Source organism: Ptychodera flava, chromosome 6 (assembly GCF_041260155.1).
Source record: "Ptychodera flava strain L36383 chromosome 6, AS_Pfla_20210202, whole genome shotgun sequence".
Lineage (NCBI taxonomy): Eukaryota > Metazoa > Hemichordata > Enteropneusta > Ptychoderidae > Ptychodera > Ptychodera flava.
Window position 1 is genome coordinate 3,070,503 of NC_091933.1, and position 111,637 is coordinate 3,182,139.

General features: G+C 37.5%; 6 protein-coding genes across 15 annotated transcripts; 2 read left to right on the forward strand and 4 right to left on the reverse strand.

Annotated features, from left to right (window-relative positions):
• Nucleotides 1–2,897: 2,897 nt before the first annotated feature.
• On the reverse strand, nucleotides 2,898–38,237 carry LOC139134593 (hepatocyte growth factor receptor-like). 3 transcript variants are annotated; one of them, XM_070701508.1, is made up of 21 exons: nucleotides 28,448–29,643; nucleotides 22,598–22,777; nucleotides 21,351–21,503; nucleotides 20,605–20,726; nucleotides 20,137–20,272; nucleotides 18,991–19,184; nucleotides 18,570–18,696; nucleotides 14,990–15,126; nucleotides 14,268–14,441; nucleotides 13,611–13,719; nucleotides 11,406–11,741; nucleotides 10,769–10,942; nucleotides 9,919–10,219; nucleotides 9,036–9,146; nucleotides 8,744–8,827; nucleotides 7,910–8,091; nucleotides 7,561–7,670; nucleotides 7,177–7,339; nucleotides 6,787–6,923; nucleotides 5,875–6,094; nucleotides 2,898–5,658 (listed from the first exon to the last, which is right to left on the reverse strand). In XM_070701508.1, exons 1-20 carry the CDS (start codon nucleotides 29,501–29,503, stop codon nucleotides 5,911–5,913), a joined length of 4,170 nt encoding a protein of 1,389 aa, XP_070557609.1. In that variant the 5' UTR covers nucleotides 29,504–29,643; the 3' UTR covers nucleotides 2,898–5,658; nucleotides 5,875–5,910. The 3 variants fall into 3 exon arrangements, with proteins under 3 accessions (XP_070557609.1, XP_070557610.1, XP_070557608.1); XM_070701509.1 differs by lacking the exon at nucleotides 28,448–29,643 and adding an exon at nucleotides 38,043–38,237 and having other exon boundaries at nucleotides 2,898–6,094; XM_070701507.1 differs by having other exon boundaries at nucleotides 2,898–6,094.
• Nucleotides 38,238–45,764: 7,527 nt separating this feature from the next.
• Nucleotides 45,765–105,202, forward strand: LOC139134599 (protein artemis-like). Of its 7 annotated transcripts, none has more exons than XR_011552821.1 (15): nucleotides 45,765–45,968; nucleotides 47,588–47,639; nucleotides 48,131–48,275; nucleotides 48,600–48,655; nucleotides 49,698–49,799; nucleotides 50,619–50,691; nucleotides 52,447–52,484; nucleotides 53,026–53,128; nucleotides 54,189–54,296; nucleotides 56,091–56,188; nucleotides 58,953–59,007; nucleotides 60,224–60,312; nucleotides 61,118–61,224; nucleotides 62,532–62,673; nucleotides 103,227–103,345. XR_011552821.1 is itself a non-coding variant. In XM_070701515.1 (15 exons), exons 1-15 carry the CDS (start codon nucleotides 45,860–45,862, stop codon nucleotides 103,662–103,664), a joined length of 1,467 nt encoding a protein of 488 aa, XP_070557616.1. In that variant the 5' UTR covers nucleotides 45,765–45,859; the 3' UTR covers nucleotides 103,665–103,830. The 7 variants fall into 7 exon arrangements, 6 of the variants coding, with proteins under 6 accessions (XP_070557616.1, XP_070557618.1, XP_070557614.1 ...); XM_070701515.1 differs by lacking the exon at nucleotides 62,532–62,673 and adding an exon at nucleotides 103,567–103,830 and having other exon boundaries at nucleotides 103,227–103,460; XM_070701517.1 differs by lacking the exon at nucleotides 62,532–62,673 and adding an exon at nucleotides 103,624–103,830 and having other exon boundaries at nucleotides 103,227–103,460.
• On the forward strand, nucleotides 62,736–70,658 carry LOC139134598 (leucine-rich repeat-containing protein 15-like). Its single transcript, XM_070701512.1, has 2 exons — nucleotides 62,736–69,663; nucleotides 69,714–70,658. Exon 1 carries the CDS (start codon nucleotides 65,678–65,680, stop codon nucleotides 67,583–67,585), a length of 1,908 nt encoding a protein of 635 aa, XP_070557613.1. The 5' UTR covers nucleotides 62,736–65,677; the 3' UTR covers nucleotides 67,586–69,663; nucleotides 69,714–70,658.
• On the reverse strand, nucleotides 70,116–74,836 carry LOC139134601 (leucine-rich repeat-containing protein 15-like). 2 transcript variants are annotated; one of them, XM_070701521.1, is made up of 3 exons: nucleotides 74,785–74,836; nucleotides 73,886–74,135; nucleotides 70,116–72,498 (listed from the first exon to the last, which is right to left on the reverse strand). In XM_070701521.1, the coding sequence occupies exon 3, from the start codon at nucleotides 72,450–72,452 to the stop codon at nucleotides 70,857–70,859; it is 1,596 nt and encodes a 531-aa protein (XP_070557622.1). In that variant the 5' UTR covers nucleotides 72,453–72,498; nucleotides 73,886–74,135; nucleotides 74,785–74,836; the 3' UTR covers nucleotides 70,116–70,856. The 2 variants fall into 2 exon arrangements, with proteins under 2 accessions (XP_070557622.1, XP_070557621.1); XM_070701520.1 differs by lacking the exon at nucleotides 74,785–74,836 and having other exon boundaries at nucleotides 74,016–74,135.
• On the reverse strand, nucleotides 75,620–81,378 carry LOC139134596 (platelet glycoprotein V-like). The gene is made up of 2 exons (XM_070701510.1): nucleotides 81,201–81,378; nucleotides 75,620–79,823 (listed from the first exon to the last, which is right to left on the reverse strand). Exon 2 carries the CDS (start codon nucleotides 79,736–79,738, stop codon nucleotides 78,119–78,121), a length of 1,620 nt encoding a protein of 539 aa, XP_070557611.1. The 5' UTR covers nucleotides 79,739–79,823; nucleotides 81,201–81,378; the 3' UTR covers nucleotides 75,620–78,118.
• LOC139134597 (platelet glycoprotein V-like) lies at nucleotides 87,589–94,286 on the reverse strand. Its single transcript, XM_070701511.1, has 2 exons — nucleotides 94,084–94,286; nucleotides 87,589–90,239 (listed from the first exon to the last, which is right to left on the reverse strand). The coding sequence occupies exon 2, from the start codon at nucleotides 90,216–90,218 to the stop codon at nucleotides 88,524–88,526; it is 1,695 nt and encodes a 564-aa protein (XP_070557612.1). The 5' UTR covers nucleotides 90,219–90,239; nucleotides 94,084–94,286; the 3' UTR covers nucleotides 87,589–88,523.
• Nucleotides 105,203–111,637: the final 6,435 nt, after the last annotated feature.

Sequence of the window (111,637 nt, forward strand, 5' to 3'; positions counted from 1 at the left end):
TATTTTACCGATGATGATGATCATCATCGATTTCTTTATAAAAAATTGCCAATTTTAAAGGTGCAAGATACTTTATCAACATTTTCGAAAAACCTATCTTCCTACTAAATTAATATCAAAACAAAGGCTAACTTTCATATTATGTCAGGAATAATTGTCAAAAATTGCGATCTCTAGTAGGAAGGGGTCGAAGACTGATAAAAAGTTAATTTTGCTCATTACTGATTTACTATTTACTTTTCAAGGAGTTCGTAATTACAAACGTTCGAGTCTGGAACAACAGAAGAGAGCGAGTGACATCTTCAATGGTGCAGCTGCAACCAAAAGCAATCACACAACACCAATTAAAACTCAAAATGCCGACGTCAAAGACTGTGCAATGTCCAGCAATGTCAAATCTGGTGTGGTTTACAACAATTGTATTTTCAATATTCATAAATAGAGATTTGAATGAAATTAAATAAACATGTCTGAATATTGCACTTAGTAGTTATGTCTGCGTTTTTATCTGGAGGTAGGTCGTGATATGGTCTCGAGGCGTAGCCGAGGGGCAATATCACGACCGTACCGGCAAATATTCGTAGGGTCATTGAGGTCAACAAGATATTCACAATATTGAGACAGGAGGGGAAGACAAAAGTAGTAAGCACGCAAGTAGTAAGCACGCAAGAACTGTCAGGCATAGAAATGAGTATTACTTGGCTATGTTTTTTGGTTCACAAGTTTCAACATCTTCATGCCCAACGCAATTTTTCCCTTACATTTTGCAGTCGGAGAGCACGCACAAAAGCATGAACTTCACAAAATTTAACAAGCCATTGGTATGTCAACCTCAGGTCGAGCTAATGATTTTTTATACTATAAGTCCCTGAACTAGTGACTCAAAAATTATTTGCAAACCTCTGCATATCAAACGCTGAACATATTTCCCTACACGAGAAATGAGCGTAATCGATCTACAAGCTCTTAGAACCAGGCTTTGTTTATCAGCTAATCCAGTTAGCACTTCTATAAACTTCGTGCGGGAAACTGTATAGTTAATAGTCCGACGACGTATCATCGGCTAATTTGCCAAGAGGATAATTTTGTAATGTGATTACATAAACAGCCGGGCAGAACCCCCCCCCCCCCACACACACACACACACACCTTGCTTGCGGATCCGTAGCCCTACCACTCCCTTTGCTGGTTGTGTTGGGGGAGTGGGGGCTACGGTTCAGACACTGTGAAAAGAGCACAGTCGTGCGCATTTTCAAAAACGCGGCGAGAAAGTGAGCGTTTTTCTTGCAATTCTCCAGAAAAACAAAAAAAAAACATAATCCGGAGTCGGAGTGCATCGAGCGCCTACATATAGAAGGATACCTACGTTGATGCCCATTTTCCCCTCCGTTTAGTTACTTTTTCGTGTTTCAGCGAGCGAGTGCCTTGGAAAAATCTGCCATCATGGATGTTAAACCGTTGACCTATGACGTCACATTCTAAAGTCCGGATCTCAACAAAAACACGTTTTCTCGGTCGATACTTTGTTTATAAGCCAAATTCAGCTCCGTAATCAAATAGACTCTCCAACAATATATTTTCCCACATTGTAAGTTGTTAAAAACGTGTTTTTGTTGAGCAACCATAGTTACTTTGTGAGCTCTCAGGCTAGGAACAGTGCTTCACGCCAATCAAAACATAACACGCCAGCAGTTTCATAAACATGTCCTTCCTTGACGTACGTGTAAAAGACGGTATGACTGACCGTAAACCATTGAGTAAAACCAGACAGTATCGATAAAAGACTTTCAAATTTGGTTCAAACACACTCATTATATATTCATAAAAATATGAGAGGAAATTTTAAAACAGTAAAACTCACTCCCCTTTTCGCCAGCACGCCAATTCCGCTCAGCACCACACGACAACAACAACACAAACTTTGCCGAACATACTTTCGCTTAACAATTGGCGAAAATCCGAAAATTACCGAATGATGCATAGTCGGCACTCTTCGGGAAAGAGAGGCGAGAGCAACCTGAGGCGAGGCGAACATGGATGGGTTACGTAACCCCTTCACGCCTTAAACAATACCCGTTACAAGTCTGTCAATGTTTGTCTGTGGTACTGGTACCGTTCGCTATCAGTAGTCGCTCGTGAGAAACGTTGTCACATTATAGGACAAAAGTGTGTAGAAAGTTGACCAACTTGTAAAGCAACAGCACAAATTGATTGCACAGCTCACGGCTATCGAATTTGACCTGAACCGAAGTAGGTCATGCAACTACAGCAATGCTCTCCACTCTTTCAGAAATTGAGAGCAATATGAACATTCCACGCTCTCTGGATGCCTTGGAAACCATCACACATTCTCAAAGAACATGAAGAAATAGCAATCCACCATAAACCTGAGAGTCTATGATTACACACAGCTTTATAATGCTAGAAACCCATGATAAGATCCAGCCACAGACATTACTCTCGCTTCAATTTCCTATTCTCCTATATGCATTTTAAACGTGGTATGAGAAACCGTCGCTCATATATTCGCGGAGGGCGCTGGTTACTTTCGTATCTAGTTTAGTCCTTGGGAAACTATAAGCTTTTCTCGGTATTTTTGTTCGGTGTAGCAACCATAGTGTCCACTCCTTTATGTATGCTGATATGCGTCTTGTCAATATGTGTTTGTGTGGAAAGCATTGTTATTATTTACAAATAAATTTACGAATTGACATGTAATCATTTTTAAAAAGAGCACTGTACGTCATACATACATACATACAACATACATACATACATACATACATACATACATACATACATACATACATACATACATACACCTGTCAGACACACAGAAAGACAAACAAACTCTTAGCAACATAAAATTCATGGAGAAAGCCAGACACTAGTCAATGTACCTATTAGATAACATGTTATCGCTATGAAATATTATAAAGTGAGAGCTGACATTACAGGACAATATTGTTGAACCTAATAGACAGAGACAAAAACACAGGTCAATGGTAAGCATGTAGACGCACATGCATACAAAAATACAGAAAAGTTTTAATTTGATTTGATTTGATACCCATAATAATGTTTTATTATCAAGCGTAAGTAGATATCACTTATCATGATCGAGCAAGAAACTTGACAATTAGAGTTCAGAACGCAGTAGCTGTTGTAATTTTTATAGATACTAACACAGTTCCATCGGTTGAAAGGGTTATTTCCAAGGCATAAGTTCAAGACAGGAAAGTACTTGACAGCTTTTAGCTATATTATTAGATAAACTGTTCTAAACCTCCATGGGTCGAGTTTGCCTGCAGTATATTTCTGATGCTTCTGGTGCAATTACACAACTTATCTTCCAGCATGGATATTTTACATAGTACGCATTTTGCGAAACGCTTTAAATTTGGAAGTTAAACAAGTCCAAGTACGATGTTGCATTGTGAAAGGTCCATTTAATTTGATATTCTCGACGATCTTGCCAAAGATTATTCGTAAATCGGTAAAGTTATTCATGTACAAATATTTTTTACAAACCGTTAACTAGAGTGACTTGTAAGTAGCCTTTGTACAACTGTTACATTAAAATTATGCAGTACCTTTCTTGGATAATGTGGGCACCGGTACTTTTGAACACTATCTCATGCACAACTTATTATTTGTCAGGTTGTTAACAAAAACAAGGACTGGAATTGCAACAAAACTCTTCCATTAAGTCATTAGCGAACAATTCACCATAAGCATGACGTGCTTCAAGGGGATCAAATTTAACCTCTTGTGATGAGAACTCGGATCGGAAACGCAACACATTTCGCAAAAGCATAATGTTTAATGCTATCCAGGGAAACACCTTTCATGTACTGAATAACGTATATATGCATAGAATTTCGATAACATTTGACAAATTACAATTTCATGAGAGCATTCTTCGAAAAGTCAAAATGTTAGTAAAAGTGACTCTTTACATATGACAAGCCACCAAAACAATTATTAAATCAATATTGATATAAAAACCTTGTGAATATTTAATTGTGAAAATTAAAATCACTCAAGTACTATCCAAGTATATAAATCTGGAAAGGTCAAAATGTGAAGCCAGCTGGGAAGATGAAAATATATTTAAAAAACGTCATCAGTAAAAAAGGTCTTTAAGTCATGATAAAATATCTATAGGCAGTTTTGTCTTTGACTTAAATTTGCAATACATAAAACAACCTCAGTGCCATAATATAGAGAGGACTCTAGCGCGCTGTGACAAAATCGTCACCTTAAAAGTATACTGTCACCTGTTCCAATTTTGCAACAGTTACCATGGAAAGAGAAAATCTAACCAATCACAGATTTTAAGCGGGTGGCCGCTTTTTAAAAACAACGCCCTCACATGGGCATTTTGAATACTAAGGAACGCCCCTTTGACCATATTTGGGCATATTTAGATTACAGGTGACTGTATACCTTTAAATCACCTTGTCATTTTGACATTAACCTAGAGTCCATCATGCATAGAGCGATTGTAAGGGATTGCATTACAACAACCCTACACTAAAAAAGAAACTTACAAATCTTATCCTTGAAGCATGTGTCTCAAATTCCATTAATGCAATAAAAAACTAAGAAAATTTTAACAAAATAGTACTTGAGTTATTTTGGACCAAGTGACATTTTGGCAAGTGTTGCAAAACAACTCATTTCACTGGATATGAGGCCCTTTAAAAAATATAAGAATTCTATAGATTACGTCAGTAAATGGTCTTCAAAAGGGCAAGTTAATGGTTGACAAAATATCGTAAATTTTATGACAAGCAATAGAAAATAGTAGTTGACATAGCTCTGTGATGTGTACGATAAACCTACATGTACAATCAAAATTACCATATTCTCTCATTTGTTTATACTAACATAACACGGTCAATAATAACCATTTGAAAATACGTGTAATGTAAAGCAATATAATTTTGGGGGAAATGGATCAGTGTTTAGCAACTTCAAGTCAAATATCAGACGAGTGATTTTTTTAACCAGAGTTATAAGTTGTAAGACTTACAACTTTAAAGCAAATAACAGAAAAGTGCCCCCTAAAAATTACATATCCAAATATCGTCATAGTTGAAACATCTAGGAATGCAGTCAAGTGTTGAAGCATTCATCCAAATTCCGTCTAGGAGAAAACGGTTTTTTGAGTGCAAATGTGGAAATTGATCGGAAAACTTTTGAAAAGCAACTTTCGTCGCCAGACACAAGATGACAGACATAGTCGACCAGTACACCTATCTGATGAGCTCTACGTCATTGACAGCGGAGCTGAAAAAAATAACTACTATTAAAGACTACATTGTATAAATTGAAAATCGACGAAATAATAAACTCTGGAAATGTGCGTGCGTACACATGCTGAAATGACACCTGTGCAATGTTTTCCTCGGAAATATGATACAAAGCTCGATTCATAATGGTCATTTCCGCACCTTTCATCTATATATAGTGCTGACGTTACTATAGTCGTTGCTAATTTGTTGGTTTCTAATTTTATCTTCTTACGATATTCTCGAAGAGAGGATTTTAGTCAAGTCATACCAATCCAGTTATGTTCTTTGAACGTTCCAATTAACAGAGGGACGCACATTAAACAAATTAACTTCGCTATCAGATCATCGGGCTTATTAAATGAAACACGATTGGAACTACTTTGGGATAATTGGATGGTGAAATAAAGTCATTTTAATCTGCAAATGTAAGCTCATCTGTTTTTCTTTTTTATTACACACTTGTTTTTATGAGTAATTTGATATATTGTAACATTCAGCTGTATGGCACCTAACACTTTTGAGAAATTTGAAAAATGTTAAGATCCAATTATCCCAAATTAGTTCTAATCGTGTTATGACAAAAAAGCGACAACAAAGCCGTAACGATAAGCTATTTTGAAGAGTCGGATAAGCTTAGGTAATACGGACTTTCTACCGGTTGCAAGTAGTAGTTGTCTTTATCTGCCGTTCCTTTCTCGCCTCGCTCTAAAATATTCCTTAGCTGTCCAACCACCGATTCAAATTCCGGCCTTTCTGCTGGATTCTCGTGCCAACATCTCAGCAGCACTTCATACCTGAAAGAACAAAAGTTGAGGAAAATAAAGCAAGACAAAATAAACAGACTGGTCCTCTACATCGCCGCTTTTAACTTTGCCGATTAGAATTTTTATGGAAGTCCCGTAAAACAGCTGCAAGTACTCCATGTTGTTTTCACAACTTTATTTCAGAAAGATTTCATTCAGCCTCTTCCCCAACAACCGTGAATCACGTAGGAATAGGACTTGCATAAGTTTAATCAAGATGACTTGTTAAAAGTGAAATAACTCAATCATTTGGACTGGGTTACTTCTAGTTCAAGTACGGTAGTAAGGCAGTTTTACTCATGATAACCAAATAAAATCACTCCGATTGCTGTACAGTGTTGTCACACCATGTGCCAAATGAGTGGGGACACTGGTAGAAGCCATTGTCCCCACTCATGAATGAATGAATGAATGAATTAATTAATTAATTAATTAATTAATTAATGATAGTTAATTAATTAATTAATTAATTAATTAATAAATTAATTAATTCATTCATTCATTCATTCATTAATTAATTAATTAATTAATGATAGTTACAGACTGACTAGATAAATGAATGGATGAATGTTGGGATAGTATTTATCAAGATTGATTAGGTCATTGGTCGAAAGCATGCCAAGGGAAACGCAATACCTATAAGAAATTTCAGCTCTACAGCAAGAGAATAGCCGTGTACTTACAAATCATCCGGTGCATAGGCAGGCTGTGGCAGTCTTCTTCCTCGTTCCAAGTAGCTAGGAATGTCCCAGTTATCAATGCTTGCGTAGGGTAGCTCTCCTCGTGTTAATAGTTCCCACACCAGTACTCCGTATGACCACTGCAAGACAAAAAGGGATGTTATTGTGTGTGACAATGGTAAAATACACAACAGTTTTAACGGTAACAGTGTGGCCTGCATTGATTGGCTTGGATAGTCTTCAGTCCTTGAAGATGGTATCACGATATTGATCATCTTTGTAAATTCTAGCATCGCCACCACACGAGGAATATTATACATGTATTACAAATGGGGATATGTAACTTCAAATATTCACTCGAAGGCACATTAACGACAGTCGACGTATACTAACCACGTCAGTCTTCACGTTGAATATGCTTTTCTTAATACTTTCTACTGGCATCCATCGAATTGGTAACTTGGCCTTCTTGTCTTCGCTGGCATAATATTCTCTTTCATAAATATCACGCGATAAGCCGAAGTCAGACACTTTCACAGTCTCCGATTCGTCAACCCTAATATAATTAATGCCAATAATATCATATGTAAATGCAAGTTAAATACACAAAATCCTACATTTTTTTAAACTTACGGTATCACTTTATTGACTCCATGAAATAATGGTTCCCTGGGTCTCAAATATCAACCAGGAAAATGGATATTTATATATTTCATCTATTACTGACAGAGTATTTCAAATTTAATTTCAGGTCAAGTAAGGTTCAGAGATACTTACATGCAGTTCCTAGCAGCTAGGTCACGGTGTACGAATTTCAATTTCGATAAATATTCCATGCCTTGAGCAATGTGTAGCGAGTATGTAACCAACTTGCCTACTGTCAGTTCCTAAAAATGTAAAAGTTGAAAAAAAATCATCGCACCCGATGTCACATGTGAGAGAATGCACTCATTTTGACCTTAGCATTTGAATGACTGGAGACACATGGCTAGACTGGGGGAGAGGGTCAGCGCTAAGATATTACATTAGTATGTGGTGACTGAAGTCCGAAGATTCACCATTTATGTATACTGCCACAAAGGAAAGAACTCCTCCATCAATCATGGTTTTACATGCTTCAACTCACCCTTTCTGGCTTTTCTATGAATGATTTCAGGTCGCCATGTTTCATGTATGGAAGTACAATCATTGGACAGTCGTCGTCGTCAATGCAAACTCCGATCAGACTTAAGACGTTGGGGTGTTTGAAATCCTTCATCATTATTCCCTCTTCCAGAAACTTACGCACATCGTCTATGTCAGCGTATTCTGTTAAAAAAGACATGGTGTTATCTTCATTGTCCATGAAATGGAAGCATATTGAATGGCACTGAATTGATTTCAAAGAAAACTAAAAATATTTGTGAACATGAACAAAAAGCAGACAAAACAAAAATGGTTTTGATGAACATAAACATGGAATTCATGAACACAAAAATGTTTTTTATGAACATAAACATGGAATTCATGAACACAAAAATGTTTTTTATGAACATAAAAATAGTTTTTCACGAATTTTGCAACACTGGGCTTGCCATAGAAAAATTCTTTCAAGATGCACTATGGCTGTCATGGCGTTTTTTCACATGATAAAAGAAGCTAGGAGTTTGTGTGAGATTTCATTTCTTATGACTTAAGAATCAACCAGGATACCTACATGAAATTGTAATATGTCCAATGACCGGTGCACCAAATTACAGGGTCGGGATTTTCTCTACAAGCTCCCTTCTGTTTATGATTTTTGTGAACCGTTTTTGTTTTATTCGACTGAATTTAGTCGACACGGGCAGCATTATCAGGAAACCAAAAAAGCAGAATTTTAGTGCTATCTGCATAATCTGAAGGAAATGGTCTGATGCACAACGCTTATTTGCCAGCCTGGAGTCGTTTATTTTCGGAAAACAGAAGTAGAAATAATTACTTTTTAAAGTTTTCACGGCGACTTGACTTCTCCTTTTACCGTCGTTGTCCAACAAATCACCGAGTAACACTCTTCCAAATTGTCCTGAAAAACATACAGAAGACAGAATTCATAGTAAAAATCATATGTACAGTCAACAAAGACTAGCCTAGTTGTGAACTCGTGAACAGCACAACTGGGAGGTGATGACCAATCACAGAATGTCTTTGCAACAGCTGGTGTTCTCTTAATTCTTATTTCTATAATTCTACAAAACACGGTGTTAGGAAATGAATAAAATGACAAAATTTACCTTTGCCGAGGACCTCACTGCTGCTTAGCTGAAGTCTGCTGCTTTGGATAGAAATTTCCTGTATTTGAAGACGAGTACCTTCATCCAACTTATCCATCAGCGTTTCCCTGCCTTGAAATTCATAAGTAGAAAAAAGTAATAATGTAATGCATGACAATGGGGATGAACTGCTTATCTATAATATATATACGGAGATAACTTCTCGCGAATACACTTTTACTCGAACATTGACTGATTTTACAAATCTTAATTCCGATGAGGTTTGGGTTTTATGCATGAAAATATTTATCCACACGATTTTAGGACATTTTAGGAAAATATTTTATTTGGCAAAGTTTGAAAAAGGTGACGGTGACTTTCATCGTCAAAGCGTATTTGTTGTTGTAAATATGAGTCGTTTTCTCAATCATGTCAAATGATTGCATATTTTATGGCCCGCTTAAAACGTGGAGCAAAATCATAAAAAATTGCCAATATTTTGTCGTAGGTAGCTGACACACGCCCTGCATGTGATTACACTCAACAGGTAGGCTATGGATGGAAAATTCCACGAATGAAAATTCCAGTGTTTTGGATATTTTTCTATTCAAGAAGTTATATGCATGATCAATACCTTGGAACACGCTAAAAGAGTGTCGAGAAAACGTAACTTTAACTTCGTAGATACAGTCAACAAAAAGCGATGCCACATCCTCTTGTATTTCCCACAGACCAAGTTTGTCAGGCGAGCTGCAAACATCGACAAACAGACATGCACACAAAATGCAGATTTGGTATGACCTTGTACGAGACTAAATTTTTCTTATGGTGACGTTACTTCAATGTCATTTGTCCTGTTCTGAATATATGAAATCGGAAAGTGTATCTAAAAACAAAAATATACCTTTGCTCAGATGCATGTAAGTTATACCTCCTTCGAAGGAAACGCTCTGGTAGGCATCGGGAGAACTCGGATGCGCGGTTTCATACTCGTTCTGGCGAGACTTTTCTTGTTTGCCGCCTGCTCCATCCGACAGCCGTCTCATCCGGCGTACTACGCAGTAGACAATGACAGCTATTGCCAAGAGTACGAGAACGATGACACAGACGGCGATAGCGATGACCCAGGCCTCGATCGGTGACTTGGTGTCTTCATAGTCAATGTAACCAATTAGGTAACGGCTGTCGCCGACCCCAACTCGAACCTACGCGAATGAAATCAGACATCGAATCATTTCAACAAAATTTCAGTCTGGGAGTAAAAGTACGGAATTTGGAGTGACTATTGTGGCCTATTAAGATCACCCTGAGTGTGATATAAGTTCATAATTTCCCCTGAATTACAAAATATTTGTCACTCAAAAAGCCAACAGACAAACGTTATGTCTACATTTCAGCGACAAGCCTTTGGTCCGACCGATTGGATGTGTGAAGATCTGTAAACATAGTCGCTTCGATGCAAGATAAGGCTGTGCTTGAGATGTACCGTATACACCAGTCATGCTTTTAAAAACTGTAGAATGCGCCTTGAGATCAAAAAGTAAGACTCAGATTTTTAAATATTTGCACTGTACGTTGCTTGTTTGGACTCGTTTTGCAGCTTGTGGAGTAAGTAAACTTTTCACCTTGTCGTTTTTGTGAAAATCATTTTTTTCGCCATGCACTGAACATAGCGGCCGTTTTGAATAAAAAATATCGGTAAATGGAAGGCAATCTGTAATTGTACGGTTGAGAGTTCCATCTAAGATACTCACCAAAACGTGGGGAAAACCATGGCTTCTGGAGTATTCACTTCTCTCAGGGGGTTCGCTGGATGGCGGTGTACATGTCAGTTGTGTGCGATACAGGGAAATAATCGGTCTGCAGAAGGCGAGTCCTATTTCAATCGTTATGTCCTGAATTGAGGCGCCACAGTCTAGTCTTTCACCCTGAGATGCAATGAAAGGTTAGATAAGTATCATGAAGGAATGAATTCCTGGCAAGGATTATTGGCAAGATAAGATGAAAATTCTCAAAATCCTTAAACCAAGACACATTAAGCGTATTTGTGATTTTTCTGAAAAAGTAAATAAGGGCGTACATGGCGTTGAACATCAAAATTCATGTGCTAAAAAAATTGCACCTAGAGTATGACATCATCTTGACAAGCTTTGATGGAATAAATCACTAAAGTTTACACCTCCTCTCCTTACCTACAGCTCCTCCTCCTGTTTGTTTCTACCCTGGTAAATCTTAGCCACGCCTAGAAAACATTACGGTTGTGTCAAAATTCAAACTTGAAAGGGTTTAAACTTTTGTCTGTTTGTTTAGCTTTGTAAAGCTATGAATGACTTGAAAACTATATAAATGTGGCATTATGATATGAGAAGATATAACCATTGAATGAATTACCTCGATCACCAAATAGTTATTTCCGTCGGGATTATACGAGAAAACATTTCCCGAGCCACCAAACATGTAATACACGGGATCTCTGGCTACTGTAATAGATGTGTATTTAGCGTCCAGGTGATTCTGGATAACAGAGGGTAGCCATTCCTGGACATTGTCGAGTACAAATCCGATTCTGAAATCCACAGACTCTCCTGATGGCGTGGTGGTAATCTCGTTACATTCATTATCGTTGTCATCAACACTTCGTCTGCTTCTGGTGCCATTGAACAAACTAGAGATGAGGATTTCAGGCGAAGGGCATGCCATAAACGTTGAATTCTCTACTCTGCATTCCTAGAAAGTGGAAGTAAAGGAGCAAAGGTTGATCAAAACTTAATATTGTTATTTTGTTAATGATTAGGGAATTATTAAAGTACACGTGCGACGGGATAATCGCATGGCTTGGTTTCCAATTGCCTTTTATTGCTTGTCTGAACTGCTTATGAAATGAGCGAGAAATTTATAGATGAAAGGTGTGTTTTTACGGGGGGGCATCGTCATTTTTGACAAATTTTAGCTGTGAGACAAGCTTTCATAGATAACTTGAAATTAGAATAAAATTCACAAATATTAAGAATACACGATTGGAACTAATTTGGGATAATTGGATGATGAAGTAATGTCCATTTAATCTCCAAATGTAATCTCATCTGGATGATCTGCTTTTCTTTTTACATTTCACACTTGTTTTTATGAGTAATTTGCAATATTAAAACATTCAGCTATATACGGCACGTAACACTTTTGAGAAATTTGAAAAATATGAAAATCCAATTATCCCAAAATAGTGCCAATCGTGTTAGATTTAGATCACTTTTCTCACTTTTCTTCAGCAACACTTGTGTAATTATGCGCATTAAATTTATGTTTGATGATACCTAGGGAAGACTTCTTTCAAAGCATACGGTTCAATGGCATTTAGCTAACTTGGCTATCTCCCTCAGAATCGTGCGTAAATACCGTGTATTTCGAAGAGGGCATACCTTGCCAAGGGATTACTGTAATTTACACGTCGACATCTTTTTTCTTGTAATTTAGTAACACCACCTCTCAGTCAGTTTGAAACTATACGATCCGGATACAGCACCGCGTGCGTATCCATACGGCCAAAGGACCCGACAAAATAAGAACGGTAAGTGAAACGCCACGTTCGCACGACAAAAAAAACTTTGGGGAATTTGTTAAGGTTCTTGGTCAAAATGAATAACTGGATCTACACTCGAATCAGCGTTCAGCCGGTTTATTGACGGGAACTCAACTGTAGTAAACAGTATCACCTAAAACTATAGATAGTAGAAGCGAGACAACTCTTTTTCTGTTGCTTCTACTGTCTATGCTAGAACGTGAGAAAAGTATCTACTTCTAGCGGGAAACTGAAACATCACAAACTGGATGTGATTGGCTATGAATACTGAAAGCTGATTGGCTATTTTCTCCAAAGTCTGAATCCGCATAATAAGTCCTGCAAAACAAATTTCAATCTCCAATAGGCCTATCAGTAAAGGCTTTGTCATAAAACATTAAACATGCAGCATCCGTATATTTATGCATTTGCAAAGAGGAAATGACGGGTGGAAAATGAAATTTCATCAACGTGACAATCCTTAACATTGGACATCGCATGGTCGCACGGATTGCCAACATGTAAACGACAATTAAATCTCAAAAATGGACGGTCAAAACTGGGGAAATTGCAGAACGTTAACAGCAACCGTCAAAACATATTTTGCAAGCTCTTCGTTCTTGAATTACGTGCACCGCAAACTCTGTAAAGACATCAACACCCTCGGAACATGTTTAAAGTCGCGTGCCCTCTTTCCTACCATCTACAGTCTATCCGTGACAGACAGACACTGACACGTACAGCGATAGGTATGAAAGACGATCTCCACTTACGCGCTGCTATTTCACTTTCGACAGCCGGGACAGGGGAGTGATAGGGAAGGTTTATTCACAAACTTCTCACAGCATTACGGCATGGAGTTGGTCGCGGTACGTGATTAGACAAACATGTGCTAAGTGACGAATTACACCTGCTATCACTCGTTAATTCTATTCTGTCTGTGTATATGCCAGTCTTTATCGTCCTCGCGATATAGCTTTTCATTCCTCTGTGCTCCAGGACATTGAAAAATTATGATGTAATGCAACATCTCTACTTACCGACTCAAACTGGTCTATAGCTGTTTCATTTACGTAAGCAATGACGATAAACAGAGGTCTGGCGATGGAATCCAGATTAGTGCCCGTGACATACTGAAACTCGCCTCCCCTGTTCAATAAAGAGCACGGGATGAGTAAGCTGACAGGGTACTGAACATGCTTGTTTTACAAAGTTAAAAAATTAATCAGTTGTTCTCAACAATACGGACAGATGAACAAACCATTGTATAGGATTGAGAATCTGAGATTCTTAAATTTTTTGATGATCAAGAGTTTTGGAATGTGTAATGGACAGCCACAGGGAAGGAAGCTGTATACTACCATGCATTCTCTTGGACTTCTCGATCAACATTCAAAACATGTCAAGAAAAAACCGAAGATCACCTAGTCATTCTGAAAGACCAAATAGGAGTTGTGAAAAGTGCAACCTTTCGCAATGATTCGAATTCGTACCTTTCTCTATAACTCTGTTCTCAATTTTTGAAATCCTCTTTCTAAACATCTGCTTCTGATATGCGTTTGTAGACATGTCCCTCTGACACCTTAGTCTGGTATTGAGGGCAAAAATGTGAGCATCTACTATCGGGACATTTAAAACTAAGTCGTAGTTTGGTGAGCTCACTGGATCGAAACGCTACCATGAGCTTGAACACTTACCCGACGAAAGTCCTAAGCGGAAAAATCGCTTCGATAAATGGATTCTCCGTGTAGGTAAAGCGCCGCAGTGATGTCAAACTAAAATTGTCGTAGTAGTTGATAGTTACAAGCGATTGCGTGGGCTCCACTACTTCAGGCGTTGAACAAACCAATCGTTCGTCGGTAGAGTAATCCCTGTTACAACACGAATAAACAACTTTTGCTGGTTGAGACAGGCAAAAAAGAGTAATTTCGATTTCCGGAATTGAAAACTCGCGAGTTTTAGCGGTGAATGAATCCGCGTACTTGCAACATCGCGAGACGTTGCTATTTCAAAATGAGAAAATTTAATACTCTTCTATTTGATAGTCTGAAGAACAATACATCAAACTAACTCAAGTGGGGGGTACATTCCAACGTTTTTCTCTACGGTGAAACTGTACAAATTGGGATGTTTGCGACGTGTATGCAATAAAATTAAAATGAACCTATTATAACGATACTCATTAAATACAGAGTTCTGAGACTTGAACCATTGCTACTGTTTCAGAAGAAGCGGCGTTAGTACATACTTTCAGAAATACTACGAGTGAAGTCTCAACATTTGACAGCGTATATACTAAATTATCCCCAAGCCAACATAGCAATAGGTTAAGACTTATCATTATGAAGAAGAAATTACCGTCGGTACTATTGTTACAGAGGTTCAAAATTAAACAAGGAATATGAAATATTTGACTGACATTTCTAATTCACAAAGTTTCCCGGCGATGACAACATTTTGATAATTTCCGGCAAGAAGATCAGTTCCGATTATTTCGAGTAATGTTCCCCCAGCTTGTGGTCCTTTGAGAGGTGAAAAACTTTTAAAGGTCGGAACCTGAAAATAAAGCAAACATGTCCTGTTGATAAGCGATGCAGTGTACGAACTTGCATCAATTTAATTTTTATTTAAAGGCATTGACATGAAAGGTTGACGGGAAAATAACGATAGCGTTTTTGGGTTTTTTTTGTAATTCATTAAAAGCTCTAGATTGGTCATCGTCAACGTTTCTTTGATGTGTAATTACAAGTTTGTTCAACCTTACCCTAGCTTCTTCTGAGAAATTTGAAATCTATCAAGGTTTAATAATGAGAGAAATAATCGCATTCTCGCAGGCTCCGTGGCATCAACCCTACCGGTAGCCTGAACGGTTCACGGTTTGGAATAGCGCCATGTGAACGTGACGAATATTTCAAAGTGATACAGTGCACAGGCGCACGGAACGTTTCGTAGATCGTCGTCGAATGGGAAGTGACTGACACTGTGAGGCCGAAGGCCGAACCTCGGTACAGTACCGAGGTTCGGCCTTCGGCCTCACAGTGTCAGTCACTTCCCATCCGACGACGATCTACGAAACGTTCTGTGTGCCTGTGATACAGTGTAGACACGAGCATTTGCACATCATATTTACGTCTGTATTTACTGTGGCTTAAATCTTCCACTGAAACTGGAAAGCCTGTTATCCGATAAAATAAAAAATAATAAATCCAGAAAGAATACCCAATCAAATAACGTTCAAGCGTTCTAGCACTGTAGTGTCAGTAGAAACCATGATTTTACCACAAACTGGGTGCATGTATGTACATGGTACAAACGGTCACTCTCAGTCCTTACACCCAAAATAGAAAGTTACAGTACGATATTATAAACAAGTCATCATTGATGACACAGTCCCCTCTTGTTAATGGGTACTTTTATAAGATGTCCTCGGAGAGGATAGGATCCTCTTCATTAATTAGGTCTGTGATAAAAATACTGTGATACAGATGGGGCTTAATGGCCGAGAATGAGTTCCATGGTGGTGAAAACATAAAACCGAATGTAGGCCGCCATCCTAATTACAAAAGGTCATGAAATGAGCCAATTAGTAACTAACTGACAGGATGTTGCCAAACATTTTTGCACCCTATCATAACATTGACAGATTATCACCTGTACCATATTTCATAAAGTTTAATGCAGTGCTTCTGGACATTCACCCTAAGCAACAAAAATTCATCATGTAAATGCAAATTAGCTATTAATCTACACAGTACCACTATGTGTCATTGAATTGTACTTACAACACTATGAGATCAACATCTGTACCAAATTTCGTCAAATTTGATGCAGTATTTGTGGACATATCACTCTAATTAGGAAAGTTCAAATTAGGAAAGCTCATTACATAATTGCAATTACAAATTCATTAACATGACACTGATAAATGTCTTTATTCACTGTCAAGTTTCATGACATTTAATGCAGCATTTTTGACATATCGGCCTAATTACGAGAATTCAATAATTGGCATGATAGTGCGACATGTCGTGAAACAAATTGATGTGCATATGTATGACATAGGTCAATGTCCTTGTACCAACTTTGAATAATATTGGTGCAAATATGTCTGAGTTATGGCTCTGTACATGAAAAAAACGTATCAAAATGGCCACCAGGCAGCCATTTTGCATTGGATTGTGAAACCAATAGACATGCATACTTATGATATAGGTCAATGTCCTTGTACCAACTTTGAATAAAATCGGTTGAGACATGCCAGAGTTTTGGCTCTGGGCATGATAAAAATGAAACAAAATGGCCGCCATGCAGCCATATTGGATCATATCATGAAACAAATCGGCATACATATGTATGATATAGGTCAATGTCCTTATACTAACTTTGAATAAAATTGGTCGAAATGTGCCTGAGTTATGGCTCCGTACATGAAACATAGGGCTAAAGTCCCTGAAGCTACTATAGACATGGATGCAAAATTAAGTATTTCCTAACTGTATGAAATTATCTCACTATTAAAGGTCATCCTAGGGACCTGTAAACCAAATATTAAAGCTGTCTGACCAGCGGTTTTGAAGAAACAAGCGACCAACAGTCGACAGAGCTCTGCTGTGTTATGTAGAGAATAACTTTTTTGACACATGTATTGATGAAGAAGGTGGATATCTTTGATAGCTCACTTCAAGATGGCCTGACCAAAATGGCAAAATTAGCTGCAAAAATACAAAATTGAAGATTTCATCATAATTTCAATATATTACATTAAGATAAAGCCTTGGAACCTGTATACCAAATATCAAAGCTATCAGATGATTATTGACCAAAAATCGCAAAAAAATTGACCAAAAAATACAAAAATTGAAGATTTCATCAAATTTCAATATATCACACTAAGACAACCCCTAGGAACCTGTACACCAAATATCAAAGGCATCAGACAAATAGTTTTGAGAAACACATTTTTTGACCAAAAATGGCAAAAATTGCACCAAAAATACAAAATTGCAGATTTCATCATATATTCAATATATCATATTTAGTTCATCTGTAGAAACCTGGATACCAAGTATCAAAGCTGTCAGACGAGCGGTTTGATGAAATAAATTTTTGACCAAAAATGACAAAAAAATTCCTTAAAAATACAGATTGTATAGTTCATCACAATTTGAACAATTCTAAGTTAGGTTATCCCTATATATAGACTTGTATACCAAATAACAAAGCTGTCTGACCAGCGGTTATGAAGAAGAAGATTTTTTACCAAAAATGCCTTTTTGGCGCTAATTTGCATATTTTCAACAATATCAAAAAACTATAAAAAAAAGTTTCTCATAATCATATTTTCATCTACACAACAAATATAAAATCAGTAAGTATACATAGTGCGGTTCTCAAGATATTTGAGTGGACGGACGCCTCACAAACGGACATACATACATACATACATACATACATACATACATACATACATACATACATACATACATACATCTACGTACATACATACATACATACATACATACATACATACATACTACATACATACATACATACATACATACATACACACAGACATACAGACAGACAGACAGACAGACAGACTGACAGACTGACAGACTGACAGACTGATGACGGACGCCGGACGCTGGACGGATACCCATCCCAATAGCTTCTATAGACTATAGTCTATAGTAGCTAGAAAACCGTAACAAAATGGCTGCCGTGCGGCCATACTGGGTCGTATCACAAAACAAATGGACGTGCATATGTATGACATAAAGGGGTAATCCTTGTACCAAGTTTGAATGAAATCACTCCAGGCATCTATGAGATATCTGCGTGAACGGACGGACAGACACACGGAGAGATGCACGCACACACACATGCACGCACGCACGCATGGACATGACCAAACGTACAAGTCCCTCCGGACGATGTCCGTGTGGACTAATGATTCGACCTCTTATGATTTCTGCCTCTCTAATGCAATTGTAACTTACGACGAATTTGAACTCTTCAGTTGAATTAAACCACAGTGTGTACCGTCCTAATTCGTTGAAGTCCATGACTTTTACTGAGACGATCGCTGAGTAAGGTACTCCAGGCGAAATAACAGAACACTGTATGCTGGAAAGTAGAAAATGTATGATTGCATAAATCAGCATAAATCCGCATTCTATATTGCAAATGTACCTGAAACGCAGCAGGGAGACTTTTGAAACTAATTATTGTACTTTTAAGGAAGAAATATTTAGGGTCCCTATAGTTCGATAGAAATTTGTCACCCTAGGATTATGTTAATTTGTAAAATTACGAAGTATGTGCCCAATATTCTTCAGTTTTGCCGAGTCAGTCATACAATAGAGAATACTCTACTACATCGCGCGTACAATACTATTTTGCGAGAGCTGCGTACTTTACCTGTAAGTCCAAGGCCCTGATGAATTGCCAAAGTAACTCATTCCTTCTGAAGTAAAGAACGCCCCCTGGCAGTCGACATCGTCACCGATATATACGAATGGCATCACTTCTCCGAAAACATAAAGCAGCTTCTCTGTTGTAATGTTTACCTGCAACTGGGTGGACCCCGTGCGTAAACCGGACCTGGGTGAAAACTGTGTGGGGAAACAATTTACAGAGAGATTGTGTATGATTGAAAAAAACAGACAACACCGAAACAAGGATTACTTCACTGTAGTATTTGAGGCAAACTATTGATGAAAATAACGTGGAAAGATAATTGACAGACAATAATATGAAATCATCAGTAGCGCGCCAAGTATTAACAACCGTATATTTGTTAACTATTACCGGCAAGAATCCTTGCGTCAAATTAATTCCAATAAGTTGGCTTTTCATAAACAATCAATCGATGAGAAAAACAAAAATGTCGGGGAGTTTATAAAATAAAGTAGCCGAACAATTCTTAGTTTGGAATGTTAACCATAAAACACTAGTTTATATAGTTTATAAAGAATTTTTCGGTGTTTTTCCATAATATAAGTTCATGTCTTTATCAGTCTCCTTACATATGTTGAAATACCGGGTATTAGCCTTGCAAACACAACAGGTCGTGTACACTGTGATAAATGATTGTAGACAGGTGAATACTAATCCTACTCATAACTAATTCAGTGGCCAAAAACAACATTGGACCAGACGTATATATGGACTGTAACCACACAAGTTGTACACTATAGGTATTGGCAGATAATTATAGCAAGAAAGCCCATTTCACAAACACAACACGAAATTACTGAAAAGCATCCTAGGTTAAAAGCCGTATCGGAGTTTTTAAACACATCGATACACATAGTTTTAATTCAAATTGTGTTGCTCCAGTAGAAAGTATACGACTTCAACTGAACTTCTCTCTCAAAGGTCAGATTTTCTTGTCTGCATGTTGTAGAAATACCTGCGATCCATCAACTATGTGCTTACATGTGCGATATTCGACCTCGCTGCACCGAATGCTAGGGTTGCCGTTCGTGGGAGCTCTAAGTGACTCCGCTAACACTTCGGACACTTCGGACCCTTTAAATTTCCGAATCCACAATATTTGCTTACCGTTACGTTGTAGTCGCCGACAAGGTCAATGTAAAGACACGATGGATCTATCTGTCTACCTTCACTTTGCTGATAGAATGAAGTGGCGTCAGCTTGAAACCACCGGCCGTTTGGACACCCAGATTCCATTGTACACCTGCGTGCCATAAAAAATGTATGGATACCTCAAGTACTCTGAAGAAAAAGTGTATACTAGTCGTACTCTGTGGTAGTGGAGAAGGCCTTAACATTTAGTCTCCAGGGTATCAAGTTAAGTTTAAAACAAGCCTGCGGTAAATATATTTTACTGGAAGATTTGATACTGAGATTAGTTGCCATGGTCCCATGGAAAATGGAATTTCTTACAGTGATGACTTTCTACATGTATGATAAAAATGTCTTACGGTACTGTTTGCTTTCCTTCGTTACAAAGTTCGCTTTCGGATAAATCAGATTTCAAAAAATTGTATTTAAACAATTGACGCTCACCTGTCTTGCTCTGCACACCAACCGCAGAATGACACACTGAGACAACTTGAGCATTCATAAGTGTATGCTGAACAATTTGCCATCAAAGCCTTCGTCACAGTTGTTGAATATTGAGGTGGTTCCTAGTGGTGAAAAAGAAAATGACTATTTAGTAAATGTATTGATACTCCTATTTGATTTGCATTGTTCAGAACGTCTCGGTATACATCCCATTGCCAGAACTGGCATGAAGGCCCCAATTTGAAATTTTGGACTTTGGGTTTTCGTTTGTACTTTTCCCCGGGAGCCCATCCCCTCAAACTTTGAACAGGAAATTTCGCGACGCACTTCGGAAGCTTAGATTGAGCCGGGTAAAGCAGTTGGTTATCCATTAAGTATCTGTATAGATGCTCGTGGACACGAAAATTTTCCAAGAGCACATTACACAGTTAGTCGGTAGTCGCACAAACTCTTATATAGATCCTTACCGTATGTGTACTGGAGCTATTAATGCAGTTTTCCAAAAAGTCAGACTTTGACTGATGATTAGCTCTGAAGAGGCCTTCAACTAAAATTCAAAATTCAAGCAGACTTGTTGATACCTTTATTTCTTGGACTAGCCCAAGATAATACAATTTTTTTTAAAACCTGTACCCTCCTCTTGTCTCATGAACCACCGCTTCGTAAAATCTACATGAATATATAAGATGCATGCAGTTACTGCGCGCATGCGCGACAACAGACTTCTCAAGAGTATAAGTTGGCACGTCACTTGCCTGGCCCGTGGAAAAATAATTAGTAAAGACGAACAGATGAGTATTGTCCGGACTGATTCTGAATTGAGTGTCTGGCGTTGGACATTCAAATAGCTGTTCATCTTCGTAAACGTCATAGATAGGGGCTACTGGCGTTATAACATTCTACATAGATAAAGAAAATAAAAAATAGTGAGTTACTATCACATGAGTCCTCCATGACCATGACGCTGATCTTGACGAAGATGGGTCCAAGTCGCTCGGCTTTTCTCGGCATGGCAGTTACTGACTGGCCATCGCGTTCACCCCACGATCTATGTGACAGTCTGCTAGAGTCTGCAGAGTACTAGTATATTGCTTCAATTTACAGTTTTGTCATTGATATGCTCACAGACTTGGGGCAAATTTAATCTGTCGAGACTTCCAGCTGTTCTCTGCAGACCTTGACTGATTCGATAACCTTGATAAACACGTGCAATGTGACCATTGTATTTACAGCTTTCTGTAATATGTACAGTTGAAGGGGCAATGCAGGCTGACCTTGACTAACAGATACTTTGTCAAATTCGTGCTTGACCAAAAATTTTGCTTTGCTGCGAATTACCTCGTCAGGTGTGCAAGTAGAAAAAGGCATGTACTTGAAACAGGAACAGAGACATATCTGAAACAGTATCATTGTGGAATTCTCAGAGAACTAGGCAGAGTAATGCATGGTAGTGAGAGTAAAAATCAGCATACATACACTTAGTATGAACATCAAGAACAGCATGACATGCAAAAAGACGGACATTATACTTGAAAAGCAAGGGGTTCATAAGTTGTTTACCTGGATGACTATTTACGGGATTTAAAAGTAATATTTATAGTCAAATTTTTCTAATTCTCTAGTGTTGATCAGATACAATTACTACCTTACTTCAAGCCAGCGATGCATTTCTTACAGTATCAATAATTTCTTTAGGTGATTTTTGGCAAGTCTGGACAGTGGAAGGATGGCTTGCGAGGCCTTTTTAATAACATTATTTTTTCCCTATCACCTCTCTGGGACAACATTCGCTCGTAAGGTCCACTACACGGGGAATTAAATCCTTAACCGGAAGTACAGCAAGCGCTGTCCATGGAAATTCTGATAGAAATACACAATTGTATATAGCCAAGCAGTGGGAAGGGTAAGTTTTACATTTTGTGAAAAGGGGAGATTCATATTGGTAAGGCATGATCGCATTTGCCTGAGTTACACTGTGCCCACAGACACGTACCTCTTGTATTTTTCTGCCGTCGCTGCGAAGAATCACAGAGAGATTACCGGTGTTCACTACCGTAGCCATTGCAGTACTGTCAACATCCATGACAGCTTTACCAACTATGGGTACCGTTCCAGAAAACTTGGGTATGTCTCCTGGAATACCACATACGACATCTTTGGCATTAACATTCGGCTGGAATTATCAGGAATATAAAGTTAGAAAAATATAAGCAACAAACAAAATTCTTAAAAGAAAATACAATATACAATAGATTGATACAAGAGACGTGACATAGCTTTCTACAATTTCAACACGATATACTGCTCCCAATATCCTGCCGTGCAGCCAATCCAAAATTCACACTCATTCCTTCATCACTCACCCTTGGATGGAAATTTCGATTTGTTTCGTAAACTGACGTGAAAGCAAAATAAGCAACATCACCTACTGGATTATACAGCTATCTTAGGGAGCCGTCATTATTTATGGCCGGGGGGTCGGAGAATCTGAGGGGGGTCACTCAAAAAATCGAAAGCTACAAGGGGGGTGCTCAAAAGTGGAGAACAAGAAAGGGGGGCTACTCAATTTTGTTGACATGTATTGAAGCATTTAGTGGAGTTAAGAATTAATACAACAATAATAGTAAGATATTATCTTCATATCCGGTATTGTGTACCACACAACACACATAATAACATGCTGGGCCTGTATTGCCATTCCTTCTATTGTTCAGACGGTACTGATATGAGCCCACATTTTAACTAGTGAAAATACAAATTATATTTTCACTGTAACCGAACTACTTACAGCGACGCGTACGCGTGACCTTCGCTGTATGCGCATGCATGACCTCCGTTACATACAGAACAGCTGAGCGAATAAGACAAATGACAATCCGAAACGTCATTACGATTATGGTCAAAATTCTGTTGTTTACAGTCACTTCATGGGCATGCATTTAGGCACAAGTACAGTTATACCAAAAACATACAAACAAACGTATTGAAAATTTGTATAATTTGCCGACACCTGTCAATTCACGGCCGGTCCCTTGGCGGTGCACTGTGCAGTGTTTTCGTGTCGTCTACGCTGCTGAAGATTACACCATGGATGTATGATTATTAGTATAATGATATCGGTTGACAGAGCATCATGATAGAATCGCTTTACGACAAGTTTCCTGTTGATGAGCTAAAGTATCTGGGCGGTGAATTACATCGTTTACAGTCGTAAATGAGCCACGAAAGTCCAACCGCACTGAAAATACTCACGACAGACAAGGTTGAAGGTGCACATGATATTTCCGATTTGTACCTGTCAGTGCACAGGTCATGATCGTGTCTGGTGGCACCGATGCGGTGCGGGTTTCAGATACAATGTACCATCCAGGGAAAGTCAAACTTTCGCTTAGGTTGTTAAAGGAAGTTTACTTCTATGTAGGCAAGCCAGGAACGAAAATATACGAGCAGACGACGGAAATACCTTTGAAATGTTTTATTCGTACAGCAACAAAATCACGAACGAGTTTACTACAGCTTACAGTGTACTCACTTCATGTTTTCACTAATCCGCTTACTGAGATGGTAAATTCGGCATATTTGACGTCTGGGAACATGTATAATTCTTCGAGATAAACTGACTGGTACGGGTATTATATCCACTGTATGTGCATTCATAGATGTCGCAGAGCTGCTTGCTCTCTGTGCTCTCAGCTGTTCATACTCGATAGAGTTTGAGCGTGGCGCGAGTATTTTGACCCGATTTTGGCGGCCTCATAACTTTCACGCAGGGATGAAGTTATGTATCAAAACACGAAAACACACCCATTTTACAAACTCCCGCCTATGTTTTACATCCAACGTCATTTTAAACTAAAAATAAATCTTCTTCAAATTGTGAAAACCTGTGTCGACATCGTAATATCTAAATTGTTTGCTTTAAAAGTGCTCCATTAACCCTCCTTTGAAGTGGAATGGCCCAATAGCGGAATAATATCAAGAAGTGATACGGTTGTCATCACTCCTTAGCAACCAACTTTTTATAAGTACAGCCTGGAGGAAGCAAGGTCGATTTCAAGTTGATTTCGTCGCTAATTTCGGAGCGTCTGTAGGAAAACAGTCATAACCAAAGCATGCATGTATGATAAAGGGGTTATTACACGAAGTTAGGGCGATACCGCGTCGTATTCTCGTGATGTGTCCGTATTTTGACGAGTTGCGCAGCAACGAGTCAAAATACGGACACATCACTCGAATACGACGCGGTATCGCCCAAACTTCGTGTAATAACCCCTAAATATATATATATATATATATATATATATATATATATATATATATATATATATATATATATATATATATATATATATATATATATATATATATATCATAATACAGGTGGTTTCAAGTAGAAACTAAAATCTCATTACACTATGTGTTTCACGTTATTGTGATCTTCAGACGAGAATGATCAGCTATTCGACGTGGCAAGCCTTATGTTAGAGGCTAGTACTGAGTACATTTTTCAGTATTTCCTGATTAAAGATTGATATACTTGCCTGATCATTAATGAGAAACGTCTGCTTTCTATATTCTACATTGTATAGGTTACCGATAGGGGAAAATGTGTAAAGCAAGCTTATTCTGATGCTATAAAGTTTAAAACCAGTTGAATGCCTTGACAACAAACCCATCTTTTATTGCAGGAAAATAGTAATAAATAATAAATGTGAATAAATGTATGTCTGTCGCTATTTTTTCGGTTTCAAAAAATATAGTTGAAATCAGTGAACTGAAATATAAGTTTTGGAATACTGTCTCAGATTTATTTTCCTTTGAGTTTTTTATACGAAAAAAATACTCCCCAAGTGCCACCAAATAACACCATTTTAACCTCTATTTTCAAAAGCTCCAATGGCAGGAGGGGGGACACCCCCCTCCTGACCTCCCCCCCCCCGCGACCGCTTATGCGGTCTCTCGTGGTGCTTTCGCACCACATCTTCCCCCCCTTGAAAAAAAATCCTACAGAATAACTGCATGTCACCAGAGCACTGGATACAGACCTGTACATCAGCCCCTGCCACAGCAATTGGAACCTCCTTCCGACAAAGACCTATACCACAGGGTTTAATCATGGTCTGTACAGGGCCTGTCGCAGCAGCAATCCATTTTACTGTATAGATTTTAACTTTCCCAATTTTTTTGGGGGGGGAGGGGGTCACTCAAATTTTCTGTAGCAGAGAGGGGGGGTTACTCAAACACGTCATGGTTGGCAGGGGGGGTACTCGAAATTTTGGAGTTTCGAAAGCAATTCCTCCGACCCCCCCCCCCCGGCCGTAAATAATGACGGCTCCCTATCAATACGTTGAACATTTTGGGCCTAACAGTACAGTGAACGTTCCCTTGTAAATTACGGCTGACGCAGTTACATGAGGTTAAATGTATGTTTGTTTCTGACCAAGCATGTTTTGTGAGTTGACCTGTCGTCGTAGACAGTTAACGGCCGCTTGTGACATGTGATCTGCAGTTCGAACGTTTCGCTGGGCGTCGTAAACATTGCCTACAAACAGTTGCAACATTGAGTGTACTTCCCTTTTCTTTCAGTTTATGAAATACAGCTGTTTGTGCTACTCGAAATCATGTTTGCTCGACAACAAAGTTTGTGTGTAGGTATTAATCACAATGTCGAAACAACTTAATTTTAATCTTGATATGAGTTCATTAGTTAGCAATACCGTTGACTGGTGTAAACGCCGGTGTGAGTGCATGCAAAAGAAGAAACTCTGCTTACTTTCTGGAGCAAAATCGATGAAAGGTTAAACAATTACAAATTATAGCTTACGGATGATTTGAGTTGTATTGACAGACGCGTGATTACCTTACGTCACAAATGCGGTCGGTGGGATAAATCACAAAACTAAAACCGTCCGACTTGAACCAAAGGTCACCCTCCCCTTCACAGATTTACAAATCTATATTTTGGTTTGTCTATTCGCGGAAAAGAATCGTTAAACAGACGGGACGGGACACGAGTCAGTCTCACTAAGTTATCGCATCCGTTGATTACGAGTTCCGAGTCTCTCATCGCGCCTTTAAGGACTGTTAAGGTGGTTGGAAAGGCTAGAGCGCCAGTTATAAACTTCAACAAAACTATTAAAATATAAAAGTAGTCAAACATTTTCTGTGGAATAAAAAAACTAGACATTTGGGCACAAAGGCATTGCAGAGTTATAGCAGTTGAAACTTCTGAAAAAATAACAAAATAAGAAGTTGGGGGGTCTTAGTGTATTAACTATGGTAGAGGTCCCCTAGCTTTAATAAAATGTTTAAAAAGTGAAAGTCATTATTTGCTGTTTTTCAGGAAAGTTTGACAAGGTGGTGCTTGCATTCAGAGTGAGTGACTGCTATTGTAAATGCATTTTTAGATTCTTTGAGTGTCAAAGAGGTGTCAAAAGTGAGATTCACCAAAAAGCTGTCATTTATCCCTGTTTTGTAAGAGGAGCCTTGTCGTGTCGGCCCTAAGGAAACTGAATAGAGGGGAATATATACATCGTAGACGTTGTAGAAATCGATGGTAGTATATTAAAGTTATGGCTTGTTGCCTGAAAATTGGGAAACTTTCGCTCAATTGGTGTCAGTAAATGGGTTATCCTCTAATGTGAATAAATAAATAAAGGCAATATTACAGTATTAATAGTAGTATAAATAACGGATTTTGTCAACTTGACTGCACCAGTCTTTGTAAAAGAACACCATAGGAAAGTTTTATAAGCAAATTTAACTCAAGTGTGTAGAATATGACAGATTTCTACGAATTTGACTACTGGTACTCAAGCTGGATAATTAACAAGTAAACATAAAAACACAATAAGAGATGGACGATCAACACACATACAAATGCAAAGAGAAATAAATAAAAGAGACAATAGATAACAAAAAGTAACAAAACGAAAAAAGTACACTGAGCGAAAACCGTATCTGACAAATACGTGCAGAGCAATCGTGAGACCCTAATCAGTGTACATAATCTCCCTTCCATGGAATGGTCTTCCTTTTTGGTAAGGTAGAGATGGGAGGGTCATCCCATAGCAAGGGTGGCTATTTTCAATAGTTCTACTGTAGATTTTGGTCATACAGTTTTTGTGCAGTTACTCTGGTTGTTAGTATGTCTGTCAGCGTTTTATTTGTTTATTTGTTTGTTTGTTTGTTTTCTTATTCGTTTACTTGTACGTCGTCTTTTAGTCTTTAGTTTATATTTTGTTTATCCGTTTGCTTGTTATTATTCTTTTAATATTTGTGTTTACTTATTTACCATTCAGATTTCTTTAGATCCCTGTCATTGGACTTTTCTACGTTTACTTGACAGACTGTGAAGAGTGTGTGTTATATAAGAGGTCTGGATGTTTAAAGGGACATTAGCTGTAACTGTTGACTAATTTTTCACTACTCTGTTTCAATGTATCAACTACAGAATTTTACAATAATCCGATCATCATGACCAATGCCCGGTGTCCTGCTTGCCAACACAGCCTGTGTATGTGAAATGACCATTGTTATTGTTGATAAATGTATTCTAGTCCGGACCTGAATACAAAATTTAAACAATAACAATGCAGATTATACCCATATAGGGTATATTTATGAGCTAAATATTAGGAATTTCTCCATGGTTCAGGGATTCAAACCAGAAACTGCAGATGATACATAGAAACAAACAAAATAAAAAAGTCACCAAAGTTACAGCTAATGGATCTTTCAAGTTGAGATAGATGACCGTCCCTCCACACACCGGTCCGGTGTGTGGAGGGACCATGGATAGATGTAGGCTGTGGATGAACATCGAAATTCAGATTACACTTACATTCCGTGGGCAAGTAACATTGTGCAAGTCAGGGGCAGCTGATTTCATCGTAACACCGTTCAGACACATTTCGAGGTTGAGTAGGAACGCTCTCTCAATGTCAGCCATGGACGTGACGCAGAGAACACTTCGTGACATCACGTAGTACAGAACATCTTGACCCTCATCATACATTTCCAAACTCGGACTCGCTGTTGCCAGTTCGGCCCAGGTGACTGCCTGCCGATACATCTTCATTACTCCCTGACGTTTCCTCCTACTCAAAGCGTAAAGAGCCTGTTCACAGTGAAGAGGAACTTCCATGTAAGAGTCATACGTAGTGTCGGACTGACACACGCGTACGATGCGAGCTTCGGATCGACCATCACCAGGATCGTTCAGCTGAAATGAACCAACGAAATAGCTAAATTCGTTGTAACTGAATCCGTACACAGCGGTATCGAAGAGAAAAATGTCGTCAGGGGTACGAGAGAAAGAGGACAGAAACAAAGCAGACCGTTTGTCGCCAGACTCCGATCCCGAAAGAAATTGAAGGAAGTTGTCGTCCGTTGAACTTTTTCGGCTGGCTATTCTCGGTATTTCACCATTCTCACAAGCTTTGCGCTGTGGAGTGGTTGCTGTGTAGAGAAAATTGTTGTTGCCATTGGCGAAGAACGCCACGGCGTCGGTTCCTGTCGGCGTACACGAAGATCTGTAATCGGAAAACACACACGCGGCTGATACATCTCCAATCTGTGTCAGTGTTTCCAAGTCATGCGGAAAGCACGTCGACAGACTACAAACAATCAAAGTCTTCCTTCGATAATCAATGATCATAAACGTCACAATGCCCGGAACGTCTGTCAGACTAATTTTGCCCAAGTTATCGCCATTAAGTCGATAAATCCGATACACTTGATCGAGGACTGTTGCCATGTAGATGTCTCCGTTGTTCTGATTCACCACGACAAATGTCGTTTCGCCATCTATGGTAGTAGTTGTAACTGGAGCCAGTGTCTGAGCCAAACATACGCACAGGCTTCCACATAACATAAACAGACTTAGCGCATATGCCATTGTAGTTGCTACCGGTAAAATTTGAAACCTCTATATCCTTGAACCCCTGGTATTGTACTTGACAGGTGAATTTAACACACACGTCCAGTTCTAGATCTTTTCTCAATGGAGCTGCATGGTTCTTCCGATATAAATAGTGTTCAGATTCTGTGGAGAAAGGAAAACTCACGGATAATTGTCAACGTAGACAAAATAATAGCAACAATTCCAGTAACAATCATGACAAGAACACGGTATTATCATTTCCGAAGGTAATGAAGACTTTATCCAAAAAGGAAGAACCATCATACAGTCAAGAAACTGACTCTCTCTGCATCTCTGAAGGCAATATTTTTGTTGTGTTAAGAGTATTTTGAAACATACCGTTTTCTCGCCAATAGAAATATACCAAATTGTAATTTCCACGGTAAACGTCAATAGATTACTTGTACAAAATTTAGCATTACAAGGAAGAACAATATGCAATGAATCCTACGTTCGATATACGAGGCATGTAACAAAATCACATATGACACAGGGGTGACTAAAAATTATAGTACAGCTTTGTCAATACCAGAAAATTTTGTGACGTTATCCTTAGACTATCACTGATAATGTATCCGATAATCCAGTACTGTGGCCCAGATGTTTTCTACATCGACAAATTTCCTGGCATTGCCAAAACAAGAAAATAATAGCAATCATGTACCCCTTCAGGTCCATAGACTAGAGAAAACTTAACAAAATAATGTACGAGGCTTGGCCTCGTACATAATGTTACATTATGGGCCAAGAGGGGGAACACTATTGCGAAAATAAGCACCCATGTTAGAGCTATTTCTTCAGGTATGTTGGTGAGATATATCATTGACAGTTTTTAAAAATGGGGTCAATGACACGTTGCTCACATTTGGTTAGATGTAGCAGGCCAAAGTGAATGTACGCATGATATTTATAAGCTTCCATTGGCCTTTGCTATATTCATAATGTCACGTGCATCGTAATACATTTGATGCACTGTCCATCAAATTTCAAGGTGAAATATGTTATGGTCGGCAACTTTGGCAATGGGCACGCACACATACAACACAATACAGCTTGCTTGGTAAATCAAAATTTATGATTCAATCTACCATACCAAAGTAAATATGTTCGTTTTAACATTGTATTACATGGAATAAATGTAAGCAATATTTGGTAATTCATCAAGCAGTAACATTTAAGATTACAACTTATTATTGGCTTGAAGGTCTATAATTCAGTTACTGTACAAATTATACCAGGCATGTAAAATTTCTGACCTGAGTTCTTGACATTTTCACCAAGTTTACACTTTTGTTGTTATTAGCATCCTTTGATAAATGATAACTTCACTAGAACAAATTCCCTATTAAAGTTGAGCATACATCTACACAGAAACAGGTGAAATGTGCAGCGGTACTCAAGTTTTTGTAATTGGACCAGGGAATTCAAGAATGAGATCTTTGTCAATTTTTTGACTAAATACAGCAAAAATTGTCCCAAAAATACAATATTGCATGTTTTGTCAAAATTTGAACAAAACTGACATAGATCATCGCTAAGAACCGTCATGTAAAATTTTAAAGCAATATGACGAGCGCTTTAAGAGAAGATGATTTTTTGACCTAAAATGGGAAAAATTACCCAAATTACAAATATGAAACTTTCACCACCATTTGAACAAATGTGACAGATGTCAACCGTAGCATCATGCATTCTAAGGTTCAAAGCAATCTAACAAGCAGTTTAGAGAAAATAATTTTTTGACCAAATAAAGGGAAATATTGACCCAAAAATACAAATAATAAAATTTCACCAAAATTTGAACAAATTTCACAAAAGTTACCTGAAGGAATCTGCATGCCAAGCTTCAACCAACTCTGGCTCGTGGTTACAGAACTTTAGCAATTTGTAGGATTTTGCCTTTTTTACCTCATTTGCATACACATAAACAATCTTATCACAAATTCTCATCTCCATTCCCTGAGTGCACCTGTACACAAATACTAGGATGGTAGGTGCTACGGGTTTTGAGTTTTTGGTGTGAATGTACGTACGCACGTTCGTGCGTGCATGCATGCATGCATGCATACATACATACACATGCATGCATAAATACATACACATTTCACCTGTGTGCACATAGGTGCCGGACCCCCTGAAAGACTTTCACGCTTGTTGTGAAAACAGGTCTTATTCACGGAACAACCGTGTAACCTCTATAAATATAATAATCTCTATAAATGTAATATTGGCCGTAATTGTGATGAAATGAACTACAAATATGATAAAACAACTAACCATAGCTATAACAGCACCAAACCGTAAATGTTATATACAAATTAACCACAAATGTAATAAACTTGAATTTGGATGTGATCATTTGTTTGTCAATATACTGGGTAAATAATAAACACTGTAGGCCTAAATCATAGAAAACATATAAGGTCTCCCCGCTGTAGTGTTTATGCTGTAATGTGACTACAGTAGCATTTAATTACTGCATACTTTCTTGCAAGTTGGTTTCGTTTTCATACTGTATAACGGTAAATTCAATTTTTGTAACCACCGCAACAAATGAACAACATAATGAGTCAATCAATCATTAAATTTGGGGCACAACCGACGAAATTAGCCAGATGGCAAGGGAGTGCAAAAATCAAAAGGCAATAATCACTACCAAAAGAAGCTCAGCCAGATGTTCGGATAAAGAAGAAACCAAGTATTTTCCCTCTCTTTCAACCAAACAGCTTTCTTCAAGGCCGTCATAGACAAGTATAGTTGTCACAAAATAGAGTGTTTTCTATCACATTACTGTAAACAAACGACCTAGCAAGCAACATACAACACTTCTAGCCCCTCTCGTCGAGGAATAATGGCTGACACCCAACCTAAAACATGGAAATACAAAATAAATCGAACGAATGATGAAGAGACAACACTAAGGTTTCAAATCGCACATGCAGGTGACCTAGGTCACAGCACAGTGCTATGGGGCAGCATTTCGCCATGTAGTTCGTCATTACGGTACAATCCAGCATTTTCAACAAATTTAATCTAACTGTAAGCAAGGTGTAGAAAGAAGTAATTTTTTTTACTATGTTGCAGAAAATGATACACATATGCGGATATCTACATCTCCTTGTTTACGACGTACATATATTTTGGTCAAAAACGTAAATTATGTTTATTGCTACAGGTAGCTTGACGTCAGTGTCAGTATGTCATCGGGGGAAACAGTCATACCGGTATACACAACACAGAGAAGGAAGTAGTCGTAGCAAGGACTTACTTTCATGTGCAACTCCCATCGAGCACCCGACTCTCCAAGTGTCATTAGGGAGCGTTCAGTTATTATGGCCGGGGATGGGCCGGCAAATTCTTGCTGCGCATCAGTCAAAATAAGTTGACCCCCCTACCCATTGTACCAAAAAATTGATAACCCCCCCCCTTTCAAGATGACAAAAATTCCATGACCCCACCACATTGCTTAAGTAAAGCTGCACACACAACACCACGGGCGGGGGGGGGGGGTATGGTGCAATAGAATCCAAAAAAAAGAGCTTAGATTTTTTCAAATGACCTTCCTTACAAACTCACAAGGTGTTAATGCTCAGATTTCCCCTTCTGACTTGCTATAATTTTGAAATTACCCCTAAAAGGGGTTGGACAGAAATTACTGGTGGATCGCAATATTTTTGCGCAAGCATGTGTGTAAAAAATTTTGATATTTGGATTTAACTAAAAATCAGCTGTTGATAATGTTGATTCACTGTACATGGTAATGGTACAGTATGAGAAAACTATGTAATACTTTTTCAATGCAAAACTATATCTATGCATTTATAGATATTTCATAATTTACATAAATGTACTTAAATGAAATAGGGTTGTTATAACTGGCATGCGGACAAAAAGTTTGACCTTAGAATTTCACGGAGGTCAATGATAAAATTGTGAATAATTTTTTTCTCAATGAAAAACTTGGTATACTTGTGCATATACAGACGTTCAATAATTAACATAATTGTACTTGATTAGAATATGATGGTTAAAGGTGCATATTATGTGTACAAGAAATCTGATTATGGAATTTCACTGAAAATATTCATCCACTATACATGGGAGTCTTTGAAGAAAGTATGAGCAATTTTTTTCCAATACAAAAATAGGTAAACGCGTGTATTTATGTACTCCCGATTATTGATATTAATGTACTTGATTGGATTAGGGTGGTAACAAATGGATGTGTTCGCCAGAAATTGGATTTTGGAATTATACCAAAGTGTAGATTCACTGTACATGGGAGTCTATGAGGAAAATATGAATAATTTTTTCTCAATACAAAAATATCAAAATTTGTGTATTTATAGAGATTTGGTAATTCATTTTAAAGTACTAGTTAGCCTAGGATGGCTAAAGGTTGATATGTGTACAAGAAATTGTATTTGGAATTTCACCGAAATGTTGATTCATTATACATTGGAGTCTATGAGAAGACTAAGAATAATTTTTTTACAATGCTAATTTGTGCTTTTATAGGTGTTTGATAATTGATACAAAAGTACTTGATTCAAATAGGGTATTTAAACGTCCAGATGTGGACAACAATTATGATATTGGAATTTCACCATTATAGTAAGTATTATTTAATTTTTCGTGGTACAAGTAGTCTCAGTACAGGTAATTGTTAAATAATTTCCCTGACAAAACTTGCTATATCTGTAACATGTAAGTAATAGGAATTGTTCATTGCCCTCAGTGCAGTGAGCTTGATTTACACTAAGACAAGCCTCAGAGTTGTCAACTCATCATTTTTATCTCCAAGAATATTTCTGAACACTGAAACTGCTTTTTGACGGGACGAATACTTATGGAAATTAAGTGACCCCCCCCCCCTCTGAGCTGTTAGAAAAATACATGACCCTCCCCCTTTGCAGTTTTCAAATTTGAGGTGACCCCCCCCCCCCATGGATTTTGCCGGCCTACCCTGGCCATAATAACTGAACGCTCCCTTATATCCAGAGCCTATGCAGGATTGTTTCTATTGATTCACTTCTGAGACTTTTGTTCTGATGTCTGTTTTTTATCCTGAAGATCCGGTTTGTTGTCTATTTTAGTGCAGTGTTCTTAACGAGTTTTCACGAGTTTTCAATCTATAAAGAGTTGCCCCACCCTTGTGGCGTCATCCTTACATGAGCGCACACCAAGGGCTTTAGATGCTCCGAATTATACTTCACGTCAACTCTGAAGAACACGTTCCCTTCCGATTGTTTGTTTACAAATACGACCTGGCGATTTTGTTCTAGGATGAACTTGATTGAGTTTTCCTCAATGTCGACACTCAATCTGTCTAATGGGATCAATGGCTGCACAGTCGAAGAAGATATACCTGTTTGGTCAGTATATTAAAATGTACTTGACATTGCATCAAGTACCTGCATTTTCCCTAACCATAAACGTTAAATATGTACTTTATCGAACCAATACTAAACTATGAAAGTGGTGGATATTCCTAAAGGGCTATTTAGACACAATACAGTTACGTGTCGTGCATGCTAACACCAAAAAGGAAAGGTCTGAAATGTTGGCAAGCATTGAGGGCACAAAGGTTCAGGAGCGAGTGTTGACCTTACGGAGCCAACCGCTTGTTCAGAAAAGTTTCACATGCAATAAGTACTAGTACCTGTTTTTCTCTGGCTAGCCTGTATGACCTCACGTTGGTGAATTTACCAAGGATTTTTGATAAGCAGGGCAGACCAGCTTCAACACGATTTGCACGAGTAATTATTCGACGGATTCCGTAACACAACACAACACAACACAAGGTTGGGGTGGAAGTTCCGCGAATATAGTGCACAGGTATACTTCCGATATTCTTGGAATGGGGAAGCGTTGATATCGTCTTGAAATACGGAAAAGTGCTGGCACACTTTCCTCCAACAATTTTGAGAAAATCCCACGCATGCGCTGTATCTATATTTGGCAAATCTGATTAAATCAGTTATAAATGACGACGATTCCACCTTCGGCTACTCTTTGCTGTTCTCGTCAGCTGACAGTAGTGAGATAACTAGTAGCTGACAGCAAAGAACAAGCAAAGGTGGAAACGCCGTCATCTCTACATCTGGGAACTGGCATAAGAATTGAGCCATGCATCCGAAAAGCACACTCTGGAGGAATACACATAATCGTACAAACTGAACGAGCTCACGGGAGAGCCGACCTTCTTGACTCACTCTTTCGACGTCACCTTCGTATCATCCCGCTGCTTAAAGTCAAAGCATATTTTGGATTCTTTGAGAAGATTGGAAGTTCAATTTCTCCGTGATCGTAGGGGCCTATTTCTAGTCTGGTCGGCTCTTGTTCGAAATAAATCTTATCAAAAAAAATGTCCCTATGTAAACAATTTTGTCGTTTCACTTCACATTGAAATGACGGAAAACGTGTTCGAGACTACTGTAATAATGCATCAAACTTTAAATTTCTCCCATAAACATTCTTGGAAAATCTCTCTATTACTCAATATCTTTAGCAGGTTTGTTTTGTTAATGGATGACAATAAAACCTTCTACTTTCTCTATGTCGCAAATAAAACTCTTGAAAGTAAGTAAAGTTACGACTTTCTTTTCACCCTTACTTATATGAATAAATCTCTTGGCGACTAACAATAAAAAAAATTCAGGTATGGAGGGATCTCCTAGCCTAGCAATACCTGCTTTGTTGAATTGGTGTTTTGTACATTGTATCAGCTTTTCAGTTTTGTAAACTATTTTTCGACTTACAATATGGAATAAAATGAAATATGGAAAAGAATAAATACTTAATACAACAATAAAGGTATTCAGTCACTTACTGCGGGGCTCTTATCTTTCTGTAAATCGTTCTGCTCAACTTTTGGGCGAAACAATTCTTTAAGAAAGTGAAAAAGGACAGCAGTAGAAGGACTCCTTCACCAACAAACACAAAACAACTCAATTGCGATGCGTTTCATTCCTCACTGTCTGATTGGCGTGTCTATCGAGACTTGACCGACGACGGTCGCTTGTGCCTTTTGAACCGGCTTTTTGGCATCGCTGTTGGTGACGCAAAATTCGTAGTGACGTTCGGTCCAAGCTTTGAGCCTGTGGCACTCGGACGTGCGAGATTAAATCAATTGGGGCACCCGCATTGAAAAATCCAAACGACTGGCAGCAAGAGAGTAGCCGGAGAGAGCAGCAACCACATTAACCAGGATTTAATAGATCTCCCACTGCCGGGTCGATTTTGAAATGTGACTCGCAGAACATTGCCCTCTGAGACGTATGGTAGACATTTGATAGGAATCTAAGCGAAAAGGACTCTCAGTGCGTAAACTAATTACTATTCAATTTTCACTAATTCAATTAAAGCTTATTAATGATTTTTAAAGGCGCTGGTCGTTCTCAACCATTACTATGTAGAAGTGGTCTGACAATGCGCCCACAACGAGGTCGAGAAACCTTCGGTTGTTGTCATTCTCTGCGTGAAAACATGGCGATGACAATGGAGTCTATATCTTTTGTAGATCGATGTCTTCTGAGAACCGATTACAGACAGGGAGTGACGTCAGCGATAACTATTTACAGAGTGTTTCCTTGTCAGGATGTGTTTCCTCTCTCCTTATTCAATTCGCAAGGAAGTGATCGACACATGATATTGTAGACACTCTCAATTAAATTGGTATAGCAGTAAAGTTTACACTGCAATGAGTAGACTAGTATTTAGTGGTGGGAAATCCTCGAGGAAGCCATAGAATTACAATGTACGAAGCTATTGTAGAGAAGAAAGATGGTGCTGACAAATGAGACGGAGATAGTGTGAATTTTAAGACATCATGACTGCCTGGATCGGGGTAACAACACATGCTTTTTCATTGTGATTGTGGAGTGACGATGAGATAGGCCGACCGACCGACAGCGCTGCTACGGTATAGGCTATAACAATGTTTAACCTTTCCCCTGCCGTTCGTATCGTGAGCGTGACCGGAAGAACACCCCGTTCATTTGCAACAGATACGAGTGTCGCGTGTCTCCCTGACGATAATCCCAGTTGTCTATTAGTACAACTTTATGGCTTAATCGTGAGGGGAAAGTATTACAGATTTTATGAACAGACTGTGCTAACAGCCAAATTGAACTACAAAAGACGAGAGCTCTATGTCTAGTCTGCCTAAGGCAAAGTCTCGTTCCCTAACTGCTGGTATCTGTGAAAGTCAACATCACAGCTTATCGTAACGTTGCTTGGATAGTCGTTCGAGGCGGGCGGCCGCAGGTCGCCGTTTACTTGGAAAAAGTAAAGTAAACGGCGACCTGCGGCCGCCCGCCTCGAACGACTATCCAAGCAATAAGTTGTGGTCAACATAGGGCCCGGATAGCCCTACGAGGCGGAGGTGGGAGGCGGGCCCCGAGGCGGCGTAGCCAAAGCCGGACACTCTCAGCATACTCGTAGGGCTAAGGGCCCGGAGAATCTTCTATCCGTTACTTATAAGTAACTAAGAGTGGCAGCGATCTGTACTTACCGACAACAGAACCTGATCCGCATAGAACGATATGACCGGAAAATAACTTCCCAAATTATACTCAACCCAAGTGATATGATTGCTTTGAACGAGTAGCAGTCTTCGTTTCGGTCCGACCACGCAAAAGTTGACACGCCCAAAGCCGAGCAGAGCAGTGCAGTGCCGCTGGTGGTATTGTCAACAGTGAGAGTGCTTCTGGCAGGGTGACCTTTGAACTTTAAACAGTGTCGTGAATAATATTTGTGCCATTCGGCTGCATACACAAGTGCAAGTCGGTGGCAGAGCTGTGAAACTTGAGCAAACCGGAAAGAAAGATGAAAATTTGATCCCAAATTGCGTGTACGAACTAAATTGCGTAGTGCTAATAGGCTATAGGCAATATTAAATTTATGAGTGACGATCAGAGAAGCGGGGTACGGTGAATCTCACTTCGCCTCCACAGTTCAGCAGCTAGAAGATCATGCAGAAGTTGGCATACCAATCAGACACTCCAGACAAACACTATGCACCAAAGCCAGTCAATATGTCAGCACTGGAGATTTTCAGGTCTTGCAGTTTCCCGTGATTCCTTTTCTCCTTGTCGAGTATGGTTGGGTTATTTTATGATAGACCAATGTGAATCACCCTTGAAAGATTGCAGCCTTCTCCCCGAATTTCGAATGGCCTACATGATATATAGAGTTGCCGTATTACTTTGGTTTGATTGGTAACTTAGCCCTGAGAAAAATTTAAAACCATCCAATTAAACGTTGTGGTCCTCTTAGGTCTGCCAAGATTTGCAAATTCTGAACCTTGACAATCTTTTTCTACAACACATTTCCTGAGATGTGTTCAGACGTTTAAAGATATCTACATGGTGTTGGAGACGAGAGAGTGAATCGATGGGAAGGGAGGAAGACACTTAGACTTAACCTTTCGCCTATTTTCATCTCATAAACAAAGTACTGGCATCTATCATCATTACATGATAACCGGGGTATGTTGAATGTGAAAGTTCAATTTCGATAGTGTCATCTTTTTGATATGAACAGAATATTTCCTCAGGCCACCTGTTCGGAGCAATGCATGTAAGGTAAAAGGTACGTTGCCGCTGAAAATTCTCAGTTGGCTTATGGTTAGTCGTCCAATTCAGGGCACGCAAAGAGATCGCATACCACAACTTGCCAACGCACAATTCAGACCTAGTGCCTCGACGGTTAACAATCGTAGATGCAATCATCTGGAGAATTTCGTTCACGGGATTGCTAGAACGATTGGTCATAATGTCGCCTGGTTTAGTTACTAAACCAGGCGATAGTCTAAGTGATGTCCGTAACAGATGTGAAGCCCCGCAGGCTGTGCAGAACACATAGGTCATTGAGGATAGCAGGGTCGCAAACTTAAAGCGGACTTTAATATAAATTGTGCTTTAATGGGCCAGTAGCGGTAATTTTTATGAGTATTGTTTTCCACCGTTTTTATTTTAATGTCAACTGAAGCAACTTGTCATACTCACAAAAGCATGTTGAGATGAACTATTTCCAGGTTGTCAGCTACGAATGTACATGTAAGTCTTATTAACGGTGTTGTTATTGTTGATGCGTGAATTCTGGTCTGGACTATAATTCAAATGTATACTATAGCAGTGCATTTTACACGCATAGGCACTGTGTTGACACACTAAATAGTTTATGTTTCATGATGCTTTGGGGAGTAGAACAAGAAGTTACAGTTGATATTCAAAACAAAAATTAAAAATTCATCGACGGCTATAGCCTCTGGCCCTTCAAACTACTACTCAAGTATGGCACTTGCCTTTCATTGGATTTAATGCGTACCAAACATGCCATCTATTAAACATATAAACTGGTATCTTACGTTACAGGTAATAAAAAGGAACAAAGTTTGTACATACTTTGCTTCATGAACGTCTTAACAATTTGAATTTTTTTGAAATCTCTAAAACAATTCTGGTTTGGCTCGACAATTTTACATTGTTCGTCAGATTGTTATGGCAAAGCAACAGGAGCGGTGGGCGATTTTTACAAATCACACTAATATTTTGATGAAAATGAATGCTGAGTTAGTATTACCGGACAGAGACAAAAAAGGAATATTGTTGTCGGTCAATTTATTCACTTTGTAATATCACCTGATGACGTGTTTGTTTGACAGGGATAAACAGCTGCAACTTTTAATAGTTTTTTCAACATAAGCTTATTCTTGTTCTGTGTATGGTTTCATGGCTTACTTCCCTAACCCATTCGTCATCATTTATTGAATGCAGCTTTATTTTCCACGATAGTGTTTACCTTACAGAGATGTCAATGTGACAAAAAGTTCAGCATTATGAAAACACCACCATACAGCTTGTTAACACTTCTTATATGTACAATTAGCCAAATCCATAATCATGACGTGTATTCCATTGTCAAGAATAATGATGCACACAATATATACAGGCAGTCTTTCCAAAGAGAATGCTGAGTAAAACAACATAAGTTAAAACACATATAGAACATGTGTCGAAAATTTATAAGAATATAACTATTGTCACACAACCTTCCTGAAGATTTGGGTTCCTCTATCTGTATGTTTTGTCGTCTTTATAAGTATCCCGGCACATTTTACTCAACGGTCTAAAAACACTTGCATCTTAACACTGTACTGTGATGTACTGTGATAATATGCAACAATGATCGTACCTTATCGGCCCGATAGGGTGTAGATGTAGGCCCTAAACAACTTTTTTAAAGAAAAGCTTGTTTTTATATGAGACCGTGAAAAGAAATTAATGAAGTTTCAGTATTTTAGAACTGCCATGTTATAATGTCATAAAAATATGTCCCAACAATGAGATAGATAGATAGATAGATAGATAGATAGATAGATAGATAGATAGATAGATAGATAGATAGATAGATAGATAGATAGATAGATAGATAGATAGATAGATAGGTAGGTAGATAGGTAGATAGGTAGGTAAGTAAGGTAGACAGGTGATGTTTATTATAGTGACATACAATGTTAGTTTCATACAATGGCAAAAATAATACAGATCTGTCCAAATTTTCTGTAAACAAAAACACCGTATGTGTTCTCTAAATGATCAGAATCGGAAATGTGGCGTTAATGTGGAAGGAACGGTAAAGTCCAGCATTTACTTTGCTAGATTTAACGGCGTGGTTCTTACCCTAAATATACCATTTCAGCTGCATGTATTAACTCAGATGGTAGACGACATTATACAAATTAAGATCATTTTATAATAAATGGCCAAACACAAAATTCATTTAAATAATGAATTATGAAGGTCTCAGTCTGTCTACTAGATGATGTGGAAACTGATTAGCCATAAATGAGAGAGACAATTAGCAGTATCATGTGATGTAACATCTTCATTTTGTTCCTGCAGGTCGCGTAACTTCAAAATACAAAAGTTGAAAGACGTTCATTGGTTCAGTTTATGTTAAACTTTCAATGTTTGATTTATATTCTTCAGAAAATTACAGCCTTGCGAATTGCATGTAACTTGTATTCCAGTGCACTGCAATGACAATAGCATAGGTAGCTGCGGCGGAAGACCATATGCCGTACGCTATGGCTATGTTTTTTCGGTCATCGTGGGCGAGTACGCAAGGTCACAGTTCCGACAATCCGCCATAACGTCTATCGCACTAGACTTGCTCCAAGTCTGTCGGCATACAATATCAAAACGAGGAAATTGAAGGCATAAACTTCATCAGACTGTCGCGTTCGTGGTAGGCTGTTGCGTAGATCGTGGATTGGACGCGATGCCTGCCAGCAACTGTTCAGAGCGACGGGGGCCAGTCTACTACGGCGTGCATCACCAACGGGACAACTATCGCCGCCAGCCATAGGCCCACATGTTACATCTTGCCTCACTTACGGACATCAGTTACGCAGTAAGTTAAACGGGCCGAGTTCGAGTCAGAGATGTTTTTAAAAGTAAGTATGCTGTTCAGTGAGGCATTTTGAGTAAATTATGAAAGTTTGTGGAAAAAGTGAAAGATGGTTCGCATCTGCCCTTCGAAAAAAACACCCTGTCAATCTATATCTTCCGCTCTCCGTTTTCAAGTTCACTTCACTATATTACCTCCCATTACTTGTAAAGCTCCCCACTGTCTATCTTTGAAGGAGCGAAACTACAGAATTGACGTCTGGCTGCAAAACAACGCCAACAGCCAAATCAAACTCCAACTTATTGGGCTTTCCAAGCTAAATTCATGGCTTTTCTATAGCTGTGAGTCCATACTAAGCTGTGGTGTTTTCGGACCCCGCTGAGTTAAAAACGTAAAAGTCAAAACCGGCCCGTAAAAGGCAGAAATCCCGTCCGTAAACACCACAGTTCCACTCACGGCTTCTCTCTCTTACTCTGAGACGATAAAAATTGCAGCCCGCCATAGCGAAGTAGTTTATCCGGGCTCCGGGCTTCCTGTGGGAGTAGTGTGGGTAGTGAAACTGACATCGCATTTTCAAGAAAATGCATGTGTTGTTCATGCATTTATATAAATTCTTATTTAATTTATCGTTTTCTTTTATATTTATTTAATTATTTGGGCTTTTGTAGGTCATTTGTTTGTTTGTTTGTTTGTTTGTTTGTTTGTTTGTTTGTTTGTTATTACTTATTTTAATGTTTTGTTTGATTGGTTGGTTGTTTATTCATTCGTTTGGGGTTTTTTTGGTCGTTTATTTTGTATTGTTTTGTTTTTCTTTGTTTCCTTTTTTGTTTGTTTGTTTATCATGGTTCCCCTGTGGTATAACGTGGCCAAAAATATACTGAATGCGTATATAAACACACCATGATTACCGGTGCTTCGAATCCCTTCTACACGGACCACGAACAGAGCTGTTTACTCGACAATACTACAGTCCATCCCCTTTTTATGAATATTAATCTGTGATACTTAAAGAGTGACCTGTGGGAAAGGTCAAGTATGATATTCATGGATACGGGGAATTATTCGCTTTTCAGAAATGAAAAATTCTCTTCACCGGATCCTAATTAACGAGTGATAGATATGTTATATAGAATTTACAAACTACCTGAGATGCGGCGATTACAATTTTGATATAAAAACTGATAATATGCTCTGTGATTGCATAGACCCTCAAAAACTATGGTGATTACTTTGTCAGCCTTTTAGAGATATACGAAAGTTCTCACCTGAGAAACAACGTGTCGTGCCAGTATGCATGGTACAGGGCCATGGCAATTTCACTATCAGCAAATGCATTTGCCAACAGCCTTGTGAAACAAGCTGTTTTAGGGGATGGGGTGACTGACCGGCCCTTTGGGTGAAATAAAAACATGCGATTAGGCTACTCTAGTTTGGCAAGTCATTTTTGTTTTGTGTTATAAATCATCCAATTCTTACTGAAAAATTGGAAAATTCTTTTGCTACCATCTGCCTTGATTGCAGGCGACGATTCTAGAATGTGCGCATCTCAACATGACGATTTTAAACTTGATCAAACACTTACAACTGACTTATTACAGTGACTTTTGCCAAAACGGCGCATACCATGTAAACATAACTTGATAAATCACGACAAAGGTTTTTAATAAGCTTATGCCCATTTGCAATAAAAAATGTGATGTCAAAAGATTATCTCGGTGTCTATTTCACATCATGGTTAGTCGTCCGTGTCACATAATCATGCATGAAGTGTCGTCTTGTGTGTAGTTTTGAAACTTGGCGAGCTGAGAGCTGAGTGTAATGAGAGCGAGGCTTTGCATTCCAAAAACTTGAACAAAGGAACAGAGGTCTTTGACAACAAAAATTCCCTGAGGTGCAACCAAGGATGTCAAGTGGTACGCTTGGGACATTTTTGCTTATTTTCTTGAAGAAACTCCAGGAGGGTCTGATAAATTTCTCACAACGTGTTGTTGCAGTTCGTGAATAAAAACACATTAAAAGCAATTCCATAGATAAGAGCATATGGAGTGTTGTAAAAAACTATAACCTGGCCTTTATTTGGGTATATTGACGTTTTTTGTCACGCTCATGCCCAGCGATGTGCGTGCTTCTGGTCATCCATGGTCCCCAGAGTAGCCCCATGACCAGTCAAGGGAGTTCACGAAGCACTTTCGCTACATGTTCTTTTACTCGTCATAAATAGCTTATCATCCACGTCTGTCGGGAAATATTGTCCTAAAATATGTAGGGAGTTTTAATTATGAGTGAATTATTGCTATTTCCTGCAGAGTAGATTTCCTTTATTAGTGACTTGCAGATTGTATGAGGAAAATGTGTTTTGCTGACCACGTGATGGCAGTACATAAGGACATTTTTTCAAGAGAGCAAAGAAAACTGCTGAGTCATTATTATTTAAATGGTCTTTTGTGCAGAAAGGAATAATGTTGCCATCTTATCTTGAAATCTAGTGCGGCGACGCCCCTTTTTAAACATAATTTTCCAAATTACTTCTCATTCAAAGTCTTAGAAAGTTTCAAAGAATGGCAATAATCGCATGAATATTTTCTTGCAATTTGCAAAGCAGTGGAATCGATTGATACTGCACTATCCATCCATGGATAATCGCCTACCTTAATGACGCCATGTAGGCCTCACTAACTCTATTTTGCGTGTAACGACAGTTCAACGGTAGGTAAACATAGAGAAGGAGACCCATAAAATACAGTAGGCCTAAAATTAAGAGAATTTGCTCAATTTCTTTTTGAAATGCAAGAAAATGTCAAGGGTTGCCGGAATGTCCAGAGTAGGCCGGATTACCAGAAACATATATAGGCTACATGTATCTTTATTTGACCAGAGTGTGACAACTGAACAAATTGGGTATCTTTTACGACAAGCAGAGCGGGCCCGGACCATGCCCTGTCAATTACGCATAGTTGTAGTGTGTACATTTATGGAGGTACCGTAAGACCTCCATGGTATATTTCAGTCGACAGGAGGGCTTACTGTCATTGTCATTAAGTCTGTTAAGTAATTCTCAAGACAAAAAATTAGCTTTACGAAGGGGTTTCTGTGACAACTGTCCCTCGATCCATACGATCATGGAACTTTGGTTGCTCATTGACCGCTTTAAAAGCCTGTAAGCTTAGGCCTAAGCGAAACTAAAGTTATTTGCGAGGACATATGTAAGTTTTCAAGGTAGTGATCAAACGAGGTATGACAACAACACCAAAATCACTATCGGGTTTAGAGATATGTTGACAACATACTAGAACTTATTTCGAAGTTTTCTATGGATCTTGAAAGCTGCAGAAAGGAAGGTAATCCGGCTTTTGAACTCGGTGATAAGGGCAGATTCAAGAAAGAAAGAAAAGGACCAGGAGACTGAGAAATTTAGGATAATCCTAGTTAATTGGTCAAGTATTACTTTACTCTGTTTTTTCCCGGTTGATTGAAATAATACCTAAATAGTAGCGAAAGCTTAGATAGCTAGCTAGTACTACAGGTGCTCCGCAGCAGCGTTGACTGCATGGATGGTTGATAGAAGACCGAACTTCGGTAGTTTCTAGTAGCATTATCGAAATTCAGCCCACTACTCAAGGCAAGGCTAGGAGCACCTGTTACCATTACAAACAGTATTTCAACGTGATGTTTGGCACCCTTCTCTAAATGCTCACAACTCCTCAGCGTGTTTGAAGGTATCGCCGTACTGATATCTGCTCGTGAAAGTACACTGCGTAGCTACATGTAAGCTTATGTAAATGCATGTTATTTGGGGGCGCTCTTGAATCCGGAAGTCAAAGTTGACTATGTGAGGCAAATTCAAAATGGCGAGGGAAAGATGCAATCCTTGTTGAGATTAGTTCAAGCGGCTTTGTGTGTTGCAAAAGCATTGTCATGAGTACATTTTCTGGAAAAACGCGGGAATACCCTGAAATTAGCATTGATCGCTTTGACCATAACAATCTGCAAGCGAAGGCATACTTTCTCAGCCACGCTCACACAGGTAAGTCTCTGCCTCTCAGCTGCAGTACTGTGGCCCTAATAGGTTTTACATTTACATGATCATGTAGTATGTTGGTCGGACGGCTGGTTTTACTTCGGGCAAAACGTCGAGCTACAGTACTGCAGCTAGTCGCCCCTCTGATGAGATCTGGCTGACTCGATCCGTGCACCCACCTTTCTTCTACCTCCATGGTCCACCCATGGAGGTAGGAAGAGAGGTCTCTTCCTACCTCCATGGTCCACCGTAGATCCGATCCGTAGCCCAGGCCCCTACAACTCCCTCGTTCGTATGGATGTTGAATTGAGGCTTGAGGTCGAGGAGACATCACAATCGAGCTGCAGCTGTTGGGCTACGGATCGCCAAGCCAAGGGAATTTATACACAGTAGCAATGATCCGTGTAAGGTCTTTCTGACTGATGATCGAATGCTGTGATGGTGTTTCATGGAGACCGTAAACTCTGCTGTGCTGTAAGTTCAGCGTTATGGTCATTGAAACCAAGATATTCTTGTTGACCAGTAAAACTACTGCCATAGAATATAATAAAAGACAAAAGTCATAATCACTATCGCATCATCATCATCATCATCGTCGTCGTCATCATCATCATCATCTCATCATCATCATCATCATCATCATCATTATCATCATCATCACTAGCATCAACTGAAACCACTGAAATATAGCCAGGAATTTGATACTGTTACATATGATCTGTAAGTCATTACTGAGCAATGCTTCCAATGGTGTAGGATTTAAAGAATAGCCCACAGACATATAAAGGAGCAGGCAGGATATAAAATGCAGCAAGAAAGTTAAACACTCATTATGCAAGATGTCTCTAACCAATCAAATAACATGTAATGCATTGCTGTATGCTATGTTGAATTGCTATACTGTGACATTGATTCAGTGTCATGATCATGTTCTTTTGAATTTGTTAGAATCATAACCCTACAGTGATGTACCAACATTTGAGGACTTCTAGATTGCAGTTGAAAAGAAAAAATTATTGCGTTTTTGTTTTTCCATGTTTCGTTTTCAATATAGTTCCTGTCATCAGCTCGGGATCATTTTCAGTTTCGTCTGAAATGTTCTTCTACATTTAATGATACAGACTTTTGGTCTGAAGAAGAAAGCCATGTGCAATGTCGATCATATAAAACCACTTTCTAAATATTGAATGTGTTCTAGGACAACTCTCGATTCCCTATGGCCAATACCAAACGTATTAGTATCTGATTTCTTTCACATAGATAGCTTTTGTACCCCATCATCCCAACTGTTCATTCTGCATTTATATGTATTGTACTTTGTTGGTACTTTGAAACAAGTAAATGAATTTGGACCTTGTCCTTTATAAAAATTGGCAAAAGGGATCATTACTCCACCTACTGGGAACAGAAATAGCTTTATGCTATTTGTGTTCAGGTACTAATTTAGCTGGTTGCTCTTTGGAGGTTTCACACTACACACACTCGTGTCTACATGGCGGCTTGTGATGCTGTCACCATTAGAGCTGTGAGATCTGTCTTTTACTTCGTCATGGTGTTTGAACTGACCATGATTTAAACTGGGATGTCATAAAAAAACTGAAAATTGGTTTGTTATATTCTTGCAGATCATATGAGTGGATTGAATTCTGATAAGTTTGCTCTGAGATTACAGTCAAGGTAGGAGACTTGTGCTATGATGCTCTGCATTCAAAAGCCTTGGATTTGTCCTTTTGCTATGGTACAGTTAATTGCATGTACAGGACAGTGTATGCTTTTATCATACACTATTGTGTTTGTAGTTTTACCATTGCAACTACTACGATAACAATAGTCTGTGTGAGAACTTCATTCCATATCATTCCGTGTAATCGCCTCTTCCAATGCCAAAATAGTAAATACAATACAATTCATATAATTGTTGTCAACGTTGCGCTGTGTGGAGCCAAGTTACAGAGAAACAAATTTTTTAGCCACCATGATTATTACATACATTTGAGTTACAGTGTTAATAAATAGTGTGTTTAACATTACACTGAGCTTTCAAAATAGGCAGCAATTTCAGAAAATTTGCACATTCACAACTTTTTAAATCATTTCAACAGAATACCAATCAGCAGATTTGAGATAATCTGCTTCAAAATGAAACATTTGAATCATTTATTTTACAGTCTACACATCAAATTGTACTGCTCCGCCGTGACAAAAGGTTTGCTCGTCTCAAATCCAGTTTATCATTATTTAGAGAGGTACATTGAAGATTTGCCAAATGAAATCCCTAGGTCCATTCAGCTTGCGGATGAATTCTCAGAGAAGGTGAGCTTGCATCTTCTGTTTGATATATACATGTAGCATAGAGAAATTGGAATCAGTCAGCATACCGTACCTTACCTGTGTGTTTGATATTAGAGAGTGTAATATGTATTTGTGTAAAGGCATGTGTTGGTACCAGATTGTCTCATCTGAAAAAACCCACTAGATCACAATTTCTATGGAAAACAAAAGGCTATCACAACTCAATTTGTTGCACACCCATCTTAGCATTTGATGTAAAATACATCATGATTGGAAGATTTGATGTTGTTTTAAAAAATCAGCAAATAACCCGCTGCTGGATAAATTTCTTTTCTTATTCGACAGCGAGAGACACTGTTTGTGACTGCAATACCAAATGGACACTGCCCTGGCTCAGTCATGTAAGTTATGGTGGATAGGATAACTTCTGAAAAACTCTTGATCTAGAGACACCATAATGCACTTTGATCAGCCAGTTATGTGGAAGCCTGATTCATAACCTTTTTTTATTGTGATTAGTCCGCCTTTCATCACCACTTGGTTGTATCTTTGGTGAATTTTGATACAGTTCTGATGCATTGAACAGTTCATTCTAATATTAGAAATAAGAGAATATCTGTGTGTGTGTCATGCATACTTAGTGTGTAACTTATAAATAAATTTGTTGTCAAAAGGAGAATAACTAAATTAGTGGTGATCCTGTTTTGATAAGAGGAAAGTGTTGGCCTTTTTGAGAGAAAAATGAGATACTCTGCAGATTTTGAGGCCAAACTTTATTTAATCCAAAATTGAGTGTAAGGCATGAGTCAATATTTTTGTGATTTTCATGGCTACTCATTAAAAAAATGGCTGGTTTCAAACAAGCTAGGGAGCATTTTTTGTCGATCAAACTGTTCAAAACAATACACATTGCAACTTGTTTCATAAATGTGTAGACAGACTGAAGAACTTGCAAGCTTCTTGAAATCTTGGAGCTCTTAGTGTATTCTGCTCAAACTGTTCATGTTCATTTGCTAACATGTAATTTGCAATACAGCTACATTTTCCTAATGTGGGCGCAAAATGTAGATTTTTCATTGATTTGTTAAAAATGAGATTATGATCTGAACCTCTGACTTCATCTATACAGTCAATATCATATGGTTCATAGTTCAATAAAGAGGTATGCTACAAATATCACCAGCACTGTTGCTTTTTCTCCATCCCCCCCCCCCCCCCCAAAAAAAAAACAACATTTTTTCTGCAATTTTTGGATACAGCAATCAAATTCATGAAGTATCAACCAGCAATATGAATATTCAGGTACAGTTATTTTTGCTGCTTCATTTTACAGTGAAAATACATAAAACCTGAGCTTTGGTGAGAAGTAACGGCAGCTGAATGCTTCAAAAGCTGTAAAACATTCGGTCTTATTGAATGAATTATCCATATCCTTGTTGACAGGTTTTTGTTTGAAGGTGATCGAGGCACCATTCTGTACACAGGAGATTTCAGATTGGCCAAGGAAGACATAAAACGAATCCAAACACTCCACTCAGGGACAAGGTGAGTTTAGACACAAAACAACACGAATCTTGTCAGCATAGCCTTGGTTTTAACAGTCTAACTCTGATATCAGACAATCTAGCCTCTGGGAATCCTTGCTGTCCTGTGCAGATTGTAATGTTATCTAAATTTACCTTTCTCCAATCAATCTTTTAAATCTGCCCATAGAGGCCAGTCCTAATGACTCTATCTTTATTTGATTCTGATACCATCTTGGGATTGTAATAGAGCTCTAGTATGTGATACTTTCAAGGTTTTTGGATCCAACTGTTTACAGAAGCACTTTGTCAATTGGTTTGACATACACATGGCAATAACATGTTTACTCTGAAACTCAAGTTCAACACTTGAAATTTATATGTTGCCTGCTATCGTGTGTTATTGAAGATTAGTGGATACCAGTTTTGTCTGTTATACAAAGTGTTGAAGTGACAATGAAATGGTAGAGTTTTTACGCTGTTATACCGTAGAGCTGTTTATTGAAATAAATTTACTGGAGTTATTCATGATAGTACTTTGATAAAAAAGTTTTTATGACTAGCAAAACTTCAGCAAGGCTTTTTCAGTTGTCTCAATCGTAACATTTTTCCAATTCTTTGTAGGACATGTTTGACTTCAGCAATTTTGGTTGTGTTCATTTTCATACAGTGCAATATTTGGAAATAGCAATCAACACCTCTTTGATCCTTGAAGTATTTGTTGAATGTTAAACCAGCAACACATGTAGTTCTCTCATCAAAAAAGGAAAAAGCGTACACAGATCTCTGTTACTAGTGTGAGAATTCTAACACATGTGTTGATATGTGGGTTTGGTTTCAGAGTAAAAGACATACGGAGTCTTTATATAGACACAACATTTTGTCATCCATCAGCCAGCTACTTGCCATCAAGAGTGAGTACTCTTTGCTTTTCCATCAACCATCGTAACAATTTAGGGGCAACATTTTCTAGTTAATTTTTCTTTCATTTATCCTTTAATTTAATATTCAAAATAGACTACAAGAACACAACCCCCTGAGAATGAGACAGATAGTAAAGCAGTATTCATTGTCGGAAAATAGTCTGTCCAACTGTAACTATTCAAGTTTTCAATGGCGCATGGGAGACTGCCACAAAATTAATCATAACATTATAGGTGTGGTAGAATACTTTAATTAAGGAAGTTCGTGCCTCGAAAATCTAGGGCTGAAACTTTTCTTAAACTTTCCTCAACCAAATTTTCAACCGGTTTCTTTCAAAATCAAGAATAAAAATCGGGGGGGGGGGGGGGCGGGGGGTCACCGTGCTAATTCTGACACAAGGGAAGCAAATCGCCCAATATTTACCGATACTTGAAGTTCAAAATGGCCTCTATCTGCATGCTATCTCTGTGGGGAAATTTAACTATCGATTTTCATAAAAAGATTCCAGTCAAAACTTTATATAATCCATGAGCTTCAAAATGGGTTCCCACTAGTGGTACAAAGAATATGTCACTATTTGAGAGTTTGAATAACTGTTCCAGATGTGCATTCTACCTTAACCATTTCCCTGCCAGACACTATTTCCCTGCCAGACACTATCACCTCCCCCATCAGCCTACTCTGCCAGACACTATCACCTCCCCCATCAGCCTTCCCTGCCAGACACTATCACCTCCCCCATCAGACTTCCCTGCCAGACACTATCACCTCCCCCATCAGCCTACTCAGTGAAAAGCGGTATTGAGCCAAAACCATACATATTTCCACCCATTTGGCTTGGTCTGTTCCAACAGCTTTAGTCCATAAAAATCATGTTTACAGTATCTGTGATTTCAGGGGTCTCCAAATGTTCAATTTTTGGTTAAAATGCACCAAATGGGACATATGTGCTTCACTAATTTTTAACAAACTTGACCTGATGGTGAAATAATAACTCAGCAAAGAAAAGGGTTAATAGACACAAATGAGACACAAATAGTGTCATCAAGAATGTAGTATTTATTTTTCAATGTTCTTTTTAAAACGAGACTGTAGACTGGCCTAGTAATTGTATGGATCTTGTATTTACTACTCATGAGGATCATTATCGTCTGCTACAAAAACACAAAACACTGCATAATTCCCTGCAGTCAATGACAGTCAGATGATAGAGATGGTCAGGGGTATTTGAATATGCAAATTTGACCCGGCTGTGTTTTTTCTATCACTTTGACATGCTCGATCATAGGGTACTTTTAAAAACCACAGCTCAGGGCCAGGCTATTTGGACTACAACATTAGAATTCCTAAGAATTTGATACTTCATGGAATATTTTATAATGTACCGGTATAAACAAAGAGGTGAACAGAGACAAAAACAAGTAAGGGTACCGGTATATTGTGAATTAAAGTACTAACCCTAAAGAGATCAGCAAGAGCATAGCCAGCATATCATGATTTCATTCAAGGTTTGCATGCTGCATTACCCATCATGATTGTTCATTTCACTTTCCACCAAAGTGTAATATATCACAATCAGTCAGCTCTTTGAATGCTTAACAGTCCAGATGTTTTTCTGCATTTCCAACAGTCAACCCACACAGTGTGCTTGGTACTTACTGATGATACAAAGGAAGTGTCTTATCTCAAGATATAACTATGAACTCTGTAGTTACTGTTTTGTTTTTGTTGCTTTGTCTCTGTAGGAAGAATGCTTGGAGCACATGATACCACTGGTGGATGGGTACGTATCATCTGTTGCAAGTTAATCAAACCAATTGAAGCCATTGTATATGACCAAATTATCATCATAAATTGATTTACCTATTTTCATGATTTACTACACAAAAGGACTGATAGCATAGACTCATGAATATTTATTCAATAAAACAAGGAAGATGTGTACTATCATATATTATGCATATTACAAATTGTCAAACACCTCTGCTGATTCTGAATGTTTCACCATCCAATCAGGTGTGGTCTTGGCTGAGTACTACTCAGTACCTTGGCAGTTAAACACTGTCAGTTCATTCAACCTACACATCTCCATTGCTACACACCGCTACTCTAGTTTAACTGTGCCGTTTACTGTAATGTGATCAGATCACATGACAGTGATGTGTGAAGGGTTGTCAATGTAATCTAGAATGACTATTTTATCTGTTTTAAACAAATTCATAGAAGCACCTTTAGAATAGTAGCAGTGCTTGGATGAGGAGTTCCCAGCCGATTACAGGGATGGGTAGAAATCACATACCTATTCTTTCTTTGTATCTCTGCAGATGGATCTGTAAAAGCCCCAGACACATGGTTAGACTGGTTTGCAAGGCAAAGTATGGATATGAATACCTGTTTGTTGAACTCAGCAAAAGGTTTAAAACCAAGGTAAGTAAAGTCAGTAAAATTTTTCAAAAGGAAATAAATGATTTAGTAATTTCCATTATGTTTTGTTGAATGTTTGTATATTTTTTCATTACACTGATCACACACACTGAACCATGAAGGCACTATCATTATCCACTTCCCCATAATGTATCAAGCAACCTGAAACAACATGGTGTATATGATGATCTGTATCGTCAGATGACAGGTTCTGAAAATGTCAATGGTATAGACGTTATTAGAACAACAGTGAGGATTAGTAAATAAAAATGCAAAATTATTCAGAACGAAAAGTGAAACAAATGATCTCCTATACGAAGTACCTGCCTTAGTACTTGCTTGTCATCATTCAGACTGGATTTCTTAGGAGACATAGCTCACAACTTTAATTTCTGTTCATTTGATGTACTTGCCTTTAGAAGATTGTTTTTTGATTTTTGAAAAAAACTATGTAGATAATAGCTCACACATACATCCCAAAGCGGCTGAATGATATGCATGCATCACTACAGTACAATAAGAATAAACTTTTTCACCAAATAGTTGCTGCCGTTGCAATCCCACAATTCTTATGATTACATCATGGTATGTCACGGCTCGACTTCAATAGTTTTCACTGGAGCAAGATTTGCAAGCAACAGAGTTATAAAACTACTTAATTAACTGGAAAAAATTGAAAATAAAAGCATTAATATATTTTCATTTGGGATAAAAGATCACAACTTTTGATAGCATCAGCCATGCATGCGCAGTATACTGGCAGCCATCTTGTGTCAAGGGTCATCACCATGGATCAGAGTATGCTGCAACGCATAGTCAGCCTCATCAAGCTGCTGGATGCTTAGCCAGTGAGGCTACAAAGCTATCAAAACCAATGACAAAGAGGAGTATCTTAAAAATATACCTGAAGATTACTTGGCCCAATGTCACTTAGCCTTGTGAAGCAACTATATCCTCTATATTGATTTGACTTGAACACTGTTCAGTATGGGCCCAATGTTATTCTTATTCTGTCTTAGTGTCAAGTATTGACATCACTGTTGCATTGTCATTCTATCTCTAGGTACACCTCTCTGATATTCACTATGCATACTACAGTAAGGTGGAAAACGTCTCGGATCATCTGACCATCAACGGAAAGATAACCCAGATACATGCGTGTAAATGGAAGGTAACAGTTATTTTATTTCAAAAGTAGCGATGACATATCATGGTAGTAGAGAGTAAGACCTAAAACTGTTCAGTTTGAAAGTGATATACAAATTACCATGGAAGTTGTGCCCTAGACCATGCATGTACAATTGGTTTCCATAATTAATACGACAGAAGTACTGTTGAGGAGTTTAGTCAATGATACTTGCAGAAGCAATGGCAGTGCAACATTTTACTTTGTATGGTAACAGATATTTACCAATACCATTCTCATGCAATAAACTACCCCAGTGACGGGCAGTTCATGACATACTGTACATGCACAAGCGATAAGGAGTTCAATTTATTATTGAGTGAACGAGTAAAAACTGGTATAGCCATTCCTTAATTGGTTTATTACTGTGACATTTTTAAATTAGTTGTTTACTTAACCAGGTATAAGGATCAAATGCAAGCAAAATAACAAGAGAAGTATTATGATGAAAATAAAACTTCATCTGGTTTGGACCATAGAAATAATCCATTGAGGCTAATGGAGTCAATGGCCCAATGCAAACTATGAAGTCATAAAGGGCTTGAGTAAAGAGAAAAAATACATGTCAGAGATAAGGAGATAGTGAAAAATACTATAAAATAAACAAACCAAGGAAAAAGATGCAAATTAAATTTGTTTGTTAAAATGGTTTCATAATTCTACTTTAAACCTTTGTCCAGACATTATTTGCTTAAATGAAGACACTTTAGACTTCCAATGCTTGATTGCTTGTGTTGAATGACTGTAAGCCTTCTTTTGGGAATACAATAATTGCAATGCTCAACTGAACATGTAGAGGACCCATAGTGAGGAATTTCAAAACAATTGTTCATAGTGATTTGAAAACGGTTATTTTTGAAGTCAAAACAAAACGCAAGCCTTCATTCCCAATGATTTTTAATTCCTCTTGAAATAAAATCATGATAGTCAGAAAGGAACTTATTTGGGTCAAAATTCCTCTATGAACTCAGACAGATTTCGTATTTCACAGGTATCCAACACAGATCTTTTAATAACGGATCTTTTAATAACATTCAGTTCTACAAGTGCCATTCACATAGTACTTGATTGTAACCAAGGTTTAGAGACTTGTCAAAATACCAAAGCACTCTTTGACTGCTTTCTTGAAACCTACTCACCCCTAATTTCCTGTAAACAGGTCCACAATCATCATTGATAACAATGGGTTTGGACTGATTCACGTTGGTGAAAGGGTTATAAAGAGGGAAACTTTCAATGCAAGGGATTGAATATCATCTTATAATTGTCCATTGTGTAATACCACGGTAGTAGTACTCCCCTTGTCTTTTCATTCCCACAGCTGGATGACTTTGACCTTGCTCAAGGACACTAACAGCCAGACACCCCGACTTTTACACAGAAATAGGCAGAATTTTCATTTTTTACCAAAATAAAATTTTGCAGTACTTAAAGGGCCATGCCTGGGAAGACGTGCCAAACTATGTAAACTTGAGTTCACTGTAATGCTAGAAACTTGAAGTTTCACAGTAACTTCCTGCATGAGGTTGGCCACTCTATGCTTAAAGGCCAGGGACTTGATCACTGGGATCAAGTTTGTTCTAATCTGTAAGAGGATTGTGGAGGTGTTACAGCCTTATGTTTTCCATCAAAATTGTAATCTAGTGAGTAAATTTCCTGGCAAGACAATCTGATGCCTGACACAGGCCTTTATTACTGCCACCATATAAAACTTCCCTCAGTGCCTGTGTTTTTCCTTTAGATTGAGAAGAATATTAATCTTTCTTTCGAATTTATCAGGATTGCAAACTTGAAGATGCAGGGGATGTATTGTATATCCAGCCATCCACAATGTGGTTTCTCTATCCTAGTAACGCTACACCCAGGGACGTTATCAAGTAAGTAGGGGCTGTCCCGCTGTTTACTTAAGTAATAACATACTCAGGAAATCACACAGAAATAGATGTTATATGATTCATAGTTCTCAGGAATAGATAACAAATTTTGGATCAAAGTATTTCACAAACTATACACTGAGTTTTGACGCGTGAGCTAAGCTAGCTTTCAACGGTTGCTTTCTGTATATTAGATTTCTTCTATGGAAATTATGTAATTAGATCTTCCACTTCCCATCCACATCCTCATTTCATTTCTTAACATCCATTGGTCTGACAATGTACTGAAAAATAACAAGCCAATATTATGAAAATCAATAAGTTAATGAATACACATAAATGAACAAAATTGTTTTGGGATAGAGATGACCCTATGAAATGTGCTGCCATCCCTAATGCACTGTGAGTAGATTCACCAAAGCTATTGTGAAATATTAGGAATGTTCTGAAATCTTGCACTGAAAGATTTAATTTACTTGAGGATGAACAGGAAGGTGTTATGGGATCCATGGTAATTTAAAACAATGGCTATATCACATTCACATGATATTACTACCCTCTTATGGACAAAAGGCCAAGCTGTGCGGATGTGTATCAAGCCTTTATCAGTCTTCAGGTTACATGTAAATGATACGTAGAGGAATTAGGTATTCACCATGGGGCTATGTAGTCGTTTTGCTAACTGTAGGGGATAAAAATGGCGGTGCTGAATGTAACAATGTGAATATTATCCATCTGGCATGGATGAGAAGAAAACAACTAATTAATTCCATGTGATGTGAACAAAATCAAAATGTGAACAAATTGACCAAATCTAGCACTGGAAAATGTTCACTCCATTCTTGCGTTCTTCGGTACAGAATTTACCAGTACAACAACTAGAGTAGTTTAACCTTTGTGAACAACCCAATGTTTTCACATTGGCTTTATTATACTGTTTGTGTGGCATGTAACCCCTGAATTTAAATGGTTCAAGATTTTGAGTATATCAATTCAGTGAAATTTCTCTGTACCGGTAATTTGCTCAAGCATTGCACAAAGTTATTGTAGTTTCATTTTTTTCAATCTGCCGTGTAATAGCAGCAATTTAGGTGACAGTCTCCTATTGAAACATAGCTCAGTTTTGGTCATGGTGATGGCATACAGTATTGATGTACGGTATCATGAATTGTTGCTTGCTGTTTCTAACATACCATGCATTTGTACATGGAATTCTACACAGAGATAAATATCTTAGGAGAGAGCACTTCTGAAATCATAGGGAGATTATCAAAATCCATGTTATCATGTTGTTTCTCAGCATGTACAGATTGTATGGTATATACATAGTAGCCTAGTAGCCAAGGGTAAAATGGTATGTACAGATTGTATGGTATATACATAGTAGCCTAGTATCCAAGGGTAAAATGGTATGTACAGATTGTATGGTATATACATAGTAGCCTAGTATCCAAGGGTAAAATGGTATGTACAGATTGTATGGTATATACATAGTAGCCTAGTATCCAAGAGTAAAATGGTATGTACAGATTGTATGGTATATACATAGTAGCCTAGTAGCCAAGGGTAAAATGGTATGCAGAATACAGACTACCAGTACATCTGTGTAATGTGAAGACTAATCATATACAGGTCATTAGAGCAAAGATCAATGAATGCATTTAAAAGTAATAATTTGCTGTTTTTAAATAGGCAACCAATGTTATTCTTGTGATATTAAAATTGATTAATTATGCCATTGGCAGAAATGTTAGTGAGTTTATGGCATTGGAAATTATTGTTGTCATTGTTCATACTGGGTGTCAACACCATTAGTTCCAGCAATGTTAATTGATCTCATCATTCACTGGGGATTCATGGCAGGCTTTTTAACAAATTAAATTATGAATTCTGTTTCTTGCAATCAAATTCTGTTTTACGCCAGACCAGCAATTTAAACTGGTTTAATTGACACCGTTTAATTAAAGTAACAACCATTACAGTAACCGTTGAAATTGATAATGTGACTAAATTTGATTAAATTGAAAATCATTACCATTATTGCATCTCGTCAGTTGTTAATAACAATTCAATTATCAGCCATGTTTGTGTAAATTGACAAGAACACACTACAGTATATCATTTTGGGGATGGGAACCATCAACAGCGGATAAAACAAGTCTGTCTCTGCTATGTTACATTGCAAGACCTCTTATCAAAATCTTTCTGGTCTGTCGCCCAGACAAGTAAGCTTCATGTAAGGCTCGACACATTCATCATGTATTGCACTCTTATGCTGGTGTTATCAAACTCTTTCAGACAGTCACATAACTGATGTCCAATTTTTTGCACACTTTCACCCCTCTCTCTGCCTCAGTGTATCAGTCCATTCACTGTATTCCAAACAGTGCGAGTGGGCCATAGGTCACAGGAAGAAAAGTTACAGTGTTTTCATCCATTTCGCTTCAACATTGAAACCTGAATGCACTGTATAGATGTCTGTTCCTGCCAGGAAGTGTAGTCTGTCATATCATAAACTCACTTTCTGTTTGATTGGCAGACCAGACTTGCAATCTGTGAATTTATAATGAAGGGAGTAATAGCCTGTACATTTCACTCAAGTTTTTGCAGCAGATATTATCATGTTGTAGATACACAACTAAAACTGAACAGTTTTGGTAAAAAACTTTAAAGAAAGGTAGAGTTTGTCAAAAGACTTTATGGCAATCATGTGTATGTGAAAGGAATTTCTGATTTATTCCTTTTTATAATCTCCTTCATTTTATAGGATGGATAACTATAAATATCGGCTGTGTTATTCCTTCCATTCATCATACAGTGAGGTCAGTTTTCCTGTCTTTTGATTCTCTCATTGACATCACACTGTGAAAGTTTGCCATCTTTTGGCAACTGTGAATATTACAAAAAGAAATCAATTTTTATTTCATTTATTGAAGCAAACCCAGATCAGACTGAGACAGTTCATTTATGTCTTACTGAAATGGTTTATAGAGCTTGTTTTGAAGTTGAGTCCCACAGGCAAATTTCCAAAGCTAATGACATTCCTCCAACCATGGCAATAGAAGGACACTGTTGCAGGTGGAACTAACACAGCAATTGAAATGAGACATTGACAAGTAGACTGTTGACAGATGTTTGTACCGTTGTGGCCTTTACTTCATGTATGTAACACTGATAAGTTGGTGTAGTTTCAACATTCCCCAGGCCTTCTTCACTCTCCGGCACTTGCCATACAGGCTACATGAGTATTTTAGGCAAAGAAGTAACAAGGGACTGTTAGCAGTCTAACTGACAAGGCATTAATTCAGATGAATTCTCATAGGAAACAGGTTTCACTGAAGACACAGTTTGTTCAGACTGGTTTCACTCCATTTTTACTGACAAAAATGCACAAAAATTACTTGTTATCAATTTTCTCTTTCTTTTGGTTCGTATCCAGGATATTTTCCTCCATTGTTACTCATGTAAGAAATATGAAATAACATCTGATATGTTACAGCTCCAGTAACTATAACTTTTGATGATTTTTGTGCTGTTTTTATTCAATATGTCAATTTCATAATCTTACTTACTCCCCAAAGCATATTTAAACAGCTACCTTTTAGCTTGTAAACCACAGCGTCTATACGTCTAAAATGCTCTTCTACTATTGTTTACATTTGAACTCTACTCTGGATCAGAATTCAATTGTGTAGTGATGCAGTGTATAAATGTACAGACTGAATTGATAAGCTGAATATTGCGTAGTGGAACAAGAAACTCTGGCTGACCTTAAAAACAAAAGTGGTAAAAAAATTATCAAAGTTATACAGCTACTTGGCCCTGTAACAAAATCCTATGTTTATCTTTTATCTGGCCACAACTTCCCCAATGAATATGATACCTATCAAGTTAAAGAGTCATCAATTTTTAATTGAAATAATATTCATTTCAAATAACCGAAACAAAAACAATAACTATTACTTTCAAAGAAGAGAAACTAATGTACATGTGTGAATATGTCATTGGGTCTGAAAGTAAAATTTTTTTTTGTTTCAGATTCGAGCATTTGTAGATTACGTATGCCCTGTCAATGTTTATCCTAATGTGGTACCTAAAGGTTCTTCAGAGGAAGAGATAACAGACAGGTAAGGTCAAAGGTCAATGCCAACTCATTAAAAATAGGAATACTTAAGTCCAAAAAAGCTAATTTAAAAATGGCTGTATCATGTTAGTGTGCTGATCAGTTGAAGCCCTCTGTGTCAGTTATTTTTAGCTGTTCATCTACTTATACTGAATATCAGTGACAGATCAAACAAGAAGTCATAAAATGAGTGTTGGCCAAATTGGCACAAGTTCCAAATTTCTTATAATTCTGCACAATTCAAATGTAAATTAAGTTTAAGAAAAATAAAAGTCATCTGTAAGAAAAAAGAGGAAATAACAGAACACAGTAAGCTGGGAAAACTGAAGTCATAATATCACAAAAGATTAAAAGGACATTTACAATGACTAAGAAGAAGAAAGAAAATGCAAAAGGAAGTGCATTGTCTTTCTACCTTTGAAACAAAAATCCTTGACCAGCAAAAGCTTTTTTCCACAACTTAACTTTCTACTGATACAATTGTAAAGACATGGTTACCAAGTATCAATGTAGATATAAGTGTATATATACTTGTTCAACAAATAGTGGATATTCAGTTTTAAAGCAGGTGATTTTGAAGGCACACTATCTACCGGTATGCCTGCCAAATCTCATCAACACTGGACATGTTATTTGCATGCAGTATCTTTACTTAAATTTCCACTCATGGAATATTTGAATTACCATGTTTTTGTATTCTTCACAGAATACTGGCTGTCTGCAATTTTTTCCAAGATAATATCATCAGTTGATACACTTCTATGCATTGGCCCATCCCTGACAAGGCATTTTGTGATTTCTCCTTCCAGATTGAAAGATCTCCTTCGTAATGTGAAGAAAAAAGAGGAAATAACAGAACACAGCAAGCTGGGAAAACTGAAGACAAGGAAAGCCCTGTGGAGGAAAAACAGGCAAGGTAATAAAAGAAAATATGTTAGAATTTCATTCTTAAATATTGTCTGAACTATGTGGTGGCAAAACAGCGATGCAGTGCTTGTGTGAAACATGACAGTAGTCAAGAAGGTTGCCTCTAGAGGGGGCATCAGAGAATCCTTTTGGCCATAAGAAACCGAGTTGGGGGTGGGGGTGGGGGGTGTTATCCCTCCTGTCCCATATTTTGAATTCACCATATTATGATGGAATCCTTACGTTGAATCCATTCTAAGTTAAAAGTGTTTGAAATTTCATATTTTGCAAAAGAAATAAAATAAGATAAACATAGACATTTAAAATTATAAAGTATTTAAATAAGGTGTTCAATAGGAAACAGACATTGCTTTATCATACAAAGAAGATTGTGTATTCTGATTTGTATTCTGATGCTGCCAATAGCATTTCAAAACTCACTTTTCAACAGTGGGTTGTTAATAACACTATACCATGATGAACCATGTGACCTCAGTTTTTAGAAATTATTTGAGTTCAGTTCAGGAATTAAGGAAATTTCATTGAGTCAGCCTTATACAGGTACCAGTACTCTGGTACATGTAATATTCTATGTTACCTTGCACAGAGGAGAACCCTTTGAGTCAGTGCCCCATCAATTTAGTTTAGAGGGTTCTCTGATAATGACAACCCTTAAAATCAGCAATGCAATTTACAGTTAAACCACAATACACAGAAATGCTGATTGGAAAATAAGTACCTTCAATTTACTATTCTAAATCATGAAGGAGAACAGTGTGTTTTTAACTGGGTATATCAGGAAAAGTTTCATCATAGCTCAGAAGTCTGGCGCTCCAAAGATTAATTCAACTTGTTTCATACCACCTCTGTTTTTATGTATTTTTTATTTTTTTCTGATCAAGGTTTTTAATTAAATAGCCAGGTAAAGTCTGACTTAGATTAAATTCCACCATAGGAATATATAAATTCACAGTGTTTGTTCAATGATATGCAATTGCCCCCCCCCCCCCCCCCCCCCCCCCCGATCTATGAGATCTTGAGATATTGATTATGTACATAGAGTATTGATAGTGCTATTTCACACCATGATTGGTGTCAATGATGTAACTTATCACACAGACTTTCCCTCAAGATTACAAATATAGTGTGAAAGATCAGTGTAAGTTTCTAATATAATGGTGGTGTATATTGTTATAAACATAGACAAGAAAAAAAATACGGGACTGTTATAATATTTGACCCACTCCTTAACCTTAATTTGTTAATACCTTGATAAACATTAATTTACATAATTTATTATGTTTCCCCTTCAATCAGAACCAGATCCCCCAATTTTTCAAAGAGAGGGGGACATTCCCCCGTTGTGAAAGAAACCTGGAGAAATACTGATGTTAGACTAATCACAAACTGTCAAAACTAAACAAAAGGAAGTTTACATTTACAACATGAGAAGAATGTGGTGAGAATTATTTTTCAATTCACCTTCATCTAAACTTACTGCACGTTGGTATCACATTTGTTACTCTTTATTACCTGGTGTTTAGGTGTTGTCAGGCTTATTAAGCTAGACTACATGTGTACTGGTCACACACTTTGAGAAATGTTGTTGTCGCTAAACTATTGAATTTTACAGTGTGGTGGACCATGCATACCACCAGAATGTATTTTCAGTGGTCCAAATAGAAAGATTATGGCCACTAGAAAAGATATTTCAAGGTCATGCTTTGAATCTTTCAATGAATGAAAATGAAAAAAAAGAAACATGAAAGATGTGTTTTGGTCTCAAAAAGTCTTTTAAATTCGAACCCAGGGTTGTGTTGATGGTTTCTTCTTGCATGACCCATGCTAAGCCAGGCAGTTGTGAACCCCTAGCCATGCAAACAGGTTGAGTGTGTGGTTACTTCAGTCTATACACAATGTTCAACTTCCCTCTTTTGTTTTATTCAATTCTTCTTTACGAGCTCAGCATACATATCTTACCTAATATCTTTTTCAAGCACAACACATTTTTATTAAGATACTGAGTACATAGAGCAAGGCTTTCTATTGTTAACAGTTGAAAGGGATGACGTCTGTAACTTTTGATAGCATTGTCATTGTTTCCTGGTATGTGTTTTTCTTCTTCTTCTCCATGAAGTTGGTAGGACTAGGTTGAAAAACAAATCGTTGCCCTGCCAACTCAATCCTTATGTGCAAAATACAGTGTTCTTGTCAATAAATGTGTTGCAGAATGAGATTCAGTTGGAAACGATGACACAGCAGATATCACAGGTACACAGGGCTGTTTTGACAATTAAGTTGAACACTAGTTATTTTAACAAGGTTTTTGGAGTAGAACAAGAAATCGTATCTGACAAAATTAAATGAAAAAACATTCAAATGGTAAAGTTACTGCTTATGAGCTTTGAATATACATAGACATAACTGAATTATAAACTATTTTCATAACAAAGTGCTATGGCTAGATTCTTTTTATCCAAGAATTTATGGCGGCAAACTCATTACCATGCCAAAGTCGGATAATTTTCAGAAACAAATTAACGGAAAACATTTGAAATTGAAAGAGAAGGCTTAGCGGCAGGATGCAAGTGGCCACATGTAGACACACAAGATGGAGTTTAACCTTCGGTGTCTGTAATGCTAGCTTGAATTACAAACTGAATGACTGAAAATAACTTTACAGTCATTAACCTGGTAAAAGTTCACTGCTACTATACTGATTGTATTTTTTTCAGGAAAGTTTTTTAATGATAAATATTAAATTCATGCCCAGACGAGGCATAATGCATGTATACAGTATTTATCTGTGGTATAGCATCTTCATTTTGTCATACTAAAGGAATTAGTTAAGAAGATGAAATGAGGGATCAGAACAGGATATTATGATTTCTAATGTGAATATGAAAGACCAAATTTCAAGATGTGTATCAAACAGTTGACAACAAAAACATTCAGTTAAGAGTACATTTATGAAGGACTTCTCTGAACTCTTCAAGAAAGTTTTTAGTTTTTTTCAAATATTGAATGAAAAATTTGGGGAAAAAACGGTAATTTGTCATAGTACTGGAAAGAGAAAATGATCCAATATCCAGCTTCATGTGCTTTTGGTTTGATGTATCAGAGATGTATCAGAGATGTGCCTCTGCTGTTTAACCAGCAAATGTTGGTTGAACTGTAGTGTCTCAGTGCAGTTTATGATCAATATTCCAAAAATGTAAATGATCAAAGAACATAAAATGAAAATCCTTACTTTTTATTAAAAACTCTTTTAAAAGGATACATTTTAAATTTTTATACAAGGAGAATGTAGCTGATGTCTTATTTATAATATCGATATTTGTCCGTTTCAAAATAATCTTATTCATATTGCATACATGTTTTGTTTCCTTTTATCAATATTTAATTTATGTTAAAACAGATACACTGTATAGACAACGTTTTCAGATCCTTCAGTAAAATCTACAAATTGAACTTTTGGATTCATTTCAATTAATATTGGTAAATATTTAACATGAAAGGTGTTTCTCTTTTACCCCCATTCTCCGCACGTTGGTTTGGCTTGCCCTCCCCTATTGAATGAAAACAAAAGGGACATAGCAAAGTTTAGTTATGAAAGGGAACTTCTCAGACTACGTAATCTTGCCACAGACAACCTTGCCATCGTACAGTCTGAGACACCCTATTAATCTTTCAGTCCCACTCCTGATGACTTACCTGTCCCTCCCCCACCCCTTCCCAATTTTCTCTGTGATTTCCCCCATATCAGCATGTATTTTTAGTGGGTGCAGGACTACCCATTCCTGTGTTCACATTACCACCGGATATGGATAAAATAGATAAGTGGATGAAATTCAGTAGGCGTTGGTTCATTCAGCATTCTTAGTAATTTGGAAGCAGCTGACAAAAAGTCATTTGTGTGAGTGGTTGCAGGCAAGCACAGCTACTTTCATATATAATGAAGGTATGACCATATATGGTCACTTGTTGCCTTATAAGGCTACATATGTCCTTACATGACCACACACAGTACCAATACATTGTCCAGACTAATGGTGTCATTTCAAAAACTGCCCTTTAAAACTTTCACTTTGCATGGCAGGGATTTTAGAACAGTAGGGTGTCTTTAATTAAAACCAAAAGCCAACAAACAATGCAAAATTTAAGATTTGCTACTGTCAGAACAATTTCTACCGGTTGCTTTCACAGTAATTTTACAGTTAGTGATCACAAGGAATTTCAAAACATATCCCTCCAAGATTACATATGTGTGATCCACCCCATCAAAAAATGGCTCAGTCCAAAAGTTAGAACTTTTAGCAGACATCCGGAAAGTTTCTTTTTCACTGTTCACACATCTGTGTAGCCTGAGATAACTGTAACCTAGAGTTCTTTGATTATACAAAGTTTCATTCTGGTGTAGTTCTTCACTCCCAAGAGTTCTGTTTGCTTCCATTGTGAAGAAAATGGACTTCATTCTGTTGGCAGTGTTAGCCATCACTGCGTTAACAAGCCATCACTTTGCCTGTGGTTTTGACGAGAGAGTACCTGTAAGTGAGGGACAAGAATGTAGCCGTGATGACACCAACAAACGGGTGGACTGCACTTACCGTGACCTGGACACCATCCCTGACAACATACCCAGTGACACCAAAATACTTATACTCAAGTCCAATAAAATCAGACAGCTGCCACCAAGAGCCTTTTCAGCGCTTCAACACCTGGAAGAACTGTACTTGAATCAGAACAACATCCACAACATATCGGAAGATGCTTTTGATGGATTGTCCATACTGCGGGAGTTACATCTTTCTGGCAACAAAGAACTAACAGCACTTCCCACCAGAGTCTTCCAACCACTGAAGAATTTACAGGTATTGAAACTAGCAAGCACTGGGCTGACCTTGCTCCCACAAGGTATTTTCTCCAGACTTTCTAAACTGCAAACCCTGTACATGACAGATAATTACTTGAACCAACTGCCAGTCAACGTGTTCTCTGATCTGAATCAGTTGGACTCATTGGATTTGTATGGCAATTTCCTCTCTGATGTGACACCAGGAACATTCGCTGGCTTGTCTCAGCTTTCATACCTGTCTTTGGCAAACAACCGGTTGACCAACCTGTCTGGTGGATTATTTGAAACTTTACACAATCTTAACATTCTGGACATGCAAGAAAACCACATTTCTTCCATCCACTATGAAGCGTTCAACGGGCTGCACAATCTGGCCAAGTTGTATCTGATGAAGAACCAGTTAACTGAAATACCAAATGCATTGCGGGTCTTATGGAATGTTGAGAAATTGAATCTCAATGATAACCAGATAAACAACCTGGACACTGATATCTTCAGAGACCTCAGTGAACTGAATGAGTTATTGTTGTCAGGGAACAGGTTCACAGCCATTCCCAGTGGCTTTAGCCTCAGTGCCGGTACTGATCACCAAGTATTCCAGGAATTAACAAAACTCAGCATGTCCAGAAATTCCATCTCTTCCATTGAGAGATCAGCCTTCAGCAGGTTAGTGTCCCTGCAGGAGCTGAACCTGCAAGAAACAGGCCTCCAGTCTGTGGATGTTGATGGGTTTCTGGGACTGCACAGTTTGCACACTCTATGGCTAAATGACAACAGACTGGAGACACTGAGTAAATACAGCATTTCATCACTGCGAAACCTGTGGATGATCCATCTGTATCGCAATCCCTGGGTGTGCAATTGCACTCTGTTTGAACTCCTGGACTACATCCAGACATCAATGACTCTAACCTATGTCGAAGAAGCCACATCACAGTGTTTATTTCCGCTCCATCTGCGAAGCACTGCCCTCGTTGACCTGACCTCCTCGGATGTGGATTGTAGCAATTCATCACTTGGTTTGCCACCAACTGTTGTTGTAACCATGACAACCATCCCTACAAAGACAGAAATTTGCAGAGTTAATGCTGTCATACTGGGAGTTTGCATCACACTAGTCCTGGCATCCGTTGCGATGACTGTGGCAGTCATGTTTCTATGGCAACGACAACAGCAACGAGCCAAAAAACGGCAATCAATACACTACATTCCCTACACAGACAACTCGTCGGCTTACTTAGATCTGAATGGCTCTCTGGCTTCCAGTCAGCATGGCTTGAATTTCAATCACAGCACAGAAAGGGGACACCCTAACAATGCTGACTACATGTACTCCAGACCATATGAGAATGTTCCCCAAGGTCAAAACAATGAGGTGTATACTGACGTTAATACTTTGCAAGGACACACATACCAGTCATTACGTAGCCCAGTTCAGTTAGAGACTTCTGACGGATATCTAGTGCCCTCAAGATCCATCAGAATTCCTGATGCGAAAAACAATACAGCTTCGTAAAGGACCAAAACAATCAAATAACCAATCACAAACACTTTCCTGTGGAGTAAGTTTGGTAAAATTCATCGATTTCCTACAATTCATTTCTCTATTGGGTGTGTGATGTTCAGCAGCTAAGCCGCTACGCTGAGTTTGACTCATTTCCTGTGTTACAGGAATGTGTGGGTGTGCACCGTTCACTGATATGTGTAGGCGTTGCATACATGGACCAACAAGAACAGACCAGATTCGTGACTCCAACTTAGCACTTGTTTTGACAATGGAGGATGCATCATTTTTCAAAGAGTACATATATGAGGCAATGCATGTCCTAACAAATCATGATTTTATTCTTTTGTTTTTCTGACAATTAACTTTGAAAGTTAAGAAAGTGAAAGACTGAACCTTTTGCTCAAACTTTCCTAATGAAACTTTCAACCATTCTCTACCAAATCAAAGGATCACCATGCAAAGTTAGCTGCCAGAGAAACAAATTATCTAACATTTACTGATATTTAAGAATTCAAAATGATTGCCATGCACTCTTTGGGGGAAAATAAAATGTTCAAATTTCAAGAAACAATTAAGACAGTGTCAACTTTTCTTTCTCCAAGAGTTTTAAAATGAGCATCCACAGGCACAAGCAGTAGACCAGAAAAGTACTGTAAAAGTCTGAGAGTCCAAATATTTGTCCCAGAGACGCATTCTATCTTAAATTTGAAAACAGATATGGTTCTAGTTCTCACTTAAAGATTCTTGTGTCTCTATTGTCTTAGTTTGAGAATCATTGTCACTCAGTTTATTCTCATTTTCAGATCACTTTATATTTTAGAAAGTTTGCGATGTGAACCTTTTAGTCCATATTGATGATTTATCTTCACTTTTCTGACAGTGCACCTGTTTTTAGATTTCAAGGCGTAATTTACAACTTTTGTGAAAGTTCTGCTATTTGGTGACCATCTACATCCTTTGGCAAATTCCACAGGTGTAGATTTTTGCCTTAACAAGACTATAACAGTAATAGGTGTTCTGTGTTACATTGTGCATCAGTGTTTGTCAATAGAGGTTTCAATTCCATATTCATATTTTTTACTTGTATTTTTATAATGGGCAGATGGACATATGTAAACTTTGTGAAATAATTATGGTGTAAAACTTCTTGACTCATAACACATGACTGCACAACCACACTTTTGGGCTCAAATATTAGCACATATGTTGTTGTTACAAAGTGACTTGCCAAATTGTAGGCCAACGCAACCCCTGATGCCCAGGGCATATCTCTTACTGTAAGCATTACATCACCGTCTACGCATGTTCTGCAAAAATTCTGAGTAGATCAGAACAGTCTGTAAATAAAATTTTCCGTACCAGAATTTGAAAGTAAGCAAATTTTACAGTAACTTTTCATTAACTCAGCTTATGTAAGGGATTACTCTTTTTAATACCATTGCAAGATTGGTCTTTTGATTGAAATTTTTGTCAAAATTACCTCAGATCTTTCCTTTTTTATTTGAGAAATCCTGTTTTTTTCATGCCTCTTCATATTTTCCTTTCTATCTCCAATAAAGTTATTTATATCCTCTCACATTCCTCTGCCAAATTTTCCAAAGCTTCTTCTGACAAACAAATGATCCAACCCCTTATCTAGAATTTGTCTTGAAACACTAAAATTTAGGTTTAACATGCGACATCATAGCGGTATCTATGATTTGAACTGCTTATCTCATTTTACTGTTATTTGTAAAATTGCACATGTAAAGGCTTTTACAAAATGAAATTGTTTGTTCAATTGTTTGCTCTGATATTTCAATTTTGTTTTCACAGTTCTAAATTGTAGTTTAACCATTGTTGTGCATATGAACCAAGGCTGGCTCCATGGTCATGTGATTTGTAATTCAATTTGACGTCATTATTAAGGTGAGTACGCACCTCGAAGGTGAAAGACTGTTTTGCTCAAACTTTCCTCAAGAAATATTTCAACCATTCTCTTTCAAAATCGAGAATGAAAATAAGGGGTCACCCTGCAAATTTGGTTACTAGAGAAACAAATTACCCAATATTACTGATATTTGAAATTCAAAATGGTCGCCATCCTTGTGTTAACTCTATGGAGAAAAATAAAATTTTTGATTTTCAAAAAACTTAGTCAGTGAAAAGTTTACACCAAGTGGTAGATCGAAAAGAATTGTAAGAGTTTGAGAGTCTGAATATCTGTCCCCGAGGTGCATTCTACCTTAATGCATTCATGGTTGTACAATGTCAGCCACATTTTGTTATACGTTGAAACCAGAAATTTAAAGGATGTACATTTTCTTGCTGTTGGATTTCAGATGCCAGTAAAAACAACATAGTGATGTTATATGCTCACTAACATTTTATTTATTATCAATTTTATTTTCATCACTCTGCATATATAACAATGCAATAAAATTAATACAAAATTCTTTTGAAAAATATAAGTTTCCGTCATCAATGATTTGAATTTAATAAATTATACATACTATTAGATATGCAGATTTTACAAAATCAGAATTCTCACAACACCAAATGCATCACTACACACTAAATATTTATTTGTTAATTTCAATCCACGCCAAGATCATTTTCATTTCCTTATCTGTGGTTTATCCCAACATTTTAGAAATTATACCCTTGAAAAAATACCCTCTTCAAAACCTATGCAAAATAAACATGATCATATATATGAGTATTTTACCATTCAGGAAAACCCTCTTTCCCCAAGGATGCTGCCCTATGATGAAAAGTATAAAATTTTTGTCAGTCATTAGCTGTATTTGTTAGTATGTAATAGAGTGTTAAGTTGGTTTTGCTTCCAGAGGGACAGCCACGCAGTTTCTTATCATGCTTTAGTACTGGCAAGCTATAAAAGCAGAACTTCCTACATTGTGTCTTCGATGATTTTTTGCATAATTCCAACTTTGATATGTTTGTGTCAATCAACATGGTGATCACAGTGAAGCAACTGTGGCACACTTTGACTTGAACTCAACTCAGAACTGAACAGAATATAAACTTGTGGATGGCTCCAGGTTACAAGCCTACAAATCCTTTGCCTCTCAATTTCATGTAACCTATTTGTTGGATCAACAGGGCACTCTCTGAACAAAATAAGAATGGGCAAGCCTGCTGAACAATTTAAAGACCCATGTTTCATGGACGGTAAACTAATTTCTTTTTAATGAACAATAGTATGGGGTGGGGGGGATGTAAAAATGTATACAGATAATGTACACACATTGTGATTTCAACATTGACGTGTTTGTTTCTATTATTCACAAATGATGATTTCATCATCATCCCACTTGGTTGTTGTCAATTCACAGCTATAGTGATTCTTTATTTTCTTTCTGTGAAATTTGACAAATGCAGCTATGACAACTACAGCAAGTACGGTGGCAGCTATTCCGCTGACAATTGAAATAACTGCCTTTGAGCTGTGAATGTTGTGTGAGTCATCAGTTTGCACGGCCTCCGGACATGTCAGGTTCTCATAATCCACCTCCAGCAAATCAGTGAACTTCATTGGCTGGTAACATTGTGTACCCAGGATGGAGGCCTGTGTCTCTTGGGTGCTCTCTTGAAGCCACTGTATGAACTCTGCAAGCAGACAGTCACAGCTCAGTTGGTTCAGTTTCAGGTTAATTGCACCAGTCTTGTTGCCTGCGAAGAACTCTGAGAATACCTGCCCGGGTAGATGTCTGATGCGGTTGTCAAAGAGTGACAGTGAGTTCAGATGAGGCAGGTTATACAGTGCTGCTGGGTTAACAGACATGATACGATTGTGGAGTAGCTTCACGTTTGTCAAATTTGTCAAATTTGCAAATGCATATGCAGGCAGATGGGAGATACTATTGCGGCTCAGATCAAGAATTTTGAGCCTATGCATCTCAGATATGGCAGCTGTCGGTATCTGGTGTAAGTTGTTGGAGGAAAGAGTCAGTTGTTGAAGCTGAGACAAGGCTGTGAATGACTTTGGCATGAAGGTAAAGTCAGACCTGGTGGTGTTGGCCAGATTAAGATTTTTCAGCTGCGGTAAAAGTTGCAGCGAGGCACTGGGAACATGCTGTAATGGATTATTATGCAAATAGAGAAGGTTCAGAGAATGGAGTCCCATGAAAACCCCCGAAGACAGACCAAGAAGTCTGTTTCCTGGCAAAGTCAAGCCTCTCAATGATTGTAGGTTAGAAAATACACCATCTTCTATAAAACTGATCTGATTATCATTCAAGTACAGGTACTGCAGGTTTGTCAGACCGTTCCACACGCTGGGATCTTTGATTTCTGTGAATCCATTGTTGACTAGTTTCAGTCTTACAAGCAGTGTCAAGCTTGCAAACACATCACCCGGTAGACCTCGCAGGTGTTTATTGCCGCAGATCTCCAACCAAACCACTTGGTTCAACTCTCGGAACATGTCAGGCACAAGGTAGTGAAAGTTGTTGTTATTTAAGACCAGTCTTCCAAGGTTGCTAATGCCATGCAGTGCGTCAGCGTGGAATACTGAGATGGAGTTCTCCACGAAGTAAAGGTACCTCAGTCTGGCAAAGTGTGCAAATGTCCTGGCTCCTATTTCACCAATCTCGCAACCTTGAATCTTTAAGACTTTCAAAGTGGCTGTGTAATTACCCACCAAGGAACTGCTGTTCAATATCATCAGTTGGCTGTTCTTCAAAGTCAGAGATGCTGTCGAGATGGTGTTGGCTACAGAATAGATCTCTGTTGTGTTCCGGCCTGCTAGGGAACATGTGATTGTGTTTTTCCTGTCACAGCTGCATTCTATTGGGCATCTAGTTGTCATGGTAACTGGTAAAACCAGCATCAAAACAAATATCACAGTTTGGGCTTCTTCCATCTTTCTTGGCATCAAACCCACAGTGCACTTTATTCTCTTGTAAGCAATAACCTCAGCCCTGTTGTAATAAGCAAACAGATGTATGTGTTTTTTGAAAAGAGAAAAGTTTTACAGATTTTTGTAATCTTAAAATTTTTGTGTCACATCATGAACTGCATTAACAACAATAATAACAATAATACTTCAATGATTACAAGTGTGAAATCTTCTGCTGTGAATTGTTAAGAGCCAGCTTACTGGAAAAAGTTTTGTCAAGTGTGTTGGTGTTGTTTTCAGTATAAAAACATTAACTGTAACAGCATGCAGAAAAATGTAAAGTTTTGTCAAGTACATCTTGAAACAAAAACAAGATAAAGAAGGGATGTTTTGAATTTCATTAACTTTTACAAAAAGCTGTCTCTTAAATCATTGATGATAAAGGAAATGCCAATAGGATTAGAAATGTACAGATGTTCTGATCACGCAGGTGAACTACTGACAGTACTATACTCTTATCTCCAGTGTTGCCACTGCCTCCCCGTTTAGGATATCTTTCCTTGATTAGCAACTTTGGCAACACCAAATTTCACAGTACAGCCGACATACTAGCACCATTCGTCCACATCGTCAAAAACTTTTGTTCAAACTTTTCACATTACTGGTGTTCCTTTGTATAAATACAATCACCAGCAGGAATAAATTTAAAACTGAACACAGTAGGTAATTTATGATGGTTGAAATGAAGGGCCAATCATTGCGAGTCTATATACGAATATTTGGCAGATCGTCCATTGTAGCCGACACGAACACCAAGTGTCTGTTAGCGGCTACCAAAAACTATGAAAAATAGTAAAGAATGAGCTACAAAATCACTATCAGTTTTAAGTTGAAGGTAGAGTAAGTCTGTGCCTTTGTATAAAATACTATAAAAATAGTAGAAAGTGAGCAAACAGCTGAAAGTTAGTCGAGGAGACCTTTACCGCATATCATTTGCATCTCATTGTCGGCTACATGGACTGTGTGCCGAATATTTACATTCAAACTTTTTCCAAAGGTCATTTTATTGAACCCTTGTTAGGCTAATGCTAGACTGATATAACAAAAATGTGGCAGATCGTCTATGTAGCCAACACGGACACGAAGTGTGTGATACCGGCTATCAAATACTACGAAAAATAGTACAGAATGAGCTACAAAATCACTATCAGTTTTAAGTAGCAGGTAGAATAAGTCTGTGCCTTTGTATAATCTCCTCCAGTGAGCTGGCCAAGATATTGTTTCATGTAGAAATGCAAAGAGATACACAAATTGTCTGCATAGGATTGCTACAATTTTACATGCTTCAGTCACTGTACTCATATAAAGCCAAAGAAAAAAATCAAAATATTACCAATGTGATAGACTTCATGTACCTCAAAAATATTCATCTGAAAAACAAACAAAACATTCCAATACAGATTACTTACACCACCACTGTTGTACAAACTCAATATTGGTACTTGACCTGCTCAGTAGATGTGTACAGGACAGCCATGGCTATGTTAGCAGTACTCTGTTTGCCTCTGACATGTTCAAGGTGGTACTAAGTGTCTTTACCTGCACACTGCTTGCACACTGCTTGCACACTGCTTCAGTGTTCTTTCATATTGACCTTCAACTACACCACTTCACGTCCCTCCATTGACCAGGCCAGGTCCCTCTATTGAACTGACTGACCTGAAAAAATGTGTTGTGTTTGCATATTGATTAGTGTGAGAAGGCAAATAGCATTTTATGGTATGATGAAATATTTCAGTTAATCATTAGCTGTGTTAATTTTGATGATGCCAGATTATTTTTCAAAATTAGATATAATCAAACACAAAAGAATTTATTTCAAGAGAAAACCTGTTACATGTAATATGTGCACCCTATGGTTCATAGTGAAGTCTTTTACAAGAAATGCTGGTACTCTCTGTGTCCCAGCCAATATAGTGAACATGGTAATGTCCAATTGTTTGAGATGTCCTGAATGAGGTTATTGTTTTACCTCTTTCTATATCCATGGTGCAAGTCATTTATGCAGATTACATTAATGAGCATTGTTTTGGAATTAACTTTATGCTAATGATTCCTCTTTGATGTTGAACATTCATGCTCCTTCTTGTAACAACCAACTACACTATGATGTTAAGCTGATGTTCTGTGAGCGTATTAGCACTAGTAAAATAGCCATATTTGTTGTTGAAAATTATCAAGTGTAGAATGTGAATTTGGTGTTCGAAATTATCCAGTGTACCGGTAGAATATGGATGTGACTGAAAGAGAATTATGTAGAATTAAAAAGATACCTTGAAAAAAGTGGTAAATCTATTGATATACTCACCAGTGTGATCTTGATAGAAGGACTGATAGTGCCGCATGGAACAGTCCTTTATCCTTTGTTGTGAATTTATGAACAGTCTGTGTAAATAGCCCATGCTGCTGTAAACTTCACCTTGACCTGTAAATCATATGTCTGCAGCTATTGTGTGGCATATGCAAAAACTATAAATATTATGTGGCCTTGACCTCCATAGCTTTCAGCTGGATCATGCTCATAAAGCTTCAATGTGTTCAGTCAACCAGAACAGCTTTTCTCAGTGCCTGACTGTGGTATAGTTGTGACATGCAACTAAACTGACTATCTCCAAGTGAGGACCCTGTTACAGGAATAATTTGAAGATGAAGACTATTACAGACTTTGCTTTTTGGCTTTACCTTAATATGAGTTCAAAAAATCTTGTTACGGTGATTGAAAAATTATTCATCCAAACTTGAGAGTGTGTCAGTCATATCTTATTAATTAATAATTATTCATTACTTTATTACTTATAATTTGTTGATGAATGCAAATGCCCAAACAGAACAGAAAATACAACATGTCTGTTAAAATCCCCAAATGACAATGCTATGAACATGATAATAGTATTTTCATACTTGAGCACGCCCTCTAGTGGCAGCACTTCAAATGGCTTAATTCACTTTTTTTACTAGTAAAATCAGTACATTGTGTAGGATTATATTCAGTCTTGGCCACATCTGTGTAGGGAGAATTAATGCAAAAGGAGCTGTGAGCCTAAATTCAGCCCAATTCATAGTAAGATTCTCTCTCTCTCTCTCTCTCTCTCTCTCTCTCTCTCTCTCTCTCTCTCTGATAGTGATAAGGAAAAAAGCTGTAATGATTTTTCAAATTCATGTTTATTAGTTCTTGGTAGACTATTGTCAAGCAAACATAAGGTAGCATTAGCATGATCATGGGAAATTATCTCATCAAATGTCAAAAATTAAATTTCATGATAAACATGGATTATATCATAACCAGGTGATCTCTGTTTATCAGTTAAATATATTCTGAAAGATAGTTTATGAATAGCAACCTTCAAAAACACATTATTTTCGTGGAATGTTTTACAGCCTCATATGTGTGATGAATGCTTTTTAAACATAACATTTTGGTGTTAAAGCCTAGTTTGTAATCTGATTTAAAAGTTTCACCATACTAAGAGCATCAAAATTCTTCAAATTTGATATCTTTAGATTCAAACAATTACAGCTGGTCACATAAATTCATTGGTAGCACTCAAAGCAGTGTCAAGGTCACAGAAGAGCTGTTCAAAGTTATGTAGGTCTGAGTATGAACAATTTAATAAGGAATTTTGACTAAAAGACATGTCACCATGAACATAACTGTTTAAGATTCATTAATATGTGCTGATGTTTGAGACTCACTTAACCCTACAACTTTCAGAGTATGAATATAAATCTTTGCTCACTGCTTATAGATGACCTTGACATTGGTATTGTCATGCATATATGTTGTAGATTGTTCACATTGATTTTACTGAAAGAAACTAATAGTAATTTGTTAGCATAATCACTATATGTATGAACCACTACGACACACAGTGGCAACAAGTTGCATTTCAGAATAAATAACTGACATTTACTTCTGCAGTGCTCTATCACAAACATACAGCAAAAACAGAAATCATAAGGTGACAAGACAAACACAAACACAGGCTTAAATATGTGCAGAAATACACATATTTCTGTGCTCATTTGTGATCACTATTTTGATTGTAATGCTGTCCTTGTGAATGCTAGGTTTAATATCTTTTGGAAACATTTTGTTTCAAATACCCCATCATTGGCAACTGCCATCAATTGAATTATTTTACATTCTCAGCCATTTCTTATTAATACCCTCTTTGTCTTTGTCCCATATCTACCTGCACAAACTAGTCAGCTTTCTGAAAATGCCTAGTTTATGAATGTTAATGATCTTGATTGACTTCTTTGTTCTTGAAAAGGCATCTTGGAGCACTTTTAAGAAGTTTGATATAAGGTAGTACAATCAGTGTGTTAATGCTATACAAGTCACAGTTATTTGCTTCATAAGTAGTAGTCTTTCCCAATTTATAAAGAGACCATCACATCCAAAAATGAAATCAACAGTTTTACCTCAAATTTCCTGAAGAGAATTGCATGATAACTTGTAAGTAATGGTTGAAATATATACCAGAATGCTGTTGTACTGTGTATCTGCTGGTGTAATTTTAAAAAATTTGTATTTTTCAAGAAATGGCACACATCAATCATTGACCTCCATTGATCTTTTGACCAATGCAAAGGGATATTGGAGGTAGCATAATAGGAAGTCTGTGGCATCAAAACATGCATTTGTCAACTAGAGCTCTGGGGGTTAACTTTATGGAGGAAGCTCTTGTGAAACTATTTTCCAGTATCACAATTGAACTGAAAAAAGGAACCTTCATTGTAGCAAAGAATGGGAAGCTTTTTATCACCATGCATCATTCAAGGGTTCTACATGTATCATTTTTCATGTTGTGTTAAAACATGTACCTCATTTCCAGTCCACTTTAATCTAAATCTTGTAACTCAACTCACCATTAATCTATCTTCTGAGTGGTACAGCTAGTGAACAGTTTCTGAATATAATTTTTTTTGCTTTGGTCTGTAGGCTGCTAAATGTCACAATAGTTGCTCTTGCTTTCTCAAGTATTGTATTTTAAAGAAACCAGTAAATGCAAACAAATCATCCTGATATATGTAGTTGTATAAAGTTGCTGAGTCAGTGTGTCAAATGCTATCGTCCTTCTTTGTACCATATTATGCTTCAGAAATTGGCAAATTTCTTGTAAAAACATGTAATATCATTAAAAACGGATTCATAACTGTACCACTGACTGGATAACTGACAAATAAGTGTCATTATTATACATCTACCATCGAAAACAATAGAATTTTGCGTGCGCTAAATCGGAAGAAAGATTGTTGACATTGCACAAAAATGGTCACTACTCTGAAAATTTGATGCCTCAGTCAGGAATCTAAGATGTATAATAATAAGGTTATTACGAAAATACCGCAAAGGATGCACTCGGACATTGGCGCCGCGCATCGCCCTCCACTTTGCGTCGGGCGATACGCTGCACCAATGTCCTCGTGCATCCTTTGTGGTATTTTCGTAATAACCTCATAATATTTCAATACAGAGTTATAATATTGTTTTTATTGAATGAAATTGAACATTGTTTGTCAAGTTAAAATATACAAATTATTTGTATAAAAAATGTTAAAAGCATTTCTAGGAAATAATCATTTAAAATTTCACCATATATACTGGTACATTTGCTGTGCCAGTTAAACCGCTAACCTCACGTTTGCAATTCTACATCATCCCAAAGTCTCATTGGTAATCTCAGTCTGTTGTATCTTGCCTGTTGGTGCTGGGAGACCTTCTTTCGCAGTCTTCTGTAGAGACAGATGGACACAAGGGCAACCACCGTCAGAACTACAGTCACCACAATGCTGACACAAATGTAAATTGCCACTTTCATTGAGTGTGACGTTGCTGAAAGCGTGCCAGCTGGTGCAAAGTCTGTGCTTGCACAGGTGAAGTTTTCCACGGGTATATCATCAAAGCTCATGCCCTTGAATTTGTAGGGTGATTGACAGAGCAGGCCTTGAGTAGCAGTCTGCAGCATGGATGAGCTGTTGAAGTGCTTTCTGTTCCATACTATGAAGTCCTTAAGTTGGCAGTCACATGACCAAGGGTTAGAGTGCAGATTGATGTAAGTTTCCTCTGTAATGGTGATAGGGGAGAAGACGCCCCCTGGCATGGACCTCAGCCGATTGAAGGATAGTTCGAGCACCTGTATATTGTCAAGTCCCCTTAGGGCATCCTTGTCAACACTCCTCAGCTGGGTATGAGAGATGTACAAGTGAGTTAAGGAGCTTAGATTCTGAAAAGCCAGTGCAGGAAGGGCTGTGATTCGGTTATTGCTGAGCTGTAGTTGTGTCAGGTGTTTGAGAGTATTCAGTGCCACTGTAGGAATTATGTCCATGTCTGAGTTGTCATTTAGATTGATGTATCTGAGGTGGGGGATGCCAGTGAATGCTGAAGGCTCAATCAGGTGTATTCGAGTTGCTTGTAAATCTAGTACTTTTAGTCCTGGTAGTCGGTTCAATGCCGTCTCTGGTACATCATTTAAAGGATTATACCTCAGCTTCAGAGTTTCCAGTCCAGGCAGTCCAGGGGAAAAGATCTCAGAGTTCAGGGATTTCAAACTGTTGTAACTCAAATCCAGGGTTTTTAGCTTAGTTAGAAAAGAAAACATCCCATCAGTGATGTCTGTTAGTTGGTTGTTTGGGATGATTAATTCCTCCAATCTGTCTAATCCTTGCAAGATGTTTGGATTATTCAGAACCCCAAGTTGGTTGTTCCCGAGAGATAAAACAATTAAATTTTGAAGTCCTTGAAAGGAATTTTCTTGCAGTTGCAAAGAGGTAGGACTGTGTTCAAACAGCATCCATTGAAGTCCCTGGAGATCTCGGAACATTCCTGCTGGTATGTTGTTGATGTTGTTATTATACAGCTTGAGTTTGGTGAGTCTTGAAAGTCCATCAAACACACCGGCTGAAATCACCTTGAAGATGTTGTTTTCCAACTGTAAGTAATCCAGCACCGGTGTGTCGGCAAATGCTCTGTCATCAACGAAGCTGATGTATCCATTCGATATGGTAAGGTGCTCCATGGAAGTGTAGTTCTGGAATGCATGCTGAGGAATGGAAAACTTTGAAGCCTGGAAGTGAAGGCTCTGTGTGCTGTGACTGAATGAAGTTGGCAAAGAGGTGTAATTGACGCAGAGGGTCACATGACCAGAGCAGGAACAGTGAGATTGGCACACTGTGCTTGTTGATGGTTGCACCAGATGGCACACAAATAGGAAAAGGTACACCACTGAGACAGGTTTATCTTCTGTCCTTGCCTTCATTGTCAGAAAATCTCGATGTTTGAGACATCAACTTGGCAGTTTCTGTGTTCTCCGGTGCTGTACTTCAGCAATACTTAGATACATGCTGTGAGAGACAAAGATACAAATGGTTATTCTGTATTGATAAAGAGGCAATATTGTAGGTCAGAAAGTCATGGACAAGATCGATGCATTTGGTGTTCATCCTCTTTAGATTTCCAATAAATAAAAAATTGCTGTGTGTTCAGCATATTCTGTGGTAAATGTTGAACAATAATTATGACTTTAAAGCTCTAGATACCTTTTCCCGATATATTTTTATTGATGTTGTGAAATATATGTTGTCTTTTTCTGCACCAAAAGTCAAGTTGGAATGTCAGCTGTCACAATGGGATGATGTGTGCCATGTCCAACACCAATGTCAACAATTAAATTTCAGTCCGGATTAAAACTCATGCGTCATCCATGACATTGCATGTAATGCAAATTGTCTTTAAGGTTTGAACTGTGAATTTCAACATACTTTAGGGAAAAGATCAAGAAAATGAACGTTTCATAGGTATTATCAAAATATACTTAGTCTGCTAATATCACTTTGTATGTTAACTCAAATATACCCCAAATATTTCTTTAGAGTTTAAACTGTTTTTCAGTCTGTAGGCTTTTTATTAGTTTTATTATTTTCTTATTTAATTTACATGTCTCGAGTGGCCTGATGAAGGGTTGAAATTCACCAACATTCTAACTTTCATGAAAGTTTGTAGCCTGTATGTATCCCCTTGGCATTCAGTGCATTTCTAAATCTGTAAATCTTCTCTGTAGTTGTAAAGAGACACCATAACAAATGATGTGACTTTTAGACATAAGCCATAGAAAAAACACAGCTAACCTGAATAGTTGCATTGTGCCCTGATTAATTTTTGATACAAAAAAGCAGTAAAATTAAAAAACAGACAAAAATCAAAAGTCAATATATGCATTAAGGCTGTTGTATCCACAAAGCAATTCCACAGAGACATGGGTATGACATTAATGACGGAAGTTTTGATAACTGATCACCAGATTTATGGATATTTTAGACTGCATACAGAATGAGGAAACCAAGCATTGTCGATATATTTTTGTAAAAATCTAGGTCTGTACCATTGAAACTGTTTCAGTGGCAATATATATCTCATTACAATTTGTAGTATTATGATTGTTTACTATACAAGGGTTCTGTATCATATAATATGACCCGAGTACTCACCCTTGGTGAAATAATTTCATTGTTATGATATCGGTGGATCTGAAAGCTGACACAGGCAAATTCAAGCTTTGTGACATTCAATGATCATAAATCTTGGTTCCAAGATTGTCAAAATTGCAGCCACCAAACCAGCTTAAGTGTTATGGTGGGCGCTGCATGTGTATAACTAAAGCAAGGTACAAATGTTAAGGACTCTACCAAGTACATCATTCACAGTACTTGATTCATACTTACAACAATAAAGACAGTTGAAAGGGAAAGTGCCTGTTGCGAAGTCGATGGCAAGTCAGATTGGATGACTCGGTAAGAACAGTTTGAACCAGTGGCCCGGCTTTCCTTGTGAAATGGCATCAGTTTTTACCACGTTTGTTTGAAGATCGAGAGCGATGGCGGAAATCCAAATAGGGAATGCAAATCAGTGTAGGAGAGTCTTTTGTATGCTGTTCCGCTTCATGTGTGGTCAACACACAGGTTTTGGTGCCCATTCAGAATGACAATAGAATCACTTGCCAGTCACATGACAGAAGACCTTCAGTGTGTAAAGCCAAAAATTACGTAATAGACTGGGTCACGGGTAAATATACTTGTATACTACCATAAATACAAATTATAGCATGATTCCTTCTTCCACGCGGCAGATTATTGTTATTTATGAATGTTATAGGTACACCCCGGCATCTGTCGGTCATTTTTGAGAACCGATTCTAGGCAGGTGTCCTGGTATTATGGCATATGACTCATCTGATAGCTAGGATATACTTCAAACTTGTGGTCATGTACTTATGAATTCCTTTTTCTGTTGTTGTGATTTCCTTCCTGTTAATTCAAAAGATTATACTCTAGCTTTCAAGAAACTTTGACAATGTCGAAAGTTCAATTGACAGTCAACTTTTTTTACCTTTCCAAAGAATGTCCGATCTACAAGTGTGTATATAAAATATAATATTTCACATCTCCCTGCATAGTGACAATGACACAAGGCCTATGTGTGTATATTAACGTGAACTTGTTTTCAGGATAACCATTTTAGCTCTCAGTGTTCATATCATGGAGGTTTTTTATACCTCTATGGTTTATAGTCCGCTATCCCTACCTTGAATTTGAATAGGGACCACTACCTCCTGCTGTGCGGTCCACTAATGCCAGCAGTGTCTCGGTGCCCAGTGCTAGACCTGGCAGCGAAGACAGGCAATTTGAAGTACAATCCATAAATTGCAAATTTTGTCAATCATGGCAAACTTCTTGATCAAAACACCAATGTGAATACATCCCATGAAGTTATTCCAATGCACATTAAAACAGGGGCATAAGACCATTTCATTGGTTGTTTGATACTGTTGTTATCTGTTTGCAAAAAATCAATCAATCAATCAATCAATCCATGGATTTCTATAGCGCCAAACTCCAAAGTGTAATGGCACTTTTAAAGAGTCAGACTTGTTCGGTATGCTTTACAAAAAAAATTAGTTTTTCTTAAATGTAACAAGAGTGGGTGACCAATGCACTTTTAATGGGACATTGTTCCAGGTGATGGGGGGCAGTATGTGAGAAAGCATGATTGCCATAGGTTTTTTGTCACTCCGTAGGACATGAAGCAGAATTTTGTCATTAGATCACAGAACTCTAGGCGAATCTTTGAGATTGATAGGATCCGATATATAGGCAGAAGCATTGTTGTTCAGAGCTTTATAGGTGATGAGGAGGATTTTATACTGGATTCTGTTATGTACCAGTAACCAGTGTAATTTCTTGAGAATGGGAGTGATATGGTCTGATTTTCAGGCGCAAGACACAATTCTGGCTGCAGAATTCTGAAAAAAGAGGCAATTAGCGCTCAGAAAAAACTGCCAAGTCAGCATTTGTTCCTTTATTTTTTTGTTAAGGAAAGTAATGTTGCCATTTTGTCTTGATATACAGCATGGCAATGCTACTTTTTAAATATTTTTTTCAAAATGCCTTCTCCCACCGAGTCTTCTGTGAAGTCACAAGAAAATGACAGTATTACAATAGTACTTTCTTGCAATTCTATGTGCAAACCAATGGAATTAGCAGATAGTGCATTACCTACTATCCATGGGACTAGTCCTCTGAGTCAGCCAATTGGCAGTCAAGTCACAGTGGGTTGGGGTCATAGGTCATATGGGCCCTTCAAATTGCCAATAAATTGAAATTCTGGATTGCAACCATGACTGTGACATTCAATGTTTTAAAGAAGTATTATAAATTGTTAACTTTGCTCAAAATTACAGAATGTATTTTCCCTCAAGTATATGCACGTTCAGGTTTGCATGTTTGAATTTGCAGTACTCAGTAGGACAAGGTAAAATTTCTTGTGAAACTCATGATGCCAAAATAATCTGTAAAACAACATGTGACAACCAAGCATTCCAAGTCATAATTACACCAGACAGACAGACATCATTTAATAAGTGCAATTCTTCAGGTCACCTTATAATACAACTGAAAATCTCAGATGACACCATAGTACATGTCAAATGGATTAGTCCAATGCGGTAAATCACGTCATAGTTAGTCTGGCATGTCAAATCATCTATCTACCAGTAAATCAAGTTTGTCTGATCACAATGCACAAACACACACAGAAATAGGTGTATTGTTTTCATACACATATGATCTATTGGGTGTACTGAGTATGTACCGTAGAACACTGTGCATCAGGCGACTAGCACTGGGTACCCACTACAGGCCCTTGACAATAGCCCTCAAAATTATAAGTCAAAAATAAAATTCTCTATAAAGAATTGTCGCAATTAGTTCTTGAATAATTGGTGTACCAGGAAGGAATATGTTACATTTTTACAAACAACAAGTGCTCAGAAAAGCCTACTCAATTTTGTTATGTAAAGTTCACGTTCAGGTTGTCGTTTTAAGTCTCACACTTGTAAGTCAAAACCAACACAAATTTCCTTTCACTGCGTATTTAAATGACGTGTAAGTTATTAGTGTTTTGCGTATTGTGCTGATACTTGAATTTTATGTATTTGAGAATTGCCATTTTATTGCCCAGTTGTGGAATGAATAAAAGAAATACTGAATTGAATAAAATGGAACTGAAATACATGGATCGTTTTAAAATATTTTTTATTATTAAGTCATTTGAAATATATTATGACACAATTCTTAAAAGCAAGTCTGAACAAGCTACAAAAACATTGTCAAAGTGTTACCATAGAAACATGGCTCATGTTAGTATGCCTGTACTAAAAATGTGGCTGAGCCAAAGAAATTGTGCTCAGTCTGTAGATGAGCATAGAATATCAAATGCAGCTCTGTAAACAAACAACTAAAAGAATAAAGAGCTGACAGAGCAAAGCATAGTCCCTCCATCAGGTCCAAACACTATGAAAAACCAAGCTTACTTCTCTAGCAAAAGAGTTTTACAAGTACCGTATTTACAAACAAACTACTTTTGATATACAAAGGTAAAGTTGAAAGATATATTTTGAAGTTATAAACGCAGCATGTTAGAATGATCAACAAAGAAGAGGAAAACTTTGAGATGAAGCTTGACACAGCAAATACATTGATTAGTTTTTCATCAGGTTCGTCATTGTGAAAACTCATAGCCAATAATATAATCACTTCCACAGTTCTGGAAATAGGCCCAACAGCAATTTTCTTGGCAAGATGCCATCCAGTAGACAAAATAAGCCTTAGTTTTTTCCAAAAATGTGTGGAGAATATGTCACATTTCACAACATTCATAATCATACATTATGACGTATGATGTTGTGGCATTTGACACTGGTTTGTGCATTCCAACTGATCTTACAGAGCTAAAGTTTAAACAAATGTACAATGCCTTCTTCAAGTTCTACAAGATATTGTGACCAAAGGAAGTGATTTATTTGATGTTACAGATGATTATGTTTTCTTTTAAAACAGTTTCATTGTAATCATATAATGGTATAAATGTTGAGCTTAAAATATTTTATCATCCCCCTCCCTCCCCCTCCCCATTATTTGAAAATGTGGTGAAGTCCACATTCTGTTATAATCATTTCTGGAATTACTGAATGTCAAGTAAAAACAATCAAACAGAGCGGCAAATATTTATTCTTAAACTCATATTTCAGTAATGGAAGTTTTTTAATGCCCACATTATACATGTAAATATATGCAAAACTCATGTTAACATGGACCTTGACAGTGGATGCTTTTACTATGTATCCTTGCCTTTTGTTTTTGAAACAAAAATTACAATGGACAAGCAAGGCTAAGAAAACGTGTTTCTGGTATTGCTTTAAGATGATATAAATGTAATATGCAGTAATTATGTTGCATTGCAGACAGTGTTTCAGGTTATTGACTGATTGAAACCAGTACATCATGGACTTTGGATGTGAAATTGTGTCACTTTAAACTTTTTATCAGAGCTATAGGACAGGCTTGGAACTGCTTTACAACACCAAAGAATGTTTAATGCATGTTCATAGCATTGCTGTTGTCAGTTCTTTTCGATAGATGCTGTAAGCACTATCACTGGATGCGATACAAAGTCCAGAATAAATTAGGTCCAGTTTTATGAACTATTTTCTAATTAAGTTTTCTATGATGTTATCAGGAACATACATAATTCAAATGCATTAAGTGAGCACAGCATATACACCACTCAGAAATATTATTATCTTCCTATTCTGTTAGCACATGAATATCAGGATCTAAAATGTTGACTGTGCTGGTATCTACAAAGTGTTTGAACTACTATGGTAATATGTGGATGAAACTTAGCTGCCACAGTCAGATAAAAGCCTTTTATTCAGGTTTATTGTTGATTTTTTTTCACTGCATATATCTAAATCAGTATGACACCTGAGTTACAGGTATGCAGTCAATTACTTCTGCAGTTACACCGATGTGTGGAAGCTGATGACGAAGGGCTGTAGAGTTTTGAAACTGAGAGTCTTGGTGTTGTGCAGTAATCATGTCAGGCTTTGGCCTTTTCTGTGAAATCACTTGTATGAAGATACAACACACAGTAAATCTATGGTACACTCAGTGTTACATTCTGCAATAACACTCATTTGCATATCAGACCAGTAACAAAAATAAATTTCAAATATCACAACTGTCGTAATGATATAAAACAACAAGGTCTGGTTGACGTATAGAAGCAGTTGCACAATACAGTTTTGCATTTGTTGAAAGTAATTTGAAGCAATATGTCAGTTGGCATTAATCCAGTGTGAAAAGCTAATCCATAAAGAGAGTGGCCATGTAATAAATATATTTCTCATTAGAAAATCAAAGTTTCAGATAATTTGTAACTGGATACATAGTATCTGATATATTATAGCAATTATCTTCTCCAGTCACAGAAGACAGTATGTAATTTCACTGTAAAAATTGCTACCTGATTCCTATTGCAGATATCTGTTTTCATACATTGTACCCACTTGGCTTCTGCGTCAGTCATAAAATGCAACAATGAAACAAGTGTGTGCCTACACTTCTTACCAAATTTTGATTACAATTAGCAGATATTGTAATATAGATTTGCTGTGGTTCAGTACCCTGCAGAGCAAGGTATTTTAGCAAAATTATGCCATAAAAGCTGGTGTAAACAATTCCAAAGTAGTCAACGATGGTTGCCTTCAACAATACAGCAAACAGGCACTCACAACAGAAATTTAAAAAAATAATTTAATTTAATGATTTGTTAAATAAATTGTTGCTTTTAATTAGACAATGACCACCATCCCTAACTTTGGATTGCAGGTGGATTTTCTCTTTTGTCCTTGAACTTATGCATGTAAAATATTTTGAGTGCCTTAAACAATTCATTGCCTTATTCCCTAACTGAATGCCTCGACAGACTTGCATTAAGTGGCATTGTAACAGAAGCCAAGCCTGTCTACATGTTCAGAAGTAAAACAACAATATGACTGTTCATCATTAGAAAGACCTACTAGCACAAATACTGGTCAGTTATTCTGACCTTGTGTTTGTAACTTTAACCCATTCCTCACCATGTTTTGTCCCAAACCAGTTGTTATCAATGGTGATTGTGGACCTGTTTACGGGGAATCAGGGAAAACAGGTTCATAAGACTCACAAAGAGTTCAAGAGAGTCTACGTCCAAATCTTTCACCTTGCAAATAAAATGAGATTGTACATCCACATTGACTCAGAGGATGTACCTTAGTGTTTTCTGAACAAGCTTCTTTCCTTTCTTTCTTTCTTTCTTTCTTTCTTTCTTTCTTTCTTTCTTTCTTAAAGACATGTGAAATATCACTGTATTGTTAAAAACATTACAACTTACAATATTGAAAAGTCTGCTGCATCAGCATTTCTTTTGCACCAATTTTCATATTGCAGGAAATATTTGAAACAATACTAAACTTAAATCAGAGCAATTAGCACACAACTTTGTAATTTCTTGGTGGGGGTTATAATTGACTTCGTTAAAAGCATTCTGAATATAGACTTTTTGTGGAAGACATACTTTAACTTGGAAACAAAATTCATTGTTTAGAGGGAATACTGAGAGTCCCCTGGTCAGTTGTGTCTCTGTCTCGGCTATGAATATGTCTTGTGGCATGTGAATGTGATAAAAATGTGCCTATCAACAGGAAATGGTAAAAAATATGTGATTTAGATGTTCATTTCACAACCTTTATTATTACTCTTTGGAGTCTCCGTCATTAGATACTTTTTTCGTTTTATTACCATGTAGACAGCTGTTTGTGCTGTCAGGCTTTTGGACACAGCTGTTGCTAATTATATGGTCAGAAAGTAAGTCATATTTGCTGAAGGCTGCATTTGCCAAACCAATATGGCTGGATTTAACAGCATTCAATGAAGTACATTTAGTTTACAGTGAATTCAGGAGACTATGAATTTTGTATAGAGAAACAGATGTAACATGCAAACAGTGAAATCACTCACCTAACATCTTCAACATCTAACAATGATTATCAGGGAAATATTTTGTCACATTCTCTTGTTATTACAAACATAAAAAAATAATTCAAAAAAATAAATGGTATACACATATCTCATTCAAATTAACTCTTTGATGTCTTGATAGCACACGTGTTCACATTTCTGTTGATATCTACCTAATCTTAAAGCTCCATAAGCTGTATCTTTTGGCTATTTTTTCAGAACTTTTGTTTTGTGGTTTCCCTACACTTTCTGCATTGAATCCCTGAACTATAATTTAAAGCCAAGTACTTAGCATATCAACACAACCTATATGAGTATAATCTCCATTGTTACTGTTGAAAATTGTATTCAAGTCCGGACTAGAATTCATTTGTAAACAATAAACAATGATGACTACACACATACAAGCTGTGTTGACAAAAAGAATACTCGAAATTTCAGCATGACAAACTGATTATGGTCAGACACAGCAGTTGATATATAGAAGCAGAATACTGAAAAACTTGCCACAATTTACAGCTTATGTCCCTTTAATACTGGTCAACTCAGTCTAACCTTGTCATGCCGGATCTAACAAAGACGGCAATGCAGTTTACAGCTGCATAGGTAAGGAGAAGAAAAAGTCTGTGAGCAGGTTGTTTTTGATGCCTAAAGGTGAATAACTGAAGTTGTAGACCGTGTTTCTTGTGTGTGTTCACTGTGATCTTGATCCTCAGAGTTGTCATCCCAGGAAACAAGGTTGAGGTCATGCTGTCGCCTCCGTCTGAACTTGCTTTTCCGTTTCCTGTAGTATTTGACGCCAGTGCCAGACACCACGGCAATGACAAAGGCGCTGCCCAAGACACTCCCAATGATGATCTCCATCTCAGTTTGGGTCATAGCGGCTTTAGGAGTGGTCGGAGGACAGGTGAAGTTGTCTGCAGGCACTGACCACAAGAACATGCCCTTCAATTCAGGTGGGGTTTGGCACACAAGATCTTTGAAAATCCTGTGTACAGTAGCATTACCAAAGTGGTAGTAAGTTGAAGTTGTAAAATCCTCAAAGTGACAATCACAATTCCATTGATTGTATGAAAGTCCGATCATGGTCCCCTCTCGGACAATGAGGGGACGAAATAGTTTCTTTGGAAGTGAGGTCAAGTGGTTCCTGGACAAGTCTAGAGTCAGTAAACTTGACAAGCCTTGAAAAGCATCCTTTTCGATCTTGTTCAATGAGCCCCGAGCAAATGTAAGATGTTGCAGATTTGTGAGATTTGAGAATGCCCTGCTAGGTATCGTCTCAATGCGGGTTGCCCGCATCGTCAGAATCTCTAATTGTGCGAGAATTCTGAAAGCTGCTGTTGGTAAGATATCAAGACGGTTGTAGTCTAGAACCAGGGTTTTCAGATTTGGTACGTTCTCAAATGCACTGGCCGATATTGCTGACAGGCCACTTGAGTACATGTTCAAGTTCAACAACTGTGGTAGAGCTTTAAGAGCCGACTGAGGAACAACACCCAGAGGGTTCTGCTTCAGTATGAGTGTCTCCAGTTTATTCAAACCCGCAAATTTGGCTTGACTTAGGACCTGTAGACTATTGTTGGAAAAGTCCAGAACTTTTAAAGCCTGGAGTCCGCTGAACAGTTCATTTGCAATGGATGCCAAATTGTTGTTTGGCAGATACAGCTCTTCCAGAGCATGCAGTCCATTCCAGATCTTGTCGTCAGTGAGTGACCGAAGGTTGTTGTTGGAGAGCGACAATATTTTGAGGTTGTCCAGTCCTCGGAAGGCATTCGATCGTATGTTCAGCATCTGATGGTTCACAAAGTCCAGTCTTTGTAGGTTTGCCAGACCGAGAAAGAGTCCTCGTGATAGTTGGTTGAAGTTATTCTGAGAAAGAAACAACTCTTCAATGGTTGGAATGTTGTCAAAAGCATCAGGCTGCAGTATTTTGATGAAGTTGGTCATAAACCTGAGTGACTTGATACTGGTCAGTTGTACAAATGCATCACTGTCAATCAAATTGAAGTGGCACTCTGTGAATGATAGACTGTCCAAAGACTTGTAACTTGCATGGCCAAAGTCCGAGGAAGCAATGGAGAAGTTAGCATAATGGAATAATAATGATGTGATTCCAGAAGGAATCTGGCTGGGTATTTCAGTATAGTTTCGGCATGTCATAGCATGTCTGATACATAGACAGTTGTTTAAGCAAGCTGAAGCTGAGCTTAATAGGAGCAGAATGCAGAACAGTGTGACCGCGTTGGCAGTAACCTTCATGGTCAAGATATGCTTGAGTGTGTCTTTGCTCACCGCTGAGTTAATACTAGGAAAGTTGCATAGAGTTACTGATGTTTGGTACATGGAATCCACTCATAGTCAAACCTGAAAAAGTGAAAAAGGACATGTACTATTATCATAATGGACATAAGTTCAGGACAAATTCATGAACAGAGCATTTTATCAGTTAGACCAGTGAAAGCTTTGTGTACTCTTTGTTTTCTGTGGACAAGCACAAGAACTCAGATTTGTTTTCATAAGTACACCCATCATGAATATTCATGAAATAATGATCATGAATATTCATGATGGGTATGCAAATGAAATGGCCAAAACAGAAGACAACACATTTGGTATATGTTGTTAATTATCACAGCAAGAAGTGTTTGAAATGCAATCCATGCACAATTTCTTACTCATTTGTTGTAAAATTCTTTGCATCACTGATATTACCCCCTTTCTTATCCTCTCAAATCTATGCCAAGCAAATTATTTAATTACTGGAGTTACAGGTTAATTTCTTCTTTGACACCGCAGAATTTAAAAAGAACTCATTAGATTGCCTTAACTCAATATTTGTTCATGAGAACAAACATAGAGTGAAAAACAAAAGGTTGGATAATGATGTTTAAGCAAGAATTTCTCCCTGACACAACCAACAAAAATGTTGATTACAAATGTAAATAAAATTGTGAACAGTGTGTGCTCATGAAATGGTAAAAGCGATCAACCTTGTCATTATCTATTGTAGTACTTGGATGGTAAAATCTCTCGAAAATGTCCATTTTCAAAAAATTTAGATTTCATGGATTTTTAGGATGCATAATTTTTAACTGCATGCAGTGAAAGGCATTAATGTCAAAAAAACCTGGATGCGTGAACCCAAAAATCTCCTGACTTTGTAATTTGACTCTTTAAATCTAGTGAGGGCAATTGTCCTTCGATGACTGAAAGATTTCAACATATCTGCATGCTGGAAGCAGTAACTATTTGTCTGTTTGAACAACTGTGTACATGCCAGTATAAAATGCCTGTATCATCAACGTGATGGTACATATACTGATATATGTGTATGTATGATTACCTGAATATTTTTTGGTTTGTCAAAATACTAACTTACGGCATCATGGCAAAAATAATGTACATGTATTCAGCACTGATAACTTCCAGGCATTGCGGTAAATATTTTGAGTCAGAATTCTCTAGAGCAAATTTCTGAGAATTACTATTCTTCAGTTAGGGGAGTATGGCCATGCCTTTCAATTCTGTAATTTTACCATGTCACTATAATGATGATCAGAACCCTAGGTGTACAGTTTCTACCCTCTTCTTTTACTGTTTGCATTTTTACATAGAGATAATATTACTGAATTGTTCGTTCTGTAAACATCATGACTCTAGCCACTCTACACTCTACAGCTATTAATTGCACTTATGATCACCTGCATGTTCCTCAACAAAATTTCATTTTACAACAAGACATCCCACTGTGTTTCATCATGCAAGCCTCATTCTGTTGATTCACTCAATTGTAAAGCGCACTGGCCTTAAAGTGACTGGATCAATAATGCAGGTATGTCTGTACCTTGAGTATTATCTGGTGGATGACCTGCGGCAGTTTTGCAAGGTTGTCTGTGATTGGTCAATTTCTGTACTTTCCTCTGTTGAACAATGCATGAATTTGTACAAAAGATGTGTCAATCTGAGAACCAATTAGATTGTATGTTTGTAGACATAATACAGATCACTCTTTCAGAAAACAAGTCTTCCCACCACAGATGAGGATATACTTATGGTACAGAATTCAACTTGCTAGCTTTTTCTCATTACGATATTTCATGACCTGTTTTTGAGTAAGAGGGATCGAGTACAGCCTTTAGCAAAGTTATCTTTGAAGGCTTTATCTGCATTTGTTTTATTGGACAACCAGCCAGTAAGATGTGAATTCTTGTATGTCTGTAAAAACTTTGATTGCACTTTCGGCCATGTTGTGGGTCAGCCTGTTGTGTACATGCAGTGCTTGCAGTACTGTATCAAGTTTTATGAAGAAGATACAAGTTTGCCCCCTGCACTTTCAGGTTCAACTGACATTCTACCGCAGAACTTCTTGGATATCAAAATTGTAACCTTATCTGCAAATGAGACACTTTCTCTTAAAGTGACAGAACTTATGAGGAAAGTAAGGCACACACAAAGATGTGTTTACAAATCTTACAAGCTTGTTACTGACACATGTACAGAGCAGTACAGTGGCCTGTTCATGGCTAAAAGGCCGAGTATAACATCTTTTCATCCGAGGGTTAGTATTTGCTGGGAAATTCCACTGTGTGCCTGATTGATCATGTATATGGTATCATGATATACTGCTTAGACAATGCCCTGCTGATGACTCGGTAGACCTAATATTAGCTGCAGAGAACACAATAGATCTCTGGACACATGGACGTTTAACGTGAGTGACTTCCATTGTTCTGCACCAAGGCTCAACTATTGATCGCACTCTGAGACGCAAATAGGGCTTTGAACCATTGTATGTCCAGCCCGCCAATTCATGTTTTCCAGCATCAGATGCTGGTGGATGGCAGACTTTTCAAAAACATGTCATGCACAAAAAGCTAGAGAGGCAAAGAAAGAGTAACCTTGCTCGCACATGTTCAGAAACCTGACTGTGGTTGTGACTTGGGGGCATGCAGACTTTCATTTTCTTCTGCCACAATCATCTCCATTTCACAGAGTGACTTGGTAAATACATTCTAAGATTCCATAACAGTTTATGTACAAGTCACCTGAAGAAAACACTTTCACATGAATTCTCACCTTAAAAACATCAAGTAATTTTTTCTCACGATGCAATGAATCAAGAATGGAAATTTCATTGTTTAACGTTCAAATATTTGTTGTGTATGAGTCCAGATGAGTCTTTGTCTGTGATTACTTGGCAGTGAGTGTGAAAGCATGAAAGCAATATGCATACCACAATGTCACATAAAATCTTGTTACATTCTGTTTTTTATCAAAGCTAATCAAATTCCATATCATTTCCTGATTTCTCCTTGCTTGAAAACAGATGAGAGCTAAAAGTCCCTTTGCCAAAAGGAACAGATACCGATGTACAAATAGATTCAAATTTTACAACATGAAGGTGGCCAGCTTGAACATTTTTCATACATAACTTCTGCTGCAAATTATTTTGATTCAGGTATAACAGTTCAGTGGCTTATAACAATAAATAACGCAGTGTCAGTATGCCTATTCTTCCATGCTGAGAATTTATAGTTTGATGAAAAATTGTAAGTGGTTATTACGGAGCAGCCTGCCCCAAAGTCAAGCAACTGCCACACTGGTATACCATATGCAGTACAGCCTGCATTGGTTGTTGTACCTCTGTTGCCGGAAATGGAGAGCAGACTGCTTTCCATGGCTGTGGCTATGCGCTGTAGTCAGCTTTTGATGTAACCTGAGCGGTTTTACAGAGGGACAAGGGTGCTTTAGCATGGTCTTCATTAGGTTGTTTCCTGCGTGTATGTTATTTGATCCAAGTACTGGAGCTGGGGAGGTGACCTTAGACAGGCGAAAACTCCCCCTAATGCCACACAACATTTACTGCCAGACAGAAGCAACAAGAAAATGTTTCCATCTGAATTTGCAGCTGCCAATGTTTTCTATTCTAGGAACATAACAGATTGAATACCTTACTGAATACGGTATCCATCCATCTGAACAATTCCTCTCAAATTTCAATGGATTGTGATACAACACAGACAGACAAGGTACTGAAACATTCCACAGTATATAGAGTACAGCCACAGACCAATGTAAACACTGGCTGAGTTTTTCACACAGTTTGATTTATAATGTACCCCCTGCATAATCAGCTGATCAGCCAAGTAACAGTCCAAGATACCAGCTGTCCTCCTGATCTTTTCTGCTCTCTTTCCTATAAGCTTACCTGTTTTGCTAGAAATTTCACAGCTCTTGAAATGTAGAATCACAGTTGGCAGACGACTGTGGCAAAATACAGTTCAGTTTTTCAGAAGTGTACACCGGCAGTGTGTTTTGGTTAGTTAGACAGATGGCAGATTGCCCTGGCTGTACCCCCTTGTCTCAGCTTACTTATGTCAGTGTTGAAACAGACCGGCAGTTGTGTGTGTACGCATGCTGACCCTATGCTAATCATGTTTGGGTGAAACCATTTTGTGAATGGGTGTGATCAGCATACCTGGTAGGTTGCAGCCAAGAGGTTATCACTGCCGGGCACTGTAAACACAAAACAATGTGAGCCTTGTATACAAAGCCGTAAAAAGCAGCATTTTTATTGGCCAGTGAGTGTATTCTTTCAATTCTGTAGCAAACAGCTTTGGGACAAGAGTCTTAGTTTCTATCCAAGGCCATCACATTCTCGTTTGTTATTATATATGCTCCACATAACAGCCACACTCACAGGAACGGCCTTTCATATCTACACATGAATGATCAACCATCCGTGCAAGACCTAGGATAGCAAATTCTAATGATACCAGAGATCTCAAGTATTTATGCAAAGAACCATTTTAACATAGGTCAAACATGTAAAATCTATAAAATAGAGTTTATTAGCTTTCTTTATAATGAAAGCCATGGAATGTCTGTGAAGTTCCCTAAATCTCCAGTAAATATACAAAATGTGTATAGTAAGAAAAAATTCTAAAAACAATGAAATTTTTCTATTTTTGAGCAAAAGGTGCACGATGTCTTAAATTTCAATAATTGTGAGGTAAAACTTGGCATTTTCCCTGCCTCAAAGTTTAATAATGTTTACATCACTTTGAAGCTGCCATTATTATGAAGCAATTTTTATGTGCTTTGTTGCCCTGCTTTGTGGCTTCATTTACTCTACCTGTTATGTAGAGCATGGAGGTAGAATGACTTTGCTAAATCCAAACATTTTGACATCAAACTCCTAAATCACTTTGTAGCTTTTCATCCCCCAGATCCTCATGTACGGCTCTAAAGCTTCAATTAATGTTAAAAAATAACAGGTTTTCATGGTGAAAAGGAGCAATAAATTATTTGAAACCAAAACACAGATCACTTTGCTGAATTTCTGTTGATCAAGTGGACAAGGATTGCCCTAAGTGAATATGGTGATGTTGTATTTTAGCGTAAACAATCAAACCTGCATATGCCTGGCTAAACTCATGTATTAGTGAATGTGTTACATTGAATTGGAAATCAAGACGGGGTCAATAACCTGACATATTGTGACGTGTGCAATATAACGTGATGTAAACACAATAAAGTAAACCTGAGGCAGCAAAAGTGGTGCACAGTATGAATTATGGCCCTTTTCTTCAAAATATTTCTTGTGTCTTTGTTGTACATTCGTATCATTAGGTATTGCTGTTATGGCTGTAATACTATGTATTTGCTGACTCAGAGGAGCCATAGATGTTTTGTTGTCTTGAAATGTAAAATTATTTCACATGAAATCTGTCTGTGCTAGGTTTATGATGAAATTGTCCAGCAATTTTGAGTTTTCTGCAGTTGTGCAGGAACAACTAGCAACAAAATTTGACTTTGTGTAAAGAGGATCTGTTCTGTATGAATGGGATCTATTGATCTCACTGTCGGTTACAAATTAAAAATCTGGCATTGTTAATATATACCTAAAAGCTACCTGACATCACTGACTATTACAGTGTTTGCACAAGTTATAAACCATAGTCACTGTACAGGTGTGTCTGGTTTTACTTCAAAGTGATTGTTACTTGTAATGTTTCTTTTCTTTCTCTCAGTTTTGTGGTTCTTGATGTTTTACTAGTATCACTATCCAACAAAAAGGAAAAGTACAATGAATTTGTGAGTCAAAGTTCTGGTGCATGTTCACATAACTAAGATCGCTTTGGTCTCTAAAACACAAATTTCCCCCTCATAGATGTTACTATCTAGTTGAATTGTTTAATGACTGAAAGGGCATCTGTATTGCTTGTAAAATTGCAATTTATGCCTCAATATAATGTCTGGAGACCCAAGGGGGATAGGTATACATCCATAGAAAAGGTAATGATTTTGTAATTCCAAGAGTTTGATTATGATTTTAGCTAAAGAGACTACACACCCCTATGTTATATTTATAGAAGTGCCCCATTCCCCCCTACAGTATATGTCCATGGGAAATGTATTTATTTTCAGGGCAAATGCAAAAAAAAATGTCGGTGAACAAGTTTTTTTTTCTTTCTCTGCACAATAGCTGTTGTCTAAATTGTCATGAATTGACAGTATCAACAACTGGCTAAGCATATGAAAGCAGTTGTAAGGTGTAGTGAAATTTCTATCAGGAGTATCCCTGGGACTAGGCTGCTATTGATGGATATTGTCTAAAAAGAATGAGTATCAAATGTTTGTTTTATTGCTTGCAGGGACATGTTCATAGGTTCAATACTTTGTGTAATATTATTTGTCAAATTACCTCTTAATGTAGTATGTACAGGCTATTATCTCGGTGTATGTGTGTGTATGTATATACATATACATACATATACATACACACACACACACACACACACACACACACACACACCACACACACACACATATATATATATATATATATATATATATATATATATATATATATATATATATATATATATATATATATATATATATATATATATATATAAAATTATATATATGGGCACACTGGTATTTGCTACCACCCTTTCACTCAGGACATTTCTGTTGTGTTGATATCATTTGTATTCTAAAAGGGACAATAACTGTAATTTTTGTGATATTTTCAGTATTTTTGCTTTTCAAATTATTGTGATGTTTTTATTCTTTTTCCAGAAGAGTATTGAAATACAAAAACTGTTAGCCGTGCCAACGTTATTGTGAACTGCATATAAAATGCAAAAATGCAATACTGTGGACTACAGTCACTCCGCAGCCATGTGTGGACAAATAAATTCCAGAATGGACTGACACGCCTGACATCCGACACATACATGTTGTATCTATATAAAATTGATGTCGGCCGTTTAGACATGATTCAAGGAGGGAAGCAGAAACTTCCTTTTACAGTAAAAATAAAAATACAAGAGTTAATATTGATAGAGTTGTCATGGCAATTTAGCTGTGATTTTCACCTTTATGAATTGTCGCAACACTTCCTCTCTTTTCACTGGTGTCAAGAGTTTTGTTCTGATTATTTGTCATGTGCCAATGTTGGTTCCTTTCCTTTGTTTTTTACAAAGGCCTTTGACCCTTTTATCACCTAACATGATTAGAATCCGTCAAAATAATTACTGTCCATTGTTTCATTGAGATGGTTGCACCCAGCACAACAGAGAAATGTCCTGAGTAAAACGGTGGTAGCAAATACCAGTGTGCTCATAAATTGAATTGCAAAGCTGGTGGTAACACTTGATTAAAATATGGTCTATGATAACAACACCACACATTGTATGATATGCAGTGTGAATACATCTGTGTCAGAACAATAGAACAAACTCCTTGCAATGAACAGTGTTTCTATAGTGTGAGAATTGTACAACTGATCAGTATTTGAAACAAGGAGAGAAAAAATTAGTGGAACAGAGCAGTAATTTTCTTCCCAAAATGCTCAAGGTCAGGTGACCTACGGTGAAATCCATCATTATAGATTCACTTCCGTGCAATTTATGTGAATGTAAGATGAAGTTAGGACAAAGTTCCAATGCATATTATGTGAGCATAAAATCAAGATGTTGAGATGCCAGTTTATGAACCATGTCCATTCCCATCTTCCACAGTTTTCACATCAATGATTCCTGAATCATATCACTCATTCATTTGCTGTTTTGCATCTTCTGTAGTTCATGAAAATTTGTTTTTCCATGAAGTCAATTTCACGTCAAATCAAATGTGACAATCAAATTCAGCATTCAATTAATGGTGAACACTTCAGTAAGTTACACAACTGATGAAGGGCTTTCATGAGTGTTGTACCCTGCATAAGCAAGATACGTTGACTATATTAATATAAATTAATCTGTACATTGAGACAGATATATAAAAAACATCAAAAAATTATTGCTGCATTCGCTGTACTGCATCACGGTCATTTTTTCATTTTTATAAAATGACTGTTTGCAAATAAAGTCTTTGTGAAATTCTGAGGATTTCACCTACCATACTTTTTGCTTCCATATATTGCTAGTTTTTCATAACTGTTCTATTTATCTAATAAAAATGGTGCAGCCACTCAAAAGTGCCTCAATTCCTATAAAGATAGAGATGCAATGTCAGCCTACAAATGATGAGATAAAAAATGATGTACGATGTATGTGCGACATGCAGGTATTTGCTTTGCTGTTATCATCCATAATACGCATTCTATGAGAGGTGATATCTTTAAAGTACATAGCACACAGACCACTGTGTGGTGACGCAAATATTCAAAATGTAAAAATAGAAGCTATATCCCACAGAGCTATCAGTCAACAGCTGTACTAGGATTAGATTTAATTTCTGCCCAGTGAATTACAACTTTGTAATATCAGTACTGTAAAACACATCAAATACAATCAGTGTTAGGAAATCAGAATACAAAATCTTGCTTCTCCCATGCTAATAGGCTTATCCTTTCAAATTTTTATCTGTGTAAACTTCTTGGCATGCAAGTATAATGTATGCAGTTTTATATTCTGAGTTCCCAAAAAGTGCTGAAATTCATTTGAGTGTCTGACAAACATGGTTTGGATCATACGTCATTGATTGCTACATTACATGAGCTACTGTAGTTGTGCTTTATATAATCTATAGCCCAGGCTGAAGTGGCTATTTTTTAAGTTGACCCAGTGTGTTTCTTTTCCAGACTAAGTCTTCATTACAAAACAAAGGGTTAGTTCAGAGGGTTAAACAGACAGTTAATTCTCGTACCAGTATTTGTGAAGTCTTTCTACCTAAAATGCAATAAATCTACCAAAAAAATTTCATTTTTCAGTTTCGTTGAAATTTGAAATTCAAATAATTTGCTTTTAAAGAGACCAACCTTGTTTTATTGTCTCTAGCTCATGAGGAGATGCAAATGGACCTGCAAGTGTTAGTATACTGCAAAAACGTAAATCCTAATTCAAAAAAAAATTGCCTTTCATAAAAGTCCTCTTTGTATATTACTGTCTTTGAAGGACATCATGAAGTAAGAAACTGACAAGTAGGATGGTATTGACATGTCCTCATTAGTGGAATATTTTTGTCAAAGTGCATAGTTTTAGACAAGATTGTACAGCTTAAAGAGTTAAATTTTGTAAACTTCATAGTGTACGTTTGCCGTCTGTACAGTAATGCAGTTCATTCTGTTTTCAGTGGTCTAGATCAGAACAAAGTTTATTGACAGGTTGTGGTTTGTATACAGTGAGAAGACAGACAGATGTTATTTGTTTTGTTTTTCAGAACATAAAGAGAAGGCAGGTCAAGTATAATCAATAACTATGCTACTGTTCAGGTCTCGAGTTATTGATCTTACAATGTGCACTGGTGATCATCTTCACAAAAAGTGAGGCTTTACGAACCAGTATTAAATACCCACAATAAATGACACAGAACTCTTGAATTATGTCATCAGTCTGGTGTTTATTTGGATGAAACTGAAAACTGAGACAGAAAAATTTCATGTCTAATCTTGTTTTATAAAAAATTCAGTTTTTGAGGAACCCTTGCAGCCATATACCATTCACCTGGAATAAACAGAGAATTAGAAACACTGCCATGTCACCCCTGCATGTTCTCATCATTGTTCACCATAGCCAACAGTGATGTCATTTTCAAAACCAAAACAAAATCATATGAATAAGCACACCACTAAATTTGAATTGGAACAAAACTCCAAATTTTGAACAAAATAATGTTTTTTGTATATTTATTTATTTATTAGAGAGAAGGAAACTGAAACATGACGCTAACATATTGCAGCGATAATTGGTTCAAGAGAGCTAACAAGTATTTCTTTTAATCCAGTATTATCTCATATCTTCAGTTGATTTACACATTCCATCTGAACCAGTCTAGTGGTCAGGTTTGTAATGCATTCACTTTGAAACTTTATGTACATATGTTCTACACCTTAAAGAATGCAGAGCCCCTCAGCCCAATCAATGACTGAAATATTGCAGAACATCTTCAGATTTGCAAAAGAATTATTTGACACAAAATTAGACTCCAGCAACCATTGTATGGGCTATTTCTAAAAATCTATGATATCGTTATTATACTTTATTCTTCCTTTAGAGAAATCACTAAACTAGAGTATTGGAATGTCCCTTGTTTGGCAATACTATTAATCAATCTCCACACAGAGATTGAAGCGCAGTGGGGCAGCAGCGCGGCGTGAATAATTCGAACCAAGCTAGAGGGTCTCCGAGTCGTTGACCGCGCGCCCTTACCAATCTCTGCTGCAGGCAAATTTAAATATTCCAAACTCGGACTTCTTTCAGTCCTGCGCGCGCCCAACTGGCTAAATAAACGTGGCGGAAATATTAAACTGATAGGAGCAATCCAGCTAGAGATCGCATTTTCCGCACACTGGCAAAAATAATACATTATACACTAATAAAAATAATAAATAATCTGCTAAAACTTTGGCAATCGCGTCTGCAAAGCTGACAGCCGTTGGGGCATACATTTTGAATCATCAATTTACATCCCTGTAACCTAGAGCAAGGTCTATATTTTGCAAGTGTTCACGGAACCGAGGATCGATATTGAAACTAGTGTACTATTCTTTTATCTATTTTTTTTTGGTTCGAAGTATTATATATAAAAAAGACAGAAAATGTATATCATGGAAAACGCGCAATACCCAAAAAGTTGGTGAAAACCGTCGCCTGTGGCAGAGATTAGTGTGGCTACTGCTGAGACTCCCTAGCTAGGTTATAATTTTCCACGCCGCTATAATCTCTGTCCGGAGATTGACTATTAATTTGACCCAATCCACAGGCCATTAGCTGCTGTAATTGATTTTGAATGAAGTGTTCTTTTCGAATGGAGGGGTCCACCATTTACGATGAAGCTATTGGTTTTGTTTAATCTGCGAAACATGTTAAAGGGAGACCCAGGGTCACATCATGATATCAATTTCTGAGACTGAAGATTGTGTTCGTATCTGAGTTCAGTAACATTTCCAGACGGCAAATCAGCAATTCAACACGAAACTTGGAAGCTGAATTCTGATTTTGTTGTGGTTTTAATTTTGCTGGTGTGCATCTTGCTGCCAAATGACAGCTCAGTAGTTCAACTCAAATCATAAAAAATTTAAGTTCCTACACAATGTCCCAAACACTGCCACTGTTATGGCAGGTTCTTCATGCTGTGATTAATGATATCTTTTGTTGACTGTGAATTTACGGTTTCTTTTTGTGACTTGTAAATTCCTCCTCTCAGCAAAAAGACTGTCTAGGTAGCACCCTGTTGTTAGTGTATATTTCCAATGTTTTGTTCATGATCATTGCTAGAAAGATTTACAACGACAACTCAGTCAAGCTTTTCATAAATACTAATGTTCACTTACATACTGAGGATGCATACATTGGATCTGAAAACTGTTAATCCTTTTTCTCCCAAGTGGTATTTTATTTCTATGGTTTGTCTATGGACAGAGGTTGGTAGACAGAGGATTAACAGCTGTCAGATCTTGTGAGATGTGGTTTAATGTGCATAAATTGATTGTTTGTGACAGGCTTAATGCAAACAAGACTGTTAAAACATGATTTCTGTTTTGTAAGCAACTCATGGGAATTCATAACATTCAATGCTCTGTAGAAATTTTTAATTCCTGCTTTCTAAGTGCCAAGCTTAAATTGTATTTCTTACTGACAAAGAGATTCTATTTTGAAGTGAGAAATAGCAATCTGATGTTTGCATATACGCCACCGCTCAGTGAAGTTAGAAATGAGACAATAAACCCAGGTTTGATCAATGACCTTTACCTGAATTGCATTGAATGGCAATTGTTTGCCAGGTCAACTTTCAAACTTCAAAGCTAACAAAAACATCTGCAGCTAAGAATACAAGACGGATAGCAACAAAATTTCTCTACAGTATGACATCAAAACAAACCAAAGTAAACTAACCATTAATTTTACAAGCCTTGACAGCCCTCAAAATCAACCATTTATCATAACCCCTGAAAGAACATTTAAAGTGTAATGGTGTTCAGTTCCCCATCCTCAATGTCTAACAAATTAAACTAGACTGAAATACTTTTTTTTGAAATTTTTTGAATTTGCTAAGTTCATACACTGGTTAGACATGCTATACAGTAACCCATGAACTTATGAACAAACAGTCTTGTTGTTAGTGTTCCAACAAATCTGCAGTCAAATTGCAACTCTCTTGAGATGAGAACAAGTCTAACTCTATCACTCTCACTATCTTCAGAGCTGTCACTACAGTAACTGTTGCTGCAACTGTTTTTAACACTAAACCATGCCAAATGTAATTTTTATATTTCAAAAATACCAACTCAAACTCAGTCAGTTGATGAGCGTGGCACAGATAACATGGAACTTGTAGAAGATTACAAGTTCATGAACTGTGAGCCTTTGGGAGAAAGGAGATATATGTCTTTACACCAAATATACCAATGCCTCCCCCCAGCTGTCTGCCAGTGAGATCTTATTAGATTAGTTGCACTCACACCTACTGACAAGCTTAATCATGGTGTACACGGACCGTACAGCTCACTTCTAATTTAGTATCACATAATCATCATTAAGCCAGTGCACATAAATTGCTAAAACGACACACTTGAGTTACTCATGGTATGAAAGCTTCCAAAAGAGAATATTAAATATCTTAGGGCTGGTAATGCATGGTTGTATCCATGATTTGTCCATGCTGAGCTGTTCAAGTTGCTGGTGAATGATGCAAACACCACCACCATTACAGTTTGTCATAACAACAAGTTCAATTTTGATGGTAGTAACTTCAATGTCATGAATGTATTTGCTAGTCTTCTCATCAGTGTTTAGTTGTATGTGCAGAGAGTTGTATCTCCTGTTGCATAGCATAGGCATCATCTTGTATGCTTTTGGCAGTTATTTTTATCTGCTTTTAATCTCAACCTTTCCACAGATAAGGAGGTGGATGATTTTGCTGTATTATTTGATGATGATGATGACAATGAGGTTAAGAAAACTGCCCCTCAGAAAAGCTTCAAGAAAATTGAAGAGCGGATCAAGGAAGAAGTTACCCTCATCAGTGCATCTAAGGATGCTAATACAGACTCTTTGGAGCCAGAGTCTCAGGGAAAAAATAGTAGTTACCACAGCAACAGTTACCATAGTGACAGCTCTGAAGATAGTGAGAGTGAGTTAGACTTGTTTTCATCTCAAGAGAGTTGCAAGTTGAGGGATTCCCAGGGCCTTAGTCAGAGCAGTCACAATTCTGACCGTACCCCCTCGCTTGATTTCAGTCAACAAGACGTGGGAGCTGAAAGTAATTCTGACCGTACCCCCTCGCTTGATTTCAGTCAACAAGACGTGGGAGCTGAAAGTAATGCAGACCTCCTAGAGGGTGACAAAAGCCCTGAGAGAGAAGAACAGGATGTATCAGACAGACACCATGGTGGCAAAGGTCGTGACTGTGATGTTTCCAGTGGTGGCAAATCTCCAGGTGACAATGCCGATGGCTCTGGTGACTTCAATGTACCGACCACTCCAGGTGTGAAGAGACCAAGCAACCAACAACTAGCAAACATGTACAAAAGATTAGCCACTGGTGAAATGCTACAATTAAGCTCATCATCAAGAAACACATACACCTAAACATTCAAATCACAAGGATATTTTTCTTTGACATAAAATATGAAAACTGGGGCCATGAAATGACACATCAAGAATTTTTCTCATTGTCTTTTGGTTTGTTAGGTATCTTTGGTTGGTGCAGGGATGAAGGCTTCCTTTTATCAGGGATAGCACAGAGTGTTTGATTCTATTGTGTATTCTATCTGTCTCAAAAATTTTGCTGCTCAAGATATGTCAGCATATTACAATTTTGATGTGCAATTTTTTTCTGTGCCATTTATACTTTTCCTTCCTGACTTGGTACTGTACTGAATAGGCAGCTTTTAATGCTTTTGTTTCAAGATTTAATAACTTTCAAATCAAATGAAATTGCTGTCATCTGACCAGGTGTATTTATTTCAGAGAGAGGATGATTTTCTACATCAGGGAAAAAAGGATGTTTGACGACTTTCACACTCTGTGAACAATTGTATATATTCAGTACTTTACAGACTTTCAGATTACGTCAATGTAATATTATTGTGCCAATGAAATTACAAATACAGCTACATTATTGACTTCTTTGCATGCATGAACATTTGTATTCTTTGCATATAGCAATAAAAAAGTGGAGTATATTTTTATCTGTACATATTATCTTGCATGAATTATTCATGTACTCAAGGCTTTGATCAAGTAAAGTATTATTTCAGTTCAGTGTAATGACCAGACCTCTACGAACCTTGGCAAAATATCAGTAATTTTCTCAATTTCATTTTCATTCTGGATGCACATGTATGCCATGGCATGTATAAATAAACTCATTCAATTTTCTTTTATCTATATAATAATTTGTTTAGCTGTGTCAACATGTATGTCATAATTTAGTGTCAAAGGTTTCTTCAAAACGTTGAACTGCTTTTGCATTCTGTATCTAATGGATTTTTAAGGGGCTGCTCTTTAAAAAGTGAAATCTCAACACAATTTACATTCAGTGTATTTCAAAATAAATGTCAAAATCAATGAATTTACTGTCTATCTTGGATGACCTTTACTATAGTATTGATCGCAGCTCACTTTAAATGAATCTGTAATGTCAATTTTTCATCATCATCATCATCATCATATTTGAATATTCTGAATTTAAAATCTTGTACATACATACACATATAAATTTAAAAGAAATGATTTTGTTTTGACTTTTCAAGTGTATTAGAGAGAAATAGTAATCAATTGTTCCATGTTATGACTTTACCATGGTTATTGAAGTATTGCATATTTATGTGTAAATTATAATTATTAATAAAATTTACTGTTTTAGTGTGATGAGTTGTTTTGTGTGTCTTTCCCTTCTAAGCCCAAACTGTGCAGCCAGAAACTGAAGTATATTTTCAGCATTAATGTACTGCTATATATCAGTCCCTGTATCTTCCCGTAAAGGTACATTTGATATGAACAGGGTCTGCTTTTCAATGCAGCATGTTGGATATAATTACTAGCAATATCCACAAGTGACGTCAATTTCCGAGAATGAGTTCATTTCAAGAATATAAGGCAGGAATGCATGAAATATTGATAGAACAATATTTTTCATTGACGATCAAGTGAGCCTTACATGATACTATGTTTGTGCATCAGTTCTCATCATTAATAATGTACATGGTGTAATGTACACAGTCTCTACTGACATGCCAAACACATTTATCAATACTAACAATGCACAGAACACATATGTATGTGTATGCTAGCTGTATTGACAAGTTTTATATTCAACATGCCACATGAAGTAGACCAAGAAATTGTATAGTTTAATAGTCCAAAGTATGAAGACATTGCAAACATTGTGGCAAGTTAGAGTCCCTGAAAGCACATTGCAATTTATTTTACATCAGCAAGTAAACTGGAATTACCTAAGTTAGTAATTACAGCGCACTTATCATCAGACAGAACAGATTTGTCTTTTCAGTTTAGATGACTTTCAATAACATGTGAAATCATAAAACCAGAACTGGTAATTCTTGTGGGAAAAAGTGTTTCTCTGTATTTGGACTTTTAGGTTAAGTCAAGGACTGAGATGCTCATGGTCTTAACAAGTATTGAAATTTATTTATCAAACATTGGAAAAACTCTGTATAGTTCACCCTGTAAAAGTGCACATTTTATGATGTTTGATTTACAGGAAGTGCCAAACACACTGAAACCAGCTAAACTTCCTCTCAGCTATAGACTCTCCCACAGCCCCTTGTTTGCTACACAAATTACCTTAGTATTTAAGTGAGGCTGACTGAGCCAGCCAGGCTCTTGTGAGGCAAAACTTTGTCTCACCGGCTTACTAAGTCGAGCTCTGCTCGACTGAACTACTTAGGGTGCTTGCATGACCTAAGAACACGATTGGAACTAATTTGGGATAATTGGATTTTCATATTTTTCAAATTTCTCAAAAGTGTTAGTTGCCATATAGCTTATCGTTGCAATATTACAAATCAGTCATTAAAACAAGTGTGTAACATACTAGTAAAAAGAAAAGCAGATGAGCTTACATTCGCAGGTGAAAACGACCTTACTTCACCATCCAATTATCCCAAATTAGTTCCAATCGTGTTTAAGGCATAGCAGTTGAGGTGCTGTGAGAGAGTCTATCTTATGCCTTGCCAACACCATTCACTCAAGGTGCTTAAAAAGCTTGTTATTGGAAGAAATTGGTATGCATTGAAATATGTCTCTTTGTAATCCTGTAAGATGGCAATGGTAGTGTCTGTTATACAGGGATGCTTTTCATAGAATGGTAAAATTCAACTTGCAACTTTTGAGTTGTAACAGGGGTGTCCAGAGTATGGAAGTGTTGATATAAACAACAGCAAAAAGTTTAAAGGGTATACCGCTAATAATTTTTAACACACACACCAAAGTACACAGTGTTCAACAGCTTACTATTTTTTGTTGTTTTTCTGATAGACAAAGATTGCATGGCTTAATGTTAGAGTAAGTCCATGCTCTGGCATTGATTGACCATGATGCATCAAAATCCTGGAGAGACCAAATAAACTTTGAAGGTTAAGTACTGTTCTCATACTTTTCATTACGAAATGACATAGGAAAAGAAATTTTACACTGTTAAAGTATGAAGACATTACAAACATTGTGGCAAGTTAGAATCCCTGAAAGCTCTTAGCAATTTATTTTACATCAGCAAGTAGAATTACCATAGAACTGTTGATCACCGTCAATATATCTAAAATATATATATATATATATATATATATATATATATATATATATATATATATATATATATATATATATATATATATATATATATATACACACACACCACACACACACACACACACCGGTATATAGTTAGTGGTGTGTGTGCGCGCATGCGCGTGCTTGCGCCTGCATGTAATCAACGGAAATTTAGCTATATCTTGCGGGCGAAAACTTTGAACGAAAAAGTGATAATCTATACGAAAAAGCCCTCACAGTTTGGTAAGGTCAATCTTTGCTGTGTCTTTTGTACAATGATGCAACGTTTGTCGACGTCGATGGAAAGCTCATGCAAATTGATTTAAAATCTTGGTGAATTTGAAGACAAAAATTCAGGTCGCTGATGATGGTGATAACAACTAGATTTTAAAAACCAGCCTGAAATGTACAAATACGTCGTTATGTCTTTGAAAAGATTATAGAAAAGCAGTATGAAACTGTCAAAGATGTTTTATCACCGTCCCTCCAGGACCGTGGTTTTATTCAGTGCCAGGATGTCGGGTCGTTTTGTATGTATCGGTTTGGCATCTCTGCCAGTAAAATCCTTTTTCTCCCCGAGACGTGAAATTTGCTGGATGAAAATGGTTCATTTTTATCACGCATTTTAAGAGAGATGAAAATAGAAGCGCACAGAACATTTGGCAACAAAAGCCACCGAATAAACGTAGTTTTGTAAAATTAAACTTACATTTCTTTTACTATCCAAATTGACAGATGTGGTACACTGCATGAGTCTGTGAGGCTTGACTAGGCTAAGTCTAGATTCCATGTCTTGCTTCAGTTACTTTCCGAGTGGCACTGCGAACCAAGTGTAAACTGCTTCAGTGAGATGGGTAACGACTGCCATATTCGCCGGGCATATTCGGGTCTAGTGTACGAGGACAGCAAGAACCTGTTGAGATACACGTAAAATCATCGGCATTCTCAACCACTAAATGGATGTACACTCCTGGCGATAATTGCCATAGAATAAAAAATCACTTCCAGACCAAGATCAACTGGATGTAAAGCGCCCGCGGTTTCTTACCAGAATAGATAGATTTAAAAATATGACGCTTTAGAAAGAAAATGTTACATGGTTCGGGCATCTATTAAGGTGGGATAGCAGTCGAGATATTCGAGAAATGGAATGGTTCACAAGTGTAGGACTGTTCTTTTTTATATTTTATATTATTTTCTTTATTTTTATACAGGAAATCTTGGGTCTCGAATGTCGCTCCGATCCATCGCTCGAGCGCAATGATCGAAAATCAAGTGAAGAAGATCAATAAATATGTCAATCTTTTCATTTTACTTTGAAAGACATATTGGTATCGTTATGAAGTAAAGCGAGTCATTCTAGGTACAATTTAGTCTTCCGAATGCTCTCGTTTCCGTGTATTATTGGTCGACTGAGGGCGTTTGCCCACTTGAAAATCCGGTTGCTTGCAGAATGTAATTTCTCGGGACCGTCTCAACGTATGTCTCGGACTGCCCCACTTGCTGCTCAACAAACAAAACCCGTTCGTTTAGATTACAACCCGGCCCCTGTCATCTTCCTGGGAGCCATAAACGAAAATTCAAAAGTGTGAAGTGTTGATTTCAACTAGAGAGAGAACAATAACAGATGGGACATGCCGTTTGAATGATACCGACATGCAACCAGGTGAATGGATGAAATTTAGTGATACATGTAAAAGATTTATTTCATACTTTTCCTCCAACATCCTGGTGTTGTTCTATATTTAAGTGATAACAAAACTTATGTTTATGTGTAAGCTTAGTTTTTTTTATCTTAGTCTGAGTGTCAGTTGTCGATCATACCACATTTTCTCCATGCATAAGGCCATCCATGTAGAGTAAAATGTGCTAGCACTCTTGTCGTGAAGTTGTTTAGGACCACAAGTTTACCAATAAAATCATGGTCACCACTATAAGTACGTGAGTTTCCCTATCGGATTGAGTTTAAACTCTTCCCTTATCGAACGAGGTTCGCCTTTTTTTGTAGGGGCGGGGGTACTTCATCTTGCAAGAGTCTTTTATTGTAAACGGAGTTTTTACTTGTTTCCATTGATGCTATAGTGTTCAATGTAGATTGTTCTATATACATACGATGTTTCGCGCTTGATCGGTTTGGCATTTTACCGAGATGAATTTAAAGAAAACGAGGACATAGCCCGAGAAACTTCTATACTAAAGGTAACTTTCCGGTGACGTTTTGACGCCGTGACGTATAAGTAAGCGATCAAATTTGAAGGTCTGTGGTTCCTACAGTTACAAAATCTAGCGATATCTCGTTTACGACTGGCTCGTATTTAGGAGACATTTACACATTAACGTAAAATTGAATTCAGACCATACTTGAATTCGCAAACTATCAATTCATAATGGATTTGTGATTGCTTATAGTTTGATCATTCGTCCATATACATAATGAGACAGTGTTCATCATCATCATCATCATCATCATCATCATCATCATCATCATCATCATCATCATCATCATCAAAACCACCACCACCAACAACAACAACAACAACAATAACAGCAGCAGCATCTCCTAGGTCTAATATATCGTCGGTATTCTTGTCGTCAAGAAATATGTTATATAATGGTAATGGTTTTTCGTTGTTGCCAAGTTACTTAAGTTATTGAGGAAATGGGGACGGTGAAAAAGTAGTAAACTTGTACATTATGATTCAAGGGTATGTGACACGTAAGCCATGCATTTCAGTAGATGATAGACCAAGATCAACTGGATGTAAAGCGCCCGGTTTCTTATAATATCAGAATAGATAGATATATGACTTGCAGGTCAATTCATAATTTTCCGTAATGTAAGCTGTTTACTTCGAACGGTTTTATTTAAGGTATAATCACAGGGGCTCATAAGTGGCTATATAAGTCAATATTACAGCTTTTTTCTTTCTTTTTCAATGTTACAAATAAACTAGCTGAGCCTGAAGAGCACAACACTTGTGTAGCTGTCTTTTGTGTAGCTTGTATTGGCATGTATAGTGCGCCCTCAATAGGGAGTGTGATCATATGTAAATGTGACCTTTAGTTCCGTGACCTCCAGCCATTCCTACTTCCTGTCCTCGCTATGCTTACTGTACTAATTTGGGAAATTAGTACAGTAAACACAGCGACGTCAGTAAACACAGCGACGTCTGTACGCATGGCCGGCCATATGGAGAGGGAAGTAGGCATGGCTAGAGGTCACGGAACTAAAGGTCGCATTTACATATGATCACACTCCCTATTGAGGGCGCACTATACATGCCAATACAAGCTACACAAAAGACAGCTACACAAGTGTTGTGCTCTTCAGCTAGTTTATTTTTAACATTGAAAAAGAAAGAAAAACGCTGTAATATTGACTTATATAGCCACTTATGAGCCCCTGTGGTCTAATAAACTTTAAAATGACGCAATCTTATCGTTTTTATCAGTTAATATTATATTTACGTCACCAAATCATACAGAATGTTCAGAACAGTAAATGTAGGCCTATCGTTTTATTTGTCTTATTTTCAACCAATGGTGACTAGCCCCCTATTAATATTTTTTTTTAATCGTATCACAGTTTTAATTTGTCCGTGGCATTTCTCTGACGTGTGTTAATTAGTTTAGGCACGGTGAACTTCATGGACAAGGCCTAGCTTGACACACATTATTTTTTGTAAAGTTTGTATAAAGTAGACTAATACATTGGGCCTACGCAGAAAGACGAAGACGCAGAAAACCAATGAATTGATAGATGAATGAATGAATGAATGAATGAATGAATGAATGAATGAATGAATAAATGAATGAATGAATGAATGAATGAATGAAGCCCGAACGAATGAGTGATGGATAGAATGGTAGGTGGTTGACTGAGTGACATGGAAGGTTGCAACGCTCGTAGACCTGGCGTCCGTGATACTTGTTGTAGTACTATAAAAATCTGCATGGCAGGCCTGTATCTTACCACAGTCGCTTGTGGTTCGATACGGCCGCTATGTGGTATGCATCTGCCTTTCTAATGCATACCACACAGCGGCCGCCGTGTATCGAACAACAAGTGACTATGTATGATAGGTTTGCGTTCACAAATACTGGGGGTGGGGGTGGGGACTGGAAGAATTCAGGGGGATTTTAAAATTCTAGGAGTAGTATATACGTAGGCTAGAGGGGAATTGAAAGTTTTGCTCTGCGTATGGGGGGGGGGGGGGCTAAAAATATTTTGGTTCCCAATTGTTTTTTTACATTTTCAGATTCCATAGTTTGGTAGGTAACTCAATGAAAAATGAATAGCATTTATGTCATCCAATGGTTATAATGTTGGTAATAATTTAACATAATCTAGGAACATTTTGTTGCATTTCATAACTTATATTTCAAAAAGATCTAAAAATGTATGAATGCCATTGAATTTTCGTAAGGAAAACAACAAGTATGCCATGTAACGGGTAGAACCTAACACTATATTGATATTTTTTCGATATCTCATGCAATATATCAAGTACAGTT

What these genes read in the sequence shown, in the direction of transcription:
- LOC139134593 (XM_070701508.1), bottom strand. Translation starts at nt 29,503, where the DNA reads ATGGCATATGCGCTAAGTCTGTTTATGTTATGTGGAAGCCTGTGCGTA. An exon ending in ACGGCAGAAAAATACAAGAG is followed by an intron (nt 21,504 to 22,597) that starts GTACGTGTCTGT and finishes TTATCTATGTAG; the next exon opens with AATGTTATAACGCCAGTAGC. An exon ending in CAGTGAGGTCCTCGGCAAAG is followed by an intron (nt 8,828 to 9,035) that starts GTAAATTTTGTC and finishes TATGTTTTTCAG; the next exon opens with GACAATTTGGAAGAGTGTTA.
- LOC139134599 (XM_070701513.1), top strand. Translation starts at nt 45,860, where the DNA reads ATGAGTACATTTTCTGGAAAAACGCGGGAATACCCTGAAATTAGCATT. An exon ending in GCTCTGAGATTACAGTCAAG is followed by an intron (nt 47,640 to 48,130) that starts GTAGGAGACTTG and finishes TTTATTTTACAG; the next exon opens with TCTACACATCAAATTGTACT. An exon ending in ACACCCAGGGACGTTATCAA is followed by an intron (nt 56,189 to 58,952) that starts GTAAGTAGGGGC and finishes TTCATTTTATAG; the next exon opens with GATGGATAACTATAAATATC.
- LOC139134598 (XM_070701512.1), top strand. Translation starts at nt 65,678, where the DNA reads ATGGACTTCATTCTGTTGGCAGTGTTAGCCATCACTGCGTTAACAAGC.
- LOC139134601 (XM_070701521.1), bottom strand. Translation starts at nt 72,452, where the DNA reads ATGCCAAGAAAGATGGAAGAAGCCCAAACTGTGATATTTGTTTTGATG.
- LOC139134596 (XM_070701510.1), bottom strand. Translation starts at nt 79,738, where the DNA reads ATGAAGGCAAGGACAGAAGATAAACCTGTCTCAGTGGTGTACCTTTTC.
- LOC139134597 (XM_070701511.1), bottom strand. Translation starts at nt 90,218, where the DNA reads ATGTACCAAACATCAGTAACTCTATGCAACTTTCCTAGTATTAACTCA.